Source organism: Plectropomus leopardus, chromosome 22 (assembly GCF_026936395.1).
Source record: "Plectropomus leopardus strain MGB_pleo_1.0 chromosome 22, ASM2693639v1, whole genome shotgun sequence".
NCBI classification, from domain to species: domain Eukaryota; kingdom Metazoa; phylum Chordata; class Actinopteri; order Perciformes; family Serranidae; genus Plectropomus; species Plectropomus leopardus.
This window is the reverse complement of record NC_142197.1, coordinates 18,670,065-18,777,698: the sequence shown is the minus strand read 5'-3', so window position 1 is coordinate 18,777,698 and position 107,634 is coordinate 18,670,065. Positions and strand designations below refer to the sequence as shown.

The 107,634-nt window shown below is 39.3% G+C and overlaps 5 protein-coding genes across 11 annotated transcripts; 1 reads left to right on the top strand and 4 right to left on the bottom strand.

Annotated features, from left to right (window-relative positions):
- Window positions 1–3,488: 3,488 nt before the first annotated feature.
- ahcyl2b (adenosylhomocysteinase like 2b) lies at window positions 3,489–64,203 on the bottom strand. Of its 5 annotated transcripts, none has more exons than XM_088072518.1 (17): window positions 63,785–64,203; window positions 29,041–29,152; window positions 19,765–19,908; window positions 18,672–18,772; window positions 18,231–18,333; window positions 18,035–18,129; window positions 17,463–17,569; window positions 16,678–16,794; window positions 16,453–16,516; window positions 15,936–16,024; window positions 15,776–15,846; window positions 14,316–14,410; window positions 12,873–12,971; window positions 10,880–10,948; window positions 9,066–9,144; window positions 8,273–8,393; window positions 3,489–7,461 (listed from the first exon to the last, which is right to left on the bottom strand). In XM_088072518.1, the coding sequence occupies exons 1-17, from the start codon at window positions 64,118–64,120 to the stop codon at window positions 7,455–7,457; spliced, it is 1,809 nt and encodes a 602-aa protein (XP_087928644.1). In that variant the 5' UTR covers window positions 64,121–64,203; the 3' UTR covers window positions 3,489–7,454. The 5 variants fall into 5 exon arrangements, with proteins under 5 accessions (XP_087928644.1, XP_042367317.1, XP_087928645.1 ...); XM_042511383.2 differs by having other exon boundaries at window positions 29,041–29,149; window positions 63,785–64,154; XM_088072519.1 differs by lacking the exon at window positions 63,785–64,203 and adding an exon at window positions 35,995–36,078.
- Window positions 64,204–64,929: 726 nt separating this feature from the next.
- Window positions 64,930–73,777, bottom strand: tmem209 (transmembrane protein 209). Of its 2 annotated transcripts, none has more exons than XM_042511291.2 (15): window positions 73,676–73,777; window positions 73,130–73,290; window positions 72,935–72,993; window positions 72,075–72,206; window positions 71,745–71,974; window positions 71,421–71,625; window positions 71,001–71,176; window positions 70,286–70,357; window positions 70,027–70,123; window positions 69,428–69,553; window positions 69,012–69,109; window positions 67,707–67,821; window positions 67,355–67,452; window positions 65,954–66,027; window positions 64,930–65,750 (listed from the first exon to the last, which is right to left on the bottom strand). In XM_042511291.2, exons 2-15 carry the CDS (start codon window positions 73,267–73,269, stop codon window positions 65,696–65,698), a joined length of 1,677 nt encoding a protein of 558 aa, XP_042367225.1. In that variant the 5' UTR covers window positions 73,270–73,290; window positions 73,676–73,777; the 3' UTR covers window positions 64,930–65,695. The 2 variants fall into 2 exon arrangements, with proteins under 2 accessions (XP_042367225.1, XP_087928826.1); XM_088072700.1 differs by lacking the exon at window positions 73,676–73,777 and adding an exon at window positions 73,468–73,669.
- A 922-nt stretch (window positions 73,778–74,699) lies between these two features.
- On the bottom strand, window positions 74,700–81,937 carry prdm4 (PR domain containing 4). 2 transcript variants are annotated; one of them, XM_042511731.2, is made up of 12 exons: window positions 81,856–81,937; window positions 81,466–81,529; window positions 81,133–81,248; window positions 80,055–80,243; window positions 78,656–79,426; window positions 78,276–78,425; window positions 77,673–77,791; window positions 77,500–77,585; window positions 77,229–77,356; window positions 76,593–77,141; window positions 76,268–76,436; window positions 74,700–75,754 (listed from the first exon to the last, which is right to left on the bottom strand). In XM_042511731.2, the coding sequence occupies exons 3-12, from the start codon at window positions 81,245–81,247 to the stop codon at window positions 75,403–75,405; spliced, it is 2,628 nt and encodes an 875-aa protein (XP_042367665.2). In that variant the 5' UTR covers window position 81,248; window positions 81,466–81,529; window positions 81,856–81,937; the 3' UTR covers window positions 74,700–75,402. The 2 variants fall into 2 exon arrangements, with proteins under 2 accessions (XP_042367665.2, XP_087928825.1); XM_088072699.1 differs by lacking the exon at window positions 81,856–81,937 and adding an exon at window positions 81,711–81,778.
- Window positions 81,938–82,074: 137 nt separating this feature from the next.
- Window positions 82,075–83,397, top strand: LOC121961119 (achaete-scute homolog 4). The gene is made up of 2 exons (XM_042510987.2): window positions 82,075–82,691; window positions 82,781–83,397. The coding sequence occupies exon 2, from the start codon at window positions 82,784–82,786 to the stop codon at window positions 83,321–83,323; it is 540 nt and encodes a 179-aa protein (XP_042366921.2). The 5' UTR covers window positions 82,075–82,691; window positions 82,781–82,783; the 3' UTR covers window positions 83,324–83,397.
- A 5,190-nt stretch (window positions 83,398–88,587) lies between these two features.
- sapcd1 (suppressor APC domain containing 1) lies at window positions 88,588–97,637 on the bottom strand. The gene is made up of 4 exons (XM_042511706.2): window positions 93,002–97,637; window positions 89,247–89,417; window positions 88,985–89,140; window positions 88,588–88,799 (listed from the first exon to the last, which is right to left on the bottom strand). The coding sequence occupies exons 1-4, from the start codon at window positions 93,098–93,100 to the stop codon at window positions 88,710–88,712; spliced, it is 516 nt and encodes a 171-aa protein (XP_042367640.1). The 5' UTR covers window positions 93,101–97,637; the 3' UTR covers window positions 88,588–88,709.
- Window positions 97,638–107,634: the final 9,997 nt, after the last annotated feature.

The following is a 107,634-nucleotide window of genomic DNA, read 5'->3' as shown; positions in this document are numbered from 1 at the left end:
GATAGGAGGATTATCCCTCACAATGTTCTCTAGAAAACTTGATCCTCTAAATATTAAAATGCTAATAATAATAATACTAATATAAAATTGTTTTTAAAGATCCATAGATTTACAGAGCTATAGATTTATGGTTTAAATTCTTGATTTCAGGTCATGTTAATGGATAAAAATAGCATAGTGGTGATATCAGAGGGGTAAAATTACAAAAAAGTAAATCCAGCGAATCCCCTCTTAGACAATCTGGGTGTCGGACCTGCCACTAACAGTGACGACTACAGGTAGTTGGTAACTTTTTGTCACATATGCTCAAACTGTCGACATATCCACACAGTAGTACCTGAGACAGATAGTCTGACAAGAAAAAAAGTAGTGTGCTGTCTTAGAGATATGAGGCTTTGCCCCAACATTGCTCTCTATAAGATCTTCTATCATATCATATAAAAAATATACTGAAAATATATACATGTATAGTTATATAAAAGCATCGAAGCACCCCTAAAAGTCCCTGTTTTACTGAAAATAGTCTGGTGCTGATATCAGTGAGTTAAAATAAAATAAAAAAAAAGATAATGTATTAGCCTACGCACGTGCATAGTTTCCTGGGAATCCCTTTTATGTGTGAAGGCACTTTGAATGGCGAACTTTAACTCTCTGCAGTGACAACTACAGAGAATTAAAGCTGTAATTAGTGACTATTATAAAACTTTCTGTTGTATTTGCTCACACTTTCACTACATCCACACAGTAGTACAGATAATCAGATTACCTCTGGAAAAAATCATTTTGCTCCTTTTGCTCATGGTGCTTCAAATGACATTTGTAAGAATCTACCCCATGTGGCTGAAAACAACCAGTCAGAGCCGAAGAGTCTGTAATGAAGCTGCCATTCATGACAATCGCTGCTTGTGAATTGCGGTCTAACTGTCAATCTCAGCAGCACTGCCATTGGAAGCACTATGGGGAGTAGGAGCAACATGGCTTTTTTATTTATTTATTGTTTTTACAGATAGTCTCATGTATTTCAACGTGGATGCAGTGACGGTTTCAGAAAATATGACTTTAATTACAGAATGCAAATAAATTAAATCACTTTTGCTAGAAAATGGAAGAAAGTAGATTTTTTTTTTCCCATGAAAATCACAAGTATTCTGACTGTAAAACTGTCAGAGCAACATTACAGAGACCAGCGCTCTCTTTAAAGTACTTTGGGTTGACTCTGGTTGATAAAAGTGCTTTAAATGATTTTGACCTCGTACAAAAACACCACAACTTACTGCTCAGTATAGTCAGTTAGGTGAAAACGCGCCAAGGTCAGCCCTTTTTTTTTTTTTACATATAAACCAGACAAAAATTAATTCAGTCTTGTCTGCTGATTGTGTTCTTGAGATGCAACTTGTATATTAAAAATGTTATGCTTTTTTGGGCTGATGATTAAACATTGTCACAGACCTTCTACACAAGCTAAAAGGAAATAGCAAAAACAAAAATGCAGTTTCTACAAACTGAATGAGTTCTTGATTCTTTATCAACATTCCTGTCCATGTAAACTTATAAGCCAGTTCAATGAATTAATTTATAATTTCATACCTTGAAAATGTGACGTAAAGACAGCTCAACCACACCTCAATTCTTGCAGTTAGAGGCAGTTAGGCTACTGCTAACTCTGCTAAGCTAGCCTTAGCATGACTAGCTTAATCTATGTCTTATTTTTTCTCTATTAGAGGTTATATTAAGCTATTGTCTTGCTAATATTGTATACCAGACTCAAATATTCTCACGCTGACAAATCAAAATGTAATTTTCAATTAAAAGAAACTGGTACGTAAAGGCAGGAAAAAATAGCTTTAGCTAAGCTAGCTATTTCACCAGCTAGCTTCAGATAACATTAGCCGGAGTGCAGTCACTTTTGGGGTTTTTTTTGTTTGTTTTTTATCTGTTTTGCTTTTGCAAATTTTATATGCAGTTTTACCCTCAAAATGACCCCTTTCTATTACACAGTCCCTTTAAATTACTGACACAATTATCTAAAAGATTATTTTAAAGATTGTGGTTTTTACTCACCTTTGACTGAATTCGTGGTTAGCCGTTTTACTGTGTAAGGCAGAACAGTTAGATAAGATTATATCTACTCTACATGCTGATAGACAAGCTGAATTAATATTAAGGAAAATTTTCTCCATGGTGATAAAATGTGTCTGCCTCAATCTGTGTGACTCCTCCAGCTTAAATGTTAGATGGAGGTAAAGGTGGAGCCCCCCCTGCAGCCACTTTACCTCCTGTCACCCCTCCTCAGAGGAGCAAGTGAATTATTGATATATGGAGGTGGGGGGTTGGTGTAGGTCCCCCTACACTCCTACCAACACACACACACACACACACACACACACACACACACACACACACACACACACACACACACACACAGACTCTTGACTGTGGAAAACCACTTAAGATGACATGATTGGATCGTACAGCTGAATGTGGGTGCGACTTCTGGTGGAACGTGACCACATGGCGGGGCAGCGGGGGGACAAGTTCATGATTAAATAATTATTCACTGTTGGTCGAATCAATTTAGACTCAAGCCTGACAAAGCTACAAATCCATACATATTTTGTACAATAACAGAAAAATATAAACCAATATGGCATTGATCAGGGAGAAAATTTGTAGTATTTTGTGAAAAAAAAGAAAAAAAATGCTTAAAGTGATATTTTTGTTTGGTGATAATTTTTAATATGGGGGTAACTGAAATGCTTAGGGGATATGTAGTTGGCGGCCTTTTTTCAACCTACATATATATAAGAAATGGACAGCATTGATATTGCAGTCTTGTAATACTGAACCCATATAACATATAGTTTACTTTTTTATTTTTATGTCTTTTTTCTTTAAATTATTTTTAATATTAATTTTTTAAATCATTTTCTAAAATAGTTTCTTTTTCAAAATTGGCTATTGCACTTTTTATGGATGTTTTAAAAAAAATGCTTCTCACCTAATTTTTGTCATGCTGAATTTGTTCATATGTACTGGTTATTTTTGTGCAGTGAACTCTCAACAGCAAAAAAAAAAAATGTAAAAAAATCTGTGAAGCTATTCTTTGTGTTATCTGACATGGGAAATAATCACAAGTTAAAAAGGAATCCATGCTGACATTAAATGAATCATAGTTTGAACTGCTGTAAATGACATAATGACGTCTTATTCCACAAGTGTCAGAGTACCCCTTTAACCCTCGTGCTGATTTGTGTGTCAGGAATAAATAAAGGATCGCAGCCAGCTGTTGATGCCAGAGATGTCCCTGTCTGTTCTCTGCTGTCTCAGATGAGATCACTGTGGCTCTGACAGACCTCAGCAGCTGCACACACTGGCTCCCCTTCCCCCTACACACACACAAACACTGAGAAATTAGACTGGAACAACACACACCTAACACCTACACATTATGGTGATTTTGTGTTAAAAATAAAGAGATGCAAACAAAGTTGTTACAATTTTTACATCTTTATTCATTAAGATTACAGAATGTTTTAAATTATTGCTCATCATCTACCATTATCACTTGCAATATTTTAAACATAGGGTTTTTTTTCTTTATTAGACAACTTAAAACATGTTTGAGAATTTTGCCAGTTTGCACTGTATGAGGATTTACAACAATAAATACAGGAGTGGATTCTTCTTTTACCTTCCTATACTTTAAAAGGTTTTCATATCTGTATATAGGATGTATATACATATACGATGCTGGTGTCTTCCCCCGCCCACCTGTCTGTTGGTCAGCTCACGGCTGACAAAACAAAAAACAATGGTTTGTCCCCCTGACGCACAGGCTAGGATCCTGAGGCAGCTGTTCACGAAGCAACCATGGCCAACGAAAAAGGATGTGTACAAACACAGAAAGACATTTAGACTCACACACACCTATAGTCACCGCAGCTTTCTCTCAACATACTCTGAGACACACTCACACTTACGAAGGGGAAAAATAAGACTCAAGACAACAGGGCTACACTGACAACACTACTTTTAAGAGGGGATTCTCAACAGCACAAGGAGACAGAGAAATGCACGAACATCGGCAGGGAACAAAGTGACACTGAGGTTTGTGTGGGCTGTGACACAGTGTAGGATCGTGTTCATCACATGGTGGCGTATGGGTGTACGCTCGGTTCATCTGAGAGGTTCCTACGCACCTTTAAGATTTCATTTTGTGTCAGAGTTTCATTTGCTTTTTACCAAATTTAAAAGAATAGTTTAACATTTTGGAAAAACGCTGTTATTTCGCTTTCTTGTTGAGAGTTGCATGACATGTTTTATCACTTGTAAACAGCTAAAGAGCCGCCAATTAGCATAGCTTAGCATAAGTTAGCATTAAGACTGTAAGCAGGGGGAAACAGCTAGCCTGGCTCTATCTAAATCACAAACTATGTAAATAATGGACGTAGCTAACATGATGTTAAGTCACTGGTTTGTGGACTGCCATTTTGAAGTCATAGGTTAAGCATTTTGGCCCTTGCCATATTGGTTTTATGGAGCCAAAAGTGACCAATTTGACCAATTTTGGCCAAAAAAAATGGGGTGGATGTGAATCAGAAACAGCCTGTCAATCAAGTGGCCCCACCCCTTAAATATGCATAACTTTAAGTCTTAATAAAATGTAAACAGATGAGTTATATAACAATTCACACCCCGTACAGGCCAAAACTGTTTTTTGTACCAAGCTGTAAAAATGTTTACTTCTGCTGTAAAGTTGGGCATTTTAAGTTTTAAATTGAGCATGGGGATTAACTCTGTTTAAGAGTCAGCCTCAAGTGGTCATTAGAGGAACTGCAGTTTTTGGTACTTCCACATTGGCCCCATTTTTTAGCTTCGGCTTGGACTGAAGGTAACAAAATGTACCTACCTGCACCTAAAGATAGCTAACATGCTGTCTATTTCTATTCTGTTGAGCAAAACCTGGCTTTAGATGTGCTTGTTGTTGGATTTTGTTATGACGTCTCTCAACTCGCCGCAAGAAAAAGAATAAACATATTTCCCCAAAACCAAAATATTCCTTTAAAGACTTTGGCTGATATTACCTATCATGCAATCATTTTACTCATAATGTCATACAACAAAATTGCATGGGTTGTGCATATTTGTATTTTGAATGAGAAAGAGTTTTCATTCAACTGGCAAAAAACAAGTTTTGTGCTATCAAAATCTGTAAATGATCTAATTTATTTTCCATATACAACACAGTAAATTTTCAGACCTGGATAACAAGCTACGGTATGTGTGTGTTTGAGCATTTGATTGCTCGCTGTGAGAGTAGAGCTGGCAGCGTCTCCCTGCAGGTTAGCAGAGAATCTGATTGGTTCAGGTGCAGAGCCGGAATAGCGGCGGGGTGCACTCGGCTGTCGGGCGAAATGACTGTCAGGACTTTCTAATTTCCAGCTTCAGGTCAGCTGGGGACAAGCTGCCGGGGATGGTGACTGTGCAGCTCATTATACCAGTGGAATCTAAGTCTTTCAGGTCTTGAGGAAACCAAATATATCAGGGACAGCAAACCAAGCTTGGAGTTTTTAAAAAGGTGAAAAATTTCTTCACAGGCAAATGCACATAAAGTTGCAGAGAAGGTACGGAATCCCCAAAATCCCAAAAGCTGATTTCATTTATTTATTTTTAAATCTTGTGTGCACAACGTGATCAACTTGTTCACATGAGATAATTATCATCAGGGTTCCCACACATTTTTCAAATCTTCCCCATGACTTTTAAAGGACCAATCACTTACAACAAAAAGCCACTTTTACAAAACGCTCAAGGATTTTTACTAATTCCATGACTTCTACAGGCCTTCAAAACAAGATTGTGACCATGGGAACCCTTTATTTTCTATGCCCAAGTTATTATGTTGTGCTAACAAGATAAAAGATATCACCTTTGGGGACCCCGTATAATGTGCTTCTTGGATACAGAGAAAATAAATCATGGTGGAACTCAGATACCGGATTTTATTTTTCAAGATGAACCCCCTGACTGTATCTGCGAGTACCAAAGAGTTGTGGTGTGAATGGAAAGTACAGTAAATCTTAACAGCACCATACTTTGCAAAGAAGACCTGATTGAAGATATCTGTTTAAGTACCGGCCAGGCAGCGACTTGCTGCTCATTTGGTTTCTCTGTAAATATTTTCTGTCACAGTATTCAAAGTGAGGGTTAAAGTACATTTATTACACTTATCATTAGAACATTAAATTGCTTATCTTGATGACATATGTTGAATTTTTTCCCCCGAAAAGTAATATTAGATGGTGCAGGAGAGAAAAAGATAGAAAAATCTTAATTTCAATATAAATATCTAAATATACAGTATACCCCCTGTAATGATCTGATACCTGCCATGCTTCTAATACAGTATAGTCATTCTTGGCAAAGGAAAAAAGACAAAATGAAAAGGTTAGCTCTCACAAGCTTGAAATACTTTTCATTACTTCAACACTGGCGCCATGTGAGCAGTTGGAAGCTGAGAAAGAAGCAGCCAATGAGATGGTTTCACTGTGGTTTTTGAGTGACAGGCGGGAAGAACCGGTCACTATCCAGTCATACTAAGAAAACATTTTTATGACAAACTACAGGCTGATCCGAAGGGACAGAACGCATAAAAAAATGTTTAAAAACAGACACAATGGTGAATCTCAATGAAACAATCAAATAAAAGACATGATATGATTGGACCCTGAGATCCCGCCTAAATCCCGCCCACTAGGTCTAACCCCACCCTCACAATATTACACAAGAGAAAAAAAAATCACAGGTAGAAAAGAAAAGATGACAAAAAAAAAAAGACAAGGAAAAGTGTCCGTCGCTAAATCTTCAACGGTCATCTTCATTCACACAGATTGTTTTTTTTTTATCAAGTTTTTCATTTATATAGTTTATATCTTTTTAGCATTAATAATTTTATCTTTAATAGTTAAACAATATAAGATCTGGCATGGGAGGGTAGGATGGAGGGTTTACACACACACACACACACACACACACACACACACACACACACACACACACACACACACAAAGAGCGTCTAAAGACAAAGAGATAATGGTGGTGAAATGACGAGTGGAAGGGAAATAAAACATCTCCCAGGAGAAGATGTCGGCTAGCTAGCTAATGGCAAATGGCAGGAGCAGCTCCACGGAGCTAATGTTACCATTTTTGATGTCAAGCGTGAATAAATAAAACGGCTGCCATAAGCGCAGAGAAAGCCACGCCGCTCCGCCCCACCCCCTCCCCTTCAGGCTCAGTCAGAGCTCCTCCCCTACCCCCCCCAGGATATAAAGCAGGTGTGTTGACTGTTCTGTCCGTCCGTCCTTCTGCTCTCCTCCTCCTTACCCTCCTCTCCCTCTTTGAATCTGTGCCATTCATGGAGTATTTGTATCTGCAGTCTAACCCCGACACTGGCTTAATACCTACAGGACAAAAAAAGACAGCATGCAAGTTACTACAACCTGAAATAAAATCCCAGCCCTGAGCCTGCAAGACGATACGGAGGCCCATTGCTGCCAACACTGATGAAAAACAAAAAGATCCTGTAAATAATAATGAGAAACTTTCTCATAATAATGGATTAGTATTGATTTAGCATCTCAAAAATAATAGCACCACAAAATAATGCAACTTTTGAGATAATAAACAACATTTTTTAAATTCTGAAGTTATTATTTTAAGATGAGTAAATCATTATATTGAGAAAGCTTCTCGCTAAGTCATTCTTTTGAAATCATTAAATCATAATTCTGAGATAAGTCATTGTTTTGCAACTGTAAGTCATTATTTTGAGACACTATGTTATTTTAAGTTATGAAGTCGATTTTTTGAGATACTAAGATGTAATTTTGAGATAGTAAGTCATTATCTTGCAATAATACGTCATTATTTTGACACACTGCGTTACTTTAAGATACTAAGTCATTATTTCTGGGGCGAGTCATTATTTTGAGATAATTAATCATTATTTTGAGATGACAAGTCATTATCTCGGGATATGAAGTCATTATTTTGAGACTCTACATTATTTTGATACATTCAATAATTATTTTTGAGATACTAAAAAATAGTCATTGTTTCAAAAAACGTTCTGATCACAATGACTAATGAATCTTTTTTTTTCATCACTGGGCAGAGATGGGTTTCCATATCACCAACCAAGCATTAAAGTTTCTTCCTTTTAGGATTAACTCTTAAACAAAATACAAATATTGTATGAAAGTGTTTCCATACCTATAGTAGTTTGGCTTAAAGGGCCCGTTCTTGTTCAAGCCCAGATACTTGGCCTGCTCATCACTCAGCTCTGTAAGATGTGCGTCAAACGTAGGGAGATGTAAGCTGGCCACATACTCGTCTGAGGAGAGAGAGGAGGAACATGTTAACATTCATCAGGCGTCTGTGCTTGATTAATCATTCAAATGGGAAAAGGAAGAGGGAGGCTCCAGAATTAACCGTCTCTCCATCTCTTTTCTTCCTCTCCTCATCCTTCTTTGTGTCTTCTGTCTTCATCTCAGCCTTTCCTTTCATCCCTTCTCTCTCCATCATCCCTCTGTCAGCGCGTGCTGTGGTAGCAGTCACTGACAGGGTGACCTACATTTGGCTCCCTGTTTCTCTTTACTATGTATCTGCTTTGCTCTAACCCACCGAGGGAACGCCAGAAATGTGACGGGCAACGCTGTTGTCACGCACGCACACGTGCACACACAGGACTCATTCTACTGTGAACGATAAGCTATCCAGGGAGACAACTCTGGACTGAACAGATGAGACGGGCTGTGTTGTCTATCGAGATAAACGCAATATGCCTGCAGGCTCTCTGCTGAGGCAAAAATAAACTCTGTTATCACTTCCTGCTTGGTGGCTACTTAAGTACCAAACAAGGTTATTTTGCATCTCCCTGGCCTTATATCCTGCTGTGTTTATGTTATAAACAGACATTGCTACTCATATTTGTGTATTTTTGTATTCATCAGTCTTTGAATGAGTTTCATTCCCTCTTCAAATTCTGAACTGACAAATATCTTACCCATCTTCTTAGGCAGCAGGTAAACATCCTGTTTGTAGCGTCCTTCTGGGGCGTTGTACAGCTCTATCAGAGCCAGCGCCTGGGCAGACACACAAGTGTTACTCACATACATGCTCATACTTGAATTACGCCTCAGGATTGTATGCATCAGTGAGCCAATCAAGTTTCAGTTTACATACATGTTTGTCAAGTACTCAAGTGTAGACGTGACAGCAGACAATGCTTCAAATATGGATGCAGCTGCATAAAAAGCTACAAATTATAAAACATGGATGCTTCAAACATCTTCCCCTCGGCAGCACAGACAATCTATACAGTATATAGCACAGTTTAAGGTGGACACCCACAATTAGTGTCGCCAATTCAAAATCTGACCAAATGTCTCCTCTTCTGACAGTCAGTAATGACCAGAAAGGCGTTTTTGCAGAACACTGTGATGTCACAGTGAAGTTGACCTTTGACCTTTTGGATACAAAATGTCATCACTTCATCATTTTTTGGCCTGTCGGACATTTGTGTAAAATCTAGTTATTTAGCTAATTTAGTTAATCTAGTTAATTATTGAGTCCAAGTGGACATTTATACCAAATCTGGAGAAATTTCCTCTAAGCATTCCTGAGAGAAAGCATCCATGAGTACATGAATGTGAGGTCAAAGTGACCTTGACCTTTGACAACCAAAACCTCATTAGTTAATCACTGAGTCAACAAAGTGGAAGTCTGTGCAAAATTTAAGGAAATTCCTTCAAGGCCTTCTTAAAGTATAGCATTCATGAGAATGAGATGGACTCAAGGTCACGGAGACCTTGACCTGTGACCGCCAAAATCTAATCAGTTCATTGTTAAGTCCTTGTTGACATTGGTGCCAAATTTGCAGAGATTTCTTCGAGGCATTCTTAAGAAATCATGCTCAAAAGAATGAAACGGGTGGACAACCTGAAAACATAATGCCATTTGCCACAGATATCAAAGAAACAAAGTGGGAGCAGTCTACAAAATGTAAAATACAAAATTAATCAGATATGGACAACAAAAAATACACCTATTGCAGAACTGTAACTCCTTTTAAGTCTGCAACAACATTTTAAGCATTTTTTTACCAGTCATTTATTTACTTTTAACATTTTCTTTTATATGTTGGATTAATGGGTTGTCTGTGAGGGACAGGAACTGTCTGAACAGTGATGTTAAGGTCTGCTCCAAGAAAGTCCAGCAGAGAGACCTATGCTCTCGGTAGAAATATGTATCCCACAAAACAAAAGGAATCATTAGCCAATCTGATCACATCTTGTTTAGCAATTTCACTTTAATGCCCTCAGGCCGGAGCTGCAAAGTGCCCCTTAGGAAAACAAACTGCTCCTCTGAGTCCTTTATTCCTTCTGCTGTAAGTCTGCTTAATGTTGGCAGTAGTCTTTTTAAATGACTGTTTTATTTTGTAACCACATAGTTGGTTAATCGTTGTGTGCGCTCTTCTTCACATGGCTGGCAGCCCACACATTCAATAAATGTAGTCAAGTAATATGCGATGCATTAGAAGGTCTTATTTATATTTAGTAACTTACTTGTGTGTGAATTTTTTTGTCTTTGCCTGGTCCTCCTGTGAGTCAATATGCATGGGACCAAACGAGGACCCAGTGTGCATCTTTTGCCCACGTACTGATTACTCTGACATACTACTGCTGATTGCTGCTTGTCCTCGTCTGTGAGTTTATGTATTGAAAAACTGAATTTTTCTTCCAGGATGAATAAAGTTGTCTGAATCAAATCATGGACAACAATTCCAATGAGACAAAAAAATCTGCTCTGCAGTTGTACCTGGGTGGTGGCGGTGATGGAAAGCACGAAAGTGGGCACAGTGGAACAGCTGAGGTTCAGCAGACGACCCTGCAGAGCAAGACAAAGCAAGACAAGGTTGAAGTACACAAAGAAAAAGCACAGAATTTTGCCACTGAGAGAACAAAGTGTCAAAACGTGCAGCCTGGGTGGCATGATGCATGTGTTAGAAAACTCTATTTTAGGGATAGCAAGTGTCGCACAAACATTTCCAGGCCCCTGACTCTTTGAATTCTTATCTGCAACTGTTTATGTCTTCACTCTGACAGCCACTGCTGTGCAAATTATATTAAGAAAGATGATGTTTTGCCCAAAATACCAAACTGTTGCTGCTGTCTGAGATGCTGCATTGCAGTGAATGAATTAGGGAGATCCCAAGTGTTGCAGAAAATTAGGTAGTTGGTATGTAAAACTGAAACACTCTGCAGTTATGAGGAAGGGGGAACAGACAGAGGACGTATTGTTTTTGCAAGATGAAAGCAGAAATAAAACCGTTAATAAGGTTTTAATGTCCTGGGAACACTAAAAATCACATGACTGATTGAAACTCAAATCTTATTAGTCCCATCACTCTCATACTCTTCGAAGATGATGCGTGTGGTTTTAATTGTGTAGAAGCTTTTCTTTCTTTATTGTTTCATTGTGCTGCTTTGAACCCTCAGACGTATTTCTGGTCGGACAGAGAAACACATCTACTTTTTAAACATTCCGAAAGGCTTGCATGTTAACAGGTTTGTAAATATGCGCAAATATCATATGACCAACGTTTTCAAGAGGGCAGCTGAAGGATTAAAAGAGGGAAGTTGTGTTCGTATGGTCCAACAATTCAGCCATCGGTGGAGAAAAAGTCTCATTTTGATGCAAAGAAAATGGCACAAGCAGCTTCAGTCAATTAACTTTTCCATATTTTGACATGATAAACAACATGTTAGGGCACATTCTTTATTTTGTTTTTTTTTTGACATTGTGTGTCTTGCATTATTTTGGTCACTGTGTTTAAACTTTACCCTAACTTTACATAGTTTTGTCTATGTTACATTTTGGTAGGGCTGTTGCTATAATGCCTCCTGAGTATACCATTTCTGCTTAAGTAGAAAACACTTTAAGGTTAAAGTTGTTATTTTTATACTACTATTAAGTCAGAGTATGCACGGCTGCATGTAAACAGGAATAATATTGGAATAATCATTTTCATTAGCCATGTAAACAACTTAGTAGGGATTTTTTTTGGAATAAGGGCCAAAAACTGAATATTTTGTGCATGATACATAGTCTGTCTTGTCTGCAAAAACCTATATTTATGTATTTATGTGGCCCTCCTCCCCGTCTGGTTTAGCAATGGCGCCAAGCACAAGATCAGAAATTTGTTTAAATAATTATATGAGTGTAAAGCATAACATAGCAAAACAAATATATGAAACAAAGAGAATAAAAATATCTGCTTTTTATACTTAAAAGAAAACCAGCTATCTATAATTCTCTATTTTTCAGAGATTTTAAAGGATGATATTAAGTAATACTTTTTTAAGTAAATGCCATTTTTGGAACTCTATTTTGGATGGGATGGAGGCGGGCGAGGTGAGGATGGAGGAGCTGATCTACTGATGTGGTTCAAACCTGCAGGAGATCAAACAGAGACAGAGGCATCGGCGGGCTGTCTGTCTGTCTGGCTGGCCCTGACAGACTGCTCTCATTCTGTCACAGTTTGTAGCACGCACGCACACACACACACGCACGCACGCACACACGCACACACACACACACACACAGCCTTAACCTGCAATGTGCATATGCAGGGTTGTGTGTGCGAGTGTGTCTGCATGATCCCTCGTACATTTTCTACAGCTTAATTTGTTGACAAATTTGAGTCTCATCATTTTTGTATAACTAAATAAAAGTCTCAAGATTCAACTACTTCCTCTACTGATGTTCTTTCTGGGTAAGAGTGTGTGTGTGATTTAGTGTGTGTGTGTACCTCAGCCAGCAGCACTATCCTCTTGCCGTCAGGCCAGATGACGTGGTCCACCTGAGAGCGCACTCTCTCCCAGGTCAGTTCAGGAGTGCGCAGGCTTGCCTGCAGAATGACAACAACATCATGAGACATTTCTTTGGTTTTGATTGTATTTTTTTCTCCACTTATTATTTGTGTTGGTGCTGAGCGGTACCTCATCTACCATCCACAGGCCAGAAGTTGACTCATTGTGTGTTTGGTCTTTTCCAGGACTAAAGTACTTTAAAAAAGTCACAACTTCCTCTAGTGTCTGAACTACTTCCTGGGATGGCTGTCTTCTCAAGAAATAAATAAATAAATAACAAATAAAGATAATTTCCTCTCATATTTTTTCCCCATTGACTCTGTCTTACTTTTGTTATGGTCATAAGAAAACAATCCCTGTGCCATGACCTTTATCTTTGACCTGTATATTTTAACAAACCACACAGCGAAACAATTACAATATACATGTTTAACATTAAAATTTTACAAAGAATCATGAATCAGCTTTAAAACTAGAATTAATGCCTTGTGGTTTTATGGCTCCACGACTTACAGTTTGCATCCATGTGAAATTGTAATGAGTTAATTCTTGAGTCCAAGTTAATATTTGTGCTACATTTGAAGCATGCATTCATAAGACATCGCATTCACAAAAATGGGATGGATAGACAAACCCAAAAAAATATGGATAGGTTGCATTATAAAACAAAATCTCATCTGTTGACCAGATTTCATCAAATCTATTTTTAAAAGAGTTAACGGAAACATGCACGAGATCCACTAGAAGCTCATTCTTGTGTGAAATTTTTTTTTGTCTCTTTTCAGAGAAATACTTAAGTAGGAATCATTTTTATAAGTTCCCTCTTTAATTTAACCTAATGTTCAAAAGGTGGATGACAGGTCCAGCTGCAATACCATATACTCTGAACAAGCTTATAAACCTCAATCATGTCTTCTCTGTGTCTCCTGTATGCTAGAGTTCGTAACTCTTATCTTCTTAACATTTCCTCATGTGACTTTCAGACCTGGGATTCATGTAACTCTTCTCTGCACTTTTATTTTCTTTATATTTTAATGTATAAGGACAATAGACAAAACTTGAAAATCCAAGATCTTACCAAGCATTTATATAATGGCACAAAATTTAATTGCATATGTTAATAGTTTTAACGGTTTAACTTTGTTTTAGACTTGTTGTTGTTGTTTATTGGCTTGGGGAATTCTACTAAAGCAGCCCTGCTACTGAAAGCTAAGCTGACAGGAGGACATTCAACATGCTGTCACATGTTATCAAGAATTGTCGTACTTTGGTGTCTGTATTGCTGATTCTTGATTATGTTTTGATTTTCTATCATGTCTCTTGATTTGATATTTACTGTCATTTTTTGTTACTTTACACGTTAATACAAGCTGATGACTGACCACATCGATCTCAGTGTTGGAGTGTCCCATGTTGCAGACGATGCAGCCGTTCTTCATGCGGTCGAGGTTCTCTCTCACCACCACGTTCTTATTGCCTGGTGGATGGAGAGAGATGATTTAGAGAAAGACAGATGAGGACACATGAAGAAACGGAAAGAGATTTTAACAAATGTGAAATAGACAAAAAGATAAACACAAAAAGAGTAGAGGGTACTTGGAGTTTTGTCAAATGTCTCTGTAAGGTTAAAACTTTAATTTTCAGTGTGTCTGCAGGTTTGTCTGCACTTTTTCAAAGTGATTTTTAACAAAAAAAAAATCAATGCTCTTTTTTTTATTCAATCATTGAAGTTGAGTATAAAATAAATATGTGTTAGAAAGTTTTTTTCAGTAATATGGTTATTGGAGTGAGTCTGTTAATTTATATTTATCCAAAAGGTAAAGTATAAAATTATGTAGGTAAGATTCTGTGGTAGGTTTAAAGATTTCTAACATCATTCACATTAGTAACCTGCAGAAGAGCTTCACTAATGACAAAAACAAATTAAAAGATGGATAAATTGAATTAGGTAAAATATTTGTTGCATTTAAGACCTCACAAATTCAAATGTAAGACTATTTTATGATTTTTAAGCCCTAATATTTACATAATTGAATTTAAGACTTTTTAAAGAGACACCGTAGAGACACTGTAAAATTAGATTTTAGTTACTTTTTATCTCACCATTTAGCATATTTAAGTCTGAATCTGTGAATAAGTTTAAGTGCTCCACTTGTCTGCACAGGGAATCTTTCACAAAATGAATATGAAAAGGAAAAATTCCATTTTTGCTTTAACATGACTTGAATTTAGCTGCAAAGGATATTAACAATTTAAAGTGTGATTTCACTGCAGGTTTTCATGATTTTTTAAACCAACTGAAGACTTATTTTGCCCGTACTTCACTGCAGCAGCATTATTAATTCACCAGGAACCCACAAAGCTTTGTGAATTTTGCTTCGAGGGCTCTAATGAGTCGACCTTAATGTAGCTTCCAGTACGTGACCTTATTAAAGCCAATGCTAGTCCTGTTTTATTTATTTTACAACACTTTGTAAGTTAATTGGGAAAACCTTCCACGCACGTCATGTGCCTCCGTCTACCTTATTATCCTCCTATTGTCGTTTCTTTTCATTTGCAGTCGCCCTGAGGAGAGCCCTCTGCTTCAGGCCTGCCAGCAGCATTAGGTAATGAAGCAGAGAAACAAGTAATTCTCTGCTCCAATTAAGTGTTCAGGACAACTCCCTCGCTGCTGAGCTCAGAACTTGATTAGTGGCTGTTGGACTCAGATGACATTGCCGAATATCTGCCCAGTTATCCCGAACGAACACTGACAGAACTCTATGTTCCTTATGCATTTTAAACTTCACCAGTCAAAAGAGGCTGAGAGAAATATAAAGAGAGAGAAAGCGGCTGAACAGACCTGTGCAGGTGATGACGATGTCCACTTGTCTGATGACTTCATTCAGCTTCACCAGCCTGAAGCCGTCCATGCTGTAATTAAGAGAAAAACAATCAAGAGCATAAGACTGGTGTTTAACACCAGCAGTGGGACATGAGAAGCTGAGAAAGTGGAGTCTCACCAGGCCTGCAAGGCACAGATTGGGTCGATCTCTGTGACGTAGACAATGGAGCCCATAGCTTTGAGCGCAGCACAGCAGCCTTTTCCCACCTGAGGATGACAGACTCAGGGTGTTATCATACGGCATAACAGCAGGTTTCAGTCATTTATCCACACTCTTTTAGCTGTCACTTTCCTGCTTGTTTTACTAGTTTTAAAACACTCTCCATCTCAGCAGCTGCCATAAAAACGAGCTACATGTGCTATGAGGATTTATCTGCTTATTTGAGCATTTCTATATATGGACGAGGAATAGAAAAGCAAACCGTGCGCCGTGTTAGTCTTTAATACCGAACACCTTCTCACAAGACGCTCTGACAGAAGCTGTCAACAGCAGCAAGCCTCTGTTCCAGTTACGTGTACAAACTTTCTAGCGACCGGTTCTATACCAATTTAAGTCAGTTGAAGACGAGTCAGGAGACAGACTCTCTCAGTGAACAAGCATTTCATAAGAGCCTGTGTGAAAATGTCAGCCTCACCTCTCCGTATCCACACACCACCACCTGTTTGCCTCCAAACATGACATCAGTGGTCCTCTTCAAGCTGAGGACAGAGGCACAATTATTTCCCCGACAGCCTAATATTTATTCAGACTGAGCAGAGACGAGGTGGATGTAATTGTCCTGCAATGCTACATGCTTAAACAACAAACATGCTCGTTTTTAATATCATTAATGAGGTTAAAAGCAGAGACTGTTTCATACCCGTCTAAGATGGACTCCCTGCAGCAGTAGAGGTTGTCAAACTTCTGCTTGGTCACTGAGTCGTTGACGTTCATGGCTGGGACACAGAGCTTTCCTGCCTTGGACAGCTGGTACAACCTACAAACACATAAATTTAACGAGAAGGTGGAAAAACTCAAGTTATGCTTTCATACATCATTTTTATACTGAGTGTTGACAATGCAGTTTCAATAACCACTCATTACATTTTAAGGGTTACATTTTAAGACAAAGTTTTGTAATTATGTATTTATTTATTCATCAAAAATAAATAAATATATATGCCACTTTACATTTCTCTTCTCTTTTCCATCACTTACATGTTATCATATTCTTTATGTATGCTAATTTTTGTATACTATAACATTGTAAAATTAACTTTATTTTTAGGTGGAGGCTTCAAATACGCACACTGGGTTGCGTATTATTTTTAATCTTTAACATGTTGTGTATTTTGTGCAAAAATAAAAACATAAAACAAAGATATACACAGAGGTGCTTCAATTGTGTAGTTAATGAGCTGTTAATAGTGTAATATTTTTACCACTAGATGGCGATGTCAACACACCAGAAACTGCAGAAACTGTGAGCTAAAAGCAAACTGTACCTCTGTGTGTTCATGTTTGAGTTTCTGTAAAAAACTGACTTTTACTTTTATTATGTCGCATTTTCAATACAAAGAACTGGTTTTACCTGCAGCCATGTAATGTTTTATCTGCAAGCAACGATGAAGGCAAGAAAGGATGTGTGCATGTTTTAAGTCCCACCTGTGCACACCGGTGACACTCTCCTCGACGATGCCCTTGATCTTCTTGAACATGTTGGGGTACTTTTTATAGATCCAGTGAGTCAGGTCGCCACCATCATCCAAGATCTGACACAATTGGAGAGACAGAGAGAGGAAAAATATGAAAAAATGGTGAGAATGAAAGCAAAAGACAGCCAATGAAAGAAAGAACCTTCATAATACATGGGATTGACCCTCAAAGTTACAGATTATTTCCACATTTTTAAAAATATTTTTAATTTTGTGTTTTTTCTTAAACATTCAAAAGAGGAAAATTAGTTTAACCTCAAGTTTATTTTTTCCAAGTCTAAGAAAAAAAATGCATAACTTATTTCTGCAGTTCAGCCCTGTAAATGTTCTGGATGAAAAAAATACACATTTTATTTAAGTATATCCTTCATGTAAGTCTACCCAGTTTAAAAATAGCCTCACTGTATTTAAAAAGATCGAGCTGTCTGCTAAAAATAGCAGCAGCACTGACAGGGGCTGCTGGCTGCAAATAAAACGAAAAGATGAGAGAAGTCAGCTTTATTTAGAATGTAGGTGCGCTACCATGTTGGGTTGCCATCCTTCCACGTTGACACAGCGATCGATGCACCACCAGAAGTCGTCCTCTGACTCACCCTTCCATGCAAACACACTGAAACCTAGAAAGAAGACAGGAAGTGTTTAATATGAATATTTTAAGAAGTGAAAGACAGGGGAGAAGCAAAGTGGCAGGTGTCACACACTGGAGTCCCAGTCTCACCTCCCTCTGCCAGTGCAGCTGCCACTTCATTCTGGGTGGAGTAGATGTTGCAGGCCGCCCATCTGCACTGAGCACCCAAAGCTGACAGAGTCTCCATCAGCACCTGAGGAGCAGAGGGGTTGAAGTTTTTCTTCCATTAGTATTTTATTGAACCTTTTATAATAACTAAATAAAATAATGATGAAAATGATTAAAATTGACATAACTAAATATACATAAGTAATTCTAAGGAAAATAAAAATGAATAATTAAACAGAAATAATCAATAAAAAGAGGTACAAACACATACAATTAAAAAACAAATCAAATTTATATGTAAATATGCGCCACAATCTACTCTGATCTACAAGCAGCTAGAGGGTCAAAATTGGACCTTTTTGTGTGTAGCTGCTGAGGGTTTTGTTTGGGCTGTGACAGTGTGTGTTTCGCATTTCTACTCACAGCAGTCTGGGCAGTGATGTGGGTGCAGCCCACCACCTTGGCACCGGCGAGGGGTTTCTCCCCCTGGGCTCGCTTCCTCAGAGCCATCAGGGCTGGCATCTCTGAAAGAGACGCACAAACCGACACATAAGTGGATAATCAGCTGGATGGTTAAGGAATTCCCATCATTTAATCCTGCTAATTCTTCATTGCTAAGCCATCGTCTCATCCAGCTGAAGGAGTTACTGATGCTAAGGGTGTTTGTGTGTGTGTGTGTGTGTGTGTGTGTGTGTGTGTGTGTGTGTGTGTGTGTGTGTGTGTTTGCGTAGCCTGCAGGGTTCAGCTGAGTCTCTCTGTATGTTCTGTGAGGTCATTAGTGGATGATGTGAATGATGTGTGTTTACATGTTGGTTCTTAAATGTTCTTCTCACTTGTAGTGGCAGGGGACATTAATGTCAAAGAGATACATTTAAATGACATTGTCAAGTACTTGCAGAGAGCTTACTTGGAAGAATATAATCCGATTTCTTTTTTACACCTCAACTTTAGAGCAGATAATTGTCTATAGCACAACCATGTTGGAGAAAATGTGGGGTAGTGAATGTGGATCATACCCATTTTTTTTTGCTTTGACCTTAAATTGGACCGTTTTGGATAAACGTTCATATGGTACTTATCAAAATCCTTGGCTACGATATACCTCGATCATGTAAAGTTCTGGATTTTGGTAATATGACAGGAGGTACTGGGACAGATATCTACTGAAAATCCTTTTTGTGAATTAAATATATGATATGGAACTGTTAACCCACAGGATAAGAGTTTAAGAGGAGCACTGTCGAGAGAAATGGGAGAAATGGACGATTTTTATATGTCAAAGACAAGATAAAAGACTGAACCACTGAATATGTCACAAGGATGTATGTGTTTTTGAGACACGGCAATCTGGATCTTTTTGTGTCCTTTTTGTTTATTTGTTTAGTACTATATTTTCTGTCTTTTTTAACACTTTTACAAAAACCATAAAAATTGAGTGTTGAGTAATTAAATGCCACTCTTGTAGCCATTAGCATTAAGCCTCTTTTAGGTGAGATGTGACTGTTGTTTGATTTACCTTGCTCTGCGATCTCGATCTCTCTGCGTCCAAAGTCGGCCTGTTTGATGTTTTTGATGCAGAAGTCTCCGTTGCCCTTGGAGTTCTTCTGCTGTTTGTCTCGAGGAGATGTCTCATCGTCAGAGCTGTCTGTGTATGACGCAGCTAAAAAAGAAACACACACAAAGACGGCAGTATTGTCAGTATTTCAAACACGTAGAAGGTACAGTATTGACAGAAAATTCTTGTTGGAATCAAAGTAACCCCTTCCAGAACTGCGTTATTCACAAAATTCTTTTAATATGACTTTTTTCTCAAATAATCTCAAACAAAAACACATTTAAGAAGATTTCCTACAACAATTAAATAATTTGAAGGATAATTTATGAGAAGTCTAGTTTGCAATTAAGTATTCTGAACTCCCTTTTACAACCCTTTATGTACTATTATTTTTACACAACCCAAACTGGACTACTGACAGAACTGCACCCTGCTGCACTGTGCCTCTCCGTTATCAGAATCTGAGGAGCACAGACTGTTATAAATGGGTATAGAAGATTGCTCGTACTTGAAACAATGATAAAAGCAATGGAGAAGTCTGCTGCCCTTCATGGCACTCTGACTATGATTTGTGTTTGTGCCTGCTTTTGGCTGTTCACACTGAAAACCTCGACATTGCAACATGAAAACAGGTTTGAGCCCTGAATAAATCTCCATGAAACAGGTGTATACGTCTACAGATAAGTTTGTACGTGGAGTGTTATGAAGAGTTTGATCTGACAGACTAAAGACTCAGCAGTGCTAGATCAGGATTTTATTGAACTCTTTAAAGGGTATGTCCGTATTTTTCAACCTGGACCCTCTTTTCCCATGTTTTTATTTTGTCTACGTGACTAATAGGAACAATAATTTTGGAAATTGGTCCAGTCTTGAGCGAAACAGGCTGCAATGTAACCACTCGGGGCAGTCTGCACTGTGAATTTACATCGACTAAATGTGTCTGACAACTTATGCCTACAGAGATAGACATTTTTGTTCAGGAGTAAGATCGTTTTTGTTTAACAAGAAACAGACTAAATTGTCATTGCTAAACCCAAAAAACTCTGTCTGAATAAAGTAATTTCTTTATCGTAAAACCCCACTATTCAAGTCAACACAAAAAAACCTACAAAACTTCTGGTTTGGTTAAAATAAACAATTAATGTTCACTGTTAGTTGTGAAAATATGCTGCTCTATACACTCTAAACTTACTGTTTATTTAAATGGAGTCTGGTGGAGCTGGTGATTGTGATTTTGGGGCCGTTTCTGGTCTAATAAACTGAATATGGGAGTGGCAAAAACAAGCACCTTTCGTTGATGTAAACTGATGGTGCAAACATGTCCCGAGAGGATACATTGCAGCCTGTTTCTTTGCTGCTGGCTGAAGAGCTTTTGCTCAACAATGGCCAAATTTCAAAAACTACAGTTGCCATAAGTCACTTAGACACACAAACAGGTCACCGAAAACAAACAAACACCGAAAATAGGTCGAAAATATCACCCTTTAACTGTCTGGACAAACTAGAAGCAAAGTTTGTTTTTCTATTTTTGTTTTTGAAAGTGGACCACTGCCAACAGACAGCAGAGGGATCAACAGGTTCAGTAGACTTTTAGGACTTAACACATGGCTCAGCTAAACCTGCAGTCTGAAAGAGATCAATAACATATCACTTCAATCTGTTCTGGGGATGCAGGTATCTTTTTCAGGGCGGTTAAAGTACTGACCCATTTTTGGGCCAGTCTGCAACACCCACCGGCCAGGCCCAAGATGACGCACCCTGACGCACAGCCGCCTCAGCACCACAAAGACAAAACATCACAGCCTCAATGTCAGCATGTTGACAACCAGCTTATGGATCAGTCTCCTAAATCCTCCTCCCTTCACTTCCCCCTCTCCACTGCCTCACCCCATTTGGGATTCGCAGATAAAACGAAAGCGCTGGCATTAAATACAACCCCCGGTCATTGCCTCATCATCCGCCTCCAACCCCAACCAAGATTCTGTAGCATCAACCTTGCTAATAAAAAGGACAACAAAGACAAGTGTCCCCTCCTCAACTCATGTCCCCTCTGACATCGAAGATGAGAGATTAAGGAACTGGATGTGATGTTAATGGATGCCGCTAAGCTGCACTGTCGCATCTCAATTTAACACAGAGTAAATCTGTCTGGCAGTTCAGTTCAGTCCAAACAGAAGACAAATGATACTGAGGACAGACAGGGTCCTTGCCCAACTTCTAATACCCCCAATGTGCCTCTTATTTCTCCTGCTGGGACACTGAAAGTCCTCACTAAGACCAGGAGAACGCATCACGTAGCCTCAGTTCTCAGATCTTTACACTGGCTCTCTGTGTGTCAAAGAATTGAATGTTGGTTCATAAAATCTCTAAATGGGACAAAATACAAGTCTAATCTGCTGCTCTGGTATGAACCGTCCAAACCACTTGGGTTGTCTTGGACAAGTCTGTTTAGTGTCCCCAGTGTCAGAACTAAATATGGGGAAGCAGCATTCAGTTTGTATACAAGACATATCTGGAACAAACTCACAGAAAATTTGTTCCAACTCTCAGGTTATTTAAATCAGGGCTTCAAAATGTCCTATTTGCCACTTTATTTGATCAAGTTTTGACTATTTTCTATTTTATTTGATTAAATTTTATTTCTTTCATTGGTTTCAACTTAGATGTGTTTTTACTTTACGTTTTGTTCTATTTTTAGTTCTTCATTTAATTCATATGTATTATTCTCTTAATTGTCTTATTTTTGTATTTACTTTATTTAATTTTAACATATATTTTTTGAATCAGTTCTGACTCATATGTCTTTTTATCTCTTGTTGTTCTTGAGTTTCTATCTTTTTTTTTTATGTATTTGATTCTCTTTTATGTTCAGTTGACAGCTTTTTGTGTGCCTGCAACATGTAGCTCACACTTACTGCAGCACATTGTGCTTCCACCTGGAATTAAATGTGCTTTATAAATTATGATTTATTTTCTTGCTGGCTTAAATTTTGTAAATTTTGTTTAATATCTTGCACTACATTTCTTATTCTATTTTTTAATCTGTCTTATTCTATTGTATTTAATTTTAATCTTTGGTTTAGTTTGCTTTCATCTTTTTAAATCCTATTCATGTATATGTTTTTATGTTTCTTTTATATCTTGTCTTATGTTTTATGTAAACAACTTTGACTGAGGCAAGATTAACTTATTTGTATGCACCTTTGGACAACGAGGCAATCCAGAGCTTTGAGGTTTCAAAGTGCAGAACAAACACAATGTGCCTTTGGTATTTTCTCTGTGAATGAAGCCTGTATTTTCCCCAAGCCTGCAATTTGACTTTGGTAGGCCGCAGATTCAGCACAGCACCGAGCCTAATTGATTATAAAGCTGTCTGCAAGAGTTCCAGCCTCCTTCCAATATAAAACTGCGGTAAAAAAGTAAACAGTGTACAAATGTCTTTTAACACTTGTTCATATAAAAAGAAACATGTCACAGAGAGGTATCAGAGCACCTCTGGGAGACATAAACAGTAGTGCCCACGGTATACAGCGGCAGACTTAGTAATGAGATGCCTCCATGTCTGGCACCAGCGCTGTGTGGTTCCTGCGCTTCAGGCTGACTCACTACACAGGTGCGGTCCCTCTTGTGTAACGCAGGTACACATTGCCAACATCACTCCTACCACCCCTTTCAAAATGACCGTGGACCAGCACCAGATAACGCTGGGTTCCTCGCCAGCACTGTAACAATACTGAAGTTTAAGAACATCCTGTGCTGTGCCAGGAGGGGAAAGGCTTTTTGAAAAAAAAAAAGGTAATAATCCATGAGTCTACCATTTTCTTTTGAAATCTCCCATCCGTACTGACAGGAAGAAAGGGTGGGGGAGAGTGTGAGCCGACGAGATCTTAGGGGTCATGAGGGTGAATGTACTGATACTTGAGAAAAAAAAAAAAAAAACTCTGGGACAAAGCCAAGGACAGTGTGCCGATGAGGAAAAAGTCTTCTACATTCACACGGAATGATTTGAGACACCTCCAAGAGCGAGAAAGGAGAACACATAGAACTTATTTCATAAAAAACTGATACTTGCTCTCAGTTTTTAAAGTATAAGCCAGTGAAAAGACTGCTGTTACAGATACAGGACTTTTAATATAAGGCAAAAAAATCTGTTGTGCGTTTAAGAATACTTTTGACCCAGCTCTGTGTCACTGCACTGTGGGCTGTGTGCGCAGATGAACGGTGTTAAGTCATGACGTGTTTGCATCACTCGGTGGGTTTTGGTTGGCACAGAGCTGGTTGAAAATTGGCCAAGTACCCCTTTAAAAGAGTTCTCCAATGATTTAGCATCGCACTCCTTTAACAATGCGGAACTCTCTATGAATAGTTTGAAAAAAGGATAAAAATCAGTGCAGCACACTGACATTTCAAAGAAGTCGATGTGGCGTCACTAGGGGTGTAAATCATGACAATATATTAAATCAATTCTTTGAACAATGACACGCTATTTGCTGAAATCACAAAGCCTGCCACAACACGATTTGGATTTGATTCTATCAGGAGATCAATGTGAGTTAGTATTAGCAAATTCCCTCATTGTCATTCTCTCAGCTGTTTGCCATCATGCGCCTGATGAAAATGTCAAAATAAAGACATATCTTGAGGAGGACAGTAGGTATCAATGATTTCACTTTGCACTACATATATTGGACTATTGGTCATAGAATCGATACACTGATCCAGAACGATATTGATCTAGATTAAGAGGTCACTACACCTCTAGATGTCACCCATTGGTGACACCCAAGTGACGATATTTAGATAAGAGGATGGAGCTGTGGAGAGGTGAGGGGTGGATCTGACTGAAAACATATTTTACTGTTCATTTTAGTCAGAGGGTCATTTTCTTGTAGACTTTTATACAATCAGACTTGTTTTTGCAACCAGTGGTCACCCCCGGCTGGCCATTAGAAAGAATGCAGGTTTAAGGCAATTTCATATTGTCTTCATTGCTGAGACCCAGAGGCGACATCCACTTCTTTTATGCAATATGTGATGCAGCCTTACCAGATGTTGTCATTTTTATATCCTGCATTCTTCTGTTTATCAAAATTCCTACCTCCTTGACCACTGACAGTTCAAGTCATGCATGTTGTGCTTTTCACAGCTAATGCAGCCTTTTTCATTTGCTTCATTCTCAGACTTAGAGTCTTTTGACCCAATAGACACTGACTCATGTAACATCCATACAGGAAATTCATCAGAGTTTGTGCAGCTCACCCTGGAGCCACAAAAGACCTTATACAACATTTTCAAATGCAGTAGCACCTCCTAAGACCTGTAAACTGGCCTTGATGGATAAAATTGGTGGAGATCCCCTCTAAATGTAATGGAAATTAAATTTAATTTTGGTCAACTAAATCTACAACTCTTTGGACTACATAAAAGTGCCTTTTCACTACAACAATAAACCCAAAATATATGTATATTTCTTATTTTTCTCATACGTCCCCCTAACACGCTGACATGTTGTTAAACTTGTTGTAAGGTGATTCATGAATGTATCTGCTGTGCTTTTATAGACGTAGACCACCCCCTTCAGAGGAACCCTTATTAAAGTAAATCTATACCAAAGTGGCCTTGGGAAAAGTACCACTGGTGAGTTCAGCGTGTCTGTGCACTGTGGGAACCATCAGAGAAATAAGAGGCACTCTGCTGAGGGAATAATGGGAGAAGACAGGGAGTCCGCAGAGAGAGGGGAGAAAAAAAGAACAAGCATAAAACAGACAGTCCGAAAGGGGAGATAATAGGGCTGCACAGTTTCTAAAAAAACCCCAAAAAACTCAACATTGGCAGCACTGACATATTTCACTCAATTACAACTGCTGCTGTTAAGAGTTAAGATGTTAAGTTAAGAATCCGACACTATGGGCAAAAAAACAGCTTGTCAAATCACAGAGTTAAACAAATGCAGACTGTGCTCTCATCACTATCTCAATATCTAGGAACAAAATCCAGATCATGATATCAGTCATGATCTGACAGCCGCGGGCTGGAGAGGAAGGTTCTTGGGAGGTACAGAGATTTAATGATTCCTGATGCGGTTGCAGGAGGGAGGTGAATGAGAGCCAAGAGGGGCAAAGACAAGAAGAGTGAGGAGAAAGAATGGAGAGCACAAGATGTGGGTTACAGGAGAATTGCAAGTGAGCCAATTTTGATCTTAGAGCTGGAACGTGAATACAAAGTTAAATTTAAGATTTAAATTAAATATATATAATATAATATATAAAAATATATAAAATTCAAGTGGGTCAGACTGTGGCGCTGACTCTTGAAGACTACCTGTCACGGAATCTACATAATTTACATTAAATGTGAATATCAAAAAAAGAACAAAAGTAGCTGAAAATGTTTTTCTAAATCCACTTTGACCACTGAGCTGATATGATGCCATAAAAGCTCGCCCGTGCTGCTGTGCATGCCCGTAGCACAGGCCTTTATCAGGATCAATTATGAGACCGTGGAGAGATTTCATGATCAGTGGATGGATATATTATTACTGCATTGTTATTATTATTATTATTATTATTATTATTATTATTATTTTACCACACCAGGGTTTACTTGGAAGCTAATCAAGACCCCTGTTTTCATGCGGACCTGAGTTCAAATGAGCTTTCACACTACTTCAAACATACCGGACTATCCAAAGAAACCTAACATTGTTCGATTAAAGTGGACCAAACAGCTCAGAGATGGTTTTCTGTTTTTGAGTATTTTGTGTCCTGTTGCCTTTTGGGAACATGGTAATGCAGACGTGCTTAAAATCTTTATTTTTATAATGAAAATAGTTGCCCAAAGTTGCCAGTGGGTAAAATGCTACCTCAGTCATCGTGGTTTATACCCCTGGTTTATTCTACTGCTTCACAGCAGGAGGCTGTCACGCTGTGCTGCTGCGCTGCTGCTTGGAAACAGGGCCAATACATGACTCTCTCCTCACCTTAGCTACGTCTTCAGCAGCTCAACTCAAGTGTGTCTGAGCTCAGGACTAAAGAGGAAGCTCTTTTGGTAAAAGTCAAAGATATGGACATATTATGCACCACTTGGTCATTAGGTCAGTTTTAAATATTGCAGAAAGGAAAACAGTAACAGGCACAGTGAAGTGGAAAGGGCTGCAGGTGACAGTCTCTCACTGTGGTTTGGAACCAGCAAACCCTCCTACACAGCATCAAGGTAAACAACTTAGCATTAATACCTCACCTACTATGGAAAAACCCTATATGTGAGCAATTTTGGATAAAGTTTTTTGATTTAAAACCAAAATTTAACACTATTTTAGCCTGATTTTTTGTTTTCTGGAAGACGGAAACAAAGCCACATGTCTCTGCTGGCAAGGTGACACTTGCATACAGAAACATGTGGCGGCCTGCAAATGTGCTGTTGGGAAGTCACAGGGCCAAAATGTTTCATCCTTTCTCAGAAAGACTACTGAATACTCACTATTTAGCACCCCTGACCTGACCACTAATACTGACTGAAAGTCCATTTGTCCATCTGCCGTCCATCTGTTTGTCCATCATATTCTGCAACTAGAGGCAATGATGTCCAAGCTATGCAGATTAATTCATCATTTTAATGGTGTTGCAGGAAGATCTGTGGCCTGTGAATAACCCTGACACACAGCGGGAACTCTAAAAGCCTTTTTGGAAATATTTATATACTGCTTAAGAGGCTTCAAGTTTGAACGCTCTTTGAGTGGCGATGACAAGAGGAGACTGGCAGTGAGCAGGGAGGGTCGGAAAAGGAAAACAGGATTATTCCTATCAGACTGTGGTCTCTCACTTTGATGCTGTATTTTTTAACACTGAAGCTGCAACTTCTCACTGGTCTTTGTTTATTTTGAAGAAAAGTTTGACATTTAAGAAACACAGTACACTTATTTCCTGTTCTTATTTCCTGCCGCCTGGCAACCTCAATGCCAAGATCCCCTCCCTGTAAAACCACAATCTGTGACTTTTACACATCAGTTTTTGTGCAGATTTAACAAACATTTACATCTCCCAGCACTATAGTGATAAATACACTCAATTCAGTTTCAACTACAACGAATATTTTGCACCCCCCTCCCCCCTCTCTCTACATCTCCAGCAGACCACCAGCAGACCACCAGCAGCTAATCCTCTAACACAGAGCCCCCAGTTTCACATGTACTGCAGTGACAGGCTGTGAGAATGACAGCCGGACAGACAGGAGCCTGTTTTACACAGTGATCCTGCATCACATGTCGAAACTAAGACCCTTCATTACACTGGCTTTGCTTTTTTTCACACAACCAAATAGCATGCTGGCATTGTGGAATCAAAGGAGGTATGATGGGCATGACATGTTACACAACAGCATCTGCATCTATGTGATGTATAACATATGAATTGGGCTGTGCTTTACAAACAATATCAATGCCATGGTATGGCAATAATTGTCCATGTTATATGGCAGCTGAGCTCGGTGCGTATGTGTGTATTGTATTATGTAGTGACTGAAAAGGCTCAGGCAGAAGCAAAAGCTTATACTATATGCTTGTCCTACAGTCTTAGTAAATAAAGCAACCCTCCAAAAATAACAATAAATCATTCAGACTCGTAACCCTCAAATAAAATATCTTAAATCATTCTTTTGAAAACCAAAAATGAGTAACCCATTTTTTAATGTATACCAGCACTGTTCCACACTTTAACCCCAACAACAGAAACACATCTTTTAATATCTTGTTCAGTTTTTGATATGGTAAACTTGCAAAAACCTCTCAAATCATATTAGCTCTCCTGTACTGACAAAAATTTAGTGACTTTGTTTTTGCTCTGAACATCATTTGCATTATTTTATAATATACCAAATCAATACATTTCATGCATTTGGATGTTAAAAACAGTTCCATAGTGTGATTATAGTAACCAGCCTTATTAATGACATCTATGGCTCATTTTTGTAGTAGGACTATTGAATTTGTCATCGTTTTAAAAGGTTGACACCCACTACTCCACACAATATTATCCTCTGCTCGAAGAGAAAGCAGGGCTGAAAGTACAATCAAGCAAAGAAAACAAACACTGTCAGCCTGCTGTTCTTCCAGGTCAAACACTTTCTGTATCTTGGGTGTCGTAAAAAGCGTAATGGAAACAGGTCATATTCATAGGCCTGTCTGATAAGTGGGCTATTGAGATTGAGTAACAGGAAGAGAGAGTGTTTGCATGGGTTTACCTGAGCTGTAGCTGTCTGTGGAGGACTGGGAGATGGAGCGGGACAGGGAGCGCCGGCCGATCTTGGAGGGACGCTTGTTGAACTCCTGTTTCTGGTCTGCAAACTGGATCTGCTGGTGGGCAGAGAACGAGAGGGGGTAGAGATCAGAAATCAATACAGATTTTACAAGTGCATTAATGTAGATCTAATGAACAAGTGGGCACATATTGCTCACTTGGAATGACCACACACAAGTAATACATTAACCAGGGTTATGATGACACTTGGAATTTGAAAGCCAAACATTAAGGAGACACGAGTTGCGTATGTAATAATGTTATGTTGGGTTTATGTAAGGACAGCTTTGCTATAAACAAAATATTTGCAGAGATATGATTAAAAAAAGGCCGATATTAAAGGAAGAGACAGATCAAAATCCATGGACATCTCTGAGAAAGGAGACCAGCTTTGAGTTCACTCTGACTTTGAAATAGATAACGGCGACAATGGGGCTATTATCAACCGGTGACAAGGCCACAGAGCTGACACAAGGTCCAACAGTTCACCCTGTTAAAATAAGTGGATGGGGTTTGGAGATTAACTGTGGCCACAGACTGACCATGTTTCTATCGCTTTGTTAATCTTTCCATTATTAAAGAGCCAACAGCTTTGTGCATCATAATTGATGAACTGATAATATTAGCAGTTTGAATAGCTGACTTATTCCTGCCATAAAACCACACGACAAGAACAAAACATGCTAGTGGGAATATGTGTAGTGCAGCATGAAAACAACATGATATTTTTGGTGTTTTTTTCCTCTCTGAAGGAGAAAAGTTGCTGAATGACGCCCACAAATCAGAGTCAAGAAATGTATTGGCAAGTGAAAGACTTTGCCAATGCCGCGGTCCTCTGACGGAGGTGGAGAAAAGCTCTAAAGATTGGATAAAAGCAGCAGAATGAGTCAGTGCCGTTCCTCGTTCAGTTTTCACCATCGTTCTCCTTGTCGAAAAAGAACGTCCTTGAGCACAAAACAAGCAAATATTTTCACTCTTTTTATCAGAGAGAGTCGACAAGATTTTTGACATTCAGACACATTTTGTGTGCGTATGAATGTCAGATACAACGAAGCTCTGTGTGTGTATGTGTGGGTGTTTTCATTCACTCACTCAGCAGTGGAGAAGAAAGTATGCAAGTATAATACAGAAAAAAGCCCCTTTGACTGTTATACAATTGTATAGATATCAATCCAAGCACCACTGTCTGTTACCGGGGGTCAATAACAATATACCTGTTATCATAACATAAATGCCATGCTGGGAGCAATAGCAGACTTTTTCTCCTTAATAATAGACTTAATATTTAGAGCACTTTTCATACAAAAGATGCAGTTCAAAATGCTTCACAATAAAAATGAAACATAAAAGCAAAAAGGCGAAATTAGACAATCAAAAGACAGTTGGTGATAACATAAATTTTCTGAGTGGCAGACAAAAAATACAATAGTAGGCGCAGAAAAAAAGTTAATTGAATGTGCCAGACAATCAGCAAATGACATGACATGACATGGCACTGCTGCTTGTCCAATAACAAAGAACATTGAGTCCACGTAACCAGAGGTGTTAACAACGACATATGAAATCATCAAAGGTAAAATAGACCTTTTTCGCATTTCTGTATCTTGCTTTTTCTCTCAGTCCAGTGATCTTGCAATTTAGTGACTCATGGCTTTATAGCAGAGTGGACGCCTTTCCAAACAGTTATGGAAGAGTCTATAATGAAACATTACAGCTCTCAGACAACAACTCTGTATCAACCATCATATAGAGACAAGCCAGGAAACATTTTTCTGATACTGAAATTGTTAAAAGCCATTGCAAACAAATGTACTATTTACGCACTTTTCACTTCCAATATCAGCTGACTGTTTGCTATTGACTTCTTCATCCAAAACCCAATATTCTCCATAAACTAATGTCAGGGCATCACCTCACTCCAACCCACTGTAAAGTCACACTAATCCATCCTCTCCTTCCCTTCTGTCCTGTCTTCTTACCTTTTTCACACAGGGCTCACTGCTTTCCCCATTCTTTTTCTTCTTCAGCATTGCCACATACAGTAATGTATTGTGTGTGCAAATAAGTTTTCAATATGACGCGTGTCTGATTCAAGGCCCTTGTGCAATAAGGGGGACCTCGTCTCTCAAGGTCTGATCATTTTTAAAGGCTACCTCTTCTCCCTCTGCCTCTTTTTAACCTCCGCTCTCCTGCAATCCAGCCCAAACTGGTCCGACCATGTGCCAGCAAACACAATACAATGAATTGTTTCCCCTTCCTTTCATTTCATCCCTCCCTCTCTCCCTCTCTCCTCCTCTGTATTCTTGTTTAATTGTTGATTGTTCAAGAGATTGGGGCCCCTGCTGACCCAAGATGGTTACGATGTGTAATTTTAGGACTTGGTACAGAAAAAGTGATTTAAAACTGAAAATTTATTGCTCAAAATCTAGGGTGAGACTCTATGGAATTACTACGTATCTCAAATTGTGGCACAAAAAAAACCAAACTTGTTATTTAAAACAACTTTCTATCCAAAAACTCTCTGGGTTCTTGCCAGTGATACAAAACATAACACCCCAAAACACTAATTAAGCAAACAATGATGTGCAAAAGGGAGCAATAAACCTAAAAAACAAACAAACAGGTAGCTAAAGCATATTGAAGAAAAAATGGATGCTCTTTGGAAAGGCAGTTTCCTGCCTTCCTTTCCTACTGCAGGACAAAACTCATTTTGGAGTGCAGCTGAAGGTGCTAATAACCCTGACCCCTATACCAGACCATAATAGGGCTATTGGTCTCTTCAGGTTTATCGGATGGAGGTTAGATGAGGGGGTTTAGGAGCTCAGAGTTGCAGCAAAAGGGTTGAGGGTCATTTTGGGAGCTCAGGAGCAGGGGATACAGGGGATTATGTTTTTTAGGACAAGATTATCACAGGTTAGCTCAGGGCTCAGAACAGGGGGTACTGCCAGGGAAAGTGACACAGGGGTTTGCTTTTTGCTCACACTCTTTGGGGCCTCTCTCAAAGTGCTACTGTGCACATTTTACATGCAAATTTATGCATAATAACACATAATAATACAGAGTTCCTAGGGCTTAAAGCCTCCTACAGACAGCGCACTTTTAGCAATCTTGTAAATTTAGTGCAAGCTACAATGTGCTACATGGATCTAATAAACTTGGGTATGACGTCAGGTTTGATGCATGCAGACTCTAAGATAACAACGCCTGAATCGCAGGTTACGACATATGGCTACAAATACAAAACTTTGTCAGCGTGCATCATCTATCTGTGCTGCTGTAGTGGTAAGAGAAAAATGAAAACAAACATGAATCTGGCCCTTGCTTTAGTGGCATTTATGCGAGTTGAAAAAATCTGAAGAAGAGGAGGAGGAGGAGGAGAATGTGGTCGCGGTTGTGGCTGGGGAAAAGACACCAACTTTGCGACCATAACTAACTGCCATTCTTGAACCTCTCTCATGCTACATAGGACCACTGTTTCATCTTTAGTCTAGGACTCCCCAAAATCGCAGTGTATACCGGGGTTTAAAGACTTTTGAAAGACTGATTTGAGACATTTTAAAACTAATTACATCCTTATTTTTTTTAATGACAAACTCGATTCTTTTTAAAAACTTTTAGGATCTGCAGGAATCCTGTTATATTCTGTAGCTGGGCCTTGGCAAGTGACACAAAATCTCCAAAATTATAAAAATTACATTTTAAAAAGAAGCAAGAACAAAAGGTGAAATTCTCTGCTACTATTCAAGATCCCATCACTTATAACAGGACATACAGTCTTGTCAGAAATCTCTATTCTATAGAGCTTAATTTATTTCAAGGTAGTGAATGAGCTGATGTTCTCATCCACAGCCACTTAATAAAACCCGCCAGCCGAATGCTGGTCAGCTGTTCATGCAGCTTAATAACCTGCTCATGTCTCTCAGTATCTATCAATGAAGTGTGCTGCATTTTAGAGCGGTCACATGCTTTTATGATTTTCAAAATAAAAGATAATCAGTAGACACGTGTTATTAATCAAATCTGGATGACCTGAGCTAACATTACAATCATGACTTCATAGTAACCTGATGGGACAGGGCCTCCCAGAGAGACTCATTATGTGTTACGTAAGAAAGCCACTGAGGACAGCTTACGGAGACAGCAACACTCTGCTCCCGTACCAGTACACTGAATAGGTCTACATGACTCGGCAACACATAAAAAGCTCATTTTCCAAAACACTGGCTACTATTCTGAAAAGGTCATTATGTGAATTTCATTCAATCTGTCTAAAATTTAAAGAGCAGCTGGGTGCAGAAATGTCACTGTGACAACCGCAAGCCTCCTAATATTTACAACAGAGCTGGGTTTGGTTTTCTTTCATCTCTTGCTTTACATTGAAAACACTGAAGCGAATACTGTGGCAGACAAGAAGCATATTTTGGGCTGAACAAACAATCTCTTTTTTTTGTCAAATCAGCTGCAGAATGCAAACAATACTTGTATCTGTCACTCTCCTTCCTGCATCCTTTTTCCACCATTGTGACATTTTCGATCTTTAAACCTCCTCTCAGCCTTTTTAACCTCGCACTGCACTCTTTTACATTATGGATGGTGACTGATTGGGGACCTAATGACATGTGAATAATGAATGTTAACTCAATACCACAATTAAGCTGGAATGTAGGGAACTAAGAGAAAGAATTGCAAAACCCTGGTTTTCTACTGGTGCAAAACAACAGTAGTAAGCAGAATCCAGAGGGGATGTGGGATACTGACAGTGAAGCCAGTTGTTTGCAATCCCACTGAGCTGGACTGTGATGGTTGGCAAGGATGACTTGGACAGCATGTTCACACTTGTTTTTGAGGCTAGTAGTCCTATACAAATACATGTGCACAGCACAGATAATAGTTCCTAATGTTGCTAAGCAACTATTACAAATCTGTTTCAAATACGATGCTCTTTTGCCACACACTAGCACTCTTAAGAAGTGCTAAAAACAAAAATTAGAATCTACCCTATCGTCCCTTCCCTTTTACTGTGTTTTCATTGAAAGTATAAATACACAGACTCTGCAGACTCCCCAGTACTGGCTGAAATGTGATTGGTATCCAACCCTAATAGCAACGAAATAGCAACTAGGAATATGGTGAAAGCTATGGCAGAAAATCCTGAGAGGCATCCAAGAAAAGTTTCTGAAATGGATGCTCCAGAAAAAAAAGAAGAAAACTGGCGTATAGAGGAGGGATTATGTTAAAAAAGAGTGCTCCTGGGGGCAATGGGGGTGATGTGGCGAGCTCATCATAAGCACTCATCAACAGTGTTTACGTAATATCTGACACTGCCAGAGGGGGGAGACAAAAGGTCTGCACTTCAGCTTAAAGTAATAATTCATATCTTTAAATTCCAACGAGAAGCCCTTAGAGTGCCACTCATGCAAGAGGAAATGTATATCTGACCTCAGAGATCACAGACACGCACTCAAACACTTTGTGTTCCATCTGCTTATCCAACTTATGAGCCTATACTGTGATATCCATCACCATAAAATGCTTGATCTAAGTCTTGGCTCCTGCCATGACAAGCATGAACTCTTCTCTCTTCTGCCCCCCCGAAAAACAGTCAACAACCTAGCTGAGCGCCATGAGATGTGCGGCGCAGGGCATGGGTCTGGGCCGGGCCTGATGAAACAACACAAACCCCCTCTGGGGGAAGAGACAAGGAAAACAAACAGGCACAGATGTACTGTAGCAGCTAATGTGATGAGATATGATACTGCACAGTTTCATCACAGCCATTTAGAGCAGAAGCAGCTCATCCTGATGAACTGGCAGCTTAAAATCATCAGATATTATTGTAGTTGTACACAGATATAAGGTTTACAAAAGTGCAGTTTGTCACTAATTGTAAATTCTCCTATGAAGACATATTTTATATTGTTACCACTGTGTTGTCCTTCACTGATCAAAATATAAGAGCAGCACTTTTAGTTTTGCTCCCATTTTCCATTAGTTAAAATAAAAGATCCAATAGTCCTTTTGTGCACACAGAAGGCTTAATTCTCTCAGATTTTGTTCATTAAGTTAATTAATGCCATGCTAGTGAGCACTTTGCCAAAACAGTCCATAATCATCCATAATCGTCCTGACAGGTGGGGCATAACAAGATACTCAATGTTCATTTTGCTTCCATAAGCCGTCTCAAATGTCATTTCTGTGAATCTGGCACTATATCAACAAGCTTCAAAACCGCAGACCACATGTAACTACACCAGCTCATGACCTCCACATCCAGCGTCTTTACCTGCAAGATTGTCTGAGACCAGCCACCTGAGTAGCTGATGCAATAGCTGGTTTGCACAACCGAAGAATTTCTGCACAAATTATAAGAATTCATCTCAGGAACAATCATCTCAGTGGCAGGCTCACTAGACCGGTTGGATGTATTGCCAAATTTACACAAAAAAAGGCATTAGAGATGGTACTTATGGCAGAGATATGAGCATTCATTTAATGGGGAACAGCTCTGGTGGACATTCCTTTTGTGTGCTCGTGAATTATGAAAGCAAAGCAAAAGTATTGCATTGCTCTTTTTGTTAATCTTATATAGCCATTCATGATCTCTTCATTTACTAGCCTACACATATGGGTGCCTGCAAAGTAAAAAGTTACCAAACCACATAATAATGTCAGATAATCAACCCTTTAATATGTTTCCCTATGTGAGCAACATCTAATAGTAGAGGAACAAACAGGAAGTCTGACAGATCAACGTACTCCTTCACACAAATTTGGGTATCTATTGGTAAAACAAACAAAGCATAAAACTGAAAACCATTAGCCACACATATTGCATATTAAGATATCTGTATCTGCCTCCAGTATTGATGCCCTGAGCACCACAAACACTCAGCATTACCTCGATGTGCTCAGATTCTCTGCTCCTCTCCATCGTCTTGAGACCCATCAGGTTACACACACGCCTCATTTACTTTCAAACCAAATTCAATCACAAACTCCAGTTCAGAATTCACAGGGATGCAGACGCTTCAGTGAAAATCATACAACACGAGAAAGTTCTTTCTGCTTCTCTCAACACTGTACCTTAACTTAGAGGCAGACAAAACAAAATATTAACTACAGACGCGGTAACGTAAACAATGCAATGTGGGTGGATTTGGTTACAGGTACGATCTGTGTTTGTGTTTGAAATTTGAATCTTATATGACAAAGAGGTGCCACGCAGCCTTTTGCAAGAAGATTACAAATCTACTTTTGCCTTTATATAAAGATGCAAATATTGCAAGGTGAGAAATCAACAAGAACAAACGGCTGCAGGCCAATGTCAGGCTAAAAGCTCGGATTTGGTCGCTAAGGTTATCTGTCCTTAACAGGGGATCCATGTAATTCTCTTTTGTCTTCCACACAGCAGCTTGGTTAAATCACTCTCAAGAGTTTTCCAAACAAGAACAATACACATGTGAAGTGCAAAATGCTGAGCCCCCTCTGCATTTCAGCTGCACTCAATAAGCCTCTGGCATGACTCCAAGAGGAAAAAAATAATGTTTTGCTAAAATGTTTCCAAGTCTTTGCAAGCAAAATGAAATCCAGAGGCTGTCTAAAACCTTGGAAGATTAGTTTGAGGTTTGGCCGAACATCAGCTGTGAAAGTCAAACAGAACCTCTGATATCATGAATTCAAGTTATCAGGCCAAAGATAACTGAGCTTGAGTTTGACGATTGATGAGCCTGCTCTATCATTACACATTCAGTAACTAAGTGCACAGATGCCCGAAATCACACACATTTCTTTGGTTTGTGTTTAACCAGGGAGGGTTGAATGAGGACTCATACTCTTTTCCTAGCAAAATCTGCAACATGCCTATACAGACATACAAAAACACCTGCAAAGGCAAGTAACAGAGTGTCACTTTAATGCTAACCAGTGAGTGGTCCCAGGTTAGAGCAAATTTATACCAATCAGCCACAACATTAAAACCACTGACAGGTTAAGTAAATAATATTAATCACCTCGCTACAATGTAATGTTCTGCTGAGAATCCTTGGGTCCTAACATTGATGTGGACGCCACTTGACATGCACCACCTACTCAAACACCAAGTTACAGACCAAGTGCACCCCTTCGTAGCAAAATCACTCCTCGACAGTGATGCACAGGTAAAAAAAAAAAGCAGTTTGAAAACATCGCCATGGACTCAGGGTAGGGCAATTAGATTTTAGTAACTCATTCCCTCTTATCCTCTTTAGGGCTGCAACTAGTATATGCGCACTAATCATCATTCTATCCTTTCTTTGTTTCTGCTCCCATTAGAATTCCTGCTGGAGAACAACAAGCTCGTTCCTGTGTAAAACATGCTTTCAGCCAAATGTTTTACATATTAAGAAGGCTTCATCTCGATGTTGAAATTGGTTTCAAGACTACGCTGCATGTGTGTGTACTCAGCTGTAACTACAAGCTGGTTATGCGATGCTGAAGACATACAACAATGTCTTCACAGCTGTGGTGTCTGCAGGGCGTCCATACATGTTCCATGTGAAATATCCCTCTATGAAGTTTCTTCAGGGAGCATGAATATTTTGGTGGCTTAAAATAAAGTGATTGACTGACTGATTCCATAAATATAGAAATGCATTCATATATATCATCACTGTATGTGATTTTCCTGTGCTTACACAGCTTCTTTTTTTGAGTCGATCCATACCAAAAGAGATTCATCATCTGTATGTTTCCAAACCTGTGTCAGAGGGAACTCGATCCTAATCAAACACAATGGGGTCATGGGATGAAGACCCCTGCAGAAACCCAACACTGGACCCCTGGATTGGTCAGCTGGGTCCGAGAGTCCACGCTCAACCCCCCGCACATGGAAACATGTCACTATTTACATTTGTTTGTGCAATTGTCTTGAGCCTGTGTGAGTAAAGCCAACCCCCAGAAACAGAGCTGGGCTTTGAAGCCAATTTGACAGAGTGACCAGCCGTGAAATTACAACTTCCGGGTCTGTCATGTGATGCCATTGGGCCCGAAAAAGACTTTTTTCCCATAGACTTAAATTGTGAAAAAGACATCTGTAAATCAATGGATAACTTATTTTCTTTGGTGCATCAACCCTTCAGTATAAACAATTAAATCCTTTATTTAATCATTACGTCCGGAGTTATTTTCCTACTCTCATACCCATGAATGAACCTTAGACTGAGCGGTTGAGAGGCGGAGTAAAAGGAAACACTAGTACATTTGTTCTATGGACCACTGGATGTGAAATGCAGTTACTAATGATATTTCTAGGACTGTACCTGACCCATAATTATCAAATCAGATAAGGCTGTTCAATACAAATATTCGACAACTGTTTTTTTTCCATACAAAGTTTTAAAGTTTGATTGGGCTATTTCAGTGATAGGACTATCAGTGTGACAGTGACATTCATATAATATAGTAAACTAGCTAAATGCACTAATGACGGGTCTTAAATGTGCAACATTTTTTGCCAACACTAGATATCAAACAAAAGCCAGAGACTGTGTTGTATCAAGTTGCTGTGAGCTGTAAATTCACCACATCTAAGCAGGTGGTCTCTCCTCCTCTGTGCGGCTGCCTGCATGTCCCCCACTCTCTGTACCAAAGAGTAGGGACAGTCAAGAGCACTCACTCCGCAGTGAAATCTGGGGTCCAGAATGCCCGCAGAAGTACACAGCACTGAAAAAAAGACTGCTTGACTTTAAGCTTTGTCAGTCAACTGAGGGTCCGTGACTGTTGATCTGAATCTGTCAAGGGGCAGCCCTAATATTACGATATCCTCAATTTAAAACAAAATCAACTCCCATTTCAAAATGTTGATTCAATAGACATATTGCCCTGCCCTACTTGCTGTCTATGCTGACTATGATGAATACATCGAACATTGCAACAAACTCTATTGATTTCATTCATGTTTCTTTCTTTAGCGGGTATCACAATTACAAATTCAAAAGGGGGAACATTTTAGCAGTCAGCTATGACACTTGATACAAGAAGGCTTCTCAGAAAAATAATGCTTATCTCATAATACTGCATTTACATTGGATGAACTTATCAGCCTATTTAAAATGAAACTTAATCATTACCCTACATGAATATTCTACCATCCTACAGTCTCCTGGGAGACAGTAACTGTGTCGCTTGTTCACAGATTGCCATGTTTACAGAGCTGGGAAACCTTCAGGGAGGAACAGAAAGCAGCACACTGAGAATCACGCAGAGGAGGTTGCTGCTGGAAAGCTCTTGTGAAGCGGTAATGTACTAGAAAGAAAATTGAAATTTGATGATGTTCATAAAATGGCCCAGCTTGTTTTGGCTTCATTAACTACAGTCCACACAGACTTGAATTGTTCAGCTCTGCACAATCCAGCATCACCTTGAACTGGTCAACAAGGTCATAAGCTTAGTTATGTTTCTCCTGCCAGTTTCCCCGGGCTCACACGTTTCTGATTCATTTCTCTGTTTACATCACGCTCTGTGCTCATTTGTATTTATTTCATCTGAGCTTGAGGCTGCGGTTTTGTGCTTGGATTACTATACAAAGCAGGGGCCGTAAAATCAGTCATTCCTCCCGTCTCACGGGAGGCTCATTTGTTAGCTCTTCCATCTGGTGCCAAATGTCATTATACAGTATAAACAGGTATCACACTGATTTACAGATATTTGTATGCAGTGTCATATTCTACAGGAGTTTGAATTTTTGAACAACTGCTCCGAAGCATTACAGGAATGAGAGAGGACTGTGTTCGGTAATTTGAGGACAACAGAGAAGAGTGAGTGTCAGTATTATGAGACAAAAAAAAGACTTGTCTCATCATTAAATCATATTTAAAAACAAACAACAAACAAACATTATTCGCACCTCAATGCAGCCTTTCAAGCTGCAGGACATCCATAATTACTGTCCTGAAGACACAAAATCACACATCAACTTAGACAGCTGTCTACTGTTTCTATACCTCCACCTCAAAGAGCTGCCACAGAGCATCTAAGGCCACATCATTCAACTCCCCTCCACCCAAACCAAAGAGCCACTGTCATCAGAGACAAAACTGAATGTGAGAAACCCTGTGTTTGTCTTTGTGTCAGATATACTGAGACCCCATGTGCAGCGAAATGGAGGCTCTTCTGACTGACATCTGATTGTGTGTGTGTGTGTGTGTGTGTGTGTTTTCCTGATTGAGAAACTCAGCCAGCAGCTGTGATCCTTCCATTATTGCAGTAAAGGCTTTTTATATTGAACTACAATTTGGACAAGGGCATCCTACAGAAAGAAATATAGCGCACTGTGTTGTTTTCCGTTTCTGTTCAACTGCTGAAGCCTTCTACAAGGTCATGAGACGGTGCAATGCAAAGCAAGATTGTTAGGACTAAGGATGTCAACAGTTCACCACTACCATTGACCAGCTATGCATGCCAGTTTTTTTTACTGCACTTCACACCATAACGGTCTGGTGGGAGCTTTCTAATAACCAAAATTTTATTTTATTTTGACCAAATGTTTGTTTACATAAAACATGACTTTTTTGTGAAGTCAAAAAACAACCCTTTTTAGAGTGGAAAACATGGAAGACATTGACCATGTTATATTATCATAAAGGTATCTATTTCCAACAGAGGTTGGAAATATCAGGCATTTCTGGCTGGTTTTCTGATCAACTTTGTGTTTCTCACTCTTTGTGTGAAATTCCACTGCTTGAATTCCATCATGACAAGTGTAAGAAAAGTAATGTATTGAATTGTAAAAAATAACGATAATGATAAGACTTTACAGTGCAATGTCAATAAAAAATGATTCATAAAATCCTACGTCCCAAGTCTGAGCATTTTTGAGACTTTTGAGAGATCACTTTAAGTCAATTTAATACCAATGAAGGCCTTTCTTTTATATAAATCAATTCAATGTGTTTTAAGACTTTTTGTGGATCCGCAGCAACCGTGAACAGCATTGCTGTGGAAATATTGCGTCCACTCTCTGGTTTAACAGGCCGCCCACTGTGTATGTGCTCAATTTTGAGTTGCAAACGTCCTTTAGCATTATTAATTACTGTTAGCATCAGCAGCAGTGCCAGTCGTTGTGCTAACACAGTTAACATTACTAAAGGAGTTTTGCACCTAAAAATAAAGCAATGAGCGGCAGCGCTAGCTAACTCCCACCTGTCCTGAGTGGTGCGCAGTGCAGCGGGGCCAAGGCTAGCTAACCAGTGGAGACCAGAGGGCGGAAAGCGGGCACCATGTTTCCGCATGTTAACACACATAGCCAGCCATCTGTCAGTATAGCCAACATTTATATCAAAATTAAAATTTCATTATCTCTAAATAGTAGTTTGTGTCTTTTTGTTGTTGTTTATTTCTTAAATATCAACTGGTTAGTAAACAGTTAATGGATGTCGGGTTATTGAAAAAAAAAAATTACGGAAATCGACATCCCTAGTTAGAGTGCTGATATTCATAGCATAGTTAATCAAAGTACAAAGACATTTTGAGGAGTTATTTAAGCATCCTGACACATTTTAAAAGCTATTAACATTTAACACTGAGCTGGTTTCACAAGACCTACGGGGGCTATGATCCACTATTAAGAATTTATGTTTCTCTGCTTCATGGTTCCCATACTGAGCTTTGAATTAGCTGCAGAACAGCGGCTCCTCATACACATTTTAGATTCCATCATTTGATGTATTAACACTTCTGTCAACATCTCTCTGTATGCCTGTATCTGAATCAGGAAAAAGAGAAGCAGTAGAGGCAAACTAGGCCGGGCCAGCAGAGACCTGTTGCAAGGTCCTTTGTGAGGAAACCCAAAGGGAGAGAAGGGAAGGAAGTACTCTCCATCAGCCCCTTTGGGAACCTGGCTGTTTATACATCCTCACAGCGGCTGCCCTCTGGGGGAACCCAGCCTCCTGCTGCTGGCAACGCAACCTGAGCTCCAGCCAAAGAACAAATACAGAACAGGTATATATGCCAGGAGTGGGCATTAAAAAAACCCAAAACCTATTAATCATTCTAGTTTGTGCATTTTCTGTACTGATTCATTATTAATCTTGACATAAATCACATCCTGTTGTTTCAGCAAGTTGAACCTCGTGACCACAGAGCAGAGAGGCAAAGAATGGCCAGTGTGGGTGCCTTTGATAAATACTTTCTTGGCATTGATTTTCAAGCAATAAATGGTGTTAAAAAAAACCTGACAAATTCTTGTTTATCGCTGGTGTAAATAATATAAATGTCAAATTAAATTTAAAAAGACTTGATTGCTGCATAGCATTAAAAAACGATAACAACAACAAAAATGCAGGGCTAAGATTTTGTTTAAAGAGTGTGTTGAATGTGTTTTCAAGACTGCATCAGAAAGTAAGGTACACTGGACCAAAACACAACGTACCAGTGACCCATGTCACCCATTTGAATGTTAACTGAAAACTTGAATTGCTACTACAGTGTGTTAAGTGTTGTGTCAACACCTGCTCCGTTGTGGGAAGCTAGCACTGACCAGGAAATCTCATATTACCAGACAGAAACAAAGTCTGGATCAGTGACGCGAGAGTGATTGTGTTGGCAACAAGTAGCTCAGTCAAGCTTGTGATATGTTTTACATCCAGATAGACAGGAGTGAAGGCAAAGCAAAAGTGTACTATAACACGCAAGACCTAAAATTTGTGGAGAAGTCTTCAGGTCATTATGGTTTTTTTTAAAAGACAGCTGCTAAAGTTCCTGGTATTCCAACCAGCAGTTTTCACCAGAATATGGCCAGTGTATGTCTTTAACATTTTTCCATAGTGCCTGGCAGAGTATCAGGCCACATGTCCATATGATGATAGCTGCAGAAAAGCTGATGATGACTAAACAAAAGTTAAAAGGAGAACACTCGGGCAAGGAAGATGAGATGGCCTAAGTGCATGGTGGGGGGGGGTACACTCTAAAATCAAAGTGCCAATGGGCTTTTAATAGCTTTATGTTTGGATGACGTCTGCCTAAAGGCCAGGAAAAGTGAGTGATAGAATAAAAAAAAAATACTGCAGGGAGAGGGAAAGAGGAACGTGTCTTGTTAATGGCTTTACGCTATAAACAAATGTCTGGAAATATTCTCAAAGCTAAATCCTAAAAGTGTTTTCGCCAAGCTGTCCCAAATCTGGGAGTAATTTAGGGGGGAAAAAGACAGGCCTACAACTCCACAAATCTTTTGAAAGGGAGGTGAAAAGAACAAATGGTCTGTTTGCCAAGAAAACAAAATGATTTTCAACATAAAATACTATTAATCCAACACTGAAATCAATCAGAATGGGACTTCTTTCTATAAAAGTCTCTAATATCATTTGTCGACAAAAATAAGTGCGTATATGCAGGTGTTTTCAAAGTAGGACACGCAGGAGGACATCAGTCAATACACCCAAAATAGCATGTCAATTAGCCATAACAGCTAGAAAAAAAGACAGAAGCCACAAAGCTGTTACTTACAGTTGTCAGATGAGCTTGTTGTTGATTTGTGACATTTTCTTTAGCATATCTGGTACTGGACTTTAGGGGGTCATCTTTGCAACGTTTGACGATTGACTTACCAGTCATTCATTTGACATTGTTCTGAGAGACAGCGCAGGGCAACCTCACGGACTGAGAGAGGTCAGCCCCTATGATTGAACCTTTTCCCACTAAAGACAAAAGCCAGATGTTAGTGGGGTTTTTTGCCCAGTGGAAAGGGGGCTTAAGAAGGGGTGAGGGCCTTTCGAGCCCTGCATAGATAATTACTATGTGTTGAAAGGGGTATTCCAGCAGTTGAGCATTGCACTTCCATTAAGATTCACAAGGGACAGAAGCACAGATGTGAACAGGGCTTATCATGCATTCATTTGGCCCTGCCACAATGTAAACATCTGCCACCACATATTGATTTGATATTTTTGGATCTGGACTATTTATTAGGAGTGCTACATGAATATATATCCTGAAAGGTTATTGATTTCACCACATTCTCGGAGCGCAGAGCCCACTCTAAGCACAGACGGAGAAGCAGAATGTCAGGTGCAGACTAAGTGAAACTTAACTGGTTATTGTGCTGGGTCTACAAGTTTGCTTTCACTCGCCTCTACAGCAGCTACCGCTGTCAGTCCATCCATCGATCTGATCTGATCAGCTCTGTTGGATGGACTGAGCAACAATCCACCCTGCACTGTATGCAGACACATGAAAATGTTTGAATTTAGATCGGGGACACAGAATTATAAAAGGAGACACACAAGCACAAGACGCCAAGAAATAACAACAATTTCAAGCACCCCATAGACCGCATTCACAGACGCACTAAAATGTCCGAATTCAGAGAGGGGACACAGAATTGTAAAAGGGACACACACACACACACACACACACACACACAGACAAGACACCCCCCTATTGAAATACCCTGAGTTTTGGTCTAGAGTGTTGATCAAGCTCCCAAAACACTGAAACCTACATTTCCCATAATGCAACTCATTTGTTTCTATCATTAGGCGGAAATGACTTGGCAGTACTTTTACAAAAAATGGCATGTCTTTTGTTTTGTGCTATCAATATATTGTGCGAACTCCTATTCGCACATACAGTACATGCATGCACTGATACACACACACAGACAGAGGCTTGTTGGCAGTCACCACAAAGTGTTTACTCCTAGGGGCAGAAATAAATAGAAATGTCTCATTCCATATGAGAAGGATAGTGCAAAGAATCCATTGACAGCTAAGAGCAGTCATACATCTTGATGGAAAAGCATACTGTTGACATCTCTTGCTACCTGTGTTTTTGGCCTTGGCTCTTAAAGCAGCAGAAGCCCCTTTTGTTCAGCCGTCTTTCAGGCCTATATGAGAGGCTACTGGACAAAGTAACAGATGTCTTATTTTCCAGATCTCCCACGCACAGCACTCTGTGGAGGACGTGCACTTGTTCGTGTTTTCTTCTCCTTTCATTTTGGTCATTTCTCTCCTCCCTCCTCCTTTCCCTCATTCTTACTGCCGGAACATTTGTCCTTATACAACGTGACAGTCTGGAGAGTAGACCACAGTTTATTATGCATGTTTTTAGGAAGCAGTTGGATGGCACATCAAAGACTTGTGGACTGAGGACATGTTTCTTTGTGCTTTCAAATGCTATTTCTGGATTACTATTGTGCTTGTGTACAAGAAAAACTAAAATAGACTGTAGCAGACAGAGAGGTGCCCATGTTTTTCTTCTACCATCTTTCTATAACTACTCCACATACACACAGTCTCATCTTTTCACAACTTTCCTGCATCCCTAATTGAAACTAAATCAAACACAGACTCAGCTAACCTTGGATACAGTGCCCTCTGATTCAACTCACAGCATCGATGTCTGAGCATGAAAAAAAGTACAGCCTGTGCTGCACACTGCCTCAGACTGATAGCAACAAGGAATTGATTGCCATCCTTTCACAAGCAGGGTCAAAATGCAGGTTTTCTACATGTAGATAACATTGTTATCTGATGCATCTCACCATAACAGAGCTGACAGGTTTCCAGGTCTTGACAGAGCACACTGATGCCGAGTGGCACACTGGCTGACAATCCATTGCAGTCAAGTATTAGACAGTCTGTCACACCCAAGGCCAAGCTGCCCGTGTAAGACAACTGTCTTTAGTTAGACACAAGAGCAGCAGATTTGGATTTCTTGTTTTCAAATTTAGAAAGTGCTTTCAACCTCTTTAATGGGCTCATGTATCCTTACATAAAAAAACCCAAATATTTTTAATAGCATCTCAAATAGGACACATCTTCTTTTCAGTGACCATCTGTTTTAGTTAAACAAACAAACAAAAAGGCCAGGCTTTTCAACTATATGACATGGCATCATATCTTTCAATATGTAATATGCAGATGTTTGATTAAGATCTTTTGTGTTTTTTGAAGTTGGTTTGTATGCAATCTGTTTTGCAAAGTGTCTTTTATTGTTGGTTGATATTTTGTCAATAACAATATAGGTTGTTTGTCCCCATAATGACATAGCCTATTTTACCATTCTAATGTTCACATTTTTAAACATGTCCTTAACATTATGACACTGTCTCCATTACACAAAAAAAAAAAAAAAATCCAGGGGGTTGGCTTTAAATAACTTCTTTTGTTACTAACATAACACTACAAATGTCATATGACAAACATCATATGTGACATCACATACTGTAGGTTGACTTCAGTCCTGTGCTTGTTTGACCTATCCCCGACTCCTCACACTACAGGGCCTCTTTCAATCTTTATACAACATTTTATAGACATCAACACTTTCTATACAATGCGACCTCTTTTCCTTCTCTGCTACTGTAATAATTACTAGGGCCACTAAAGGGCACAACTATTAAAAAAAAAAACAACGAGCTGCTTGCACAGTTAACCTGTATGGTCATTTTTTTCAGTGAGAGCAACTTGATATTCACGATTATCGAGATAATGAAAATTCAACACAATTATTTTTTTCCGATTTTGTTTCTGTGATACACAATATGTGTATTGTCACACACCTATTATTGAGCTAAAAGAAAATGCATTAAAAAAATTTCTGTCCTGTTACTTTAATGCATTTATCCACATTATACTGGACAGACAAAGAACCCTGACTTCAGTTTCATATGCCTCTACTGTTGTGCAGTAGGTGATCATTTAACAGTTCTTGACAGTTTTCCTCACAGTCCATTAAATCAGACTGGCCAGCAGTTGGACAATGTGCATGTTTATCAACACCATGTTCACCTTTTGCCTGAGTAATGCCTAATTTTGCGCGTCACTGGCACTTTCTGAGTCACAGGTTAAGTTACTGTCTAACGCATTTCAAACACATGCAAGCAGTAGAGTCCGCTTTGCTTTGATTATGAGAAGCTGCTCTGTCGGATTCAAGGTATAAGCAACAGCAGCAAGAAAAACTCTTGATATTCAGATTTTAGGTGGAAACAATTGCTCTCGGAAAAAGCCAGCACCATGGCCTAAAGTCAAACCACAGGAAAGACCAGAGTGACACTTTGCTGGACAGACACAAAAACACGCAAACAACTCTGGCAGAGAAGCCTGGCTCTTAGTGAAATGACTGTGTAATTGTTAAGCTCTGGCAGCCACGCAGATGGAGGGATGTAGCGGCAAGTAAAAACAAAAAGGTGCTTGGGCTAACAGAGAGCAGCACAGAAAAGAAAAAAGAAACGGACTGAAAAATTAACACGTGCATCTTCACAAGTGCATCCACGGATTACTAATGCATGCCCTTCAGTGTATGCCTCTGTGAAACGGGTATAGATGGGGGATGTGAACCAGCTGTTATGACCTTGACATACCATTTATATAAAAGGAGCCAATATGGTGGTGTGTCCCACTACTGGACTGCAAGTACATGCAACTGTCTGTAGGACAATTGTGCAACATATGAGATACAACAGGCTGCTAGAAACAGCTGCACACTCAGAGAGGGACAAGAAATATAAAGGTGCTCCAATCGTGGCTCAGTCACCCTCCACTCGTCCAATAGTTCAGACTTTCTGACCACTCTGACCAATAGAAAGATGAAAAGAGGAAGCAGCTAGTGTGAGATGGTGTGTGTGAGTATGCGTGTCAGAGAGACAGCATGCCGCCCTTAGGGGGGGCTGTGATGTAAGAATGGGCCCTGATGATTTATATACACAGACAAGTGCTCAGACTGTAAATAATGGCACACATACACACACACTCGCAGTCACGAGTCACGCACACACACATTACCATGCAAACACTTGGTAGTTGCTGAGCCCACACGCAATTACCAGTGGCTCAACACGTGCCCACACATACAACACATATATATATTGCCAGAGGCTTCACTTCACTCAGAGCAGCCACGTCACCAGCAGCAGCACCAGAGGAAGTCATCCACTGCTCTTTCACTCTGAAGTCTAAACACAGCGTCAGCATATATGTGAAAGATCATGCATTATACACAGATGAGGGGCTAACAGCACTAGTACCTGCTGCATTACAAACTGGTGGTCATGCTCAACAAATGTCTGAAATGGGACGAGTAGCGCTGCACAAATTCTTGTGTTTTAATTAAAATCTTGAATGCTTCTTTTAATCTATTTGAATCATAAACCAAATAACTTCTGTATAAGTCTGGGCAATATTTTATCAATATTGTAATATGAGACTAGCAGCATTTCCCACAAATTAATTTATTTTTGGCAGGCTTCCACAATTAAAACATTTGTCGCCACAATACAATTTTGGAGCTGGACTGCTCATTAGGAGTGCTATTGGAATTAATACCGTTCAGTTATTTGTAGCACACTCAAGCCACAGCATAGCATCAGGCGCATTGAGAGGAGAGTTAAACTTAACCTTTCATTCTGCTAGGTCTAAAAGTTTGCTTTCATTTACAAGCAGCTGCTTCTCTCACCCTTTGATGTGATCTGATTAGCTATGAACGGATCAACAGATCAAATATACTCCCCACAAATGGCAAACTGCTGTGGAGGAAAAAAGAAGTCTTGGACGGCCCTGGTTGCGCTGCGCTCATGATTTTTTTTCTTTCATCAAAAGTCACATTGTGTAAATCTTTTGCTAGGGCAGCAACAGTTACACGCTACAAAAATCATCACAAATGGTACGATGGTACAAAATACCATGATACGAATTGCCTCTAAAAGTATATATTAATAGACCTTAATAAGACAAAATAAGAGCCTTGCTTACAACATTAAATGATGACAGACTTAAACACCAAAACACACTCAAACTCACTTTTTATCACTGAAGCAGCAGTGATATCTCTTGAGGAGGAGTTTCTCAAATCATTTGTCAGACAACCTGTTTCTCTTTGGAGCACACTAGATGGCAAGGCTATAGTCCAGGTTTGAGGATTTTTTTCTATCCTCCCATTATGGATTAGGGTTAGATAATTGTAGAATGGTAATGACATAACTGTTTGATTGTTGAGTAACTGCAGTGTGAGTACAGAATTTAGGAACAGTAACCTGTTACATTGCAGACAAATGCAATGTGATGTAATGAAAATCTTGTAACAAGGAATTCCATGGTTGAAATACTTCATTAATAAAAGCAAAAATATGGACTTCATGGTTATGCTAAATGAAAAATCACAGGATCACTAAAGTTTAAAGGGTTGATTGTGTGGGGAAACATGAACGAGTGAACAATATTTAGTGTCAATCCATCTACCAGTTGTTGAGATATTTCAATCCGGACCAAAAATGGTGGACTAACCACGCATAAAGCCATGGTTAAAAAAATGTTGAGCTCTCGCTCTTAATTGAGTACCCTAGATTTCCAATTAAACTAGCTACCTCTGGATGGATCAAACCGAATGCTACAGACCTGAATAATCACAGTGCTGCTATAAAACTATGGAAAGTATGCATGGCCATCTACACCAAGCACTGCCCACGAGAACAATCCCTGTCCTTCTGATATGGTCTGATAGTCACTGTAAAAGCCAGGGACACTGATACCAGAGGAGAACAGGCAATGAATGATGGGGCTTAGTGACAGATTAAATCCTACCTGCTTTTTAACCGAGAGGGGGGAGAGGAGAACAGCCAGCACACTCAGGGCTTTCTGTAACTTTGCTCTTCTTGTTCACATGCCTTTCCCTTCTTATCTGCCTCTGAGTGGAGGAAGAGTGCCAAAACTGCAGGCTTCACATGTCATTCAAGGACGAGTTTCAGCATTCGTTAGGTTTCTGGTTCTAAAAATGTAATTTGCAAATTTTTTGGGACAACTACGACAACTACAGGTATAGGGGTTTCCCCTAAAAAACATATCAAACTTCCCTCTAATTATTACACTATGCTTGTCTAATCTAACTATATTTTCTACTCTCATGTATACACACAAGCAAACTTCAGTTGTGTAACAGGGTATTGTTGTCCATGTAGGCCAAACTAGGACACCGTTCTGAGCCCCAAGGCTTAGTGATCACAGTTAATGACCCTGGCAGCAAAGTGATCAGCATTACTATTGATCACACTGTTTAAAAAGCTGTTGTTTCAGACTCTATATTGCTCTCAAACTGAGAAAAATGAATTAAGCATAGATGATGACACTTAATCCAGTGGCGGATCAACAACGCAAAGGCTTTTTCATGAATTACACAGCACGCTGTGTATCTGTTTACACATGCAGTCATCCATCTCCACTACTTTTCATCATATTGGTTTTTTTTATATCCACTCCAGCTCTGACAAGTCAAATCCTTTCATTAAAACGAACAACAAATGAATTATTAATATCAGTCATTACGCTAAATGAAATAAGCTTGAATGCAAAATCAAAGCCCTTACAATTTAACAGCAACTTAAGTCTCTAAAATTAAGTGGTACATTTCTTGAATTGCATGTTTGTGTTTCTTTCATCCCTCCTCTCCAGTTGCCAAAAATAGCGCTCTCTCCCTCTGGGGAAGGTATAATTACATCAAAGGCACACAGAAGGGGGTGATGCTGGTCTATTTCTGAATAAACTCATTACAGGGTCAATGATCTACGTTTAATTAGGAGTGTGAAGCAATTCTTCATCAGTTATTAGGTAGGATTTGGATTTTTTTTCTCTCAAATCCTCTTGACAAAAGCTCTGGATCACTTTAAGGTGCAATGTGAAGAAATGCATAGTTTAAAGCTGCTCATGTTAATATCTTTACATCAACAACGGATCAAAGGACTAAGTTGTATTGATGAACCCACAGACAATTGTAATTAATCCTGCAGGTCTACAGGACTTTTTATCCTCTTTCAGGTCTTGGTTTTGGGTCACTGTTAATTAGCACTGATCCAGCTGCAGCCAGTTATCAGCAAAAAAGTTCTGCTAATCCTAACAATCCAGCACCAAACTAAACAAAGTAAGCAACTAGTGAAAATAGTGGAGCATTTAACTGATAAAAAGAGCCCAATATTTAACTAATAAATTGGTAGATACCAAAAAAGAGCAAAAATTGAGCAAAATATTAAAGCAATATGCTGATATTAAATTGATTTCTCTTAAAGAAAGTAAACTGGATATCATTTTAAGAGACAAGAGACGGACGATAAAATTAGCTGAAGCAGACGACGTTGCCATTCAAAGTAAAAACGTTTTATCTATTTGTCGTTCTCCATGACAGAATTTACAATTAAATGTTACAAGGCAAAAACATGGGTGATCTGGACGATAACAAAAATATCGATTCTTGGTGTCCATGTATCAATACAGTATTGCCATACAATATATCATGATACTATGCTCTATTGATTTGTCCCCCACCCCTAACATATCTACAGTCTGCCTGGTTACATGTGACACAACATTAGTCATTGTATCCGCTCAACTGGTGATTATTTATTAAAAACCTCATTGTGCAATTATTTTGTGAAAGCACCAACAGTCCACCCCACAATATTGTTGCAGTGTTGATATCAAGATATTTGGCAACAAAAATTGCATTTTTTAATTTTCTCCTTAAAATGCATTCGTAGCTAAAAGGAGAGTGAAAATTCAACGACTCCAACAGAATGATAATGTTGCTTTATGTGTGTTGGATGTGTACACATATATACACATATGAGGCTAGATGTATCCATTTCCCAATCCTAAGATGCCTGTGTCTGCCAGGGGTGGGTGGTTTGGCCTGACTAATAGGAAGCGGAGTAGACGGATGGGTGTGTAGAGGTTCATTTCAGGCTTTGTGAGAGCCCTTTTGTGAGGCAGCACTTTTTGAACACAATGTTGGCCCTTTGTTCGCATGCAGTGCTTGAGTATGGAGCTGCATTCCTCGTCATGCTGCGTGGCCAGTTCCGTGTTAATGTCCACTACTGTCTGCTGATCCTCATGTAAACTCAAAACACTGTGGGCTGGTAACTGAACCGATGGGTTTAAACTTTCACGGGATGCTGGCGTCTTGTGGACATAAGTTCCAGGAAAAGTGAGCGCTCTCCTATCTTTTACTTTCATTTCTTGAACAGTGCTGTTCCAAGAACCTCTTAAAAAAGCCTTCTGATGGAAAGATGTGTAACTCAATGAGCTGTACAGAGTCAGTGATAGCAGGCTGTGATGATGAGGCAGGAAATGAATGTCAACCGGGGAGTCACAGATGCACATTGAGTGTGGGTGGTACACTCAGGAACAGGGAAGCGCAGACTCTGGCACTGCCAATACCAGCATTAAAACAGAGCACCCACATCAGAAGACCAAATCCTAAAACCCTAGAGCTACATGCCAGAAACCACAGCAAAGCTGCTCTATTATCTGCCTTAGGATAGGTGTTAGGACTCCAATATACTAAATGTGAAAACTGATTTTGGCATGTAGAGTAGGACCCTCAGAGCTCAGTACTCACTGTTATTGGAAAGTCAAATAACACAGCTGACATCATATATGTATCAATGTATTTCCGAATATATCGGGAAAGGAAAAGTGTAGTGTAATGGCAGGAATTGACAGATTCATATACACAGGAGCTAGCAGGTAGAGTACAGCTACAACACCATAATGTTAGGTTAACTGATTGTTTTGAAATGTCACAAAAAGGTCTGATATAATTAATACAAGAGCTACTGGCCAAAAGACAAATCTCTCTGACATTTAGGAAATTGCATTAACATTTGAACATGGGTGCATTTCAATAGAATTAATTAGTGCTGATACAATAGTTTTGCTAGATATTGACTTGACTTTGCATCTCAGCGAAGGCACAGCTGAATACACTAAGTGGCACTCCAACACACATTAGACCTTCATTTGTATGCTCATGTAAGTACAGTTCATCAATGGTTCTTAACCAGGGGTCTGGGGACCCCCAGGGGTCCTAAGGGCAGTTCTAGGGGGTCCCCAGGAAAATGAGAAAAGTTTATCTTCACAGTTTAATTAACAATACAAGTGAGTCCAATGCGACTATGAGTCATAAAAGTGACAATTCTGACGATAGGTTTCAGTTCCTTTATAATTATTTCCTCAACCTTACTTTACAAAACAATTCTAGTCTTAATCATATCTAACGTGGTTTTGTATTGGCCAGAATTTGGCAATACAATATGTGTCATGATATAGGGGTTATGATTCAATAAACTGCAATACTGTAAACAAGGGATTTTTGGTAAACCCACATATGCATGTGTACTATCTGAGTTTTTAAAAAAAAAAAGTCAGCGGGATCTGAATTTGTATTTATTACATTAACATTTACCATCATAGCATTACTATTTTTGAGCGCTGAGCAATGGAATTAAGATTTTTCATATCAATAAAAAAGAAAGAAAAAAAAGGAAATTTAAAAAAATTGTCACATGACCATGAATATAAACCTCAGTGTTCCTGCTAAATCTATAAAATATCGCAAATCATAGTATTGCAATACTCAAGTGTATCGATATTTTCTTACACCCCTAATACCCAACAACCCAAATCTTTTCAGATGAAACTTAATTATTTGATGCATCGCGATTCTCTCTTGAAAGAATATGCCTGAATGGAGACAAGTAAATAATGCAATTTTTTTATTATGAAACAGTGAATAATCATAATCATATATAGGAATCAAAAATTGATGAATCAAGACGATTGATAAGGGTTTGTTATTTGCATCCTAGCCCTATGAATCATAACTGCATTGTGAGGTGCCTAAATCTTCCCACCACTAATACCTTGTTGTATTAGCAGCATACTTCACTAAATTACACAATAAAAGCAGCTGCCTTTAATATCTCGACAGTAAGGCTCCAACTAACAAATATTTTCACTGTTGAATAATCTTTCAATATTTTCTCGATTAATCACTTAGTTGTTTGGTCTATAAAACATCAGAAAATGGTGAAAAATGTTGAAGCTTGATAACATTCTCAAAATTCTAGTTTTGTCCACAACACAAAAATATTCAGTTCAGAGGAATAAAGAAACCACAAAATAAAATATTCAACTTCAAAAAGATGCATTCAGATATTTTTTTTTAACCTTTTTTTTCTCTTTTTCTCTTTAGAGAAATACTCAAATGGTAATCATACTGGTTGGTGATTAATTGAATAGCTAATAACTAACTGATTAATTGCTGAAGCTTTACTGGACAATCCACCCCAGTATTTGCATGTTTTTATTATTATAAGGTTTGCTCATATGTTGAGATGTTGGGAGGCTGATAAATATTTGCTATATGAAAAATATTTTTCCTAACGATTCTGAGATCAAGAGAAACTTGTGATATCAAATCCAATCAGGCAGCCCTTCAGCAATGTAGCTGCTAGAACATCCCGTCTGGAAAGTGATGAGGAGATCACTATCTGGCACCCCAGAGGTGAGAGAAACTCAAACTGGCGTTAAGTACCAACAGTCCATTTCCTGAGTCGGCCTCTGTGGCACGGATGAAGATGGTTAGGAAGGTGCGATCTCACACTAGGCTTTGCTGTGTGGTGCTGAGATTTACAGAATGCACAGCACATGAACACAATGAGACTGTGAGAAAGCTAGACCGGGGCTCAAAAACAAAAAATAAAAAGGAAGTGGAATGCTGAGGGTAGTTTGCAACTCAGAGGAGTAAGTGATGATTTTTTTGTTTAAGTAGTGTGTCAATCCACTTCATGAAGGGTACACACAGTATTGTTGAATAGTGTGACTCAAGGCAAACAAGAGCAGCAGAAGTCAAGGGAAGCAGAGGCAAAACTAAGTGTTGTGGCACGGTAATTTGAGGAAGAGGAGAGCACCAAAGAAAGATCAGCTATATCAGGGTTTCATTCGTAGGTCATAAAAAAAGCAATAAACCTCATCTAAGTGCACTAAGAGCAAAGCTGGCCAAATATACACCCGCTTTCATGAGTGGTAGAGGCAGCTAAACCATGCCAAATTACTCAACAGCATCACTAACGTCCTATAAGAATATATTTTAAGACACATTTCATATTCTGCTGCCTGGTAGAGATTCACACTAGTCCAGAGTTCTTTAAGCTTTTTCAGAAAAGAGTTAAAACAACACTGCCAATCCACTAATTATCTGCTACATGCTGTTATTCATTTGCAAGGCTTTCTCTGCTAAGGCCCATATATTGACAACCTGCCTCTCCGATTGGGTTTGCAGGCTCATTTATAATGCTGACATTTAAATCAACATTTGACTGTGCGCCGTTTTGATTTGCATGTCTGTTCATTCTGTTTAAGCCCGGTTTCTATTTGCACAGTTACAGAAAGGAAGAAACTTACCCGCAAAGGCTTCATAATGGGAACCCAGCAGAAAGAAGACTTGTTGCACTACACACAGGAGGTGTTAAGTTTCGTGTATACTTGCAGGAGACACCACGGCGCGGGCTTCCAAAGATGCCGCAGGGGCTACGCACATGCACAGAGGCATTTATGCTCAATGCATTGTACGTTGCAAGAAACACCAGGGAGCATGAAAAAAAATTCTGCTGGTAACTAAGAAGTCAATGAGTGCTTAAGGAAAAATTACTGGAGAAGTTACCTGGCAACAGCAGTAAACCCCTACATACCATCAGACATTGCATTTGTGCTCTTTAACCACCACTGTCGCTTACCTACAAATCAAATTATTTTACAAATGATCTCTGGGGGATACATAAATACTGCTAAGCCAACTTGTAGTCACTAACACACAAAGTATGCACTCGAAAAAACGTAAAAACTTGTTTTTCTGTACAGCACTAACCAAGAGTACAGTATCATTAGCTTCATATATGCAGGCCTGTCTGAGGCTCTGCTCAAAGCCTGATGATTGGGTTTCCTCTTCATCGGCTAGTCACCACTGATCAGGCCAGGGACAGCACCCCACTGTCTTTCATCCTCCCCACTTCCCCAGCAACCCTGTCAGCGACCTCTGACAATAGTCAAACTTGCTTACTGTTCTCCATGATGACTCAACAGCCAATGAAAGCTCTTGTCAGCACTATAGCCAGTCCAGCAGTGTTTAATCTATTACAGGGCTACACAGAGATAGCAGGAGCTTCAAGGCAAACTCCTGTCACTCTGTTTCTGAAACAATATTAATGTTGCTCTTAAAGAACAAAGGCCTTGCTCGAGATGGCTGCGCAGTTTTAAAGATGTCAATATGACAGAACTTCTGGAAATGGACATTTAAAGAAGCATTTTACATAAATTCATTCAAAAGATAAGGCTACATTCAAATTAGAACAGTGTTACATTTGAGGAGAAGTTTAAACGGGTCTATAACTGTTTTCTGGTCTAGATTGAGCATAATGTACCACTTCTAAATAGTTTAAACAGTTTCTTGATCTATTTCCTCTAAAGTGTGTGCAGTGAGTCCTTAACCGCACCAGTCTCTTGGTTAGACATAGAAAGGTTTGTCCTAAAGCAAAGTGGATATTGGCAACTGCAACGCTTTCACCAAAACCCTCCAAACTCCACTGGTTTGGGGTCAGAGTTTGGGATTGGATTAGGAGGGTCTAACAGTCCAACACAGAAACTGGGCAGTCCATTTTTTTCTTTGAGCTTAACATCCATGGAAAAAGGACTAGAAGTCTGAGGGACGGCTGGACTTGGATCCAATTCTCCATTTCTCTCCTTCACTCTTTCTCAAGGCATTTTTTTCACACCAGGGCTCCACATTCCCACTGTCACCACACAGCAAAGGGATGTGTGTGTGTGTGTGTGTTTGTTTGCCTTAAAAGACGCTCTCTATCTGTCTAATGTGGTCAAGTGTCTAAAAGGCTGGCAGTATACTCGCATTTGCCACTTTTTATATTGCTGCCAAAGTCAGCACAGCTGGCAAATGCTGCCACTGTTACTCCAGATGTGTTTCTTAAAGCTCTGCATATCCTTCCATTCACTTTAAGACAGTAAATTTTATACTTGTTGTACAGTGAAAAGGGGGAAAGAGATCTTTTAAAAAAATATGACGTTAACCTCTCACAAACATAACTTTATTACATCTTCATAGCTGCAATGTGAAAAACCGTGCACCTTTCTGTTGGGCTCTGCACTGATGTAAACAAATCCTGTCAATCATATCACTGATACTAAGAAGGACTTCACTGATATAAGGAAGACCCTCACATAAAACTAGGTCATCTATGCAGTACAAAGATGCAAATACTCTTCAAATTGGTGCTACATGACCGGAGAAAAACACTGCTTTTGCTCAAGAGGAAGAAAACCTACAACTCCCAGAATTCAGCGTGCCTGACATAATGTGGAATGGTCCGTGTGAAACAATGGTGGCCGGCCAGATCTCGTATTACAGTTAAACGGTGAGCTTAATAATACTCTTTGAGTCTTTATTGGCAGCAGGTGGTGGGCAATACAAAATTGCATAAGTACAGCCTGTAGTTCGAGAAACAGCCAGAGAGCCAGTGAAACTTCGCCAAATGACATAAATTACTTCATTTGGATGAGTTTTGTCAGGGGGGAGATGAGATATCTAGGTACTGGTTACATGAAGGAAAATCTATCACCGTTCATTCACACATACTACACACGTTGTTTTGATATAAAGCTGGTTGAAAATTGGCAAAGTATCCCTTTAAGTATATATTCTCAAAACCACTAAATAAAGACAAAAGTAGGATCAGGCTATATGACCACATTTTGACTCCAATACAAGACGACAGGATCCTCTGGGGAAATGCATGCGATCACCACTGTGCACGCACTCACAGACACATACAGACCAGCTCGGTCTCGGCTGGAGGTGACTCACAAATGAGAGGGCATAGAGGAGGGAAAGTGACATGTTCTCTGTTATAGTCCAGGACAATCACGGGCAGATCAAGATGACAGTGTAGACAATCCACAGAGCAGTGACTTCTTATCCTTTGCTTGACAACTCTGTGTAGTCGTGAGCATATGAATGGAACTGAATACAAACTGGTTACAGAGCAAACTCCACCATGTGGCCCTCTTTTAGTTAATTCTTCATTAACCATTTACCTCTAGCTTCAAAGGGTTCAACAAATTTTAAATGCTTGCCTACCCACCTATCCAACCACAAAAATATTCCTTAGCACGTTTACATGCTAAGTTAATTCAAACTATGGTTACAGCTCGATCAGGCCATTTAGCTGGATGACTGTCCTCGTCCTAGAACACAAGAACTACGGGAGATTAAAGTCGTTGACAGAACTACGTCTGACTCTGTCACGATAGGTGGCGAAATGCCCCCTTTCAGCTAGATGCTTCTGGACCTTCTTCTGGTGGACCGGTTATGTCACATAACAAACAAGTTAGCAGGCAGCAAACGGGCTGACAACATGGGTTAACTTTTCAGTGCTGTACATTACATACGTACTCTATGCTTAACTTGGTACCTTCTTGTTTTCTGTTGTTAGACTTCCGAATCAAAGCCTGGCTCGGACACAATGGAGCAAGCGCAGAACACTTAGGCCAGTTCAGGTCCAATTGAGGTGTATACATGAAAGAGTTAATTGACCACCAACTGCATTCTCCAGGTGTATAAGCCTGATTTTGAGAAATTCGACTTAGTACAATTTCAGTCAGACAAACATGTTAACGTGTATTTTAAAAGTCCAGTTTTAGTGGGACTAACACGACAATTCGACAGTTTTTTGTAACTTCATGTAAACATACTGAGCGTCGCGCAGCAATTTTTCCAGCTGGCTCAGACAACACTTCTAGAAAAATATCATCGATACAAATGCTTACAGATTACATTTGGTCAATACATAATAGTTCCCAAAAAGGCTTCAAATGAGCCACTAAAGCAGAGTAGGCAGAACTGATGCAAGTGCAGAATCAAACTGGATAAAGTGCAGCATCGCATTGAACTTCACATCTTTCTGCTCACATCTTCTTCCACACAGTTCTCCTTCCAAGTGGAGCAGCCACAGGTCACCGTAAGCCTGTTTACCAGTGAGCTCTACCAGGAACGCAAGCTTAGTGGGTGACATAACATTACATGGGAGAGGGATGACCTTCCCAACACACAGTTCCCCAGTCATTCAAAAATACCACTGTGCATGCTTTCCAAAAACCTGTTAGGAAAGTGGGCGATTGCCAAGTGTCAAAGGTCAGGGAAGAAGTGTTAGAGTCAGTCAGTATCATGATGGCTTAAGAGGTGAAGTCTTGTTTGGTCAGTGTGTCCAACAGGTGAACCATCTTCTTCAATTAAGGCCTCAGGCAGATGACCCTACTGACCTCATATGAGACTGAAACACTGCAGCAGCATTAGTCAACGGGGGTGCAAATCAGGATGGCGTTACTAGCAGTAATCACCAAAGAAGCGGTGCCGCTAGTTAAAAGGGCCATTTACACTGCAACAGTTTTTGAGCGAAACATTAAAATATTGGTGCATTTTGGCCTTTCCTTTACATAACAAAGGCATTTTAGGGGCCTGAAAATGCAAAATTTTGAAATTGGGATCCAGAGTGTAATCTTTTGAAAATTCAACCTTTTCTGTTGCTGTTGAAACTGGCAATGCGCAGATCCTGCTGAAAACGGTGACAAACAGGTGTGTCAATACAAAATTACACTGCCAACTACTGGCCTGGCATTCTACAGTGTTATCAGTTGTTTTTGTGGATCTGTGTAAATGAAGGTCTTTTTCACAATGTTATCATATGAAAGCAGAGGGGTTTTTTTAACGCAAAAGGAAAGACTTTCCCATTTTCAGTAGGGCCGTTCTCGTCTAAATGTGGCTAAAGTAAGCTGCCACCAAACTCGGTTAGTGGGCAGTGCAGTAAAATTAACCTATAAATCTAAAGGCATTACCAGTCAAAAATATTCTCAGCAGTTATCCAATTAATGGTTCACCACTGACATCCCTAATATGGATTTTTTTGTATAACTTAATAATATTTGCTGATGTCGCAAAGACCAATTCCGAGCAATACCATTTCAATTCCAATCAATTTAAATGAGGGGCCTGCGATCAATATGAGTTTGTCTTTGAATGTTTAGGAAGATTTGCTTGGATGGAAATGACGACACATGGCATAGAAATTTAAAAATAAAAGGCGAATCTCAAAGATGACAATATGTATCCATGTGCTCACTTTGCATCAATAATATTTGATTGCTGATTTTTTAATCAATATACAAAACCAGATGAATTTATACACCGCTATAAGCCTGTAGCCACAAACAGTTACCATGCTAACAACTAAAGCTGCAGCCTGCTGAACACTGCCAGTCTCCATCTCTTCCCGGCCGGAGGTATCCCCCTGGACTTCCCAGAAGCCGGACATATTCGTGCCAAGCCATGTGGGTTACAATCAAACTCATCACTGGACTGAGAAAGCTTACATCTGGGCCCACCTACCACAGAGAGCTGGCCTTTTAATCCCCTCATGTGGTGACATGATAAAGGCATGGATTAAGAGATAGCCAGTCATCCAGTCAGTCAGTCAACACTGCTGCCTGCCTGCACACTTGCATCAGCCCCACTGCTTCACTTACTGCACCGGGTAAGCAGAATCCAGCAGATGCGCAGGGCCAAGCTGTGGTCGTAGATCTATAATGCAGTGCACCATAAGACCCACGATGCCTCCTGATCTATAAATAGGCCAGAGGCAACCTTCTGTCCCAGTGGATATACACTAGTGTGTGATCAGACAAATGCAGTGACAACTGAGTTTTTAAATTATCATAATGGACAGTTATCTGCCTCAGTGTATTTAGCATGTTTATTATCCGTTACTCAAGCTCACTTCTCTCTACATTACATGAATATGAAAAATAACCTTTGACCTGAAAAATTCAGAAATGCCCTCTTTCAGGTTAAAATGATCTTATCTTTACATTAACATGAACTCTTTAAATTAAAATGGATTACACCGACATACAGAGTATCCTACAAATCACTCCTATTATTAATTTACCATTAGAAAAAAATATTGTTCTTTATAAAATACAATACAGTGACTATATTGGGTCAGAAATTTAAAAAACAATTTATATATACCAGCATTAATGACAAGTTTGATTCCAACATAAAATACCTGCCATTTGTTTAAAGACAGCCATAAAAAAACATACTTAAAACAAGTCTGATGCTTCTTTATGGAATATTTTAGTAAATTTAATCCATGTAAATTGACTACACAGGGACTAGTTTCTTAGTTTTAAGAGATACAGTATGATACATTTTTCATCATGATATTTTTTTAATGATCAAAATGAGCATACAGCACTTCGGAAATCAACTTTTTGTACCATGGTCCTGAATGCGAAATTAGTCTGCTCAATAATCCAGATGTGGCTGTTGCTCTCCGGTTCATCTGACTTTGGTCTGTACCCCAAATGTGGATCAGCCTGTTTGCCCTGCTCTCCCGACTGCTGCTGTTTCTCCATATTACCAGTCGTTACATAAAGCATTCTCCTCTGAGATGCTGTTGATGCGCAGTCCATTCACACAATGTACTGTCAAGTTCTCCTCCTACTGGGGTTTCCTCAGGGGTTGTCTAACGGGACAGGACCACTGTCAATGCGTAGTAGAGGGTGTGGGTGGTAAGTGCATCCTGTCCGACTTGTTGTGTCCCTATTGGTTTCACCCTGATAACTACCCGACCCTTTGTTTTTTATCACAAGAAAAAAACATGCTTAACAAGTATTTTGCATAAATGTCACAGGAAACTGGCCACCACACTGAGAAAAAAGACCATTAAAAAACTTCCTTTTTTTTTTTAAATACTGGGATTCTTAAGACCACATATCTGCAGCAAGTCAATGAGTCAGAGTCTTACTGTACACATATCTAAAATAATTTCATGCATGAGTGACCACAGGCTATTATATATATATATATATAAATGACTATTGTTAATAATGTTAATAATGTTAATAATAACTCTGATCAAAGGGATGGAGCTGGAAGCTTCCTCAAAGGATTCCTTATCACCTTATCAAAAAATTGTTCATTCCTTGAACTTTGCCCTTTATATCCACTTCTGTCCTAATCAAGACTTTGTGAGAGACAAAAAGATAAGAGGTCACAACCAACGTCAAGCAGCGTTGGATCTTTGCTTGCAGAGAGAAAGACATCCTAAGTCAGTGTGACCTCTGAATTAAGCCACAAGGGCAGAAACTCCCTTCACTGGGGTTATCTAAAGGCTAAATCAGGCTTGAGAAAACTAGGTGACAGGAGTATCTCTCTCTACGGTCAGGGATTACTGGCTACTGTTATGTCTGAGTTAGATCACACACGTCTTGGGTGGCACTGCATCAATCAGACTGAGATTACCGTGGCATTTATTTTAAGCAGTGAAGTGTAAATATATTCAATATACTAACCTGAGGTCAAGAAAGGAGCAAAGGTAATTTGAGCTACCTAGCAGAGGCAAAAAATGAAGCAGTTTATCACCGGGGAACATCACACCAGCACAAATAACGTTTCTTGCTCTTTACTGAGTCTGACTTAACTAGCAACAGAATAAAGGTTTGCTAAATAACATAACTTATGGAATGTGACAATTAATGAAAACGGTGTATTTCATTTCGCAAATTACAAAAAAAAAAATGGTTAAATTATGGTTGTAATCAAATATGAAACTAGGGTATGATTACTATTTTGTACAAAATGTTTTGGAATTGACATTACTTCTTTTGTTATATGTTTTCTTTTTCTTTTTCTTTGTTATATGTTTTCTTTTTCTTTTTCTTTGTTTTATGTTTTCTTTTTCTTTAGAATAACTTTAATAAAAAACTGAGCTCCTACTGAAAACAACCATACATTAGCTAAGACAGCAACTTATTCTTTAAATCTAGTGACAGACATTTCTTGTTTTAGCTAGCAGCATATTTTGTATTTTTTGTATGAAATAACTTCTATTTATTTAGTACAGTGTATTTATCTGTAGGGTGAATAAGGTAATGTGGGACTCTTTTTAGTAGATTACCAAGAAAACCACCTAAAACTACTTACATGTTACTTTTATAGCTAAAGACAGTTGTGAAAATATTTTTATAATCAGTCAAACAGTTACTAAAATGCAACACCCTACACTCCCTTTGTTTTAATTGTTTTAGCCTCAGTTCTCTTATTACCATCCTGAGAAAACCAACATGCCACATGGCTTTCCTGGCAAGTTCTTGGAAGTCGTTTTGGACTCTCTGACCTGCCCATACCTGTTTTCTCAAATCAATAAAAATGATTGTTTCATGTAAATCACATTTGTAGCTACAACCCAATAACATGTTTGGTGACTGGCTGCTATTCTTTTAAGAGTCCATGATGTAAAGCCTATTTGTCCCATTCTACATGATGTCCCACATTACCTTCATCCTATAAGACGTAACTTTTTTATTATTTTGTACAGTCTATTATTTAGTGTGACATAAGTTAATGGGGTTTCCGGCACGTGATAAGTGTTAGTCGCACATCTACAAAAGAACAAATACATGTGTTAGCTTTCTTTTTTTTAAAGGGACCCCTCTCAAAACTTGTGAAAGCAGCTGAACACTTTTAACCAGTTACTCAGCTCATGTCCTACAGATTTAGCCATGTCAGCCTAAATGAAATTAGTACACCTATTTTAAAAACAGTGTTTAACCCTTATTACACCCTCTGCGGTGTTATTATCACGGGAAACTGTTATTAAAAGCGTTAACTGACACAGCTGAATCAGCTCTGGGATAAGCTAGCCTGTTAGCATCGTCACACAATGCCAGCTTTCCCAGCGAGCTCTCATTGCGGCGAGCTGCTTAGTGGTGGTCCAGTAACATCGTAACGTTAGCTATGGAGGAAAAAAATCTTGTCTCACTCGCCTTTTTCATCCGCGGAGCTTCGGCAACGGTACCGTCACGGTTGACAAAAGCCTCTCCGCCGTTCTGCTGGGGGTCCGTCCGCTTCATAGCCGACGCCTGCGGCATCTTCGCGGGGTTCGGGGTGAGCATACCCAGGCTGCCTTCCCCGGCTTTCGCGGAGGGCTCCGCTGGAGGGGTCGTAGCGGCAGAGGAACCGGCCTCGTGCGGGTCGTTTCTGGCGAGGCTCTTGCCCTCCGAGGTCGGTGTCATCGGGGAACCGGCCGGTAAGTCTTTACCGGTGGGGACGTCTTTGAGTTCGACCTCTGCCATTTTCGTTGCCACAACCTGGACTGACATCGCTGCAGTTTCACAAAGTCCTTTTTACAACACAAATAGCGAGTCAAGCGGATGTGAGCGGAGGAGCGACTACGGCCAGATGCATTGTGGTCTTTGTAGTTCGTCGAAGTATCTCGACAGCGTCACTTACAGGCCGTTTGCAATACCAATAATAGGATCACGTCTTATTTTACAAAACGCTAGTCAACATAGGGAAAAACAACATGTAGTGGACATACGCATTTCATTTAGCTGAAAATCAGTCCTAATTGACAAAAAGTCTGCGTTTCCCAGCAGGAAAAGGTACCATGTCAAATGCATCATGGGAAATGGCGTTTGTAATAAAAGAGGACGACCATAAACTACAAAACAAACGCAATTTGTGCCAGATAATGCCGTTTGCTCGCAGGGCAACCATCTATAAAATTTCTACATTAAAAAAAATAAATAAGGCAGTAATTTTTTTAAATTATCACTGCCACACCTGGGAATCAATTACACCAAGATACACTTAATACCTTGTACCGTGTGAAGGAATTCCCCAGCCAGACAAGTTTGTCCTCAAAAAATGTTGACACATAATTATTTTAAAAATGCGTACAATTGTAAGTCAGCATTGTTCTCCAGCCTCAAGTCATTTACTGGTTACTGCAGAACATACTGCATCACATTACAGTGCTCTGTGCGGTGGATATGCAGTATGCCACAAGAGAAAATGAGCCCAGGCATGAGGTCAAATCTTTAAAAATGAACTACATTGCCACCATGTGGACGTCCATGATAGTGGAAGACATCGTTAAGTGGGAGGGAAATAAATGTGCTTTGTCTGATTCTTTTTTAATATCTCAATTTTATTTTCAAGGCTTGTGTGACAAATGTAAAATTGAAATAAAGCAAACATGTAGACGGTTTGAAAATTAACAAATGGCTTTGTAAAAGATGTTATATTCAGAAAAAATACTTTGGTGAATCAAAGGCTTTTCATTTGTTCTCTATCGCATATCAAAAGAATTGATGCTCTGCATGGTTATGTGTTGCATTGCAGCCTGGTAGTATGAGAAGCTTCCCTACTACAGAGTAGGTTTTCACAAGTCCATATTTTGTAGGTGACTTCAAGCATGTCAGGAGCATCCCTACTACAACAATCACTCAACTACAGAAAAAAAAAAACAGCATACCAGTTGCAACGTGTTATTAAAGCGAAATAAACAAAAGTCAATATCACACATACTGTATTTACATTCATGCTAAATGGGTCTGAGCCCTTTACAATTTACCAGATAAATCTGAGGTATATTATTTACAAGGCTGCCATGCTGGTACATTCTCAAAATACAAAATCAGAAACCCAAACAATGTTAAAAATACAGCTCTGCAGTATATCGTAAACACACTGTGGTGCGACAGAAATGTGTCCATAAAATGAGAATGATCATTTTGTGCACTAAAAATTGAGAAAATGTCCGTCAAAGTTAAGTGCTGCTTTTCCAGAGCAGGCTTTATGTTGAGGCGGTATTCCAGTCAGTGTAACCACACAGCATTGTAGGGGGAAAAAAATCCACTTGTAGCTTTTTGCTTCTTGTAAATGATGACACATCAGTTTTCGAATATCCACAAGATGTTTACTCCTGAGAGGCCGAGATTTACTCTCCTGAAGAAAGTATAATAAAGCAATTTAATTAACCTACAGGCAAGGTCAAACCGATCATTTTAAATCAAAACACAATCTGCGCTCTCGTGCATGACCTTTCTGTTGAAAATGAATCAATATTTCATTATAGACTGAAATGGCATCTATGATATGAGCTAGCCAGCCTTTTACAGGATTTTAGTAGCAGAAAGGGAAGTACTCACCCCAGCATCCCCGACTCCTTCGTCTTAATAACGTAAAGGAACATGAGGACTGTGTGGAACAGGTTGTTCCTGCCCTATAATAGAAATAATGGTGGGTTCATGTTATTGCAATCAAAGCGGAAACAGCAGACTAAAACATCCTCAACTGTCTGAAGGAGATGTCTGTTCTGTTGAAGCACTGGGCTTTATCAGAAGACCAGATCTAGTGGTGAGGTAAGATTCTTTATGTCTATGTTTCACATTACAAGCAAATGTGGCCGAAATCTGATATTTTTTGCTCTTACGTGACACACATCTGATTTTTTTCAGAGCAGTGTGGACACAGAAATGATTTTTTCCACTAAGATCTAGATAAGGCTCTCACACAAACTTTCTAAACTTTTTTATGATGTTTCAAAGACCTATAATAATGTTTTGGGTTTTTTTTGCCCCTCTTACGCAGCATTTTTGAAACATATCAGATTCGAAGTCCATACAATTAAAATTTCAGATAACTGGCATACAAGAAGGAAGAAACGATCACAGGTGGAAAATGATAAAACATGTAATTGTTAAGAAAACGTTGTCACCCATCGACGCCTATTAGAGCTGTCTTCAGCTCCAGAATATAAATTTGCCATGTGGAAGGTTATCTACAGATGATTACTGTAACAATATCATTCCGCACAACAGAATTCAATGACTTAAACATGCTATGATTTTTACTAATTCCATGAACTTTCCAGACCTGAAAAATGTGATTGTGAAAATCTGTGACTTTTCCCCATTTTCCATGACCCTGGAACTCTGTCTGGACTACTTTTATATGTGGTCCTAGATTAAATGGGAATTCATGCGTGTTTTGCCCATACAGCCATGGTTTTCCAAGTCATATTTCGGTGCCCAGGTGCAGATCACTCGCCATACAGTGTCAAAGCAGTCCCCTGATACTACAGAACGCTGCTGTAGCCGTACCACTGATGCGGTGGGCTGCCCAAAGCCTATAGAGCCCAACTGCCAGACGCTCTCTGACGGGAACAGCTCGTCTAGATTTTGAGTCCTGCCATGACAGCGTGATCATGAGGTGTTGACAGAGATATTGGAATTCAGCCCTGGACATCCTTAATTTTTTAGGAACTGTTCCTCAGTGAAACCCTCCACATCGCAGCCTCATTACTCCTGACTCCTGACCTCTCTCTTCACAGAACTACCAACATTAGTTGCTGATACAGCTATGGCTAAGGCTTTTAAGTTCCTTCCTATTATCACCCTCATCCTCAACATGATGCATTGCCACTTTTTGGATTCATCTTTGAGACTGTGAAGGCAGAACAAGAGCACAAGCTGTTTTGTAGGAGCCTACAAAATAGAGAACTTATTTTTGAGAAAACGAGTGAGAACACTGGTTGTTGTTGCTGTCACCTTGGGTAGACTGTAGATATGTCCCTGGTAGATGAGCTGGTAGTGAGGGGGAGTGGTGCTGCTTTGGTGGATGCAGAGGAGGCTCTCCTTGGTAACATCTGTGAGAGAGAACACAAAAAAGGGACACGAGAACTAAAAACATGAAGCTGGTGACATATAAAGACAAAAAGAAGATGCTGTGTTCCAAGAATGAGAAGAAGGAAATTACATGCCTTTTATTCCCTCCTGTTTAGCCATTGTGTGTGTGTGTGTGTGTGTGTGTGTGTGTGTGTGTGTGCGTGCGTGCGTGCGTGCGTGTGTGTGTGTGTGTGTGTGTGTGTGTGTATGTGTGTGTGTGTGTGTGTGTAGTTACCAGGCTTGTCCGGAGTGTGACTGAAGTGCTGTGAAGTGAAAGTCTTTCCATCGGGGTACTTTGGGTGAGGGGGCAGTCTGGAGTCCAAGTATGTGCAAAACATATGCATGAGGATCTAAAAGGACAGACACAGTACGAATCAGAGTCATTCAGCCGCTGATCTCACTGTCCCACCTGACATGAGCAACCCAGAGTGTTTGCACAACAGATCCTGGGGTCAGAAGACTCCAAGAAAGCCGTGGCAAAGTTCACATACATGCAGCCAAGCAGTCTGTAAAATGACATTTTAGCATGTTTTTGAAAAGTGAAGCAAGTAACCATGCTATCTCGTCCCAACCAGAGGAGCCTGTTCTCTTCCTAATATTTGTGTGAGGATTAGCCCTAGACTTTCGGGGACAAGAAAAATAAGAAACTTTCTCATGACAAGAATATAACATTGTTGCAACTATAAAATTTTACAATTTAACTCATTGCATCACTAGCCTCATTCAAAGAACTACATTATATTTGACATTTTAAATTAAATCAATCAAATTAAATCAATTTGAATAAGATTAAAAAAAAACGACAGAACAAACAGATTTCTTTGCATTCAACACAAAGGTGATGAGACCGAAATACATATCAATGAGCACAATGAATGAAATGGTTAATATTCTCAACTGATAATTTTGGCATTTTTGCTGAAAATTTGACAATCCACCCGACTGTTTCCACTTAAACTCGCTCATATCTCACATCTCTAGACAATTTGAGTTTTTAAAGATCTTTGCAAAGACAAGTTATCTGCAGGGTCACTATTTGAAAGACTTGAGATTATTTCCCATCCTGATCCTGGTAGAAAATATTACACCAAACTCCATGTAAAAATATAAAACATGAACAATTCCTCGAGTCAGCAAAAACACATAACTCTAGAAACACAAGATAAAAGGTGTCATATGTAGACAGTATTCTTGTCAATTCGCCTTCAAAATAATTTATAACAATAAGCTGTATGTGTACAAACTTAACATTTTAGATTTTGTCGCCTGACCTCGTAACAGCTATTGGTTGTAGACAAAACACATGTAGTTGAACTTCAGTATTTGCATGAGCCAAAACTAAAAACGTATAATATTTAACACATTTGATTTTGTTTGAATGTCAGTATGAGAGAAAGACTGACTTAAGACAACTTTTGTAATCTTTGGGGTTTGAAGTGTAAGTCAGACAAAAACAAGGCATCATCAAACATGTGATGTGCATATTTCACAAATTGCTGCACCACTAGTTTAGTATGCATGTATCAGTGTGTAGACTTACAGCACAGTCAGTGGGGAGATCTGTGTCCCACTTTCTGTTCTTCAGATCGCCACCGCCATTCCAGCGAAAAGAGCTCATGCAGCCGCTGTGCGCCAGCTCTGACAGGACAGAATACCAAAAAGCACATGTAGTCCACAATCACTTATACCTCAATGAAACGTAATAGCATCACATTAGGTGCATTTAAAGAAAAAATACAAATGACTAAAATATAATGTATAAAATATACTTTTTTATATCGCCCTTTTTGAAATCAAGTTTTACAGACACTAAAACAGAAAACACAAAGTGCAGTTGCAAGATCGGAATTAGCTCAATGCAGCTCAAAAAAGAAAAAACAAAATCTAAGAACAAGCAAATGAATGAAAGCACTTTAAGACAAGTAAACAAAAGATGAACTGTGATGTTGAACCTACCCTTCACGCGGTCCACTAGATACTCCTGGTTGGGAGTGATGTCCAGATACTGAACGATAGAGTTCATAGTTGGGATGGACGAGGCTTTCATCACTGCTGCCTGTTTCAGGCTGCTGATGCTGGCCTCTGGTGGAGGAGAGAGAGGGGAAACTTTCTGAGACTTCAAAATCACAAGAAAAAAATGCATTGAAATCACAATAACGACTGCTGTAATTTACATATTTTTCCAGAACAGCCTTTTTCCCCCTTAGAATTAAAAATGTGTCATACGCTTTCCCAAAACGACATTTTTTTTTGTTTTTGCTAGGCACTGCATTTGTCTCTGACAAATTCATTTGATTTTTTGAGGAAAATAAAGAAAAATCAAATCTGTTGCTGTAAAAGAAAAACATTTTCCTCCTCTTGCCTATGGTTCTCACTATGGTTGTGTAATAAGCATCTTTTCTACATTTACGCTTACATTTATATGAATTTTACACCTTTTCAATGCATGAATATACTATTATTTATAAAAATCTAATATTTCTTAGACTAAAAGTTTATATTCTTCGGTCCTGTCTGACTGGCACTTTTCATTGAACAGTGTGAGGACAAAGCACCTCCTATCTGGAGCTCGGGGCAGCCCATCCTCCTCAGCTGGCTGTTCACTGAGTCTGTTTCTTTGACCAGGGGGACCAAGATGGTGTCACTGATCCACTGAAATCAACACAAACACATTTGTTTTCTGATGTATTTTCTTACTTCATTTAAATTTAGGTGGAAGGTTTGAGACAACAAATCACACAAAAGAGTCATTTCAAACTTTCATCACTAAAGTTTCTTCATTGTGTTGCTCTTTGAATACATTTGAACACTCACATTTCTTAGTTTGGCTGTCCAGCTGTCTATGCGGTCAACCACAGGGCGACTGGTTGTGATTCTGGCCCACACCTACATGACAGGGAAGGGAAACGGATATAATTTCATGGCAATAATACATTCTTCTCAGACATCTACAGACTCCAGTGTCATAGGGACACAAAATATCATATGTTTGCTGATATACAAAATGCGGATATTTTCCTAACTCTGGCCAAATGCTGATGCATGAAAATTTTTCCCACCTAACTGCAGAGAACATCAAGTCTCGGCTTTAGTGGATTAAACATATTATTATGTCTGCTTTTGTCACAATGTCCCACTGGCAAATGCAGAAATATAATTTTTTAATTTTTAATTTATTTCAAAATGTACATATTCATTGGAAAAAATAAGAAAACTACTTCAACTTCGGTTGCCATTTATTTTTATGTTAAATTTACAAACAAAACCGTAAAATTCTTCCTACGTTAAAAGGCTTGGATGATGCTCTCCCTGAAAATCCTGACAATAGCCGCAGCAGCTGAAAATTTGACCTATTTTGACTACTGGAGCTTACATAATTACTTCATTATTTCAGGCTGATTACAATGTTTTATTTTAAAGACTTTTACTGCAGGTGACACACCAATCATGCATCCCAAATATATCTGACTGTAAAACACAATGTCATTTCTTCTTTAACATGACCCAACAAAAAGGCTACTTTACCGACCTCCTCTGCAGCCTGTTTGGAGCCCAGGTCCGTCTCATCCTTGTGTGCAGACGGGGCCTGAGAGCGGCAAGCCGGTTGATACAGGAACTTCCTCAGGCTTTGTGCGTAGTCTCCCACTGAGCGGTTGTAGTTCCAAAATGTTGGGCTGTGGCTCGGAGACACAGACTCTGGACTCCCTATAGTGAGCATCAGTTCATTATGGTATCTTTCTATGATCACATACATCTAAATGTTTTTCCACATTGACTCAGAATACAAAAATAACTTCCAAATCATCTAAACAATTATTTGGCAAAAGCTTGATAAATCAAGATCTTGCTTTGCCAAACACAGAAATGAGAATGACACTAGCTGAATAAGGTTGGTGTCCTCCTCTGTTTATACTAACAATTAGCTTCCTACAAAACGTGTTTATTGTACCGAGCTGGCTGCGGTGACTCCTCTCCTCCTCTGTGCGGAGGAACCTCTCTAAGCTTTTCAAATCCTCCATGTAGTCCTCCTTGCTTCCAGGGGAGTTAAACACTGAGGGGGACGTGCGGTATCGAGCTCTCAGGCTGGAGCCTTCGGCAGGTCCGATGCTGCTGGGGTAGGGGGAGGAGCCGGGGGAGGGACTGTAATTCAAAACCTGTGACAGGAAGAACATAATGCTCTCAACATGAAGAATCACTTTTGAGAGGATTACTTCATAACGCTAACCAAAAACAAATCTCCAGGTTAGGCCAGTTAGTGATGTGATGGACATACCTTTCCAAAGGCCACTGAGGGAGAAAAGGGTCCGCCCGCACTGCTTGGAGTGGATGGGTTGCTGAGAGGAGGGCTGTACCCGGGCACACAGCTGGGGGAGAACTTGGGGCTGGTGGTCGCTGGCCGTGAGGGGCTGAAGCTCAGCACACTTTGGCCCTGCAGCGGAGACGACTGGGCTGGAGCTGGGGTCTCCTTCTTTTCTGGCTTTTGGGGTGGAGAAGCCTGAATACCTTCAGAGACAGACAACAACCAAAATGCTTATGTCCCTTACACAAAACTAGAGAACGAAATGTATTTATTAAAAATTCTTCAGGAGAAAAAGAGCCTCACCTGTGTTTCTCAGACCCAGGAGGTGATGCTGTTCAGGGGTTACAGAAATGGTGGAGGGAGCCATTGTGTATTTAAAATATTTCCAGAAGTCAAAAAGAGCATTGAGGCTAAACAGAGAGGCTAGCACCAGTTCTGTAAATAAGGACAGAGGAGAAGCACACACTTATAAAAACTTGGTGTCTGTCTGTTTCAAAATTTATTTCATTTTAAAATATAATATCATTGAAAGGTCCAGTGTGATAGGATTTAATTGCAGAACTAAAACATCTCCTGTGTCCCAAATATGTAGGATAACTACGAAGCAGAACAAAAACACGACTGGCCTTATGTGGAGCCAGTGTTTGGTTTTTCCTGTCAGGACTATGATAGAAACGACATGTCAGTATGGGAGAAACTTTTACTTTGTAAAACCTCAGGGAGCGTTTTCTTTTTTTAAACTTATTTAATATTTTTTTATTTAAATTATCATTTGACTTTAAAAAAAAGTTGCTTTGAAGTTTATGTTGAAAGTTTCCGTTTTGATTTAAAATTTGCCAAAAGCCTTTTAAACAAAGTTTTGTGTTGAAGCTTGTTATAATCCAAAATCTAAATATCAACAGATAGATTGTAATTTTTATTGTAAACGCATAACGTTTCCAAGTATCAGTTATCGGTCTCATTAACTACTTATCATCGCTATCTGTGTCGGCCCAGAAAAACTAATATCGGTCGATCCCTAATACATAGTTATGGTAAATATATTCCATTTCTGCTAATAGATGCCATTAAATCATACACACTAGACCTCTAATTGAAGAAACCTTATGACTTTACAGCTCAAGCAGCCATCCTTTAACAAATAATAAAGTAATGGACCTCACCGATGTACCAGATAGGCCAGTAGGTGATGTTGTAGTATCGACTCAGCAATTTCCCAGACCTAACAAATAACAAGAGACACATATCATTACACTGCACACTGGAAGAGGAGAGACTGGAGATGGTGGGACAGTGAATCAGCGTTCAATTACATCTGATTGCAAAAGAGCACATTACTGAACTTGGAAAAGACTTACATTTCAGTGTAAATCATGCCAGCTAGAGACACGTTGAGCACAGCCCAGGCCAGGACCACCTGCCGAGCCTGTTCCTCCCTCCTCATCCTCAGAGCCCTGTCTATCATACTGGGCATCCCGTCCTTCGCTGGGGTCAACATGATGCATCTGTTGTGTTCAGGCTGAGTGAGGAGCAGAGGATAACACTGACACAACACGAGCAGGCACTGTGCTACATCCAAGACTACGACATTATTTTACAGCAAAGACGCTGCGTTAAGTTACAGAACAAACAATTATCCTTTAGCCAAACATTAACTAACATCATTTGGAATGACAACTGTAGCTACTTGACTTACGGTAGGTTATAGTTATATAGTTAGCCGACCTGCTAGCTAAACGGTTAGCTAAAGTTAGCTAGCTTACATATGAATAGTAAAAAATTCGGCGGGCAAAGTTTAGTTTCGGTGTACAATAAATAACCAGTAATACAGAATTTTATACCGCAAAAATGCAAGCAAAACACAAATACAACGAGTAGAAAATAACTTTATAGTTCATTCATACCACGCTGAAGTGAATGACAAACGCGGCGCTGCATATTTTTGTATTTCAAGCGGAAGCTACAGTACGTACTTCCGGTCACTAAAGAAAAAAAAACAACAACAACCAAAACATACACATAAAAAGTATAAAGATAAATTACTACAGAAGAAAAATCAAGTTAGAGACAACAGTTTCTTGTGTGTTTCTAATAAAAATATACAAAGTTATGAAATTGACCATTTGTGCATGAAAAGTATGAAATCTTTGCAATATTTACGCCTGAATTTGGCTATTTTCCCTTAATAGTGCAGGTTGTAAAAAAAAAAAAGTACAAACCTAACCCATATAAAGCTATAATACATTATCCTGAATTTATATTTTATTTTGTATAGATATGAACCTCTGGTATGGGCAGTTCTGTGTTTACCACATGGTAAAGTATCTTTATTTATTCAATGAAGAATTTAGAGAAATAAATATAAAATAAAATAAAATAAAAAAACAGTGAGATATTTACATGGCCAGGTGGGGGGGATCTCTCTATTTTACCCGCACAGTTTGAGCGATCACAATGAATGAACAGCAGGAAGGTAAGAAAATGACAAGCAGTTCATGATCATTAAAAAAATATTAACTCAGGGCAGGAATGAGCAGACACCCCACAATACAATATTATCATGATTCTTAAGTCACAATATAGTATTATTGCTATGTTAAATGTGTCCCGTTACGCTGAGTATATAAATATACTCATGCGATAAAATATATTGTGCCATTACTTTTGCAGCAAGATGTATCTAGTGAACTGAAAAAAGCAATTGTAGGTATGTAACCAAAAATGTAATTTGTATCTGTAATATTAATAATTTATGTAATAGAAATTTTGAATTTGATTCCTTGCATCAGTGTAAAAGAACAATATTGCAACAAAAAAAATAGTGATACGCTGTTTTGACAATTCCCCCACCCGTTACTGATACAACAAAATAATGTAGTCAGTGAAGGTGTAATTTTGCTATCATGTATATGATTTTACAAAATAAAACAGCTGTAAATGTCATTTATTAAAACATAATACAACAGATAGGATGGAGCTCTAACATTTTAACTTTTGGTCACCACTCACGCAATAAGAAATATCACATTAATGCCCAGATTTCTGTTTTCAAGAGGCTCTCATCCATTCACACAGAAATATTAAATAAAAAAAAAAGATATACATACAAATACAAAACCTGCTTTTAATAAATAAAAAGTAAAAGCACAGGTCACATAGCAATAACACATTATCAGGACTAAAAGGCAAGAATATGGCATCAGAAGTTTTAATTGACATTATTGTGCGACTACAAATGAGCCATTCATTCCATGTTATTGAGTCAGTCAAAAAAAGAAACAGAATAGGGAATAATTATGAGTGAAAGATAGCTTATATGAATCCCATCAACCAAGATTAGACAGGCCTGAGTTAGACGAAAAGAAGCTTTGTAGAAATACAGTCAGATCTTCATCAGTTGGCTTATAATATGACAAAGATTATTTTAGCAGCACTGGTATGCTCGAGTGAGACTTAACATAACGCATTGGTAAAGTTGTATCATGTAAAATGTGGCAGTTAATAAGTATTGATTATGTATGATGTTGCAAATTAATCTATGACAAAGTAACTGATATTTGGCAAAAACTAGAGGTAAACATCAGTATTACAGTAAATAAATAAACAATACATCTCAAGAGGCACAGTGTCGTCAATGAGGGGGTGACAGGGACTTTTCAGAGTTATATCCTCCGACATCTAAGCCACAGTCTTCATTACTGGCTGAGTCACCCAATCTCTCTCCTCTTCCTCTGTCATCATCCTCCTCTTCCTCCTCCTCGTCTTCTTCCTCGTCCGCATCCTGCTCCTTACGCGACGCCCTTTCCGTCTTGGGCCCTTTGCATATTTTGAGGTGGCGGGTGAGGTGGTATTTGGTGAGGAAAGCTTTGTGGCATTTCTCACAGACAAAGTCTCTCCGACCCTCGTGAGAGTTCATGTGCTTCTTCAGGTGGTTGGTCTTGAGGAAATGTTTGTTGCACTTTGGACACTGTATCCGCCGCTCACTGTGGTGGGGAAGGGAAAGAGTGGAAAGACAATACGCAGATAATATAACTTTTTTTGCATTGGGTAATCTCAAGATATATATTTTTGCAAAAGAGAGAGAGAACTTAAATGACTCGCTGTGAAACAGACCACAATACTTGAGTATGCCAACCACTGACTATATATGAAAGAAATGGATGTTGTCACTGTGACGCCAACAACTGGTTTGTGAACTAATGTTTTCAAACCAAGTGTGCTGTTATGGCTGTAACTATGTTGGGTTTTTGGCGCCAAAAGTGACTATGTTTGGACCAAACAGTGGAGCTGTGGAGGAGCGAGGGGTGGATCTGACTGTGAAGCAGAAGACACTGCCATTGCAGCAACTTGCCAAATCACCTGGTAGCCACACCCTAAATCACGCCCCGCTTTATCGTCTCTTTGACTACATTTCTGCCGAACCCTTGCTGCCAACTCATAAAATAACCATTCAACTCTACATTTTGATCTAGAGTGCAATTGTAACAGTGACATACTGCGTGTGAGAGAACATGTGTTGTTTCAGGTCGTGTTTCCTGATGAACGCCCGGTCACAGAGGTCACACTTGAGCTTCTCTGCACCGGTGTGGATGAGCATATGTGACGCCACGTGGGATTTCTGGGTAAATGATTTCTCGCACACAGAGCATCTGTAGTTCTTCTGACCTGTTGGTATGGAAAAAAAAGTGCAATAGAAGTGGAAAATGTTTTAAAGCACACACATCATGAAGTACACTTATTTCCGTTCTTGGCAAGCATCAGATTAAAAGACTGACAGCCAAAAATCATAACCCTTTACACTTCAGTTATCGCCATACTCACCTGTGTGAATCTTGAGGTGCATCCTGAGGTTGCTGGGATCGCTGAAGGCCTTACTGCAGTATTCACACTTGTGCGGTTTCATCCCTACGTGCCCCATGAAGTGCACATTGAGCTTAGTGGATGTGATAAACGCCCGCGAACACATGCTGCATTTGAACTTCTTCTCCCGAGCATGACCCTGACCTTTAGCCCTGGAGGTTACGTTATTAGAGTTTCTATTACTGTCGCCCCTGCTGCTGCTGTTATCACTGTTAGTCTGTCCTGCAGCGTGGGCGTGGCAGGGCCATGGGGAGGAGGAGGAGCTCGAGGTCCCGTTGGTCAGCTTCTCTTCCTGGTGAGTGTGTTGCTGTGGTTGTGGCTCTTGCTGCTGCTGTTGCTGTGGTTGCTGCTGTTGCTGAGTGTGGTCCTGCTGCGGAGGACTGTGGCTGTGTGGAGGTGGGTTATGGCTGTGGTTACTGTTATGGCTGCTAAGATGAGACTTGAGCTCAGAGAAGGAGGAGCACTCTTTGCCACATTGGCAGATCTGGCCCTCGGGCACCTGGGGAATACCTGTGGAGACGCAACAGATGATAATATGGTCAATTAACAGAAACATCGGTGCAGCTTTTTAAAAACATTTGGAATCATCTGCCTCACCCATCAGCCTGCAGTAGTCTCTGCTGTAGTAGAAGAGCAGCTCCTGATCCGGGTGGATCTCTGTGGTCGTACAAAAGAACAGTTTACCGTTGGCGGGGTAAGCCACCAGGTTCTGCTCCTCACGGGTCCTAAACACACACATATGCACACATAACAAAAGAAATGTTTAACATATGGGCTCATGGCATATTAGATAATTAAGATCACATGCAGTAACAATTTCAAGAAAACAGCTGAATTGTCTTGATCTTCCTCCAGCTCTGTGTCATACCTCGCTTTGCGTACAAACATCATCCAGTTGCACTCGTTCTCATCTGTCGTCACGATGTAGAATTCCAGCACATTGTTGTGGTACATCTGAAACAGAGAAATGGGTTCATCTGTTTGGAATGATTTTGCAGTGACTGTGACAACCCACAGTCCAACCGCAGCCACCACACTGACCTTCCATATTTGTGGTGTGTCCTTTTCAGGCCAATCGGAGAGATCCACGTTGCTACAGTGCTGGCCCACCATTGGTCCAAAGCAGGTCCTTGGAGGAATGACATCCCTTGCAAAAACCCCTAAAGCGGGTGTAACATTTTGTCAGTAATCCAATTATTATGGTGTACCAAATGTTTTATGTGTGTTTTTTTTCAATCAGTTTTCAAGCAGCATTTTTTTGCACCAAATTTGTGTCACAAATGGCATCAACCCCAAAATTGCCTGTTTTAGGAGACATAACTTAGCATAGGAATGGCTATCATATACTTCCATCATAATGTTCTTTTAAGCCCCTGTGCACCTTAAACTTTTGTTTGGTGTTTTAATAGGTATCTGACCAAAACCCCATTTTTTAAAAAACATATTTATGACTAGAAAAACACAAAGTGCTGAGTTGTATCTCAATTCAGGTTTTTCATTTTATAAGGTATATACTGATGATCTGCTGTCTCTTTCAGAAGACCCGTCCCTCCCACAAAAGACAAAAATGGGTCTAGGGAGGGGTGGAGAAAAATGTGCCCCCTAAAACAGAAAACCTTTTAACAAGGTGGTTTATTCTCTTACCGAGCGGTTCGTCAGCCACTGAGATGCGCAGGCACAGTGGACGCGGCAGGGAGAGGCGAGCCCGGCTTTGGATCGGGGCGTCGGGGATGAAGGTGACCGGGCCGTGCTCTGGGCAGTCTGAGGTATATGAGCGCTCACACAGTGTGCACCCTGAGACACAATAATAGCAAAAACACTGGTATTTGCTTAATGTACACTGTGCTCTTTTGATTTAAATTCTATGACTGCTAGTTACAATGACTTTAAAGTAAATAATAGATTTGGGTGGAAAAGAAAAATAGTATTTTTAGCTGTATATGATTTCAAATACTTTGGTCAGATCCAAAAACATGAACCCCAAATCCATTTTAATGTCTGAAGAAACTATTAGAAACACTCACAGATGGTGTAGGCAGTGACCATGTTCTCCTTGTTGGAGGTAGAATCCTCCAGCTGCAGGGTTGAATTAACCAGCACCAGGTTGTTTTCTGGTCCCAAAGACACCTCTGCAGTGATGGGGGACACATTCACTGCCTCCAGTCCCATCCCAGAGTGTCCATGAAGCGACACCGGCTCCAGCGGGCCCTGGCTGGCCATGGAGCCAGTGAGCACCACACTCACAACACCTGAATTCAGCTCCCCATTTGTGTGAAGCTGCTCCCCGAGTCCTCCTGCTCCTCCTCCCCCAGCGTTCCCCACTCGGCCCCCCATGTGATCCGGCTCCATCACCACCGGTAGTTCAAGCACAGGGGGTCCGTGCAGGGGCATCACCCCACCAGAAGAGTCCACCCCTGTCAGTCCTTCATGCGGCTGAGGCTGCCTTCCTCCTCCCATCTGCTGCTGGGTGTCAGACACCGCCACCACCCCAACCCCATCCATGGTGGCCAGCTCCTCTCCCATCCGGTCCGGGGACATGGGGCTGCTGACACGTGACTCCATTGCCAGTCCTGTAGAGTCCAGCTCATGAGCGCCAGTCTGGTGGAGATCCCCCTGGCCGCTGACTTGTCTGGAGTCCATGGGCACCAGGCCCTGCTCCAGTGGGCCACCAGGGCCACTGTAGGGGTCCAGACCTGAGGGATTGTTGCTGGTCACAGAGAGCGTCCCGTCCATGTTGAGGCTGCTGGGATGAATGTACTGAGGTGGTGGACGGTCTGCCAGATAAGACAGGATACCTACAGAGGAGGAAAAGTGGAACTTGAAAGAGGCATGCAGGATTCACAATTTTCATAATGTTCAGCTAAACTAGAATTACTGCCTTGCAGTTGTACACCTCTGCAAACCATCAAGTTGCACTGACAGTTTACATCCATGTCTATGAAAACATGCATTCCACTGTGATCATGTTATGTGAGGTCACAGTGACCTTCACCTTTGACCACCAAATTCATATCAGTTAATATTTGAGTGCAAGTGGATATTTGTACCAAATTAATGGAAACTCCCTCCAGACCTTCTTCAGATGATGTGTTCACAAGAATGAGACAGATGTGAGTTCACATTGACCTTTACTTTTAACCACCAAATCTGACTCGTTCAGATACTGAACGTAACTGAAGTTACTGACGTAACCACATGAGGACGTCCAGGTGTATGGACAGACAACCAGAAAACATGTGTCAGGCCACGGCTATTGAAGCCACAGAGGCATAAAGAGCAAGAAATGGAAGACTGGCCTTCAAATAAGGACATCTCCAATTAAAGTCAAATTGAAAAAGCATCCACATGACAAGAATCTGACTGACTGCTTTGAGAATTTCAGCACAGATGAGTTATAAATCTCACACACTGACAGTAGCCCACCTGGCAATATGTGTCGGAAGTAGCTGCTCTCCAGGTGGGGGTATGGAGGCGGTGGCAGGGAGTAGTTCCTCTCCGGCAGGCCGCACATCACTCCTCTGTCACTCAGCGGACCCATGGGGAGCATCAGCGAGAGGGCAGATGGTAGGGAGCCCAGAGAAGGACCCAGGCTGGGGATGGCCACCGGCATGCCTGAACCATAAATGAGAGTTGGGAGTTGTGTTGGAAACTGTTCCCTATCACGGAAATAGCGCTCTTTATAGTGTGTTCACCATTTTTTAAGTGTTACAACTCTCAGAGGCTAATTTCATCCACTTCATAGTCCACTAAAAATACCCACAATGTACAGCAAATGTAAGTGTACATATGATGTACCCTATTTTTTACTCCTGTAGACCACAGTGCAATTTAGTCATGTATTTCTGGAGGAAAAAATTACAGCATAGTGTCTAAAATTGCATTTGGTTATTACCTATATGGTTCACTATTCAATACACACTACACAGAGAAGAATTAGTGATTTCAAACACAGCTAGACTCTTGTTAACTAAGGCATGGTCTTATTGCAGTTGGTCTTCTGTATTAGGGGTCGACCAATATTGTTTTTTAGGGCCAATACAGATACCAATTATTTGTAGTTAATGAGACCAATATTTGGAACCAATACACATTTGCAATAAAAACAAATGAAAAAAAAAAAATGTCAATATTTAAAATTTGGACTATAACAAACTCCAACACAAAACTTTATTTAAATGCCTTTAGCAAATGTTTAATCAAAACAGAAACTTTCAACATCATATACAGTAAGTACTTTTTAATAAAGTCAAGTGAAAATGTAAATAAAAATGAATAAATAAAAACAGCTCCCCGCGGTCTTACAAAGTAAAAGTCCCTCCCCTGCTGACACTTTGTTTGCACTTTTTAATTAATGAAATGTATCTGCGATCGTTAAAATAAAACACTGATACAGATAATTGGCAAAATGCCAAATATAGGCCCCAATAATCTGCCAGGCTGATAATCTGATGACCTCTATTGTGTATCACATGCAGTGTAAGATGTAGTGTGTTTCCTGTACCTGGGGTGGGAATGGGGTTGTGTGTGGGGGAGGTGGGCAGACCCAGGTGGCTGGCACTCACAGAGGGCACACTGAGCTGGTCCATGCCCACAGGACTCAGGTTCATGTCGTTCATCCTGCAGAAACACCATCAGACTTAAACCCAGAATCAGCAAAGAGCCAACCAGCTAAATAATACCAACACAGTGAGCTGTTAGTTTGGGTGCTTGGAAGCTGTATAGACACAGACAGCAGTTCTAAGACGTGAATTCAGGCTCTGTCATGTGACTGGGGCACAACCTTTTATAGACACACAGGCGAAACACGTATGGAGAGTGAGCTCCGTTAGCTTACCTGAATTCAACAACTGTCCATCAGTAACCGTGTCCTGCTCAATGCTGCTGTTAAACTTCTCTCCCTGTGAAAATAGACATCCGGTATGAAAAAAAACTTTACTTGTCAGTCACAATTCTTTAAAAAGTCCGATTTATCCGGCTAGAACAAGAGTTACCGTGTCATTCAAAACCATTTGTTTGCAACTAGTTAGCGAAACATCAACCAGTGTTGTAACACTGCTAACGTTAGCCTGGCTAACTTACATCTACAAACGTCGTCAAAACAGAGAAATATCCTATGTTTCAGCTTGCTAACAATACAGATATATCTGTCATGGCCGAATGTGTTGCTTCGTTATTGAAATAAAGGTGGTATGTAAAGAAAGAGGCGATGAAAACAACAACATACCAGCACAATACCTCCCTGAGCGGGGCCATGACAGCATACTGCCTCTGGTGCGCATGCGCTGTCAGAGTGGAGGAGTTTTTAGCTGATCTCAGGTCGGTTTTTATCAATTTTGTGTTATATGTGCTGTTTTGCTATGGGTTTTTTATGGTTTAAAAACCTACTAAACCTACTAAAAAAAAAAAAAGAAAAAAATTAAAGAAAGATATTATATGTGAAAAATCTATTTATTAAAATCACTGAATTATTCTCAAGTAAATAAAAATGCAGCAATTGTGTTTCAGCAAATAGTTTTCACCATGTATCTTTTCAGATATATTCAGGTCAATTAAATACCAAATCGTATGATGTGAATTGTAAAACAATGCAACACACACACACACATCGCAGAACGGATTATGTCATTATTGATATATGCGTTTTATAAAGGTTTATAGTAAATACATTAGTTATTATAAGCCCTTAAGGAATATATATATAGAGAGAGAGATAGATAGATAGATAGATAGATATAGATATAGATATATAGATATCATATATCTCCATACTTATCTTGTTATTCATGATAAGAGTTGCTTCACCATGTCAGCGGAAGTAAGAAAAAGTTATGTAAACATTTTTTATCTTGATGAGAGAGGCTGCATCTCCGCCCCCGGATCACACCCACCATGCCTTCAGCCTCAAAACCCCAACAAACAAGTTGTCACACAGACTGACAAAGTCCCAATCGAGAACTGTCCACTTACAAAATATCACAATCTAGATTTTAGATCCCATCAGTAAAGATATTTTAAAGGAAACTTGCCGAAAACAAGATGACTGTGAGGAGACTCTGACAGGTAAGTTGCATCGAATACAGGTCACATGGAGTTAATTGCATGTGTAGTTTACAGCTGTTAAATTTCATATTGTCTCTTTTCATTCTTAGAAAATGTCATATAGTAGCAAGGAATTAATGGAGCATATTCCATATGTTCCTCCACTGGCTCTCCACGGCCTTTCCATGGAAAACAGCGGCGCGCACTACAAGGATGCGCTCAGACTCGGACTGCCCTTCCACCTGGACGCTGCTTACCTGGACCCTGTGCACGGCCAGAGGTTACCTTACAGACAACTATCCTATTTCCCCTTTCACATCCCGCTCGGTGTGTGTGATTACTCCTTCGAGCCTGCGTTCATCCGGAAAAGGAACGAGAGGGAGCGGCACCGAGTGCGCTGCGTAAACGAAGGTTACGCGCGGCTCAGGGAGCATCTGCCGCAGGAGTTTGAGGACAAACGGCTCAGTAAGGTGGAGACACTGCGAGCGGCTATTGACTATATCAAACACCTGCAGAGCATGTTGGATTTAAACGTGTCCGGGATGGACAGGTCGCTTGGAGACGCGCGTAACCGTGCGGCGCCGCCGCAGAGGAGAGACAGTGATGGAGAATCCAAAACTGGCCTCAGCGACAGCGGGGAAATAGTTTACTAACTCTCACCCTCGAGTTATGCCCTGCTGTAAATACATGAAATTGTAAAGAAAGTAAAACATGCATAACTGACAAAGTCTGACTGTCTGATTTTTCAGTCTGTGCATTGAGCATGAACATCGATAGTTCACACATTGCGAGCAATAAGACAAACACCCACCAGGAAATTGAATCATTTTTAGATGGACAATCTGACATATCTGTCCATCCAGATTTTTGATAATATTGCAAATGTTTTCTCTTTTTACCCTGGTTATATAGGCTGCATCACAATTGCTGTAAATAAGATAACATAATCCTTTATTTGTCCCACAGTGGGCACATTTGCCGTTTTACACCAGCTATGAGGTACAGGGTATGCAGCAAAAGAACAATACAATAGTGAAAAATAATTACACATATAAAAATACAGAATAATAAAAAACAAGGTGCCACATATAATAAGAAAACAACAAAAATAGTAACATTAAGTTACAACATGCCAACAACTCAACAGTCTAGAAATATATATATATATATATATGTACACCAGTTGCATCTAGCATCTATGATTTGCCTTTACCCACTTAATCATTATATACACATTACAATTATTTATGAAAAATCTCATTGTGTAAGTATTTTGTAAACACGCCAAAAGTCACCAAAGAAAAAAATATTGTTGCAATATCAAGAGGTCAAATATTATATTTGATTTTTTTTCTATACCATCCAACCCTAGATTTCGGCTTATATTGTTATGTTGCATCTAATACTTTTGTAAATACGGTTATGTGCCTCATGGCATTATCAGTCAAAAACTAGTAGCCTAGTTTTTTTAAACGTGTGACACTGAAAACACTAAATTTCTATAAAATAACAAAATAAGCAATAAAAGTCTTTCACGTTATAAACTGAACGAGGCAGAAAAATAATGATTATGACTATTTTGAGAGCCATCTAACAAGTTGAGGACTTCATCCGAGGTATTAGAGTAGAGTCATTTAGAGCAGGTGCATTCATCACTTTGGATGTTTCTAAACAAAAAGGTTTTATTTTTAGCTTTATAAAATTATTGTGAACTTAATAAGAACCATTTTTAACTGAATGAATACTTTCCAGAGCTGCTCAGGTTGGGTCATAAGGTATAAGGTCATGCAGGTATAAGGCAGATGTCAGTTTGTATGATGCAAATTACAAGAGAACATTATCATAGTAGAAGCACATGTGTACCTAATAACATTTACTAGTAGTTTAATATACCTCACTATAATGCAGCCATGAATCATGCCATTAATCACAGCTATGATTTTCCTGCTGTGTCAAATCAAAATGTCTTTGATGAAGGAGGATTATTCAGTTTGACACTGATATTCATGTTTCGGCCAACTTAAGGAAATATCGTATTACAGTAATACGGCTAAACTGTTGCCTAAAACACAGTAAAGACACCTCAAACCACAAGTGTTTATTTGGAAAAGTTACCAGAGTGCTTTTCAAAGACCACCTACTTACTGCACCATATATCTCAGGAAGTTTTTCTCCCCTAATAACCTAAAGAATGCATTTATCAGGGAGCCCTCAGCCCTGCGAGAGGAACCTCCCACACCTCCTCTTCCTCTCCACCCTACATGTGTGTTTACACTTCCTGCCTCCGCTGACCTGCACGGAAACAGCTCACAATTTCTGATTTTCAGAAATACCAAAACCACAAATCAGTTAAAAAAACAAAAAGTAAACATGATATTGTATACAAGTAAAAGGGGTTTTGGAGAGACCAGCAGAGTGCAGCTCAAGTGAACCGTGCTGCGATGGAAGAATGGCATTGACAGCCACAAAGGCGTGACTTACCCATAACAAAAGGTGTATGGCTGTGCAGTTTGTGAATTAGACCCAATAATTAGTCAAGTGCTGGTACCCTGGGCTTGATGGTTCAGTGGCACTCTGAAGATAGAGAACATGGAGCTACTTAAATGAAAGCCGCCGCTATAATGGATGTTTTCTCTCCTGATGCACACAGGCTGATTCTAATCAGATTCCTGCACAGATTCCCTGCAGGCATTGCTCTAGTTTACAGGAAAGCTTGTTGCTGATGCACTGATGTGATTAAATACAGAAGAAAAGTTTATTAATTTTGGGGATCATCTGGATCATTTTGGTTTGTTTCTTCCTACATCTGTGATACTCAATTTACAGCCTCAGGCCGAATCTCAAAATGTGGCCCGCCACAATAAGATGCAGGGTGACAGTGGAATAATTACTCACATTTTTCATCTACTGTACATAAATGTATACCACAGTGTATAAATACTTTGTTAGAAATATTAAAGTCCTCCACTTTAAAACTTAGAAAATAAAAGTACATAAATTCTACAATCAAAATATCCTAAAAGTACCAAAATAAAAGTATTAATGTATATATTAATATATTATAGAACTGATTTATAATTGATACATTAATGTGTAATCATCATTAATGTTGCAGCTGGTAAGGATAGGACTAATTTGAACGACTTAAACTGTAGCATAGTAAATTCATTGAAATACATTATCATTTATGAGTTAATTTTTTTCAATATTAAATATTTAAATCTGCAAATTAACTAGTAACTAATGTAAGACAAATGTAGAAGAGGAAAAGGAATAATTGGCCACTAAAATGGGAAGCAAAAGCACAAAGTAGCATGAAATTACAAGTACAAGTATCTTGAATTGCACTTAAATACAGTACAGTACTTGCACTTAAACACAGTACATAGCTACATTCCACCACTGGCAGGCTAACTATTTTCTTCACTTCACTTTCCTTTCCTTTTTTTTAAATTTTTTTTTTTTACTTTTATTGTAAATAAGCTACCAGAGTGCATTAAAAAGCATCAAAATAGTGTTTTTTCATAAAGCCAAGGGAGCATCACCCAGGGCCCCCAACAGAAGTCTGGGCTAAGCCGTGAATGTCTGAAACGAATAAAAACACCTTTTTTATGAACCTGACTATTAAATTTATCTGTTAAATATTAGAGCCTACAGTCTTCTATCAAATCTGTTTACCTCCTAAACAAGCACAGAAGCTCAATGTAACAACATGTCCTCCACACAGACAGGCAGAGACACAGGGCCACTCTGGGCCCCGGAGCGAACACACATTCACCTTGTGGTGATGAGCCTACAAACAAGTATTCTGCTTAGGCATATGAAGCATAAAAATGACAAGTAAAAAGGGAAGAAATAGAACTAAGTGAGAAATAAGGAAGAAAAGCTAAAATTACATGACCAGAAAACGGCTGTGTAGTTGTCACAGATATTTTTTTCACGTGCAGGAGATTAGAGTTCTTTATTAAGCCGCTAATGTTGTCTTGTGTGTAAGGCTGCAGATTGGTGCAGGGGAGAAAATACCTGCAAACATGTGTGATGACTTGGATAGATAATGTTTATCAGTTGAGGTAAGATCAGTGCGGGACCACCGGGAGAGGCTGCTGCGACTTGTCGAGACACAGAGCCCACATTCAGAGGCGGAAACAGAACAGGACACGATGCAGGGCTGTCTCCTGTATGCTGCAGAGAAAATATTGTTGCACATTATTTCAAAAACATATTAGTCTCTTGGTTGCCTTAGAAACTAAATATCACTGTAAAACCACATTTACTGTATCAGTGCTGAAAAATGAATTAGATTCGATTATTTTTTCTTGCAGCAAACAGTGCCAATTTTGCAAGAGAGCATTGCCAAAAACTACAATTCAATAGTAACTGTTGCATGTTGATTAAAATGATCCATAATGCTGTTTACATTGAATATGTGGTAAAAAATGTCAAACATTAAAGGACTCATGATGCAGAATGGTCTCAGTTAATGCTATATATTACATTAACGGATCATGCAAATAGTACTTTGATGTTGTAGTTGGTAAACCCAGACTGGTTTATACTGGACCAAACAGGGTGGAACATTTTGAGCTAAATTAGCCTTGATCGCTAATATTTTACACATAAACAGAACATTTCTAACACTACCAAGTATATTTTAACCATATTGTTTTGGAAGGAATAACTTTATAATTGAGCCTAAAAGAGTGACAGATTAGCATTAAGAAAGATGAGGGAAAAACATGAGTGAAAACTTACCTTACTTTGCTTGTTTGAGTTCCCTCCAAACACCACGAGGCTATGGCTCTTCATGAAAATGGTCTCAGTTGAATTGTATTATTTTTAGGGGGAGCGGGGGGATTACACACACAGTAGTATGATGATAAAATTGGAAAAAAATAAATACATAATTATATATATAAAATAACATTTTACTAAATAGCTAAACAACTATAGATAAACAGAGAGAGTTTATCATAACCTATAAAATGATTTCAGGATATTTTGAGTATTTTTGTATTTTTATCGTTTATAGTTCACATGAATGATTACTTTGCACTGGGCAAAAGGTAAAATGGAGCACATGTACCAATACAAGGTCAGTAAAATTTAAAAAAAATTACAATGTGCATTACTTTTTGTTTATTTGTTTAAATAATCCATGGGAACAGAAATTATGCTACATATTAAGAATGACCCCCCCCCCCCATATATTGTACAGTAGGGTTGCAGCTAATGATTATTTTCATTATTAACTAATCAGACTAACTAACTAATTATTTCCCTCATTAGTAAGTATTATTAATTGATAAATCGATCAGTTCTTTAATCTATGAAATGTTGAAAAATACTCATCACAATTTATGAGCACCCAAAGCGACAAGCTTCTTTTTGTCCAACCAACAGTCCAAAAATCCAAAGATTTACTATCATATAATGACAAAGAACAATTGCAAATTCACGCATTTAAAAAGATGTAACTACCAAATGTTTGACTTGTTGTTTTTTTTTGAAAAATTACTGAAATGATTCATCAATTATCAAAATAGTTGGTAATTATATGACTAATTGATTAATCAACTGATCATTGCAGCTCTATTGAACTGTACTGTTATTTGGTCCACCCCCCTGAACATCTTATAAATGAGTATAAAAGTACTTAAAAGCACAGTCACAGCCTTATGCAAATAGAATGACTCCCAAATGTTTTTACAATTGTAACATCAAGAGAAAAAAAAAAATCATTAGAAGATTAACTTTAAATTCCTGTTCTGTGAGGAGCTTAAGGGATTTTTTAAAGACAGTAGGGCTTGGCTGTGATGAAATCAGTAACTGACTCATTACAGCAAGATTAACATGTCGGTCAAGTTATTCAACGCTTCAGCCCAACTGGTTTGTATTGAAAAGAGCACATGGAAGCAAATTATGCATCCTTTAATGTAATTTATTGATTTAAATACATATTTACAAGCGGTTAAAAGTAAGCAACTGTGTCAGACGGAGTCAAATGTAAATTTGCAGGATAGCTCGTGTGTTTGTATGCAGTCAGTGGGCCTGCAGTTGATCAAGCTGTTCGAGGAGAGCGTCTTTTTCCCATTCTAATTTGGAGATCTGACGGTTCTTGTCACTCACCTCCTATCAAAGGGGAACAATATGACCATAATATGCCAATTAAAGGGGAGCAACACTCATTCGAATATAATAATGTGAAAAGAAACATATACAAAATAGGACATAAAAAAGTGTGTTTGACGCCTTTTAACACTAACAGCAAACACAATTTACCTCCCACTTCTTCAATCCTTTTCTTCTGTCCTTACCTGAGTCAGCACCGTGTTGTGCCACCGGAGGTCGCTGTCTGCCACTGCGTCAGGCAGAGACGGGTTGCTGCAGCTGGTGACATAAGGTTCACTCATCACAGATCCCAGAGAGCCATTCACCCGCTGGATACGAGATCTGAGGAGGCAAGACTGAGCCTGCACAGATACATACAAGTGGAGGTTTAAAGACACCATAAATGTCAGTATATTAAATTATGATCATTAAATTTAATGAGGCCGTGAACCCAGCCCTGCTGCCTACCTCTGCTGCACCTTCCTGACAGGAGCTGAGCTTACTCTTGGTTTCGATGTTTTCCTGCCTGGCTCTGTTCTCCTCCAGCCGCTGGAGGTACCAGAGACGGGCCTTCTCCAGGATCTCCAGACCGGAGCACAGAGCGTCCTTCTCCTGTTCCAGATCCTTCAGACGCTTAACCTAAAGTGAGGAAAACACAGCTTGAGTAGTTTTATGTGATTTTATGTTGTAACCCAAACAAAAGTTCTCCTTTATGTTACCATCCAGTAAAAAAATTGTGACAACAAAGTTAATCAATGTTGGATCATCCTGGTAAAATGCTGACCATATCATCACACCACAGAGTCAAATTCATTACATATTTCACTGTCTACTTATCCAAAAAAAGCATTAAAATTGCCACAACATGCTACTTAATGTGACAGTTCACCCCAAAATCCAAATATTAAACATCTCCTGTAGTGCTATTTATAAATCTAGATTGTTTGCTAAATTTTGGAGATCAGCCTTCTCTCCAGTATAATGGAACTAGATGGCACTCGGCTTGTGGTGCTCAAAGCGCCAAAAAATACATTTGGCAAACTCCACAGAAACCAGTCTTTCCAGAGATCAGGACCTGGTTACTCAAGATAATCGACAACACCTTGTTGTGGGCAGTTTCATGTAGGAACTATTTGCTTTCTACCAAACTGTACCCAACAACCAGATGGAAGACCCAACCTCTCAAATTCTTGGTCTGTGGCCTTACACATGCTCGAGGTACGCCTCGAGCATCAGTTTTGCACGCTTTCTGATGGCATGCCAATTTATGCTCGTTACATGCATTACGTCTTTTCAAAATAAAATTCAATTTTCACAGGAAATGTACAGTATCCTTGTATTACTTCACATGGATAAACCTTCAGCTGGAATGTAGATAAACGTAGTGGCCGTCTGTCAAGCTTTTCCTAATGTTGAATGATTTGAAATTGTATGGAAACTATACGTACTGCTGTATTTTTTTGCCAGGGTTGGAGGTAATATACACACATTTGTTTTTAAATTGTTAATGTATATGTTACTGTGTTAAATTAAAGACAACAGAAAAAAAGTTTTCACTCATTAAATTCACACAGCCTCTTTTAAAAATAAACTTGTGCAGTGTATGTTAAAAAAAGGGTATTTTCATCAAATTAAAGACTATATAAGCATGCACTCAGGTTTGGAAAAAAACATCAAGGTTTGGCTTTAAATATGTTTGTTACGAATGCAGTGTGTTAAGATGCACTCTTTTTTTGTGTGGTAATACAGTTGCAGGGTGTAGTTTAGTAGAGAGTAAAAAGTTTCTACATGAAACACAACAAAGTCTATGGATTGTCTTGAGGATTTGGGATGCCATTGCTGTTGAGTTTTTCAAATTAATTTTTTTGATGCTTTGAGTGCCATTTAGTTCCATTATATTGAGGATACAGAGTTTTGATATCTTCAAAACTCACACCAAAACATTCTAAACTAATAAACAGTGCTACAGGCAAGAGGAAAAATTTGTAATCTTGATTTTGGGGTGAACTGTCTCCTTAAAAAATCCTAAATTTTGAGTTGGATAATAGGGCCAGTTTTGTTATGTGCGTATTTTGATGGCACCATGGGGCGGACTAACAAGCCTGACCACCAAAAACCGAGCTCGCAGCCTGATGTAAAGCGGCGTGATCGGCACAGCGCTGCCTGTTGTCTTCCAGAGGCCCCAAGGCTTTGTTTATATCAGCAGAGCCAATCTACAGAGCAGCAGGAGGCCTTTAGTCCTATTGTCCGCACTCTGTTGGATAACATGCACTTTAAATGGGCTCACACAGAGCTAACAAGCGCCGAGTCATAATATATGTTGGGGGGGTGATCCAACTTTGGTATTATGATGTCAGGGTGTCACAGTCACTTTGTCAGTTTAAAGGCAATCAATTAAGGAAATCAGAAACTAATGACACTTCTGTATCACCAGTGAAAAATTATTTTTAGCTTTGACAAAAAACTTAGCTGAGCCTATCATATTACTGTCGGTTACGGTTTGACAGCTCCTCTTATTATAATAGATTTATTGTTAGTGGAAAACTGGTTATATCAAGTCTTTAACAGGAAGTTGTGAGCTGCAGACTTGACATGTGGGAATGTGTCACTGGGATGATATGCAGAATTTCCCTACAAGAATTGTATTCCTAGCACTGAGCAAATGGCTTTGAAGCAGCATTTCTAACTTTATTTTGGGAAATAAAATTTACACTAAATATAATTTAACAATATGACTGTATAAAAAGAATTAAAAATGCAAATGATGACTCAAAGTTCAAGACTTTATTTTTTGGTTGTGACTTTTTTGTTGTTGTCTTTTGTTGTTGAGCAGAACGGTGTATTGTAGGTACTTTTTTTTAGGTAATTTTTTTTTAGCTTTACATGACGAGACTGAAGTTGAAATTTTGAGAATATGCCAACACAAAAAAGGGGGAAAACTCCACTTCTGATTTATATTTTTCTTATGACTGGCACTAATACTGAAAGTTTAATTGTATTCTTGACATTTCGACTTTATTCTTGATATCTCTCTCCTCTGCTATGCCTTAAACTTGGCCCTGATTGTCGTCCGTACAAATATACTTGATCTTGCCCGTACTTTAAGTGCGATGCCTTACATGTGCATACATGTAAACACAGTGTATAGATATTGAACAGTTGGACAAGAATTCAAGATTTGCTTTAAATGCTGGCATTTAACAAAATGCCATTATACCTTAAATTAAGAATCGGTCTAAATACACTCAGTGGCCCCTTTCTTAGGTACACCTCAATCAAATCCAAAGTCTATTTTTATGTGTATTTCTTGTTTTTTATTGCATTTATTGTCTCTGTTGTATTTTTGTACATTGTCTGTTTTTGAATAGCATGTAATAATATCATTATTATTATTATTCATGATGCCTATTATGTTCCATTTTTTTCTGACACTATTACAGAATTGTGCACTTAACTTTTATTTTAATTATTGAGGTCATAGTTAGTGGTGATGGTTTTGTACTGGACTGCATTATATTCACAGGTGTTTGACAGATCTAATAATCTGTCCCCCTCGTGTATGTAAATAGGAAGGACAAAAAACATTAAAAATACTTCTCAACATAATGAAGTCCAGTACAACACCCTTAACTATGATCCCAAAAGTGAAGTAATTTAAACATTTTTAAACATTTAAACATTTTTTGAGAAACCTTCAATTGTACATCCTCCTCAACAACATGACTAAAAATAGGCGTCTAAATCATTCGCTCTACATTCCAGAAGTCTAGAAAAGGTCATGTAAACGTACCTCGGCCAAATGTACCGAAGTGGTGACACTGACATAGACTTGAGAAGCAGTAACTGTTATTTTTGAGTAATAAATAACATCTTTTGAACAAAAAATGGACAGCTTGTTTTAAAACTTGCATGACAACAGGCCTATTCAGTAAAACTACAGTAATTTATCTATAATTCAGAAAATATTGTGCTGAAAACTGGTGGCGGTGGGGGGGGGCTAGCTGATAAGAATCACACTTACTTCCACACACAGAAAAGACACAGATGATGTAACTGATTAGAAGCACTTCCTTTTCCAAAACACACACATCAGCCCCCCCCCCCATGCACACACACACCAACACACACACACACACACACACACACACACACACACACACACACACACACACACACACACACACACACACACACACACACACACACACCAACCCCCTCCTCACCCATAGGTAGAAGCGAAGTGCGTCCAGGCTGTAGAGGCTGGTCCTGAGCGGGATGATCACCACAGTGTAGGAGCCAGAGCCGGGGGGACGACAGGCCATGGAGAGGAGATCAGTCACTGACGGCTACTACTACTGCCCCATGCAGCTGGCTGCATAACAAACAACAAACCACAGACCTCCCCACCGGCTGACTCAGAATAATGCCACAGAGAGAGAATGAGTGTGTGTGTGTGTGTGTGAGAGAGAGAGAGAGAAGGCAGGGGTGGAAAAAAAAACAGTACGATACACAGGCACAGACAGCATGGTGCCCCTGGGGCGAGGGAATGAAAAATTCCACATGTCACTGCCATGACTGGTTAATCGACATACGGTGACACAGAGCGAGAGAGATGGGGTGGACAGAAGGTAAAACTGGCAGCACAGGATCAAATAAAAGACAAAAGACAACAGCGAGAGGCAGGAAATATGAAAGTGCAGCTGTGGACGGGAGAGGTGTGATCAGATATTTTCCAGCTTGTGTGTTCAAAACTATGACTAAAAAAAAATCTCTGTTTAACATAAAGATAAGAGATAAAAGCACAAACTCTAAAAGTGTTTCTCTGCTCAAGGGTTTGGCAGAATTTTCAAGGAATCATGTCATCCAGCAGCTGAAGTGGAAACATGACATTCCTCCGCTGGATGAAAAGAGGGTGCGCGTGATTATTTTCTGTTTGGTTTCAGGTGCGCACCCTGTCCCGACATGTTCCCTGGAATGTGACATAACCTGGGGACGAGATGCGTGCATGCCAGTGGACATTATATAGCAACAGTGTATAGCAGTTAAGACAAACAAACAGAGCAGGCAAGTGCTGTGTTTTGCTTTCCGGATAGAGGGGTGGAGCGCTCATTGGATTTCAGCCGCACTGCATTGACGTTAACGTCGTAACTATCGGCGCTCGGCTGTCCAGTTGGTCAGTGCCAGCACAGAAAATCACTGGCACATGTTTTTTTTTATTTTTAACTGCCTAAGGCCAAACTGACTGTTAGAGCAAGTGGATGGATTTGAAACCCTCAGTCACACAGCTGGAAAATTTTAGTGTACTGATTTACATGTTCAAATGTTGTACATTATTTCTTGGGCACAATAACTACAATAGTAGTTAAAGGGTAACTTAAGTGTTCTTCATACTTGAACAATTTTTCACATGAATTTGTGTTTAAATTACTTATGGGAACAACATTTTTGAAATTGAGCCCGCAAACTGCAATGTAACTACTTGGGGCAATGATGCACCCTCAATTCATGTCCACTAAAAGTGCTTATTTTGGCCACTGACAGGCTCAGATTGTTATTCTGAGTGTCTGACAACATTACAGAAAGGATCCATGCAGAGATAGACGTCTTTGAAAAAGACTAGGGTCCTTTTTGTTGACCAGATACAGCCTTGAAACTGTAATCGCCATTTCCACCAGACACTATTTAAATGAAAAATATTTTTAGCATGTATAGAGCCAAACATATTGTCACATCTAACATGGTGAATTAAGGGTTTTATTTCAACCAAACCAGAGTTGGTGATTGTTGGAAGAGTGGAAAGAATAACCAAGACGGCTTTTCTAAGTTTTATTTTGTATCTGTCTACTTTGAATAAAGTGCGTTTTATGATGATGAAATTACTGTTTATTTAAATAGAGTCTGGTGGGATTGGCGATTGCAATTTTGTGACTGTTTTCAAACAAAAAGGAGGTTTTTTCTCTGTAATTTCCATAATGTTGTCACACAAATAGAATACTAATCTGAGTGTCGCTCCCATCTGTCTTCGACACAAAAGATGGGAAAATAGGACTCAGGGCGAAAAAAATAAAGAAGTTATCGGTGGCAAATATGGTCACAGTTGCACACTGGTCCATTTGTGGAAAAAGTAGTCACATCCTTTATTTGACTAAAAGTGGCAATAAAAAATACAAGTTAAAGTCCCTAATTCAAAAAGCTACCACAGAGTATAGAATATACATGTAACAAAGAAGTATTATCTGCAAAAAGTACATAAAATATTCAAAGTAAAAGCACCCATAATGCAGGAAAAGATTATGATTTATTATTCTAGATTCAAGATTTCTTATTTTATAGACACAACTGTCCACTCAGTTTAAACACTAACAACTTTGTAGATTTGCCTGAAGTTTTATAATATCAGTCTTCGATGTTTTCTTGCTTCTTTCTGTATTTCTTCTGTATCTCTCTGAGTATATAGCAATTTCATTTTGCAACTTTTTGATTCTGGACTTCTTAATATGATCTAATGCATTCTCGTCCATCCACTGTAAATCTTTAAGATGAGTTTGCAAATTATTGATCTTCTGTCATTTTAGTTTCCTTAACATCATAGTATCAGCAGTAATTTTACCCTTAAACACAGCTTTACATGCATCCCACAAGAAGGGTGGTGAAACCTCTCTGTTTTAATTCTCTTTAAAGTGAATTTCAGTTGTTTTTTCATCTTTAGAACATTTAAAATGCTTGAATTATTAATGCATGTTGTCAATTGTATGGGTAAAATGGTAAGATTTTATTTTGTAGTATGGTTTCACTGTGTGTTGTAAATCTGTCAGAACGTGCACACACACAAAAAAGTTAATTTTAAACTGATAGCTGTGCATTAAATAGATTTTAAAGTTACTTCACTAGGGGAATACTATAAATAACATGAGTTGGATACATTGGTCTGTGGCTCTAGAGGAGCTTTGACAGCTGTGAGAAATAAACAATCGTGATGACATCACCATGATGTCATTGGGGTTATCTTGCTTTGGGCTTGCTTAATTTAGAGAAAACAAACCCTACTATACATACTGGGGGTGTGCAGTTTGAAAGATGCATTTAACACGCTGGGAGGCTAAAAATATTAAAGAGGTAAAAGGAAAATAAAATATTGCATAATGGGAAAAGCTAGACCCCTAGTCTTTCAAATTGATTCATAGGGACTAGATTTGGAAACAATGTGACTCTTCCAGTAAGATGTTACTGCTGCTAAATTGCAAGCCTACTCTATTAAGCTCTAAATCCTCTTCTAAGAGGCTATACATACAGTATATAATGTGGTTCGATTATTCAGAGGGTGTGGCGGAGTCTTTTTCTCCTGACAACAGACTTCTTAATAGACCTCCCTGTTTGACGGCATCAACATGGGGCCCTCACACAGATCACGCCCACTCATTAATCACACTGCTGCAGCCTAAAAACACAAAAAAACCCACAAAACACACTCCACTGAATCGAACATCCCCTCGCTGTGCCAGTCTTTAAAGCTGCAGTCCTGCTCGATCACCAGCAGAGAGAGCTACGAGCCCACACCGCCTGCTGGAGTTAAGAATCATATTCAGAGCTGACATTTTGTGACTCTGCATGATACAGTCAGTGAAGCTGTAGCTTTTACGCAACACCAGATGGCGCAGTGTAATAAAGATGCAGAGCTCTGAGACTCCTTCAAAGATATGACAACTATTTTCAACCAAATGCTAAGACATTTCTACAGCCTAAAATTAATGAAAAACAGCTCAAACTTCATCTCACTTCACAAAAGATGAGTATATTAGGCTCTCTGAAAGGTCAGTTTTACATAACACACCTATACGCCACATACTGAAGGTATTACCTGTATTAAAAAAAAAAGCTGTGTTTTTGTAATGATTTCATGCCAAGCCAGTCAGCCTCAAGGCTCGAGGAAAGCAGTTGGATCAAAACATGGGATTAAAGCTGCTCTCTGTGCTCCAGCATCTCTGAGATGGAGCCCGCGGGAAACCCATGACCCCGTGTTACATCACCAGACACATGACTCTAACCTAAAGCTCCACATGAGCTCATGAACACCAATAACTGATGTGTTTTCCACTATGATTCCTTGTTTATGGCTGAACATGGCCACTTAGGACTCTTGTCTGGGAGTAAAGAGAGATATAAAAGCACAAAAAAAAACCCTTCTCCATAGTTCAAATGTAAGATAATTTATCTGACTTCACAGAGGCCACTTCAAAGTAAAAGCCCAGCAGCTTTTTCACTGTTATCACAGATCATCAGTGAGTTTCCACCGTGGGCCCCCTGAAAAGGAAATCTACAATGTCACACAAATAGTGTAAATACAAGCTGCATTTCACACTTTACAGTCATGGGCTATTAAGATGCACACTTAAGTTTAAAATATCTACAACTCTATACACACACACTGCAGTAACCTATATTTCCCATATACAGACTCTTTTTAGTCACTGCTACTACGTTGCGGCTGAGAGTGGGCCCCTTGTTGCTTCCTGTCTCCCTCACTCATACACACAAACACTTTCACACACACATATTTGCTCCCTTGCTGTCACTGCTAGTTTCATGCACAGTGTTAAAAACCACTTAAAATGAAAATGACACCTGAATGCATACACACAAGCAGCCGGAGCTGTACACACACACACACACACACACACACACACACACACACACACACACACACACACACAGAGTCACACATCTCTTCAAAATGAAAAGTAGGTTACGAGTGCAGCTCTCCATTCAGAGGCCAAACCTCTGAAGAAATTAGACATTTTTTGGGGGGCTATGGAAGCAGGGCACTCCCTTTCGCCTCTCCAGCCCACGCCAGCACCGGCCGCTCGAGGCTCACTGTTCCAGATCATAGCTCCGAGGAATCTAATCCAGATATGTAACCCCCTGTACACACTCACTTCAATCAGGAAAGAAAGAACTGCATCTCTCTGGTCTCTCTACAGAGCCTGAGAGACTGACACTCTATTCCTTCCCCTGAAAAATCGAAGCAATGGAGAGACAAAAACACAAAATCATTGGCAGAATTAAGATAAGAATTGAAAATCAGTGGATGTATTTTAAGTAACAAAGAGCAAGATTTTTTTTTTATTTAAAATACAGTGGTGGACATCTCAAATTGAGGCTGTAAAAATACCAACTGAGACCTCCATGATCTGCTTGATTTGCCCAAATAAAATATACTTTGGATGTAGGCAACAGATGTAAAAAAGGACAGATGTGGGTATCAAAGATGCAAACTATGTTAAATTTGGGTACATGTCAAAAAAATGAAGCTGATGTGCATAGATGCCATGCGCAAAATTTGCACATATTTTTTATGTTCCCACACCACATTTTCGCACTGAATGAAACTGCTCTAAATGCACACTTCTGTTAAATTCCACATCCAATGTAATCTAAGCTTTCTGAAAGAAATCCCAAACTACACAGAGTGCAGCAGGGATGTTTTTTTTTGGTTTGTTTGTTGTTGTTTTTTTCCTGAAGGCCAACTTGCAATTTGGAGGGCCCCGGTTCCCTTGTCAAATATCCCATGGGACTTTTCCATTGGTTTTGGATTATTGCAGACAGCAAACTGCTGAAAATAGTATTGTTCAGCAAGATAATGAATAAACACCACTGTTATGATTTTGGAAGAGTAAAGGCAATCGTTAGGCTCAACTTTAGGTTTTTGTTTATGGAACGGACTACACCATGGTCACATGACATCAACATCCACAAACCAACCACAAAGACGCTGTACAGCTGTTTGGCGTGATGATGCTCTGTTGCCTCATTTAGCCACTTGTTAGCAACAGTTTCAAAATGTAAAAGTGAGGCATTTACTGACGTACTTTATGCCACTGAAGAAACCATGAACTTAGGCTTGTGTTAACCAAGGCCCTTATTCCAAGCATCTAACCAAAAAAACCCCAGTGACCTCATGACGTAGGAACCTGGAGTGCAAAATTGCGAACTCATTACCATGTTTATGACCTCAGTTCTGCACCACTCTATCTGAGATGTCTTGAATAACTACCCACACCATCATTATGGAAAGTAAACTGAACATTTTCTTAAATCGGTGTTATTTTTAAGTGTATTTTTATCAATAAAAAACAACACACGCTTTTATCATTTTCATTATCTCACTCCAATCCCCTTTTCTACCATTCTGTATCTCTTTACCTTGACTTTCCTTGATAGTTTCCCTCAGTCAGAAAATCACACTGCTACAAACCTTGGAAATTTACCTCAGTCCAGCTGGCCCTGTTACCGTTAATACCATGGGCCCCCAACAAACGCACTCCAAATGCCGACCAGCCCCCTGAAACACAGAAGCATCTGTTTTTATGTCTCTTTTCAAAGACATGTTGGTATCTATGCGATCACACTCATATTTTTGTTTTTAATGATGCGTTCAACACTTCAATTAATGACTTTTGAATAGCGTGTCATCCACAGTGGAATACTTCCACTGTCAAAATCCTCAAATGTCAAACAGATCGGGCTGACAGCTCAGTCATGCATGTACAGCTACAGGTGTTAAGCAGATGGCTTAACATCAGATTTTCTTTGTTTCAAAAAAAAAAGTTTACTTTTAGACATGACAATATCTGCTCAACAATTTTACAGCTGAAACAGCAAAATTATTTGTTGCAGGCCAGGTATTGCAATCACACACACACACACACACACACACACACACACTTTTCTCTCTTTTCAGCACAGTCATTTGGCTCGCTCACTCCTTCATTCATTCTCTCATCCAGCCAGTCACGAACGCACAAACATCCAGACTCACAGATATATAATCCGTACCCTCTGCCTCGCTCACAAATACACATATTGTCACGCTCATGCACAGACCCAATACTACAAGGCCGGGGCCAGATGCAAACCAGATGTTCCCCAGATGGAGATAAGGGCAAAAACACATCAGCTGAAGCACACCACCTTTTCACCTCAGCTGCATGGAGCAGAAACAGATGCAGGACACGAACCTCCTGGAGACAGAGTATGTTTTTCAGCGTGTTAAAATTATTAGTATCATCAACTTGCATGATATTGCATTAAAAATAAGTAGTGGGGAAAGGTGGTTTCTTTGAAAGCAGCATTTTGTGCATTTTTGTGGTACGTTTTTTGCCTTTTTGGTCAAAATGAACACATTTATGCGTAACTTTGACATGTTTCATTCTTCTTTTGTCCTTTGTCTTTGACTTTCTCTTGAGTTTTGACATTGAACTAGTCACCTCAGTAAGACCAAAACAAGTCCCTCTCACACATGCAGGGAGGAAAACAAAAGATCAATTTACACCCCCCAGCCCCGCCTTTCCCTCCCCCGCCTCCTCTCCCCACGCCCACAAACACACAGCGAAAACAATATTTCAAAGAGCACTTTGTTATCACCTCAAAGCACAGGCAACTCTCAAAGAACAAGGCGTGCTTTACATTTTACGCATAAATTCAAGAGAGCTACACACTCACAGGCCACCTCGGCTCAAAGAAAATAAATCTGTATGTAACACCGGCACCCCTCCCCCCAAAACAAACACAGTGAGTCAGGGTCTCTGTGGACACATTTCATCTTAAACCCATTCACCCCGACATCCAAGCTCCCCTGGTGAACCCCTGACAATATCCAGCTGCCAGCGAGCTGCCTCGCTCTCCCTGCACCCCAAATTTCTGCACACCCTGGCAGAGAAAGCACACACACACACATGAAATCAGAGTATGGCTCACTCCTCCTCCATCCCCCACAACCCCACCTGTGGCCTCCACAGCTGGGCGAAGACTCCCATGGAAACTCCTCCCACTTATGGAGTACTTGTACTGTGTATGTGTGACTTAATTTTTGGGTTCGCTGCCTTTTTTTCTCCCTCTTTGTATCTCCCCCACCCCCCATCACAGAGTACCTCCAAATTTAGTTTACACACCACAGAGTGCTTGTACTTGGAGACACAGAAAAGCAGGCTAAGTTGCACTGAGTGTCTCAGTTTGGATGATAAGTTGCTCCCTGTTCGGCACTTATATTACCCTGTAAGAACTGATTTGTTGATTTGCAGGTAAAACAAGAACTAGGTCACAAAACTGCTGTTTAAATGGCATTGCAATTACTGTATTTCAGTGTGTAGTTTGGCTATGCTTTTAAATATAGACACTTAAAGGAGCACTTCACCCGCAAAATGATTCTTTGCATATCACAAACTCACTCCATGTTATGTTGAGTTTGTGAAGATAACTTTGTTTTTCTCGCATGCTGCTACCATGAAGAAAGGATCCAAAAATGGAGAAAATTCTTGAAGAATTAAAGTCAAAGGGGTCCACACTTAACAACAGCAAAACTATAGAAAAAAAATGTTTACAAATTCTCACATAACTTGTGCAGCATATTCCATAGCCCCTTTCCCGCTACACAAAAAAGACAAATTACACCTGCCAACATCTGGCTTTTAATGTCATGAGAGAGATAACAATTGGCATTTATACCTGGGTCAAATGACTCTGCAGTAGTCACACCTCTGGCTCTGATTGGCATTTCTGGAAGCATGCAAATTTTAGCCTTCTAACCAGCAAGGTGCAATGACGGGCCGCCACTAAATACTGTCTGTCTCCACTAACACAACACTCAAACATTGATCCAAATTAGTCTGCAATGAGTCCAAAAAAGAGACTCAATAAGTAAGGGCCACATAAAGCGAAGTAACCACCATGACATTGTCACTGGTCTCCATGCTGCTTTTTAATGTGTACTATACTGGTGTGTTGTAATGGCAATAAGAAAGCCTTCTATGGCCTATTTTAACAGGTTTACCTATGTTTACAAAAACTGTGTAATTAATACAATTACTAATTTTGGTGGAAGGGGGGTATTATTTATGAACTGAGGTAGCATCTGAGAAAAATAAAGTTGTCTTTAAATGTTTCTTTTGTGGGTAACGTAGTCCTTTATGCCATGCTTGCTCCTCAATCAATTTCCCATATCCCTATTGCATACGTATAACATAGCTGGTGCTCTGTTTAAGCCTACAGGTAGGCTTAAAAACTGCTGTGCATAGCTTGTTTTGCGTCAGATCACTATCTACTGAATCTGCATTCATACTTGTGCATGTGTGTCAGCGTGTAAGTATGAGCTGCTTAGAGGTGTTAAGTGATGCTCCCAGCGTGTATAAGTAAACCAGTGAGTGTGAAGCCGTCCACCTCTTAAATCACCATAACGGACAGCTCTGACAGCTCAACTGAACGACGAGCTGACACTGTTTCCTTTCTTTCTCTTTTAATTCTGCTGCTATCTTGCTGTAATTCTCAGTAATTCTCTACAAATATATCTCTTATCCTTGCTGGCAATCTGTTGTGGTGCGTCAGTGAACTATGATTGACGCAAACAATCTCCTGTCTGTGGTGAACCTCTTCTCGGTATATGCCTCTGCTGCTGAAGGGCAGGAGGATGTGGAAACCCCCACACTGCACCTGTGAACCAACTACTTCCTCTCCACTGTTTTTTATCTTGTGCGCTCTATCACAGCTTCCCCTTCACCAAAGAGACTTCCTGTCGAAGTGAGACGACCGCATGGTACTCGCTCTACATCCTCCTGGTGTTTCACTAAAGGGCATCTACAGCACCAAACTCAGTTTCAAGGTTTTGGTTTAACCAATGACTTTTGACCTGCAGCTTTATGAAACCTCTGTCTCATCCGGAGTGAAACCAACAGCATGCACTATCAAAGATGAAAACACTCTCCTTGTTTATAGCAGTCGAACTGCGCAATCACTTTAATCAAAGCCGTATTTTACTTCTACGAAACAGATTCCCAAAAAGTGGGTACACTTTGTAAAACGTAAATAAAAACAGAATTCAGTGAATTGCAAATCCTTTTCGACCAATATTCTATTGACTACAGTACAGAGAGAAAATATTTGATATTCAATCTTAATTGTTTTATGAAAATATACACTCATTCTAATTTTGATTCCATCAAAATATTCAAATAAAGTTGGGACAGGGGCAACAAAAGACTGAAAAAGTTGTGGAATGCTCAAAAAACACCTCTTTGAAACTATCCACAGGTAAACATGTTAACTGTAAAGACATTAAAGTATCATGAAAGGGCCGTCCTCAGAAGGATTAGTCGTTCACAGGAAAGGATGGCGCCAGGTTCACTACACTGTGAAAAACTGCAGTCCAATAGTTCCTCAACATACGATTCTAAGAAATTTGGGGATTTTACCATCTACAATCCATAATATCAACCAGGAGTTGATATTATACTTAAGGAGCAGGGCTGAAAACCAATATTAAACACCCATAACCTTTGACCCCTCAGTTGGCACTGCATTAGAAAATGACTTAATTGTAAAAACGATGTTACTACAAGGGCTCAGTAACACTTTGGAAAACCATTGTCATTGAACTCAGCTCAACACTGCAGGTACAAATGTTTCAAAAGTTAAGACTCTACCAGACAAAGTGAAAGCCATATATCAACAACATATGAAAACACCGCCGACTTCTCTGGGTCCGAGCTTATCTGAGATGAACTGACACAGAGTGGAGGAGTATGCTATGGTCTGATGAGTCCACAACTCAAAATGTCTCTTGAAATCATAGATGATGTGTCCTCCAGACTAAAGAGGAAAAAGACCATCCCGATTGTTAAGTTCAAAGCCAGCATCTGTGATGGTATGAGGGTGTTTTGGTGCCTATGACACCACGGCTAACTGTAACATCTGTGGTTCATACAGGTTTTGGAGAAACATATGCTGCCATCTAGATGATGTCTTTCTCAGGGACGTCCCTGCTTATTCCAGTAAGATAATGTCAAGCCGCATTCTGCATGTTACAACGGCGTGGCTTCGTAGTAAATGGTTGGTGGTACTAGACTGACTTGTAGGCAGTTTAGACCTGTCCCCCACTGAACATGTGCGGCACATTATGAAGCGCAAAATAAAACATTGGAGACTGTCCACTATTGAGCAACTGAAGTCAAGGATGGGAAAGAATGACACTTTCAAAACTTCAGCAATTAGTGTCCTCATTTGTCAAACACTTAGGGGGAGGGATCAAATTCAGAATTAGTGTGTATTAACAAAAAAAAGGCAAAGGAGCAGCATCAATCTTCTCTAACTCTTGACAAGAAAGCTAAGCACATGTCCACCTATTCCTTTGAATAATACAACCTTGTTAAGGTGTTGAAATAACAGTATCTGGTTGTAAATCATATTAAAATCACATCTATTATTAATTCATCTTTTGTTAATTTTTCATCCTAGCAAGAATACACAATAGTAACGGCTCCACTTATTTTCTGAAAAGCATTCTGTAATGGGGCTTTGTCAAACTCTATTTATATAATTTTCTTTCCTTTCTTATTGTCTTCCAAAATCCATTATGTTAAACATAATTTCCAACTAATTAACACTCAAACTACATACATTTGTAAAACAAAGCCTGTAGTAGTAGGACATACTGTATGTTCGGTCAGCTTCTTAATGGCCTCTCTGTCGTGTCCTTTGTTTGTTTTATGACCCAGTGAATCAGTAACATTTGAATGGAAATTGAAATTGTTTTTCCTGTGTAACACAAGAGCCCCCTGACAGTCCCCCAGCACATCGTCTTCTGACCCGAGTCACATTGTAACTGTGTGACTGTTGTTTTACAAACAAGCTAATGTATTCAAAGGGCACTGACCGTGGAGGGGAGACAATAGGTTTAATGACTGTAACCAACTGTAGCATACAGCTCTGGATTTAAGATGGGAGGGGGGACGACACACCAAAACACACACAGCACTGCAGACGACAAGAAGAGGATTAGGAATTTAATGTCTAACTCTAATCTGACTGTAAATACAGGTCAGAGGGCTGACAAAACAGTCAGGATCATGCTGCTGTGGCTGCATTGTCTACTGATGAATCCTCAAATATGACAATGTATAAAGACCACTTGAAACAGAGATTAGTGAGGAATTAGGGAACTGGGGCACAACCCTAATTGACTATTATGTATCACGATGGGAGAGACCTAAAATAACTCAGCATGTGGGAAAGCAATAAGAGTTTGTGCTGATTTAATGATCAGTGAAGAAGCAGATCAACTGGAAACTATTATCACATTTTTTTGAAATTCAGGGATTGTACGCAATTATTGGGGGTGAAAAACGGGAGGCAGTATGTATTTTATCTCTTTTGTTGAAGATCAAAATAGATACAAACTGCTGAAAAATCTGAGGCATTCAAGTGGTAAGTTATTAAAAAAAAGTCTGTAGTATCTTATGGCTATTTGGCAGGTAAAACATAAAAACGTGTTTCAGCTGTTAAGAGCTTCACAAAGGCGAGTACGGAGATGTGTAGGCATGTTTTTATCTGCAAAACAACATTGAGATATAAAATACCTAAAATTATTACCCTGCTCAGTGACGCAGATTTCTTCAAAAATTCTAAACTAGTTGCGTCCCCACACTGGAGAGCACCAGAGGGACACTTTTAAAGAAAATGTTTTTCTTGCATTCTGGTGAATTTTTACGTACCTATTAGTGCCTTTTCTGCATTCATTTGTGTGTAAATGTCTTACAATTATGAATTATTATTACTATTCCTTATCTATTATTTTTTCAAAATAAAAAGTCCTCTGCTACTATCATGTTTTTGTGGAAGGGGGGGTGCACTTGTCATTTGTCACTTTGTATTTTTCTACTGTGGTTATGAAAGGCACAGTCAAAATATGCCACCTGCTGATGGGGCTATATACATTTCTCTGTCTCTCAAACATTAAAACAGAACATTTTGTTTAACTTGACTTGTTTGTATATTGATAAGATCTTGCTTTTTGAAATGCCAAATATGAGCATAAACAACTCCTATAAATTCCATACAGTCCCTTGTCATTCCAAGTTGTGATTTTTGTGAAACTCATAAACTCACTTACATGCTTTGGGGGAAATTGTTTTTTGTTTTAGCCTCTTACTGAACTGCCTTGAACTTCTGATAAGCCTCCCCATGTGAAAATAGCTTAATTCAACCAAGAAACATTCCATGGTGGTGACGTAATGACGTCTAGGCTCTGTCAGCCACTGTCACACACCGAGCACACAAACAATGACTGCTCCACCGTTGCTGCTGTCTGCTTTCACATGATAAAGCAGTGCATCTCATAAACCACCTACATAAATGCTGTTTGCATTTGTGTCTCAAGAGGGAAAACATTAATTTTGTATGAGGTAGTCCAGTCCTGACTATTGTGTAAAAATAGTAAGTGGGAGTGTGTACAACCTGGAATAACCTCTCTGAGTGAGGGGCGTTGGTCGTCAGGCCTCTCAAATGCCTTCTTTACTGTGTCACGGGAAAGCTATGCAACAATAAGGCCACTGCCCATGTGAGACACATGTAACTGAGAACCTATGTAATAATAAGAAAGATGACATCTATTTCTCAATTACAATAGGAAAGAAGAACCTACAGTATTTCATAATAGTTATGGAGGCAAAGACAAGTGTTGTAACAGGTGTAGGAAGTGTTATGGGAAGTGAACATGATGTAATCAGCAGTCATTCAGGAATTGGAAATAAAGATATTACAAAATAGCCTGAATGGTGAAAAGTCCAATGTAAGAAAGAAGGAGAGGTGTGTGATACTTATGGTGATTAATGTGATTATCTGCTTTTGAAAAATGTCAAAATGAGACAAACTTGAATTATTGGAGACTAATCAACTGATTTCTGTGTTGTCTAATTGATCAATTATTGGCAAATCGGTGAAAAATGCCTCTGACAAATTCTGAGAACACAAATTACATTCAAATGCCTTCAAATTGAGTCCAACTAAGTTCAAAATCCCAAAATATGCTAATTATCATCAAATAAAAGGTAGCAAATATTCACAATTGCAGAAGTGTGGACACAAGTTACATGACTTAGACTTGAGTCAGACAAGTTACAAATTTGATGACAGAGACTCAACTTGATCAGATTAAAAAAAAAAAGAAAAAAGAAAAAAGACTTGCAAATTGACTCAGACTTAAACACTAATAACTTGGGATGTCACCTGGACTTTGGCTTTTTAACTTGAAAATACTTAATTACCTTCTCCTGGGCCTAAAGATTTAAAAGTCGACAATGTCATGTATTGCTTCAAAGTACTCTATTTACTATTGTACAACATTTACATAAAAGACAAGGCAAGGTAGAAACATACAAAAGAAATGTTTCAACAAACTTGTTTAACAGAAAATACAATTTTTAAAAAGCATTAATTCTTGTAAATTTCATATATTACTATGCTATTTTTTAGATGGTATTGCATCTAGGGAAGCTTTGACTTGTCAATGTTGCCAGTCTAGATTTGAGACGACTTGGAAATTGCCTGTCTTAGATTGAGACTAGGGTTCAGAGATTTGAGACTTTCTTGTGACTTGTAAAACAATGACTTGGTCCCATCTCTGCACATCTGAAAGGCTGGAACTGATGAATATTGCCTAATAATTTTCTGTGGAATTATCAATTGATTCAACTCTATATATTCTAGTTAAACATCAGGCTAGTGTTTTTATTAGAGAACTCAAAATAGAAGCTTTAGATCACCATGGTACATTAAGCATGAAACAGTAAATAAATCATTACATGTGTGCCGATAGAAACAGATTTTTCAGTACAAGGGTACACTGTCAGTATTGTACTGATAAGAGAAAGTATCATGTGCCTTCCAAATCAGATTAGTCCATTTTCCTTGAAAAGTAAAACTAATTTAATTGCCTGTAGTGCTTAATTTGATTTAGATTTATCATTAGAAAGCACCAGTCAGTTAAGAGGTAAAGAAGTCCTAAACTTCTTTTGCAGTTATAAATAGAGAA

Bases quoted from the DNA above. Each gene is read 5' to 3' on its own strand.
- prdm4 (XM_042511731.2), bottom strand. From the start codon at position 81,247: ATGAACGACATGAACCTGAGTCCTGTGGGCATGGACCAGCTCAGTGTG. The intron at 79,427-80,054 runs GTGGGCTACTGT...CCTCCTCTGTAG, and splicing joins CTTCCGACACATATTGCCAG to GTATCCTGTCTTATCTGGCA. The intron at 75,755-76,267 runs GTATGTCACTGT...TCCCCACCACAG, and splicing joins CACATGTTCTCTCACACGCA to TGAGCGGCGGATACAGTGTC.
- ahcyl2b (XM_088072518.1), bottom strand. From the start codon at position 64,120: ATGTCAGTCCAGGTTGTGGCAACGAAAATGGCAGAGGTCGAACTCAAA. The intron at 17,570-18,034 runs GTAGCGCACCTA...CAATTGTGTCAG, and splicing joins AAGGATGGCAACCCAACATG to ATCTTGGATGATGGTGGCGA. The intron at 16,025-16,452 runs GTGAGGCTGACA...TGTCATCCTCAG, and splicing joins TGGTGTGTGGATACGGAGAG to GTGGGAAAAGGCTGCTGTGC.
- tmem209 (XM_042511291.2), bottom strand. From the start codon at position 73,269: ATGTTGACCCCAGCGAAGGACGGGATGCCCAGTATGATAGACAGGGCT. The intron at 72,207-72,934 runs GTGAGGTCCATT...CCTTATTTACAG, and splicing joins CTGGCCTATCTGGTACATCG to AACTGGTGCTAGCCTCTCTG. The intron at 67,822-69,011 runs GTAAGTCTACAC...CTGTCCTTTTAG, and splicing joins ATCTCCCCACTGACTGTGCT to ATCCTCATGCATATGTTTTG.
- LOC121961119 (XM_042510987.2), top strand. From the start codon at position 82,784: ATGTCATATAGTAGCAAGGAATTAATGGAGCATATTCCATATGTTCCT.
- sapcd1 (XM_042511706.2), bottom strand. From the start codon at position 93,100: ATGGCCTGTCGTCCCCCCGGCTCTGGCTCCTACACTGTGGTGATCATC. The intron at 89,418-93,001 runs GTGAGGAGGGGG...TCCTCACTTTAG, and splicing joins CACTTCGCTTCTACCTATGG to GTTAAGCGTCTGAAGGATCT. The intron at 89,141-89,246 runs GTAGGCAGCAGG...GTATCTGTGCAG, and splicing joins GTCAGGAAGGTGCAGCAGAG to GCTCAGTCTTGCCTCCTCAG.